The sequence below is a fragment of the Oncorhynchus keta genome, chromosome 6, assembly GCF_023373465.1.
Source record: "Oncorhynchus keta strain PuntledgeMale-10-30-2019 chromosome 6, Oket_V2, whole genome shotgun sequence".
Classification (NCBI taxonomy): domain Eukaryota; kingdom Metazoa; phylum Chordata; class Actinopteri; order Salmoniformes; family Salmonidae; genus Oncorhynchus; species Oncorhynchus keta.
In genome coordinates, this window is record NC_068426.1 from 35,225,174 (window position 1) to 35,353,870 (window position 128,697).

A 128,697-nucleotide genomic window follows, 5' to 3' on the forward strand; every position below is an offset into this window, starting at 1 on the left:
CCATAATCCATTGCCCGCCTACTTGTCCGGTCTATGTTTCTTTTATGCCTGCTACATAAAAGAGACAGAAAAATGCGTGATCAAGAGGGATAGAGAGCAGTTGCTTCATGAGGTATCTCTACCTGAAAATACATGGCCAAAATGATTGATAATTGGTATTCCTTAGGCAGTCATAAAGGTATGGCTTATTTACTTTGAAGAACTCCTAAAATAGTGCATAGGCAGAAGCTCTATAGAGATGAGATGATGACTTGGAATGAAATAATAAAGTCTTTAAATAAAAAAAATGTAATATATTATTAATGTGAACGAATTGTTTTATAAGTGATAAGCAGTAATCACTACCATCAAATAATTGTTATTCATAGTGTTTATTCTGTGTTGTTACAGCATTCAACCCACATAATGAATAGCGCATTTAATGTTTTCAAAATGATCGTGTGTGCATGCGTGCCTTTGTGCGTGTGTGCGTGTGTGACGAGCGCAATTGCTCGCTTGCTCGTCGCAGCTTAGAGCCCTCAGAAACACCTGCAGCTGTGAGTGTGAAATCAAGCAGACAGGACTCCTGCAGCCAACCATCATCTCAACACACACACACACACACATCCTGATCTCTGCTCATCAACACAACATCCACAACAACCGTTTTCTCTCAGTGACATTAAAAAGACTTCAGAAATGATTTGTGTTTTTTTATTAGCTGCAACGTCATCGATCTGAAGGACAGTCTCTATTGTCTCTTCTCTCCTCTGTCTTCCTCCCCTCTCTCCTTTCCCCCTCTCTCTCTCTCCTTCTCCCTATTTCTCTCTCTTAGTAATGCTCTCTCAGTACCAGAGCTCCACACAGGCTGGTTGATGGGTATCTGAGCCCCAGTTGGAGACCTCTAGGATGGGAAATCATCTTAGCTCCTTCAAAATCATCTTAGCTCCTTCCCCTGGGAGTGACACAGCCTGGAGCTCAACGTTCTAATATGACACAGCCAGAGGAGAGGAGAGATGGGATGGAATCATGGAGGGATAAGTAGGGGTGAGAGGGGAGCAGGCGCACGAAATGTGATTTGATGTGAACCCAATCTTCTCCTGCCAGAAAAGCTTATCACACCCTGTTATCATCTTTTCTCTCCATTTGAATAATAGTTTCTCTCTCATCATAAATGTTCTTCCATTGTTCCCGTGAAATGTGTCTAGAATGTTAATATTGAATATTCTGAGAACACGGCAACCAGGTTCTGGGTATGTTCTGTTCTGACATTAAGGGGATGGTCTCTTGGAAACCGTCCTTGCACGTCACTGGAACATTCCTTTGAAAACGTTAGGTAACGACTTAACGAGACTAAACATCTCCAACGTTCTCTCAAGTTGTGGGAACGTTGGTTGTTAGCTGGGAAGTTTTTGATGGGGTTTTATTCTTAAACGTTCCAATGTTTAAAACATACAGTTGTCCGCTGAGAGAGTGAGGGTCGCTGGGTGTTATGATTACTTGGCTCACTGCATCTTTGCATTTAGAAGAGTTAAGTGTCACCAAAATGTATGGTAATGTTCTGTGCAAGTTTGGTGGAATATTCTCCAAACCATCACAAAACTGATTTGATGTGAACCCAATCTTCTACTGCCAGAGTAGCTTATCACACCTTGCTATCGCTCCATCTGAAAAATGTTCTCTCCCCCTCTCTCTAACGCCAGGAAACACGTCTGTCCTACCCATTACTTGAACATCAGGTCGATCACATGTATGTGCATGCGTACATGCACTGCCTAGTCACACCTGATGAGATTGACAAAGCATGATCAGGGGTGTCAACTGTAAGCGTATGTGTGGGACAGATGTTATTACAATGTAAAGGTGAGGGGTCAAATGAATGAGATTTGGTTCCATAGGGAAATCATTGAATTAGATAAATGCACCAGTAGATGTGTGTGAGTTATCAGACATGAAGGTAAGACCCAGATGCAGACCACATCGGATAACCAATAATCCCAAAGGGGCAGGCAAATAGACAGGTCAAGGCAGGTAGGGGTCAATAGACCAGAGAAGAGGGGGAAAGGTACAGGACGGCAGGCAGGCTCAGGGTCCGGTCAGGCAGACGTTGGTTATCCAGAGGAAGGGCAAAGGTACAGGACGGAAGGCAGGCTCAGGGGCAGACAGAGTGGTCAGGCAGGCGGGCTCAGAGACAGGACAGGCAAGGGTCAAAACCAGGAAGGTGAGAAAAGAGAGACTGGGAGAAAAGCAGGAGCTGAGACAAAATGCTGGTTGGCTTGAACAATCAAGACAAACTGGCACAGACAGACGGAAAACACAGGTATAAATACACAGGGGTTAATGGGGAAGATGGGTGACACCTGGAGGGGGTGGAGACAATCACAAAGCAAGGTGAAACAGATCAGGGTATGACATCAGTAGGCATATGTAGGCATATGTGTGCCAGTGGAGGCTCCACAGAGGAGGAAAGGGATGACCATTCTACTCAGTGAATTTCATCTTGTCACGGATATCATCCTCTTCGTCTGAAGAGTAGTAGCAAGGATTGGACCAGTACGCAGCGTGGTAAGTGTCCATGTTTTAATAGCATAAAACTGAACATGACAGAAAAATACAAAATAACAAAGTGAATGGAAACGAAACAGTCCCGTGTGGCATAAACACTGACACAGGAAACAATCACCCACAAAATACCCAAAGCATATGGCTGTCTAAATATGCTTCCCAATCAGAGACAACGATAAACAGCTGCCTCTAATTGAGAACCAATCTAGGCAACCATAGACATACAAAAACCCCTAGACTGGTGCCAACACATACAAAACCCCTAGACAGGACAAAACATATAATCACCCATGTCACACCCTGACCTAACCAAAAATATAAAGAAAACAAAGAAACCTCGGGTCATGGCGTGACACATCTAAATAAAATAGTGAACATTAACTAAATTATCCTTTTTAGATAAAACTATACTAAATATATTCACGTGTCACCAAATAAAACACACTGTTTTTCAATGAAGGTCTGTAGTAGCCTCATAAGCAGTCTGTAGGGTAGCACCACGGTGTAGCCGGAGGACAGCTAGCTTCTGTCCTCCTCTGGGTACATTGACTTCAATACAAAACCTAGAAGGCTCATGGTTCTCACCCCCTTCAAAAGACTTACCCAGTAATTATGACAACTTCCGGAGGACGTCCTCCAACCTATCAGAGTTCTAGCAGCATGAACTGACATGTTGTCCACCCAATCAAAGGATTAGAGAATGAGTCTAGTACTGAAAGCATAAGCTACAGCTAGCTAGCACTGCAGTGCATAAAATGTGGTGAGTAGTTGACTCCAAGAGAGAGAAAGACAATAGTTGAACAGTATTTAACAAATTAATTTATTCCAAAATTGAGAGGGAGCTATTGGGTTGTATCGATTTTTTTTAAACTTTCACTTTACAAATGCAGCTAGCTAGTTTAGCCTACTCAAACAACCGGCTCAAACAGAGAGGGATGCTATGTTAGCTAGCTGGCTATGGCTATCCAACACTGGAACTCTTCCAAGTCAAGGTAAGCTTTTGGTTTTATTAATTTATCACCCCAGAGGCCCGTCGGTTAACTGCTAAACTGCTTTCTGACTGTACACTGTACTGCATGATTATAGCGGGTTTACTAACGCGTTAGTTCTAGTAGGTATGTTGACTATGATGTGAACACGATGTATGCTGCGTGTAGTGGTTAGCGGTCATGATATGAAGGTTTGGCTTGGAAAGGTTTTTTCACCTTGCAGCTGAAGTGTTGCGCACTGAAGTCCACAAGCGAAGGGAAAAGGTGAGAGGAGGAGAGCGTGCAGATAGTTGCGAACAGGAATTATACAGTACCAGTCAAAAGTTTGGACACACCTACTCATTCCAAGGTCTTTCTTTCTTTTTTATATTTTCTACATTGTGGAATAATAGTGAAGACATAAAAACTATGAAAAAACACATAAGGAATCATGTCGTAACAAAAAAGTGTTAAACAAATCAAAGCATATTTTATATTTGAGATTCTTCAAAGTAGCCACCCTTTTCTATGTTGACAGCTTAGCACACTCTTGGCATTCTCTCAACCAGCTTCATGAGGTAATCACCTGAAATGCATTTCAATTAACAGGTGTGCCTTGTTAAAAGTTAATGTTCCTTTTTCCTTCTTAATGCGTTTGAGCCAATCAGTGGTGTTGTGACAAGGTAGGGGTGGTAGACAGAAGACAGCCCTATTTGGTTAAAAAAACAAGTCTATATTATGGCAAGAACAACTCAAATAAGAAAAAGAAACAACATCATTATTTTAATAAGACATGAAGGTCAGTCAATACGAAATAATGCAAGAAGTTTGAAAGCCGCAAAAACCATCCAGCGCTATGATGAAACTGACTCTCATCAGGACCACCACAGGAAAGGAATACCCAGAGTTACCTCTGCTGCAGAGGATAAGTTCATTAGAGTTACCAGCCTATGAAGACAAGTGATGCCCAACTTGTGGATTTTCCATCAACGGGACTCTCATAACTGCAATTTTCTCTGATTTGCCCCCCATAGCTTTCCAACTCAATGGATTCTCTATTCGCCGTGCGGACAGGACAGTGGAGTGTTGCTTTTCTGGTTGCCTGCAATTTTAATTCCACGTCACAAAGACAAGTGATGCCCAACTTCTGTCAACACGTCTCCTTCGCCAATAGGCACAATAAATTCCTAGACCAGTGTTATTCTGCCCACAAGCAAGCAAGGCCCTCCCTCATCCACAATTTGGCAAATCAGATCATGACTGCTTACTCTGCGTCGTAAGTACCCGTGATTCACTCCATGGAGAAATTGTCACCAGAATCAGAGAGTAGGGGGGGGGGGAGCACGCCCCATCCACATCAACGGGTCTGTAGTGGAGGAGATCGAAAGCTTCAAGTTTCTCTGTGTCCAAATCAATAAGGACTTAAAACAGTCGACACACGCACAGTTGTGAAAATGGAGCAACAATGCCTCTTCCCCCTCAGGAGGTTGAAAAGGTTTGGCATGGGCCCTCAAATCCTCAACAACGTATACAGCTGGTACCGTAGAGAGCATCTTGACTGGCTGCATCACTACTTGGCATGGCAATAGCACCGCTCTCAAAAACGTGGCGCTACAGAGGGTGGCGCAGACAGCCAAGTCCATCACTTGGCCAAGCTCCCTGCCATCGGGGACTTCTATATCAGGCGGTGTGAAAGGAAGGCCCAGAACATCGTTAAAGACTCCAGCCACCCAATCCACAGAATGTTCTCTCTGCTTCCACACGGAAAGCGGTAATGGTGACACCAACAGGCTCCTTTACAGCTCCGATCTCTAAGCCACAAGACTGATAAATAGATAACTAAATAGTCAACAAAATGTCTACACAGACTATTTGATATGATATCCATGCTCATAAAAAAAACATCCTCTAAACATTACCGACCACCACTGCTGTGTGCATGTGGGTGAGTGAAATGAAGCCGGGGGAAAAGAAACATTCAACTGAACACACTTCAAACATTATTTTGTATTGCTCCTTTGGTTTGATTTTCACATTGAGATTCTGTTGTGGTCGATAGTACATTTCCAGAAACGGGTGGCTTTTACAGAGTGAGTCAGAGTGAGATTTAGGCAGATTTCGAATCCTACAGAGGAACATTATAAAGTCTGCAAGAGATTCTCAGAGAGAGAGAGAGAGAGAGAGAGAGAAAGACAAAGAGCGAGAGAGAGACACAATCATCATATACACTGCTGCTACTCTGTTTATCATATATCCTGATGCCAAGTCACCTTACTCCTATACATATACTGTTGAAGTCAGAAGTTTACATACACCTTAGACAAATACATTTAAACTCTAGTTTTTCACAATTCATGACATTTAATCCTAGTTAAAATCCCCTGTTTTAGGTCAGTTAGGATCACCACTTTCCTCCTGACAGAGCTGGTGTAACTGAGTCAGGTGTGTAGGCCTCCTTGCTCGCACACACTTTTTCAGTTCTGCCCACAAATTGCCTATGGGATTGAGGTCAGGGCTTTGTGATGGCCACTCCAATACCTTGACTTTGTTGTTCTTAAGCCATTTTGCCACAACTTTGGAAGTATGCTTGGGGTCATTGTTCATTTGGAAGACCCATTTGCGACCAAGCTTTAACTTCCTGACTGATGTCTTGAGATGTTGCTTCAATATATCCACATCATTTTCCTGCTTCATGATGCCATCTATTTTGTGAAGTGCACCAGTCCCTCCTGCAGCAAAGCAACCCCCACAACATGATGCTGCTACCCCCGTGCTTCACAGTTGGGATGCTGTTCTTTGGCTTGCAAAGCCTCCCCCTTTTTCCTCCAAACACAACGACGGTCATTTTGACCAAACATTTCTATTTTTGTTTCATCAGACCAGAGGACATTTCTCCCAAAAGTACAATCTTTGTCCAGATGTAAACTGTAGTCTGAAGTTTTTATGACGGTTTTGGAGCAGTGGCTTCTTCCTTGCTGAGCTGTCTTTCAGGTTATATCGATATTGGACTCGTTTTACTGTGGACATAGATACTTTTATACCCGTTTCCTCCAGCATTTTCACAAGGTCCTTTGCTGTTGTTCTGGGATTGATTTGCACTTTTCACACCAAAGTACATTCATCTCTAGGAGACAAAACGGATCTCCTTCCTGAGCGGTATGACGGCGATGTGGTCCCATGGTGTTTATACTTGCATACTATTGTTTATACAGATGAATGTGGTACATTCAGGCGTTTGGAAATTGCTCCCAAGGACGAACCAGACTTGTGGAGGTCTACCATTTTTTTTCTGAGGTCTTGGCTGATTTCTTTTGATTTTCCCATGATGCCAAGCAAAGAGGCACTGAGTTTGAAGGTAGGCCTTGAAATACATCCACAGGTACACCTCCAATTGACTCAAATGATGTCAATTTGCCTATCAGAAGCTTCTAAAGCCATGACATAATTGTCTGGAATTTTCCAAGCTGTTTAAAGGCACAGTCAACTTAGTGTATGTAAATGTCTGACCCACTGGAACTGTGATACAGTGAAACAAGTGAAATAATCGGTCTGTAAACAATTGTTGGAAAAATGACTCGTGTCATGCTCAGAGTAGATGTCCTAACCGACTTGTCAAAACTATAGTTTGTTAACAAGAAATTTGTGGAGTGGTTGAAAAACGAGTTTTAATGACTCCAACCAAAGTGTATGTAAACTTCCGATTTCAACTGTAGTATCTACTTCTATCACCGCAGTATCCCTGCACACTGTAAATTTGGTACTGGAATTGACTGATTCTGTATATAGTATGCTTACTTACTGTCTCGTGTTCATATTTCTATTTCTCGTGTGTTTTTGTTCTACCTTGTGTTATGTTTAGTATTACATTGTTAGTGATTACTGCATTGTTGGGTTGAGAGTTGACAAGAAAGGCATTTCACTGTGCTTGTGCATGTGACATTAAAACTTGAAACTTGAATAGAGAACATCTAAGAGGTACAGTATCTAAGATATCCAGTATCTAAGATGTACAGTATCTAAGATGTACAGTATCTAAGATGTACAGTATCTAAGATGTACAGTATCTAAGATGTACAGTATCTAAGATATACAGTATGCTATATTTGATGATTCTTTATCCATGCTCAAAGCAGTTCATAATGGTATCTGTGATGAAAACTTTTCACACATTCAAATGTGAAACATACAGCGCATTCAGAAAGTAATCAAAGCTCTTCCCTTTTTACACATTTTGTTACGTTACAGCCTTATTCTAAAATGTATGGAATTAATTGCTTTCCTCATCAATCTACACACAATACCCCATGATGACAAAGCAAAAACAGGTGTTTAGACATTTTTGCTCATTTATTAAGAATGAAAAACAGAATTAACTTTTTTTATATAGGTATTCAGACCCTTTGCTATGAGACTTGAAATTGAGCTTAGGTGATTCCTGTTTCCATTGAACATCCTTGAGATGATTCTACGACTTGATTGGAGTCCACCTGCGGTAAATTCAATTGATTGGACATGATTTGGAAAGGCACACACCTGTCTATATAAGGTCTCACAGTTGACAGTGCATGTCAGAGCAAAAACCAAACCATGCGGTTTGAAGGAATTGTCCTTAGAGCTCAGAGAAAGAATTGTGTCAAAGCACACATCTCGGAAAGGGTACCAATAGAATTCTGCAGCATTGAAGGTCCCATCAGGCCTTTATCAGGCCTTTATGGTAGAATGACCAGACCAAAACCACTCCTCAGTACAAAACACATGACAGCCAGCTTGGAGTTTGCCAAATGGCACGTAAAGGACTCTGACCATGAGAAACAATATTCTCTGGTCTGATTAAACCAAGATTCAACTGTTTGGCCTGAATGCCAAGAGTCAATTCTAGAGGTAACCTGTCACCATGACTACGGTGATGCATGGTGGTGGCAGCATCATGCTGTGGGGATGTTTTTCAGTGGCAGGGATTGGGGGACTAGTCAGGCTCGAGGGAAAGATGAATGAAGCAAAGTACAGAGAGATCCTTGATGAAAACCTGCTCCCGAGCGCTCAGTACCACAGACTGGGTCCCATTCCAACAGGACAACGATCCTAAGCACTCAGCCAAGACAATGCAGGAGTGGCTTCGGGACAAGTCTCTGAATGTCCTTGAGTGGCCCAGCCAGAGCCCAGACTTGAACCCGATCTAATATCTTTGGAGAGACCTGAAAATAGCTGTGCAGCAGCACTCCCCATATAACCTGACAGAGTTTGAGAGGATCTGCAAAGAAGAATGGGAGAAACTCCCCAAATACAGGCATGCCAAGCTTGTTGCGTCATACCCAAGAAGACTCGAGGCTGTAGTCGCTGCCAAAGGTTCCTCAACAATGTACTGAGGAAAGGGTCTGAAGACTTATGTAAATGTGATATTTGTGTATTTATTTGTAATACATTTGCGAAAATTACAGGGTATCGTTTGAAGATTGATAACTATTTTTTTTAAATCAATTTAGAATAAGGCTTTAATAACGTAACAAAATGTGGAAAAATTCAAGAGGTCTGAATACTTTCCGAATGCACTGTCTGCCAACTCACACTGTTCAATTTGACAGAAGCCTGCTTACCTGAAATGGGTGTACCAGCAAATCTCTACAGCATAGCAGTGCTATGCATATATATATATATATATATATATATATATATATATATATACAAAACATTAAGAACACCTTCCAAATATTGAGTTGCAGTTGCACACCCCCCTTCTGAACTCCCCCCTGACCATACTGATCCACATGGAAGAATCCCAGAGCTCTGCATAGTGCACGCTTTCATCTCCCAGTCAGTTTGATTTGGGTGGATTCACCAACCATGGCAGAAAGTGCATAGAGGAGATAGACGAAAACCAAGATTCAGGATTTTTTTTTTTACTGGCTTCAAGGAAGCTGTAAAACTTCCCAATCCCTCCTGGACCGACTGAAGCCCGAGAAAACTCCTGCAGACAGTCACAGCTCACAGCAGGGGAGGGCCAGCTAGGATGGGGAAATAGGGTGCAGAGTTTGGATGTAGAGTTAAGACGTAGATTAAGAGAGCTGCAGCGTCAGGGTGAAGACAGAGGGTGCAGAGTTAGGTGTAGAGTTAAGACGTAGAGTAAGAGATCTACAGCGTCAGGGTGAAGACAGAGGGTGCAGAGTTAGGTGGAGAGTTAAGACGTAGAGTAAGAGAGCTGCAGCGTCAGGGTGAAGACAGAGGGTGCAGAGTTAGGTGGAGAGTTAAGACGTAGAGTAAGAGAGCTGCAGCGTCAGGGTGAAGACAGAGGGTGCAGAGTTAGGTGGAGAGTTAAGACGTAGAGTAAGAGAGCTGCAGCGTCAGGGTGAAGACAGAGGGTGCAGAGTTAGGTGTAGAGTTAAGACGTAGAGTAAGAGATCTACAGCGTCAGGGTGAAGACAGCGGGTGCAGAGTTAGGTGGAGAGTTAAGACGTAGAGTAAGAGAGCTGCAGCGTCAGGGTGAAGACAGAGGGTGCAGAGTTAGGTGTAGAGTTAAGACGTAGAGTAAGAGAGCTGCAGCGTCAGGGTGAAGACAGAGGGTGCAGAGTTAGTAGGTTGGAGAATTAGGGTGGAGAGTTAATGAAAGTGTACAGTGTTAAGGGCGTCGACTTAACTAATAGTGAAGGTAGATTGAGTAGAGTGTGAATTTAGCAATCATGGGACCTGGGGCTACCACTTTCTCCAGGCCTGAGGTTAAATGGTTTGTTTTAGCTTGAACATGAGCATCTACAGATATCCAAACTCAAAAAGGAGAGAGGAGTAATAACACTGTAACGGAGGTGCTGGGAGTCGAGAAGCAAGTGCAGGGGAGTGAGTTTAATAATACAATAAACATGGAACGATACAAACCAAGAGTGGCGTCTGGAAATGAAAGACATAACTAATCATCCCTGGGGAATGAACCAAAGGGAGTGACAGATATAGGGGAGGTAATCAGTGAAGTGAGTCCAGGTGAGGCACATAATGAGGCGCAGGTGCGCGTAACGATGTTGCCAGGTGTGCGTAATGATGAGTGAGAGAACCAGTGATTAGTAAACCGGCGACGTCGAGCTCCGGAGAGGGGGAGCGGGGGTAGACGTGACAAACGCACTCTTATTTGCTCGTTAGCAGACACACCCTCTCCACTGCAATTAGGGAACCGCAGGGGCTCGTTTTCCACGACAACCACTCTGTCACTTTCGTCCTCCAATGAAGTAACTGGTGGCATACGACTCCTGATCACAGGGCGTGTGTGCTTGTGTAACAGACGTCAAGCTGCTTGCTTCTATGCCTGCATTGCTTACTGTTTGGGGTTTTAGGCTGGGTTTCTGTACAGCACTTTGATATATCAGCTGAAGGGCATTATAAATACATTTGATTTGATTTGCTTAGCAAGTGCCGCTTCCTCCTGATTCGGCTCACACGGAGGCTCGAACACAGGACCTCTGCCTTGCTGGCACACATGACCTCCTGAAAGCATTTGACCAGTCATGCCATGCAAAAAGCCACCTATTCACCAATGCAAGAGGGTACATTTCAGGCTGAGGAGTGTGTTTCACACATCCCAATGCTACAAGTCTGTGTGTGTGTGTGCCTCATTTTGCTGTAAGTTTTCCGACAGGCTACAGACTACCCCTTTGTGTGTGTGTGCTAATACAGAATGCACAATGCATTCGTAAAGTATTCAAACAGCTAGACTTTTTCCACATTTTGTTATGTTGCAGACTTATTATAAAATAGATCAAAACATTGTTTTTTTTCTCATTAATCTACACACAATACCCCATAATGACAAAGCAAAAACATGTTTTTAGACATTTTTGCACATTTGTTCAAAACTCAAATATCACATTTTCAAAAGTACTCAGACCTTTTACTCAACTTTGTTAAAGCACCTTTGGCAGCGATTTACGCCTAGAGTCTTCTTGGATATGACGCTACAAGCTTGGCAACACCTGTACTTGGAGTTTCTGCCATTCATTTCTGCAGATACTCTCAAGCTCTGTCAGGTTGGATTGGGAGCATCGCAACACAGCTATTTTCAGGTCTCTCCAGATATGTTCGATCGGTTTCCAAGTCCGGGCTCTGGCTGGGCCACTCAAGGATATTCAGAGACTTGTCCAGAAGCCAATCCTGCACTGTCTTGGCTGTGGGCTTAGAGTCGTTGTCCTGTTGGAAGGTGAACCTTCGCCCCATTCTGAGGTCCAGAGCTTTCTGGAGCAGGTTGTCATCAAGGATCTCTCTGTACTTTGCTCTGTTCATCTTTTCCTCGATCCTAACAAGTCTCACTGAAAAAGATCCCCACAGCATGATGCTGCCACCACCATGCTTCCCTTTAGGGATGGTGCCAGGTTTCCTCCAGATATTACGCTTGGCATTCAGGCCATAAGAGTCTGTCTTAGAGCTCTATGGACAATTCCTTCAACCTCATGGTTTTGCTATGACATGCACAGTCAACTGTGTGCTTTTCCAAATCAAGTCCAATCAATTGAATTTACCACAGGTGTACTCCAATCAAGTTGTAGAAACATCTCAAGAATGATCAATGGAAACAGGATGCACCTGAGCTCAATTTTGAGTCTCATAGCAAAGGGTCGGAATACTTATAGTTGAAGTTGGAAGTTTACATACACTTAGGTTGGAGTCATTAAAACTTGTTTTGCAACCACTCCACAAATTTATTGTTAACAAACTATAGTTTTGGCAAGTCGGTGAGGACATCTACTTTGTGCATGACACAAGTAATTTTTCCAACAATTGTTTACAGACAGATTATTTCACTTATAATTCACTGTATCACAATTGCAGTGGGTCAGACATGTACATACACTAAATTGACTGTGCCTTTAATCAGCTTGGAAAATTCCTGAAAATTATGTCATGGTTTAGAAGCTTCTGATAGGCTAATTTACATAATTTGAGTTAATTGGAGGTGTACCTGTGGATGTATTTCAAAGTCCACCTTCAAACTCAGTGACTCTGTGCTTGACAGCATGGTTAAATCTAAATCTAAATAAATCAGCCAAGACGTTCATCTATACAACCAATAGTACGCAAGTATAATCACCATGGGACCACGCAGTCGTCATACCGCTCAGGAAGGAAACGCGTTCTGTCTCCTAATGATGAACGTACTTTGGTGCGAAAAGTGCAAATCAATCCCAGAACAACAGCAAAGGACCTTGTGAAGATGCTTGAGGAAACGGGTACAACAGTATATATATCCACAGTACAACGAGTCCTATATCAACATAACCTGAAAGGCCGCTAAGCAAGGAAGAAGCCACTGCTCCAAAACTGCTATAAAAAAGCCAGACTACAGTTTGCAACTGCACATGGGGACAAAGGTCGTACTTTTTGGAGAAATGTCCTATGGTCTGATGAAAGAAAAATAGAACTGTTTGGCCATAATGACCATCGTTATGTTTGGAGGAAAAAGGGGGAGGCTTGCAATCCGAAGAACACCATCCCAACTGTGAAGCACGGGGGTTGCAGCATCATGTTGTGGGGTTGCTTTGCTGTCGGAGGGACAGGTGCACTTCACAAAATAGATGGCATCATGAGGCAGGAAAATTACGTGGATATATTGAAGTAACATCTCAAGACATCAGTCAGGAAGTTAAAGCTTGGTCTTAAATGGGTCTTCCAAATGGACAATGACCCCAAGCATACTTCCAAAGTTGTGGCAAAATGGCTTAAGGACAACAAAGTCAAGGTATTGGAGTGGCCATTACAAAGCCCTGACCTCAATCCTATAGAAAATGTGTGGGCAGAACTGAAAAAGCGTGTGCGAGCAAGGAGGCCTACAAACCTGACTCAGTTACACCAGCTCTATCAGGAGGAATGGGCCAAAATTCACCCAACTTAGTGTGGGAAGCTTGTGGAAGGCTACCCAAAACATTTGACTCAAGTTAAACAATGTAAAGACAATGCTACCAAATACTAATTTAGTATATGTAAACTTCTGACCCACTGGGAATATGATGAAAGAAATAAAAGCTGAAATAAAAAAATTCTCTCTACTATTATTCTGACATTTCACATTCTTAAAATAAATTGGTGATCCTAACTGACCTAAGACTGTCACGACTTCTCCCGAAATCAAAGCCTCTCCTTGTTCGGGCGGTGCTCGGCGGTCAACGTCATCGGTCTTCTAGCCATCATTGATCCATTTTTTCATTTTCCATTGGTTTTGTCTTGTCTTCCTACACACCTGGTTTCAATCCCATTCATTACCTGTTGTGTATTTAACCCTCTGTTTCCCGTCATGTCTTTGTCAGAGATGGTTTTTTTATTCAGTGTTGTGTTGGTTTCTGCATTGGTGCGCGACAGGGTCCTCGTACCCACTTTATTTATTGTTACATTTAGTGTTTGGAGTATGTTTTGTTTATTGTTATTAAATACTCCATTACACTCAGTTTGATTCTCCTGCGCCTGACTTCCCTGCCACCTATACACACGACTCTGACAAAGACAGGGAATTTTTACTAGAATTAAATGTTGGGAATTCTGATAAACTGAGTTTAAATGTAATAGGTTAAGGTCTATGCAAACTTCTGACTTCAACTGTATGTAAATAAGCTATTTAAGTTTTTAATTCGTAATAAATTTGCAGAAAATTCCAAAAACCTGTTTTCTCTTTGTCGTTATGGGGTATTGGGTATTGTGTGTAGATTGATGAGGGGAAATGTATATTTAATCACTTTTAGAATAAGGCTGTAATGTAACAAAATGTGGAAAAAGGGTACGGGTCTGAATACTTTCCGAATGCACTGTATGTGTTGCAATCCTAGGGTCATGCATTGAGTTGTATTATTCAAAAACACAATATACCGTCAAATACCGTCATACCGACTATGATATGATATTTTGGCCATATCGCCCAGTCCTAGGCGTGGCTAATGGTGCTGTCGGCGACCCAACATTTTAGAGGCCCTCCTGTTTGCCGCAGCGATAAAAATGTTGATGTTTTAAAGTTAATCTCTGGCAATTCTACACATTTTGCCATGTGGTGGAGATAACATTTTGCCGTTTTAATGCTAATTTTCTGCAATTCTACACATTTTGCCATGAGGCTGAGAGAAAATATGTCCATTTAAAGCAAATTGTCTGCAGTTATTCACATCTTGGCTTATTCTATCTGAGTGGCTCAAACATTATAACAAAATCAATGGCGGTCCTATGCCATGACAAAAATACTCCTCAATGCATAATTATTTTAATTTTACAATCTCCCTGATTTGTCTAGCTCTCACGCCTGTTTCCGCTTCCCCTCCCTGGCGCTCTCGGGCGGCAGGCTCCCCATCATTACGCACGCGCCTCAGTTATCATTGGACTCATCTGTCCTCAATCCCCTCTGTTATTATAGCCCCTATATCTGTCTGGTTCCCCGCTCTGTTCCCTGCTTCAGCATTAATTGTCGTTTGTCGTTGTTTACCCGCGTGCTGATGCAGTTCCTGTTTTGTTACCTGTCTGCTCCTGAATAAATGTTGACTCCCCGTACCTGCTTCTCATCTCCAGCATCGTTCCTTACGCTAGCTTTTATTTAGGTGATTGTTTGTTCTCAAAGATAATATGGGTCCATTACCTTTACTACATAATTTATATGTATTGTTTTAGTATACACTGAAAACATTTTTCCATCGTGAAAATTATACATTATAGTTACGAATTTGCAAAACATTTGATATGTGACAAATTCCAATTTGTTGTGGCTAACGTAAGCTAGGTGGCGTTGTGGAAAACTCTATCCAAAGAGTAGGCAGAGTCTATTGGAGTACAATTATTAACTTTTAATCAAGTAGCTGCAGGCGAGATCTATTTCTGAGCATAGTCAGGGAAGGAACTCGCCTGGGAGATGGTTGCATGTCCTTCATACAGAGAGAGATGATAATACAACCATATTGTTTACACAACAGGTCAATTATACAAGCAAAGCAACAGTTCCAGAACACAATGGCCTTGGGTTAGGGTGCAGACATAACAGGAGTCTATGAAATGCAGTTTATTACAGTTCAACATGGAACAACGCATCGACCTTGAGATGGTACAACAGCTTAAGTCAAATTCTGCCACCACAGTGGCTATCACGAATGTTAGCTAGGTGGCTAACATTAGCTAGGCTAGGGGTTAGGGTTAGAGGTTAAGGTTATGGTTAAGGTTAGAGTTAGAGGAAGGTTTAGCTCGCATGCTTTTAGTAGTAGCTAAAAAGTAACAAAAGTTCCTAATGAACTAAAATGCTGAAGTTGTCCATGAAGAGATTAAAAAACCCTACCTTTGGGTTGCTAGATGTTTGCGTTGTACACCCACCCATCCACCCTGACCAACCACCCTACTTTTGTTTTTGCCTCATGTATCCTTCTGTATTATGTAGGCTATGTATACCAAATGTAAAATGTAACATATCATACTCATTTGAGTGTCCCCGATACGTTTATTGTGTTACGTCTAGTCTATGAGACCAGGCTGGTGTGTTTGTGTGCAATAATAGGCTAATGAGCAAACGTTTGAAATCTCCCCAGTGTGTACAGTACCAGTCAAAAGTTAGGACACACCTACTCATTCAATGGTTTTTCATTATTTTTTACTATTTTCTACATTCCTATTGGTGTCCTTTAGTCGTGGTTTCTTTGCAGCAATTCGACCATCAAAGCTTGAGTGACACAGTCTCCTCTGAACAGCTGATGTTGAGATGTGTCTGTTACTTGAACTCTGTGAAGCATTTATTTGGGCTGCAATGTCTGAGGCTGGAAACTCTAATGAACTTAACCTCTACAGAAGGTACTGTATGTGTCTGGGAATAAGTTAATAAACAGACCGTCAGATACCCGTCACAATCAATTACAGCCAAATGTCAATGTAGTGGTCAAGGCGTCGAGGGACTACTTTAGTTTAGAAATCTCCATTATTAAAGATGGGCTGAAAATGAAGGCTAGTGTGTGTGAAAGCAGAAATGAAGCAATCGCACATCCTTTACCTCCAGTGTCCATTGCAGACTGACAAGTTGACAGTTAGCCTGTGGGTAATGGCTTGAGATTGTGATGGAGATGGTCGTCTGTGGGAGTTTGGGCAGCAGAGATCTGAGAGTGAACAGCTCGGAGACAGTTAGTCAGAGCTATGCAGTACTTCATCATAGTGTCATCCAACCGATGCAGATTTGGGACAGCACATGGAGGGGATGCTGGGGTTCTCATAGGCCACTTATCCTGCAACCGGCACTCAGCCACTGTCTTTGCTTCCTCATTTGTGGTGGGAAAGCTTCAGTCCATTTTGAGTAGCTATCCACCATTACCAACATGTATTTCTCTTTCTCTTACAGGTGGGCATATGTACAAAAACAATTAGCATTTTTACAAATGGGCCCCTGGCAGTCGAGACAAAGAAGTGGGTACTTGTTTTCCTGCGTTGTGTTCTTGGCTAATTAAACATGATGCACAAACGTGTGCTGCAATTGTAGTACATATCGGTGCACACCACCATTCTTTTCTGCATGCTCTGACCATTCACCCTTTGGACACATGACTCACACCGGGATGCATGCCTCCAAGGTAACCGAACAGTGCCGGTGGCTAATCGTTCGAGGGTTGTTTGTTCTCCAGTAAAACCTCATCCCTCTCCATATGTAGCCAACGGAGTATGAAATTGCAATAAATAGTTACAGTAATCAACCAGCAGCCACTGACGCAGAGTAGATTGTTATTGGCTGGAGTACACAACGGGGCCTTCTCGCTAGACCTTTTGAGGAAACACTCCCAGAAACCAGGGAGCTCAATGGATTCGTACATGAAACCACCTGCGGGATAACATTTCCAAGTCTAAAATCATGACACAATTGCACAAAATATGAAGGAGGGCACAGGAACGCTTAACCACCTCTCTACATCTCCCCTCTTGTGTAACGCAATGCTGTCAGTGTAATGCAATGATTCTTCAGAATAAAACAAAATTAAGAAAAGAAACTAATCAGAATAACGAATAAAATTAGAATTATATCCCTTGATAAATCCACAAGGAAATAATTGTATCCCATAAGGGAATTCAATATATAGTAAAATAGACTACAAACAGGTTTCTCTCACACTACTCATGTACTGCTGTGTGTGAGTAACTCACCCGCCCACTCCCTTTGTTCTTTCTTCACAGTCAGGAGAAACGCTGCTCTCAAAACATACAACAATAAACACTTCTTCAGAATTATCCGCATTTACTTATTACGTCGAAATTTCAACCATGTCACTGATCTCTCTAGCGAGGGTGATCAGACCTCACAAGAAAGTCGGTGAGGACAGACAATAGGAGCATTGTGCCGTAATCGTCTCAGTGTTCGGTCCCTCATGGGCACACTCAATCACAGGCCAAGTCTAAGTCCTTAGTAAGAGTAGACATTGAACATTTAAGCCCTTTGGGTCCTGCCATAGAGTTACATTAGAAGAGCCCTTCAAGACGGCTCAAGGTCATTGGTCACAGATAAAATGACGTCAAATCACGTTATTATGTACAGTACTTTCAAAATATTAGTGAGCAGTCATCATCATGAATCAAATTGACAATCTACTGGCAAATTCTCTTTAGTACTTGTCATATGAAGAGAAATAATTAAGAGAAATTGTAGAAAATATGTATCGGTGCTCATCGGCCATTGGGACATGAACATTACACAACAAGTTGGAAATTGCAAATTTGACAATGAGTGGTTTGGAAGGAATCAATGGCTAACTGCAAGCATTGGAAAGCAACCACTAGCCTGCTATTCAGTGGAGTGGTGGTTTTTTTCAGAGTTCCCTCCATAAATACAGAGAATACCAGACTTTGATGACAAAATTTGCCCACAAAGGAACGCAGCGCCACCTTCCTGTTTAAGTGAGCACAGCACAAGGTGAGTCCAAAAATGTCTTGTTTGCTGCTGCATAAATGATGTAATATGCCAGGGAGATATGTACACTGTAGCTAAGTAATACTAAGTGTATGTTGTGTTAGTAACATGTTAGTAGCTCATGTGCCTCACCCTAATAATTTGGTCTATTTTCACCTCTTATTTTCGACTACTGTTCTAACTTGATGGTGCACATGTAGCTTATAACCTGTTTTAGAGAAATGTAATCATTGAATATTGTAAGAGCTTTCATTGTCTGCTTCTATGCCCCCTTTATTTATCCTACGGCTTTGACTTGGTGTACAGGGAGTACACTGTAAGAACGGACCATGTTCTGAATTCTGTTGCTGTACATTTCAAAAGATGCCACAAATAGTTATATTGACTACATCCGTCGTCGCTCGCTCATGAAAGTCTTAATCGAAATTACGGATTGCCTCTTATGCCCTTGTTGTCCCCTTATGCCATAGTTAGTACATCTCAATTGTTAGTAGAAACCACATTTGTTTAAGCAAGTCAGCCATATCAGCTATGTTTTTAAAGTCAGTAAATGAGGCTGAATGAAGTGTTTTGATGTGAGACAAGGCTCCTTTTATAGCCAGGTGTAGCAGTGGTAATGTGTTGGGACTGCTGTTGGGACAGCTTTACATAGGCCCTAACAGTTTGTGGGCAAAGTTTGTCACCGTTATAGGGCAATTAATGTATTGTTTAGTGTTGTAGCTTTTCTGGCATGTGTAACAGTATAACTTTAGACCGTCCACCACCTCTAACCGTTTCACATCTGTTACACTCACCCCCTTTTGACCTCCTCCTTTTCCGCAGCAACCAGTGATCCGGGTCAACAGCATCAATGTAACGGTATAACTTTAGACCGTCCCCTCGCCCATACCCGGGCGCGAACCAGGGACCCTCTGCACACATCAACAACAGTCACCCACAAAGCATCGTTACCCATCGCTCCACAAAAGCCACGGCCCTTGCAGAGCAAGGGGAACTACTACTTCAAGATCTCAGAGCAAGTGACGTCACCGATTGAAACACTATTTAGTGCGCACCACAGCTAACGTTTCACATCCGTTACATTCACCTCGCTTTTTCCACAGCAACCAGTGATCCAGGTCAACAGCATCAATGTAACAGTATAACTTTAGACCGTCCCCTCGCCCATACCCGGGTGCGAACCAGGGACCCTCTGCACACATCAACAACAGTCACCCACAAAGCATCGTTACCCATCGCTCCACAAAAGCCACGGCCCTTTATTTCAAGGTCTCAGAGCAAGTGACATCACCGATTGAAACGCTATTTAGCGCACACCACCGCTAACTAAGCTAGCCGTTTCACATCCGTTACACATGCATCCCACAATTATTATTTTTTGCCCCACCAAGATTTACATGCTAAAACTCAACCCAAACTCATCCCAAACCATCTCAATTTGTTTGAGGTCGGGGGATTATGGAGGCCAGGTCATCTGATGCACCACTCCATCACTCTCCTTCTGGGTAAAATAGCCCTTACACAGCCTGGAGGTGCGTTGGGTCATTGTCCTGTTGAAAAACAAATCATAGTCCCACTAAGCCCAAACCAGATGGGATGGAATATCGCTGCAGAATGCTGTGGTAGCCATGCTGATTAAGTGTGCCTTGAATTCTAAATAAATCACAAACAGTGTCCCCAGCAAAGCACCCCCAGACCATAACACCTCCTCCTCCATGCTTTATGGTGGGAAATACACATGCGGAGGAGATCTGTTCACCCACACCGTTTCTCACAAATCTCCAATTTGGGCTGCAGACCAAATTACAAATTTCCACCGGTCCAATGTCCATTGCTCGTGTTTCTTGGCCCAAGCAAGTATCTTCTTCTTCTACTACTGGTTTCTTTGCAGTAATTCGACCATGAAGGCCTGATTCACGCAATCTTCTCTGAACAGTTGATGTTGAGATGTGTATGTTACTTGAACTCTGTGAAGTATTTATTTGGGCTGCAATTTCTGAGGCTGGTAACTCTAAGGAACATATCCTATGCAGCAGAGGTAACTCTGGGTCTTCCCTTTCTGTTGCGGTCCTCATGAGAGCCAGTTTCATCATAGTGCTGGCTGTTTTTGCGACTGCATCTGAAGAAACTTTCAAAGTTCTTGAAATTTTCCGGATTGACTGACCTTCATGTCTTAAAGTAATGACGTACTGTCGTTTTTCTTTGCTTATTTGAGCTGTTCTTGGAAGATTCGTTATTAAATAGAAATAGTTCTGCTAAATATAACCCCAAAATGTAATAGATGAGGACGACAAGAGATAAAGCTTCATAGTAAATCATTAAAAAGCTAAGATTTGTGCTTGAAGGATTTTTGTTAGGTTCAGTTTGATAACGTTATCTTGCTAACTTAGCCAGGCAGACACAGTTGTGACTTTCCGTAGCAGGCTAGGAGAGCATTTCAGCTAACCCTTACCCTTTTCCTAGACTAAGTATCCTAACCTACCATGTTAATTATCCTAACCTGCCATCCAGGTTGTTCAAGATTGGCGTCGAAATTGGACGTCTATCCATGTCCTGAGAACTTCGGGAAATGTCTTCAAAACTGGCTACTAGGGGAAACAGTGAGCGCTATTACTATCAAGTAGGCTTGAGTTTTGCTAGGGCTTATCCCTCCCGGGTCAACGGGAGGGATTAGCCAATCATGAAGAAAATGCACTACTTGAAAATGGAGATAACCTCAATTTTCACTGTCACCGACACTATAATGGCACAGATACAAAGATGATTCCACATAGCTAGCTAGCTACTCCACCGACTCTCGACAGCTAACAGGCAGCTGCTTCATTCAAAAATGAATCCATTGTGATTTAATTCAAATGTAAATAGCTACACTAGTTATCTAGTTGTGACTATCTGGTTAGTATCAACATGGGCTTACCACAATTCCTAGTGTCCCCAAAGTTTTTTGACTTAACAACCTGGTCCTAAATACTAAATACCTTGCAGGAACTCTCTTACACTCTACAGAAATGGAAGTTAAAAATCTCTGCTATCACAGAGAGATACTTTGCAGTACTGTAACATAAAAAGATTGGACGTTTGTAATGTGGATAATGTGGTAAATGGTTCATGGGGCTCGAAACAATAATCACGTCAAATAAGTCGTTGTTTGTGATATCATTAAGGATGGTATACCAAATAACGGCAACTCTACAAATGTTATCCAGTTATCAGATTTATATCTACATGTTGCGGAACTTATATGAGTAAATATGAAACTATTTGTGAGAAGATGAAATGGAATTTCTTCTAAGAGAGATAATGGCTTTTTCATATAAGACCTTTGCCAAGTCAGTGTCTGCGGGAGCACAGACATTATGACTAAAAGTTGGGTTGCCCTTTTCCCCCAATTGTTGAAAAGGACTCGCTGAAGAATTTACATTAGACCATATAGACGGACGGTAAGCCGGACCAGAAAAATGTGGAGTGGTGGCTGCACATTGAAATTAAAGGAATTTAAATCTCTAGAGATCAATATACGGACGGTAGGAGAGGGGTGACCTTGATAATCTATTGTTAAAACGAGAGGTTGCCTGGATCTTTAATTTAAAGACCCTTGCGCCCTTCGGTCTCAACGTAGACTTTGATCTGAAGCCATTCTTGTGATTATTGTGACTTTGCCATTGTAATTGTGTGTAAACTTGTGTAGTCAAATTAATCTATGATCGTATGCTATCCATTTGTTTGTATGCTGTTCTTTGTATGACATTATAATATTTGATTATTAACCAATGATATTAGGCCACTCCTGGCCATGATTACAGACACCTGTGTCTTTTGACACTATATAAACGAGTCATCCCGCAGTGTTTGTGATTATACCCTGATGAAGACAGCTTGGCTGTCGAAACGTTGGTATTACATTTTTGCATCTGAGCTCCAAGAGTGTGCGGCTCTCTTATATTTTCAAACTTGTATAAGCTAACACAATGTGCCATTGGAACACAGGAGTGATGGTTGCTGATAATGGGCCTCTGTATGCCTATGTAGATATTCCGTTAAAAATCAGCCGTTTCCAGCTACAATAGTCATTTACAACATTAACAATTTCTACACTGGATTTCTGATCAATTTTATGTTGTTAAAAAAAATAAACAAACATAAACAAGGACATTTCTAAGTGAACCCAATCTTTTGAACGGTAGTGTAAGTAATCAGATCCTTTACTCAGTACTTGTTTGAAGCACCTTTGACAGCAATTACAGCCTCGAGTCTTCTTGGGAATGACGCTACAAGCTTGGCACACCTGTTCTTCTCTGCAGATGCTCGCAAGCGCTGTCAGGTTAGATGGGGAGCACTGCTGCACAGCTATTTTCAGGTCTCTCCAGAGATGTTCGATCGGGTTCAAGTCCGGGCCCTGGCTGGGCCACTCAAGGACATTCTGAGACTTGTCCCAAAGCCACTCCTATGTTGTCTTGGCTGTGTGCTTAGGGTCATTGTCCTGTTGGAAGGTGAACCTTCGCCCCAGTCTGAGATCCTGAGCGCTCTAGAGCAGGTTTTCATCAGGGATCTCTCTGTACTTTGCTCCATTCATCTTTCCTCAATCCTGAAAAGTCTCCCTGCCCCTGAAAAACATCCCCACAGCATGATGCTGCCACCACCATGCTTCACCGTAGGGATGGTGCCAGGTTTCCTCCAGACTTGACGCTTGGCATTCAGGCCAAAGTTCAATCTTGGTTTCGTCAACTCCAAACTCCAAGGTCACCAGACCCGGGCTTTGTCTCAGCCCCAAGTCTTTTTCCCTGCTGTGAGGTTGTAAAGCTTGGCTACACTGCATTACACACTGCAATGAATACTCTAAACATGAGTCCTGGCCTGCCCTGCCTTTTTAGTGCTGCCTAAAACCAGCATTTCTGCAGGGTCAAAGTGGTTTTCCAAAGTGATTAATCCCAAAAACATTTTTTTACGACGCTCGCGGGCAACTGTTCATACTCTGAGGGAGAGAGTGCAAAGATGAGAAGAAGAAACAGAGGTAAACTTTGTTAGCTTGTTTTTACAACAGCACATTTTGTTAGCCCATGATGATGTTATTCAAAGTTATTGACCTCACAGTAAGCCAGATTTGAGTAACTTACACTTCAACATGTTGACTCAAAAGCTGCAATGACAGATAACGTTAATTAAGCTAACTAACTAAAGTGAGGGACTACCCAGTCGAGCTAGCCGTGTTGCTTCATGAGCAACCTATGAGATTTTATGAGCAAGGTTTTGACAGTACAGTTATTGATTAGCTATCTGGACATTGAATCCAACTGCTGGAGCTCTGTTACCACCCGACAAAGTATCACTAACTAACAAATGACTGTTTAATCAAGCACTGTCCAAATATGCACAAAGAGAAATAGTAATAAAGATAGCTAGCTTTACTTGAGGCTAACATGACATTAGCCACTTTTGTTAACATCAGCTCAATTAGCTAGCGAACCCTATGTTATCTGTTGAAAAAAAACAGCTGGATAGTTTTTTGAATTTCTAGAAGATGGACATATGGAATTGAAGATGCAGCTCAGCAAACACAGAGACGGTTGTTGTATTTGTAGGAGTAAGTGAATAGGTTGTGTGCTTGCATCTAACAGTAGCTACATAGATGGCAAAGTGGCTGACAACGTCACGAAAACGATGTGCGTCCTTCCCATGGGGCATAAGTCTGCCTGATTCTGGATGGCCAGATTGCTAGCAAGGGTGACACTGCCATGTGTGGGAATGTGCGCGTGTGTATTTTTCTCACGTGTGTTTGTTAAGAATTCTCCATATTGCTACGGCACTGATGCTATGCCGTCTCTGTATTCGTATAGGAGATCAGAGAAAGCAGAACTTCAGACAGCAAGGAAGAGAGGGGAGCAAGACAGGACAGCGTGAGAACACAGGAGAACATAGAGAGAGAGAGGGGAGGCCCACACAAGACAAACATGGCATTAAGTCCTTGCTAAACATTATCTCTCAAAAAAAGAAAGATGCCACTCCTGACATGTCCTGTGTATATAAATTGTTTACACCCTGATATGTTCCCATCACTGCGCTGAACATGCCAGTTAGCAGCTATGAGAGATCTTTCAGTGCATTAAGATGTCACATACCTGCACTAGTGGAAAAAGTACTCAATTCTCATTCTTGAATAAAAGTAAAGATATCTTAATAGAAAATTACTCAAGTAAAAGTCACCCAGTTAAATACTATTTGAGTAAAAGTCTAAACGTATTTGTTTTTAAATATACTTCAGTATCAAAAGTAAATGTAGTTGCTAAAATATTCTTAAGTATCCAGGCTCACACTCCAACACTCAGACATCTTTTAAAAACAAAACATTTGTGTTTAGTGAGTCCACCAGATCAGAGGCAGAAGGGATGACCGGGGATGTTCTCTTGATAAGTGTGCGAATTGGAGCAGTTTCTGTCCTGCTAAGCGTTGGACTAGTAACCGGAAGGTTGCAAGTTCAAATCCCCGAGCTGACGAGGTACAAATCTGTCGTTCTGCCCCTGAACAGGCAGTTAACCCACTGTTCCTAGGCCGTCATTGAAAATAAGAATTTGTTCTTAACTGACTTGCCTAGTTAAATAAAGGTAAATAAATAATATATATATATTTTTAAAAGCATTCAAAATGTAGAGTACTTTTGGGTGTCAGGGAAAATGTATGGAGTAAAAAGTACAGAATTTCCTTTAGGAATGTAGTGAAGTAAATGTAGTCAAAAGTAGAAATAGTAAAGCAAAGTACAGATACCCCAAGAAACGACTTAAGTAGTACTTAAAGTATTTTTACACCACTGCATACTTGGCTGAGGAGACCAATGACTCAAGATAGAATGCATCGTGACAATTGACAAAGATATACATACTAACACCCCTGGGAAAGAGTGAAGTCATAGACAGGTTTGCACCTACAGTTTAATTTGGTTTCATTTCTAATCTTTATGGATGGACTAACATCCTAGTACTGTGTAATAGAAACATTGTGAATATTTATTTGGCTAAAGGATTGTATGCTGGTATGTACATGTGTGTAAAATTGTGAAGTGTTGTTAATACAGGAATGTTGGAGGGGGTGTACTTGTTTTTGTGTAATTAAGTAGGTAGAAATATTATCCTGTAGCTAATTGACCTTGGAATCTGTGATTGATTACCACAATTATTATTAAATCATGATTTTGAAGTGTTTGGTGCCCCCCCCAACTAATCTACAGTTATAATACAACCCTATTACTAATGAGTTTCTGGAGTTCCAACATAATCTGAAGGATGGCAGCCTAAAATCCCAATCCTGCCATATTGCACGTAACTACAATATTTTTTTAATCGCAAAACATTCATTTGTGGTTTAGGCTGCCACCATTGGGATTATTTTGGAACTGCACAGTGTGCGAAGCATGACTATCTCAGCAGTAATGTGACCAACATCAACATGAGGCTTTTTAAATGATGTTTTATTGCCCAATCAAATAGTGGACATGGTTTATGAAAACATTGCAACAAAATGATAAATACTTTTCCCAACTATTTTTCTTCATGGAAAAATGTGATGAACTCTGATCACAGCACTGTCCAGATCCTTCCAACCTACCTTACAGCAGTAAACCCCTTGTGAAATCTGCGAACGTGTGGACTGAGGACAGCATAGAATCACTTAAGATATTTATCTTATGTACAGATTGGGACATTTGTCATGAATTAGACGTGCACAAGTCAACACTGACTGTCACAGACAACAGGTGTTGACTCTGTGATACCCAAAAAGCAAACGAAGGCATACCCAAACAACAAACCGCACATCACAAGGGAGGTAAAGGACTGTATCAACTGCAAGAGGCAAACGTTCAAAAACAGGGACCAGCAACAACTGCTGGGGCGGCAGGGTAGCCTAGTGGTTAAGAAGGTTGCAAGTTCAAATCCCCGAGCTGACAAGGTACAAATCTGTAATTCTGCCCACTGTTAACCCACTGTTCCTAGGCCATCATTGAGAAAGAAAGGTAAAAAAAAAGTTAGAAAATAAAAATCAAAAATGTGTGCAAAAGGAGCTCAAACCAAAAGCTCAGTCAGATAAGGAAACACAAGGAATCAATTAAAAACATTTCCTGACAATGAACTCCAAAAAAACTGTGGGAGTCAAGGAGAACAATCACCAACATGAACCTGCAAAACAAATCCTTGCACACACCAGATGAGCTGACCAAAGCCAATGAATTACATGTTTTTGCATGCAAGATTTGATGTGTATAATGTGATTGACTCCATTGTTATTGATGGCTGTGTTCGTAGGTTGGAAATCAACCCTATTGTTGTCACTGGAGTCTTCAAGCACACCAGTATGAATACGGCAACAGGTCCAGATGACATCTCTGCTTTTCTTCTAAAAACATGTGCAGAGAGGAACTGACTCTGGCTTGGTGCCCTATCTTTCAGAGGTCTGTAGACTCCCATACCGTCCCATCTCTGTGGAAAAAGGCTCTTATCACTCCAGTCCCCAAAAAGCTTTGTCCAAAAGAAAATAATGACTGGGCCTGTTGCCCTGACGCCCAGTGTTTTGAAAAGATAATGGTGTGCGAGCTCCGTTCAGATGTGAACCGTGTTTAGCAAATTGATAAAAGGATCTATAAGTAAAGTCATGGGATTCATGATGCAATCAACACCATAGTGCATCTCATTGTTTAGCATCTGGAAAACCCCAAGGCTTGTTTCTGACTAGCTGTACTCAGCAGCTAGTTTCTGACTAGCTGTACTCAGCAGGTTAGAGTTAACAGTACCCTCTGAGGCTAGAGACATTAGCACAGGGGCCCCACAGGGTTGTGTGAGTTCACCAATGTTATTCACACTGTACACAAACTAATGCACTAGACTAATCCTGATAATTATATTGTCAACTTTTCTGATGATACCGGCAGTTTTGGTCTGCTGTATAGAGATGCTGAAACTGCTGTGTACAGGTCAGAGATTTTTTAAAAGTTAGTCAAGCGGTGTGATGAGAATCATCTCAATGTTAATGGTGTTTGACCCCAAGTACCTGGGTGTACACATGGACAATGTGCTGTGCTGGAAGGTCCAAGTAGAGAGTGTCTGCTGCAGAGTCCAACAATGCCCCTATTTCCTACTTAAACTCTGGGATTTTGGAGTTGACCAGAAAATAATGCTCTCGTTCTGCAGTGCAACCATAGAGATTATCCTGAGATATGGCATCAAAGTATGGTTTGGTATTTGATCAGTTCAACTGAAATCCCAAATTGCCCACCTGGTACAAACTGTCATGAAGGTCATGGGTGGCAATTATCATCATCTGTTTGCGTCAAGGGTGTAGACATGGGAGGCCCACCCACTGGGAAGCCAGGCCTTGACAGGCCCATCCAAACAAATTTGATGTGGTTTAAGCATTGTTGTGGACTTAGGGGATTTAAAAAAATATATTTTTGATGTATGTTCTATTAAAAAAGTGCAATTTTGAGTGAAAATCTGAATAGTATATATGAAAATATAGGATTTTTCACACAGGGGTGCCTTTCCTAAACTGGTGGACCGTTTGGAAACGTTTTGGAAAAAGTAGAGTTACACCCACTTCTCCAGGCACCACTACACCACTGCATAGGGCTGATGGAAAGACAGCAGTCACACACAGCATGATGTTATTGCACCACTGCATAGGACTGATGGAAAGACAGCAGTCACACACAGCATGATGTTATTGCACCACTGCATAGGGCGGATGGAAAGACAGCAGTCACACACAGCATGATGTTAGAGCACCACTACATAGGGCTGATGGAAAGACAGCAGACAGCAGATTTTTTTAAATATTTTTTTAATGTATGTTCTATTAAAAAAGTGCAATTTTGAGTGAAAATCTGAATAGTATATATGAAAATATAGGATTTTTCACACAGGGGTGCCTTTCCTAAACTGGTGGACCGTTTGGAAACGTTTTGGAAAAAGTAGAGTTACACCCACTTCTCCAGGCACCACTACACCACTGCATAGGACTGATGGAAAGACAGCAGTCACACACAGCATGATGTTAATGCACCACTAAACCACCGCATATGGCCAATGGAAAGACAGCAGTCACACACAACATGATGTTAAAGCACCACTACATAGGGCTGATGGAAAGACAGCAGTCACACACAGCATGATGTTAAAGCACCACTGCATAGCGCTGATGGAAAGACAGCAGTCACACACAGCATGATGTTAATGCACCACTACACCACTACATAGGGCTGATGGAAAGACAGCAGTCACACACAACATGATGTTAAAGAACCACTACATAGCGCTGATGGAAAGACAGCAGTCACACACAACATGATGTTAAAGCACCACTGCATAGGGCTGATGGAAAGACAGCAGTCACACACAGCATGATGTTAAATAACCACTACATAGGGCCGATGGAAAGACAGCAGTCACACACAGCATGATGTTAGAGCACCACTACACCACTGTATAGGGCTGATGGAAAGACAGCAGTCACACACAGCATGATATTAAAACACCACTGCATAGGGCTGATGGAAAGACAGCAGTCACACACAGCATGATGTTAAAGCACCACTGCATAGGGCTGATGGAAAGACAGCAGTCACACACAACATGATGTTAAAGCACCACTACATAGTGCTGATGGAAAGACAGCAGTCACACATAGCATGATGTTAAAGCACCACTACATAGGACTGATGGAAAGACAGCAGTCATACATAGCATGATGTTAGAGCACCACTACATAGGACTGATGGAAAGACAGCAGTCACACACAGCATGATGTTAAAGCACCACTACACCACTACATAGGGCTGATGGAAAGAGAGCAGTCACACACAGCATGATATTAGAGCACCACTACACCACTGCATAGGGCTGATGGAAAGACAGCAGTCACACACAGCATGATGTTAATGCACCACTGCATAGGGCTGATGGAAAGACAGCAGTCACACACAGCATGATGTTAAAACACCACTGCATAGGGCTGATGGAAAGACAGCAGTCACACACAACATGATGTTAAAGCACCACTGCATAGGGCTGATGGAAAGACAGCAGTCACACACAGCATGATGTTAGAGCACCACTACATAGGGCTGATGGAAAGACAGCAGTCACACACAGCATGATGTTAAAGCACCACTACACCACTGCATAGGGCTGATGGAAAGACAGCAGTCACACACAACATGATGTTAAAGCACCACTGCATAGGGCTGATGGAAAGACAGCAGTCACACACAGCATGATGTTAGAGCATCTACACCACGTCAAAGCCTTTTTTAACTCCAACCATAAGACTCGGCTCACTGATAAGTGAGAATTGACAGTAATGCTTTTGAATGAGCACTTTTAGAACGCAATGAACTAAAGTGGTAACTGAAAATAAACCTGAAAGTAACAAACTGCACACCTACTGCCTTTTCAAATGCCCTTTGGGGATATAACCTTATGTACTTACGGTTTTATCCCAGCAATATCAAAGCTCTTTTGCAAAAATGTAGATGTGGAGTGGCCCCTCTCGCTCGAGTCTGGTTGATGCACAAACACTCCCCTAGATGAACGCGTTTGTACTTTATGTAACGATGGTTCCATTGACACGGAAGCTCGTGCCTTAGTGTAAATGCCTGCGCCAAAGCCTGACATCTTATCGTCCATTTATCCACTGTACTTTGTTTTAAGCATAGATGTCATGTATTATAGATGCTTGTACCACGTTTGACCAAAAAGCAATTGGAGTTGTCCACAGTGTGGTTTTAAAAATAACATCTGGAGTGATACTTAAATTCATTTTTCAAACACAAAACATACAGCAGGGTCGGGAAGGTCTTATGGTCTCAGACCCATCCGGCTGATCTAACCCTAGTAGCCTGATGCTGGAGCTGACCGGGGGCTCTCACAGCAGATATGCCCATGATGAAGACAGGGTAAGACACCCTGGACCTCTAGGAGGAGACCATGCCAGCAGCAGCCTGAAGGTAGGACAGTTCCTCCAAATCAGACCTCTGTGTCTCAGAGAGAGAAAGACAGGAGAGCAGTGGCTCAGCGGCAGTAGACTAAAAGTAACAACTGCAGCTTAATGAAGTCAGCACAGTTGATGTAATCCCCCTGAGTTCTCCTCCCGAAACACAGCCTTTCTGCCTCTCCATCTACCTCTTCTCCTCTATGGCATTCACCCGCTCCCTTCTCACTACACCCTTCCTTCCTCCTTTCCTGCAGTATAAATAATTTCCAAGCTCAAGTCAGGCATTTCTCAGGCCTGTAGGATGTGACTGTCCTCTCTTCCTCTCCCTCCCCATTCCTCAACCTCTCCTGAAAGAGTGGTAATGGGTAGAGGAGATGGAAATATAGAAGGACAAGGAATGAGTCCCAAAATACACAGGAAAAAAAAAAAAAACATGATGGCTAATTGGGCATCACCATCCTTTTCTTCTAGTAGCCATGGAAACGAAACTTCATTAGGCTACAGGGGATTATAGCCACAGGCAAATCTCCACTGACAACCTAAACCTAGACTATTCCCCCTCCACTTAGTGCACTATATGGGGAATGGTGCCATTTAAAAGTTGTGAACTGTAGTGAATCAGGTGTCATTTGAAGACAAGCAGTGGGGCAAAGAACCCTCATATTTCCCACCATCTTGTGGAAGACATCCGTATCAACATACTGTAGGCCTACTGTGACAATGGAATAACACTAGTGTGACTAACTTAAAAACTAAGGAACTCAGACATTCTGATGTTCTGTCCGGTACAGGAGAAGTTGTGGAGTCAGACTGAGATGAAACTGCTGTGTTGAAGCACGTCTACCAAACTAACCAGCCGAATGACTCACTCAAGATCCTCAGGAATAACTAAGCAGAAGTTTTTTATTTATGATATGGGTCAGGAGGAGTCAGTACGGTTCACTAATTCAAACTGCTTATGGCAGTAGGCAGAGCATGGTATTAGTCATGTAAACACCTTACTTTGCTCCTCTTAAAATCGCCACATGGGTCATAATCAAAGTAAGCAACTTGGTTTTCAGTGCAATTTTGAATGATTACATTTAAACACCTTAAAAATCGCCGTTTCAGCAGTGTATTCTGTGCATGTAATAGCACCAGCCGACTCGAGCGAGCCTCCCTCTAACACGAGTGACGTGTCCCTACGTCCTATCGGCATCGAACATGTCACCCTCCCTAGCAGAGGGGGTGACCTCGACAATTTGTTAAAACGAGAGGCTGCTCCCTTCGGTCTCAAGCCAATCTTGTGATTTTGCAGCCAAATTGTATCGATGATCGTATGCTATCCATTTGTATGCTTTCTTAATATGAGAATTAACCGATGATCTCGGGCCACACCCAGCCATGATTTCACCCCTGTATGTGTCCTTTGAAGCTATATAAAACTAGTTACCCCGCAGTGTTTGTCATTATACCCTGATGAAGACAGCGTGTCTTATCTAAACGTTGGATATTAGGTTATTGCGTCTGAGCCCCTAGTGTGCGACTCGCAATATTTTTTTCAAGTGTTCTACTCCGCTAACCAGCACCTCGCCTAAATAGGTGTGCGTTTTTCACTTCTAGATCGAACTCCCCAAAAATAAAATGGTCGGTCAAGTAGAACCTTCATTTTGAGAGGCGATTTTCTGCATTCATCAAAGTCCCATCAGGTAGCCCGACTTGATGTGTCCATGTAAACACCACTATTAGGGAAATTGTTCTCCTCGCAAAATATGTGAACCTTTTAAAAAAATCAAGCCACTTTATTAATCTGACTACCCACAATAAATTGTAATTGTGTGCATGTAACCGTACTCATTGTATAGAATGAATATGGAACATCTGCAGGGAGGCACAGAACTGGGATCATCTGATGGTAAATGTCACCCTCTGTTGGTGACTGGACACATGTAGCAGAAGCAACTCATATAATCGAGAGACTTGCAAAACTGGGGTACATGTACAGAACATCACACAACCCACCACAAAGGAGATTTTTTTTTTTGACAAAGGGTCCCGCCGTCACCACCACAATCTACACGTCACCACTGAAAAAGCATGAGGAGTTAAAGAGTTTATTGGTTTGATAAGAGGGGTAAACTGGACCAAGTGTAACATTGTACAGTACATACGTCAACGTAAACTGCTGTTTGAATAGAATTGCTTGAACAATAACATTGTGTCCCACACCGTAAAGCCTAGGCTTTTGGTACTTTTAAAACAATAACTGGCACTGTAAGCACAGACCGACATTGAGGTTAGATCATCAAGTAGACTCTAGGATGAGATAAAGAAGAATTGGACAGCAAAGAAATCAGAAAAAGGAATCCAGAAAGTGCACAGAGCACAACGTTCTAATTTAGAAAGCCCTACTCCCAGTGCAAATACACTTCCCGAAAGAGCATTGTGATTTCTGACATCACTGTCTAACCCCACTTCACCCCATTCTAAAGAAGCTGGAATCTTTCAGAGTGAATGTAAGGGAATAGGTGTGTTTTTTTTTGGTGGTGTGTATGTATGTATATAATAGATAAAAGGGTGTATATATATTTTAGTGTGGCAGCTCGTGGGGCATCAGTTTGTAGTGGGAGCCACAGGAGGGACAGCGCTGAGCCTCGCCCTGATGGAGCCAGAACCACACCACTGCTGTGTTATCCTCCTCACCTAGAGATGGAGAGAAGGGGGAAGAGAGGGAGAGGAGAGGCAGAGCGATTGAAGGAGAGATTAGATATGAGCAGAGACGAGAACAATCGGATAGCCAAGACAAATGAGTGGTACGGCTTCTGGCAACGGAGCGCTACCAGACAGCTGTTGCAAGACTAATATGAAGCCAGTCACGTACAGACACAGCCCACAATCCTCTTTGTGGTGACGGAGGGCACCAGATGAGGGTCAGCCTTGGAGCCAGCATACTCCTTGGGTTTCAGCATGCTGTAGGGGTCCTGGAAGGAATTCAAAACAGGGCAGGTTCAGTAATAGAGACTTATACAGTATGAGAGAGTGAACTACAATAAGGGCAAAGCACACTAAGAAACCTTGTAATGATCCTAGCTAAGTTAGCCAAGTAACAAAATCACACGGTCATATGCGCCGTTAAACAGGTGTAGACTAACAGCGAAACGCTTAAATTTACCATCCCTTCTCAATGCAGAGAGAAAAATAAGAGGAATAAAATACACAATAAGTAACTTGGCTATACACACACACAGCGTACCAGTACAGAGTCAATGTGCAGGGGTCCGAGGTAATCAAGGTAGATAGAAAAGTATGTGGACAGCTCTTCAAACTAGTGGTTTTGGCTCTCTAGACTAACAGCGAAACGCTTAATTTACAAACTTTGACCATAGAATGGCCTTACTGAAGAACTCTGACTTTCAACGTGGCACCGTCACAGTATGCCACCTTTTCAACAAGTTAGATGGCCAAATATCTGCCCTGCTAGAGCTGTCCGGGTCAACTGTAAGTGCTGTCATTGTGAAGTGGAAACGCCTAGGAGCAGAAATGGCTCAGCCGCAAAGTGGCAGCCCACACTAGCTTACAGAAGAAGCATGTTCTCTGGAGTGAGGAATCACACTTCATCAGCTGGCAGTGGTGTAGACACCGAGGAATTTGAAGCTCTCAACATGCTCCATTACAGCCTAGTCAATGTGGACATGCTCGGCCATCCGTTTCCTGTAGTCCACGGTCAGCTCCTTTGTCTTGCTGACATTAAGGAAGAGGCATTTGTCCTGGCACCACAATGCCAGGTCAAGGACCTCCTCCCTATAGGCAGTCTCATCGGTGATCAGGTCGGTGATCAGTGATCGGTGATCAGTGATCGGTGATCAGATCGCCGTCGTGTTACTGCAGTCGCTACATCCATTTTCTTACTTATAAAGTGTGTGATATTTACCCATTGATTCCCGACGAATGTAACAAAACACCTCCTGAGGTTAGTTCAGCTGTCGTACCCCATCAGAACCCCAAATATACGCTTTTACTTCATTGTAAACCAACACTGGGCCTATATAGCCTCTAAACATGCTTAAAACAATCATTTAGATATCTTGGATGATCAGTCCTTGCATCCCTAGCACTATGAATTTGAGAGTGGTTACATTTCTCCAGGCCCATCACTCAGCGGTTTCAAATTCGGAATGCTGGTTTAAGGTCGATGTCCCTAGAGTTGGAAAATGTGATAGCAGTGCAGCAATGGTAGCTTTCTGTGTTTAATCACTTTCATCCCTACTTCCCATGAATTTAGTTTACCCATAGAGATTTGACCCTATGACAAACAATGTCAGTTTACAACAAGTTATTGCTCACTTATACATCATTGGAAAGAATAGAGTCACTTCAAATCAGACACATTTTCGGGAATGTTGAGGTCCACAGAACTTTGACCTCTAGGATACATCAGAATTACCCATATAAAATGTAAAAAAAAAAAAACAAACATTTTTATACTTTGTTTGACAAGTGGTTCTGTACGGTCATGAAATTACCTTCCAAGTGAGTGTCTTTAGAAAGTATTCACACCCCTGATTCAATACGTTGTAGAAGTACCTAAAGCTGTGAGTCTTTCTGGGAAAGTCTCCAAGAGCTTTCAACACTTGGATTGTGCAGCATATCCCATTATTCAAGTTCTGACAAATTAGTTGATCATTTCTAGACAACCATTTTCAGGTCTTGACATATTTTGAAGTAGATTTAAGTCAACCAACTCGGCCACTCAGGAACATTCACGGTCTTCTTGGTAAGCATCTCCAGTGTAGATTTGGCCTTGTGTTTTGGGTTATTGTCCTGCTGAAAAGTGAATTCATCTCCCAGTATCTGGTGGAAAGCAGACTGAACCAGGTTTTTCTCTAGGATTGTTTCTTTTTTTTTTTATCCTTAAACTAAAGCTTGAAAATATGATGAGTTGTACTCAGTAAAACAGAGTTACATGGGATAAACAAACGTACAGTCAATAACACAATAGAAAAATAGAGATAATTGTATGTGGGGTGTAAAGAGAACACCGTTACTCCATGCAATTGGCAACAAAAAACATGCATCTTTCTTTCCTGAAGTCATTTAGGCTTAACATAAAAAGGGGTTGAAAACTTAAGACATTTCAGCTTAATCGTTTGTATTTAATTTCTAAAAAAAACAATTCCACTGACATTATTGGGCAGTGTGTGTAGATCAGTGACAATATAAATTATATATTTTAAATTCAGGCTAGAAAACAAAAAGGTGGAAAAAGTCAAGGGGTGCGAATACTTTCTGAAGGCACTGTATAGAGGAAACTTTTGCTTCCCTAAAAATCAGTATCGGTCAAAAAATAAAATAAAAACACAAATCAGCAGGCTCTGCCAGTGTCACTGGGCAGCTGGATTTCCCTCTAATCTTTGATAGGTTGCCCGGCGGTCACGAGTCAACATCCACGTTACTGTTTAGTCACGGTAATTATGCTTCTCCAAGCTCTAATACTGCTGATGGTCATTACCAAACTTGCCAACTGCCTGGTACTCAGCACTCCATTTTCCCTCCAATCACTGACATCAATACAAATGTAATCGTAAATCTAATCAATCACTTCATGACCGCCCATGAGCTCATGTTGTAAAACATTTCTATAGGCTAGGCAATTGTGTGAGAACACCGTTGATGGATTCCATCAGCTTTCTATAGGCTAGGCCTACTATTTAACAACTTTCCTAATATTAAGCACATCACTTCGCTTTACAACAGGAGTATAGCCTACCTGGATGGCATGAAAATTAACCATGGGAAAAGCGTCCAGTCGCTATTTAAGTGCGTAGTTGACATGTTTTTTTCCTTCGCACGCCCCTGTTCCAAGACAGGAGCATGATACTGGTCCATTCTAAATCAAAACTAATTTCACACTTATTATCTAGTATATGCAAAGACATTAAATGAAGAATAGTTTGATGGGTGACAATAGTAGCCCATCACGTGGGTCATGTACCACTTGTGAATGATACCCAGCTTGTGCAGTAAGGAATAGTAAATGCCTTTTTTTGCGACTTTTTCAGAATCATAGTCGCACATCTTATGTAGCCTAGCCCAAAGGCCTATATGATATGGTTTATATTACAACTAAAAAGGCCAAATAGCTCCTTAAAATTAAGCACACGCATGAGTTAAGTTTGCGGAAGATATTGGTCAGCATAAATACGCACCTTTTTAATAAAAGCATTACATGCATAAAATCGCATTGGCCTTCACTTTCCAGAAGTGTTTTCCAGCTAATTGATTGCAATTTGGAACATTTGCGCTTACAGCCTACTGCCGTGTGCGCATTGCTGCGCTTAAAATGTGAAGAAAAATCACATAAGTTGCTTATCAACATATTAAGCTAAATGTTCTGATCTGTTGCACCAGCCTCATTGCTTTTAAAAGATTGATGCGAGTAGTTGTATTCATTTGGGATATATCGCATCCCACAACTGTCCCAGAGTATGTTTGGTATATTTATTTCTTGTACAGAACAGTTGACTAATAGCATAGGTCAACTTTTGTTCTATTAGGGATAGTAGATTGACATAGGCTTTGCTTTTCTTTGGGCCTACGAAAATTAGGCTAAATATGGAAACCTCTTAACATTTTCAATATGGGCGTCGGCATTGAATTGTAGCCTACTAATGAGTTGAAATGCATTGGCTACAATCTGAAGGGGCCAAGTGAATGAGGGGCTTCGGAGCACAGCAGCCAGGAAATACAATTATATTCAGGACACAAAAGGCATGGATTTAAAAAAATATATCCTTTCCATTTTATTAAGCTATGTTCAATTGGATCCCTCATACTATAAACTAAAAATGTATGCCATGGAATCCTAAGCAAATCTTGCCTGCTAAATTAACTACCGTAGCCAACAGCCATGTGGCATAGCCATAGCAGGGCCTAACACTTCAGAACTCTGCATGCTATTCTGTTCTTCTGAAATACACTACATCTTCTTCAAATTATGTTTCTTTAAACCTGTGTAAAATAATGGATTTATTGTGATGGTGTAGAATATTTTACATCGATTTATTACAGTTTAAAATGTAGACGTTCCAAAAAGGTCTGTGTCAGTGGCTTGTAGGCTATGAATGGAAGCCAGGAGATAAACATGTTTATGTTAATTAACGGTCAATTACCGTGAGACTTGCAGTTATTTGCTCGACAATCACCGGCTGACAAAAGTGTGTGACCGCCACAGCCCTAGCCCTGCCACATCTGACGAGCATCAGAGCTGGCGTAGTAGGATTCAATCTTGGTCCTGTGTAGACACGGTCTGTTTGATGGCTCGGAGGTCGTAGCAGGATTTCTTATAAGCGGTCGGATTTAGTCTCCCTCTACTTGAAAGCGGCAGCTCTTGACTTAAGCTCAAGGCAGATGTGGCCTGTAATCCATGGCTTCTGGTTGGGATATGTACGTACAGTCACCGGGGACGACGCCGTTGATGCACTGAAATCCTTATCCTATAATTTACACCGCCCCATGGAAATCTAAGTAACATAAAATCCCAATCAAAATGTCTGCTAAGATAGAGATGTGTTGTTTTTGCATGGGCTGCGTCTCAACCCACCACATCCACTGATATCGCCCTTTCCAGTGAAAGGTGGCAGAGCTTGAGCGGTGTTTATCAGACCCTGAGCCATCTCACAAAAATGTCTGTAGTGTCCAAACGGTTTGACCTACAAAGTGTTATGATCACTACTGAACCACTTTAGCTCTAGGATGCCCACAAACATTATGATCGTAAAAAGAAAATGAAAGTATATACAGAGATATTTTAGGCACTAAACTAAGGGGATAAATACATGTAAAAATAAAAAATTGTTTCCTGATCTCTCATATATAGGAGACTTCAGAATAAACTTACTTTAGACTTGTGGGGACTTATTCAATGCATTTCTATTGGCTAATAGCAGTAATGCCAAATTCAATGTTTCATCCAATAATTTCTATCTTTATACCTTAAGGGGTCTTAATTAAAAACGATCCTTGGTAAGACCAAAACATCCATATTTTAGCTTACAACAATATGCATATAACTGGTAGATTTGGATAGAAAACTCTCAAGTTTCCAAAACTGTTAAAAATAGTGTCTGAGTATAGACCTGATTTGGCAGGCGAATTCCTGAATGGATTCTTGGCAGGTTGTAGGATTTTTTTTGGTTTTGTAGTTCTCTATTCAATGCCATTTCAGTATCCATTGACTTAGGACTCAAGTTGCAATTCCTATGCCTTCCACTAGATGTCAACAGTCTTTAGAAATAGTTTCAGGCTTGTATTCTGATGAGGGAGTAAGACCAGTCTGAATAAGTGGACCCTGCCGTGTCAGAGCTTTTTCATGCGCAATCCCAAGAGTGCCTTTCTTGTTTACCTTTTATATTGAGGACATTATTGTCCGGTTGAAATATTATCGATTATTTAGGCTAAAAACAACCTGAGGTTTGAATATAAACATCATTTGACATTTTTCTATGAACTTTACGGATACAATTTGAATTTGTCTGCCTGAGGTTTTTGGATATAAAGAGACTATCGAACAATACGAACATTTGAGTAAATTAATGTCTTCTGAGTGCAACCATATGACGATCAAAGATAAGGGATTAATTCTCTATTGTTACTGTTTGTAATGATTTGTCTGCTGGGCTATGTTCTCTAATAATCGTAAGGTATGCTTTTGCCGTAAATCTGACAGTGGTTGGATTCACAAGAAGTTCATCTTTAAAGCTATGTAAAATATGTTTAGAGTATTTCTGTATTTGAATTTGGCGCTCTGCAATCTCACTGGATGTTGGCCAGGTGGGACATCCCACATACCCAAGAGAGGTTAAGCTCCCTTCCCCTGATTTTGATCAGCTCCTTTTGTTGGTAGTGTTCAAATTTTGTGATGATCGGTCGGGGACTTATAGTCTTGTCGCTCCAAGTCTGTACTCGGTGGAAAGTCACCTTGTTCACAGTCTATAGGAAGTTGAGGCAGATTGCATGAATTCTCTGATCTTGATTATTGGATACGTCCTCAGGAATCTCAGAAAAAAAAAGATTCACGCACCCTACGACTTTGTATGTCTAGTAGCGACTCCACCACCCTGTTTTCCCTGAGTAGACAATCCATGTTGGAATCGTGGATTTTTACTATGGCTGTGAGTGCCTTGTTCTCTCCTTGGGAGCGTGAGAATTTCACTCTGGCTAAACTCAAAACTCCCCCTCAGACCTGCTACCTCCTCACACAACTTCTAGTGTTGCATGAATTCCAGCCAGAGCACTAGCCTCTAATTCAACGGTATGTAAATCGGTTTCTTTTTTGGGGTTAAAGTTATTTTGGGAGGTAGTCGGCTCTTTCTATGATGGAGTATGTTGTTCCTCCATGGCGTAAAGCTGTTGGTACTCGTCTATTTCCCCTCAGGATCTCCTTAGTATCCAGGTTAACTGGTTGCAGTATAAGCTTTCCGGGAAAGATAACAATGATTCTTTCCCACAACAGGTGTCTGTAGTACAGCCAGCTAGCACTCGCAGAACCCATGAAAAAACACGTTTGGTCTTCGTATTTAATTAACTGCCATTTCGCTTTAATCAAAACTAACAAACCGAGTGTTTTCCAGCATACAGTGTTCAACTGTGATGACGTCACCTTGCAGAGTTGGCCTTTATTTATTGATGCACATCAGTTCTAGCGTGTTAATATGCTTTATGGAAAAAGTGTTGGAAATAGGTGTCTCCATAATGAAAATCAATATAGCCTACCGACAACTGGTAAAAAGTTATAACCCTCCCACCCTAGCCTGGGGTGACAAGTGGCATCCTGTCCTTTGTTCTGTGGAGAAAAACTGAGGACAGGGAAAACTGAACATCCACTTTTTAGCATAGCATCTATGGATTTGTCCTTCTCAAATAAATATATTTTCGCCCCCCGATTTACTTTGGGGTCAGTGTTATTGAAGAATAATATCAATTGCTAACACCGGTATAGGCCGTCATTGTAAATAGGATTTTGTTCTTAACCTCAACATAGAAATGCCTAACTTTCACGTATGTTGACACTGGTATTGTGCTGGATGAGATAATGAAAATGAGGTTGAAACGTGGTGGTGTTGTCCATTAACTTTCATACGAACAAGAACAAATGTTCCAGATACAAAAGATAAACTTACTGTATGCAGTTTATCAAAGTTGTTTTGAGTAAAGGCATCAGCATGCTTCAGTTTGGCTGGCGTTCAGCCAAAGTCAGCTAGGCGAACGAGTGTGTTCACACACTCCCGTAAAAGGCCTTTGCATCAAAAACGAGACAAAAAGCAACAATAGTATAGTTTGTCCATTTTGAGATGTCCTAGATTCCTCAAAATAGTCATAATTAATCTAAGGAACCTCAAACTAGTCATAATTAATCTAAGGAACCTCAAAATAGTCAGAATTAATCTAAGGAACCTCAAGAAATGACATTTTTGCAGTGATCTTAGTCGCGCAATTTTACATCCAAGATGTTTGGTGCAGTATTTCTAAATGTCAATGTGCATGAAAATAAGTAGTCTTTCGTTGAATTGAAGATTTTCCTGAAGAATCCATACTGTTGACCAATCACGATGAAGGGGCGTAGACTTCGGCTTGCCTCAAGAAAAAAATTATTGCTCAAAAAAACCCTCGGCGAAGCTCAAAACTAACATATATTTGGATGACATTTTGATGTATATGCACAAACTCTTCCGAACTGTTTCGGCTGGGAAGCATGCAGACGCCTTGACACCTGCTTCCAACCGGAAACGTGGAATGGAATGGTCCACAAGTGCAATGTGAGAAGATGTGTCGTACCTTGGCTGGAGGCTGTGTTAAAGCCAGGTGCAGCTTTGCTAAACTGCGTACATTAAGTGCATATTTTGAACATTAAAAATATTATTTTTCACTGGTATGAAAATGAGGTCCTAAGGTTTGCAAAAAGTGAGGATTAACATTTCTAACTAGTGATATACATATTGCCAGAGTCCATGTGTTATATAGTAGTTAGTTTAAATAGGATGTGCAACCTTACTCTCCACTCTCCTTCCTCCCCATTCTATTGATTTCAACACGAAAGCGATACAAGTGATTGACAAATAAGTGTTGCGTTTCGGCCACCCCATATCAAAAGGAATCACTCCAAAAATGTAGCTGGCTGTCTTCAGTAACTTGTCTTCTAACGAGTGCTGTAAACAATATTTCCAGTCTCCGTGTGTTTTTTGAGTTAGTTTCAACAGTGCATAGTAATTCATACCGAGTGATTTATTTCCACTTGTCAAAACAGGGGGATTGGTGCAAATGCAGTTTATAAGGTGCTCTAAAAAAAACAAAACAACATGATGACTAATGTAGCACATGCATGTGTAGGTAACACATTTGATGTTTAGGTTTTAAATGGATCATGAACTGGCTCAGCATATTAATTTGTTTAAACTGACCTTTGTTTTGACATTGGTCTATTTATCAAAGGTTGTTGCCAACAGGATGTCGTGACGGAATAATTTTCAACCGGTTTCGACAATTCAATTCCAAAAGTATTTAACTTAATTAAACTTAATTTTGAACAAAACTGCGTAATGAGTACAAAAACGTGATGTGATTTTGATGATCTACCAGAAATTATTAAACAAAACAAAAAAACTGATTCGACTTACCCTTGGGTTCTCGAGAGCTACATCAACGCTAGCTTACGTTAAGTATTTTGCACTAACTAGCTAACTGACATTCAAATATTTTTTTAAATACTCCAAAATCTTGACCTACCGCGCCCTGTTGGGCAGCCTTCATAACGATCTTCTCCAGACCAGTGGCCTGCTCCTCGTCGGTGGGGATGCCTGAAAACATGTCATCGTCAGTGTTTGCTAGCAAGCTTAGCTAACTAGCTTGTCAGCTGGCTGATGTAATTGGGTTTAGCTAGCCAGCGACTAGCACTGGGCTACTTTCGCGCTACACTCAATAATAATGTCGACACTAAGCTAGAAGGCTAATGCACCATTTTTGGCTACGGTCGCTATAAAGACAAAATAGCTCAATATGGAACATGGAAACATTTACATTTGCTCAGTTAGCTACTTCATGTGAACAAAAAGCGGAACATATATAATATATATTGCTACAACGAACATTTTATGACAGCCATCTAATACTATACTGTTAGCTAGCTCTGACAAATTGGATAGCTAAGCCTTGCGCCATTGCCTGGCATCGTCTGTCCTTGGCATGACATCAAATATGTCTAATATGATGCTTCTGCCCAAAAACTCAACATTACCGACTCACCTCCAGCAGCCATGCCGCGGGTGAGAATGGGGACCGGTGCGGCCCGGCAAGTTGTAGCGGCCCTAATGGACGATCGGAGCAGTAACCTTGCAGCCATTTCTCCTTCTGGTCGAAAATACAACTGGCAGCACGCTGATGACGTTTAATATTTTCACCTTCTTCTACTTCTTCTTCTTCTTTGGAAGTAAATTGCCGGATCGCATCCAACTTTTAGGTGCACACACCGCCACCTACTGCACTAGTGTGTGATGCCATTCACGGCCTACCTACATTATATTCTTAGATACAATAAATCAAAATTGGGGAAAAGGAAAATTACCCTACCATCTATTAGTCCTCTATAAAAAACACAAACCATTCCACTATTTAACCCTATCTAGTCCTACTCCAGACCAATGTTCTGAGGGGACATATCAATACCACTCAACACCCCCTGCAGTACCACTCAACACCCCCTGCAGCTGTTCTGCAGTAAATCTTGGCAATCTCAAGTACTTCTCTGCCGCTGCCACTACAACCTCTATTTTCGGTGACTTTCAATTAATTTCTGCTGTACAATTAACAACCATGGCTATAAATGCTAAAAAGCCCATGTTACTGAAGCACATATTATTCCCATTACTCTCTCTTGATCTCTGCCTCCTCAAAGGAATCCTCTCACGATCTTTCACCCTGTAGCCATCTTCCTCTAACACTCTTCACTGCGTCGGCATACAAAACTTTCTGTACTACCCTAACCCTGGCAACCTCAATCTGCCTTTCTATCACCGGACATCTCCGATCTCCTGCCCCATGATCACCCCCACAACTAACACACACAACTTTCTCCACGATACCACACTTTTCTTCGTCTCATGCCCACTCATGCACACTTCTCACATCTAGGCATCGGCCTCCTACACACTGCTGCAATATGCCCATAACTTTGACACCTAAAACACTGTCCGATTTTTTTGGAACATTAACTCTCACAGGATAACTCTGATCTCCAACACCATGGGTTTAGCACCTACAGAACCTACAGTTTACAAACAAGTTTTTCCACTGATACCACACATTCTTTTGTCTCATGTCCAACTGCACATTTCTCACATCTAGGAATTTCCCTCCTACACACTGCTGCCACATGACCATAAGCTTGACACCTAAAACATCGTAATGGGTTCGGGACAAAAGCTCTCACGGGATAACTGACATCCTAAATTGACTATTTGGTCAAAACTCTGCATCAAAACTCAGTAGTACAGACATCTTAAACTTCTGTTGGCCCTCAACACTGAATGCCACTCCAGTTATCACTCCTTTCAACGTCACCCTGCTCCGGGAAGGAAAGCAAGTCACAGTTCTTGTCCCCAGTCGCATGGTGCGGAGAGCACGCTCCCTCTGAACAGCAGAAACTCAAAAAATCTACATGATTCCACCGACCCAACCTTTTCTCCACCCAACCTGGCACCACATATGGATCAGCCAGAGGACAAGGATCTATTCTCTCCAAAAAATCTCACTCCCACTGGGCAAAAAAAAAAAGATCTTGATCACCATCTGGACCAGGCTCAAACTCAGAGGTCTTCACCGCACATGCCTCCGCAGTTATTTCATCATCACTCTAGTCCTGTTCAACTTCCTGCTGCAGCACTCCATACTCTTAATATTTTGTACTTTCTTCCTTTTTTCCTGCTCACCGTCTTACCAACCTCTATGAGTTCCTTTGACTCCATCTCCAAATCCGACAGCCACTAGGGCATAGGCCTAGCCGCCATTTTGTCCACCCGTCTTCTTTTGACGCGCTAGTCAAAGACAGTCTGTGCTCTTTATTAAAAAATAGATGGGGTGCGTTCAAAGGGCCAGGGTTCCAGTTCCTTAATACACACATACTAAAACAAAATTAACGTAACAAGTTCTAACTCCCTCCCCAAGCTCCGGGGCCTGAGAGGGTGGTACTGCTCATGCAAGTACATCATGTAAATCATTTGCCGAAAAATCCTTCAGGCCCAGGAACCGCTCTGCCACATCCACAATAACGTACATCTTCCTGGACCTCTTCTCCACCTTAGCCATGCCATTGACCACCATTGCCATAAATAATATGATTTGCAGATGTCAGTCAGTCACAACTTACCCATGACGCATCACGGTTTTAATGCTCTCAAACAACTGCTCCATTTGTGGTGGTTAACTGTACCTGAAAAGGTAGGCTATACACATACAGTACTTCATCATGCCAGCTAATTAGCTCCAGCTTTCTGTACATTCAGTATTCTATATGACATGGCCTATGACAGAGATGGTGGTGTGGCACTGTTCCTCTGCTAATAATCAGATGAGCCCAAATACACTTACCCACATTTCGTAGTCGAGGGAAGATATAAATAATAAATAAATAAATCTAGATGAGGGCGGGCAGCTGGTGATTCAGGCTGTGAGAGCAAAGGAGCAGGAGTTAAAGGGTTATTTATGATAAAGGTGTGTGCATGCATGTCTGACCTGTGGGTTAGACAGGTGAGAGCGGGGCAGCAGTTTTAGGGGTTTCTGGGAACAGGGGTTTCTGGGAGCAGTGGAGCAGGGGTTAAAGGGTTATTTATAATACAGATGTGTGTGTGTGTGTGTGTGTGTGTGTGTGTGTGTGTGTGTGTGTGTGTGTGTGTGTGTGTGTGTGTGTGTGTGTGTGTGTGTGTGTGTGTGTGTGTGTGTGTGTGTGTGTGTGTGTGTGTGTGTGTGTGTGTGTGTGTGTGTGTGTGTGTGTGTGTGTGTGGGTATTAACTGTGTGTTGGACAAGTGAGAGCAGAGCTGTCGGTGCCTCTGGCCCTGAGAGCAGAGGATCAGGGGTTTCTGGGAGCAGAGGAGCAGGGGCTTCTTGGAGAAGTGGAGCAGGGGATTTTGGGGACTTTGGTTCGATTGGCGTCTCTCTCTCAGTGGACTTCTGAGACAGAAAGGGGCTCTGCAGATTCCCTGAAAGGGGGGAATTATTATTAAGTCAATAAGTGTTTAATGTTGACTGGTTTTCTAAGTCGATACCCATCTAGCTTGTTTAATTTTTTGTATTTTAATTCACCTTTATTTAACTGGGCAAGTAGGTTAAGAACAAATTCTTATTTACAATGACGGCATACCAAAAGGCAAATGCCTCCTGCGGGGATGAGGGCTGGGATTAAACATAAGAAAAAATGAAATAAATATCGGACAAAACACACATCACGACAAGAGAGACAACCCAACAGGACATGAAGAGAGACCTAAGACAACAACATAGCACGGCAGCAACACATGACAACAAAGCATGGTAGCAGTACAACATGACAACAACATGGTAGTAACACAACATGGTAGCAACACAAAACATGGTGCAGACATTATTGGGCACAGACAACAGCACAAAGGGGAAGAAGGTAGAGACAAGAATATATCACGCAAAGCAGCCACAACTATCAGTAAGATTGTCCATGATTGAGTCTTTGAATGAAGAGATTTAGATAAAACTGTCCGGTTTGAGTGTTTATTGCAGCTTGTTCCAGTCGTTAGCTGCAACGAACTGAAAAGACGAGCGACCCAGGGATGTGTGCGCTTTCGGGACCTTTAACAGAATGTGACTGGCAGAACGGGTGTTGTATGTGGAGGATGAGGGCTGCAGTAGATATATCTCAGATAGGGGGGAGTGAGGCCTAAGAGGGTTTTATAAATAAGCATCAACCAGTGGGTCTTGCAACAGGTATACAGAGATGACCAGTTTACAGAGTAGTATAGAGTGCAGTGATGTGTCCTATAAGAAGCATTGGTGGCAAATCTGATGGTGTTGCTTATCTATGGGCAATTCCACGATAACTGAAATGCGTCAAGACTCAGAAACCATTGATTTCAAAGTTTAACAAACCATACTCTATGCACAACTACTTTTAACAATTTACACTCAACATTTGACCTAAAAACACATTTACTGAAAGAATTGTGCAGATGCAAAAAGTTTGGTCAAATAATTTATGTAAACCCCCCCCCCCCAGTTTTGTTTTATTTTTATGTGATCTCGTTTTCCATGATGTCTGCAGAAAGAAGGGGGTGCCAGCCATGACATGGCACCTCGAGTTTGACCAAAAATATATATTTAGATTCTTGATCTACAGTAAGTGAAGTGGATTTACACCCAGTAACATAATTGAATTGAATTATTGTGTAGAATAATACCCAGATATGCAAAGGAGGATATTGCATATTTCTACCTTTCTTTGTGGGCCTATTTAGGATACATCTCTTTGAAGAGATTGACATCCATTTTGTATTTCTGTGTAGTACAGATTATGAGTCCCTGATCTGTACTACACAGAAATACATAATGGATGTCAATCTCTTCATGGAGATGTATCCTAAATAGGCCCACAAAGAAAGGTAGAAATATGCAATATCCTCCTTTGCATATCTGGGTATTATTCTACACACTGGATATTACAAGTCTAAGCCAGGGGAATTGTTTTCAGATGGTCATAACAACGATCATTTAAATATTTGATTTAATTTTTAGACCCCATTTAGGTATAAAGATAAATAATAACATTTTGATTAAACATTGAATTTGGCCTTACTGCTATTAGCCCATAGAAACATATTGAGTAACAGATGCATACATGGAAAAAACAGATAGTCAACAAATAAATAAATAATAATTTTGTTTCAAAGTGTCTGTCCTGTATCTGAGAGATGAGATCAGGAAATTATATATACAGTACCAGTTAAAGGTTTGGACACACCTACTCATTCAAGGGGTTTTCTTTATTTTACTCTTTTCTCCATTGTAGAATAATAGTGGAGACATCAAAACTATGAAATAACACACATGGAATCATGTAGTAAGCAATAAAGTGTTAAAAAAATCAAAATAGATTTTATATTTGAGATTCTTCAAAGTAGCCACCCATTACCTTGATGACAGCTTTGCACATTCTTGGCATTCTCTCAACCAGCTTCACCTGGAATGCTTTTCCAACAGTCTTGAAGGAGTTCCCACAGGTGCTGAGCACTTGTTGGCTGCTTTTTCTTCACTCTGTGGTCCAACTCATCCTAAACCATCTCAATTGGGTTGAGGTCGGGTGATTGTGTAGGCCAGGTCATCAGATGCAGCACTCCATTACTCTCTTTCTTGGTCAAATAGCCCTTACACAGCCTGGAGGTGTGTTGGGTCATTGTCCTGTTGAAAAACAAATGATAATCCCACTAAGTGCAAACCAGATGGGATTTCATATCCCTGCAGAATGCTGTCGTGCAGTAACGCTCCCCATCCAACCCGACAGAGCTTGAGAGGATCGAAGAGAAGAATGGGAGAAACAAAGGTGTGCCAAGCTTGTAGCATCATACCCAAGAAGACTCGAGGCTGTAATCGCTGCCAGATGTGCTTCAACAAAGTACTGAGTAAAGGGTCTGCACTTATGTAAATGTTATATTTCAGTTTTTTTAAATTATAAATTAGTAAAATCTCTACAAACCTATTTTGCTTTGTCATTATGGGGTATCGTGTGTAAATTGATGAGGGGGGGGGGGGTGAACTATTTAATACATTTTAGAATAAGGCTGTAACGTAGCAAAATTTGGAAAAAGTCAAGGGGTCTGAACACTTTCCGAAGGCACTGTATAACAGTCATAGCAATAAAACAAAATATATTACCTTTACTGTGAATGTTATTGTACCTGAAGTGGTCTGTTGGTTTATTATGTAGATTTCACTACTTTGAACATCATTACTGCCAGTTTTAAAGAGTGGCTTTGCCTAAAAAGTAATGTCTCCGTTTGACAATGGCCTATGTGGCATTGATATGAATCATAAACATTCATTCTAGTGTCAAAATAAACTATACGGTGTAAATAGGATAATGTTTATCATTAAAGTCAGTCTCCTCCAAAACTGAGATTTGCGAGCTGATAGGGAAAAAATCGGAATGAAGGGTACTCTAACAGTTTTCTTTTGGTTTCGTTTATTTCAACTCTGCCCACGTACCCATAGTTGGCATCACCCAAGTAATCGTAAATTCCGAGCGCGGCTGCACGCAATCATAATGCCCACGGTCAATTTTGTTCGCACACCAGCTGGCTGAAGCCAATTGGTGAAAGAAGTTGACTAGCCCTATCTAGCCTAGGCGACTTCAAGACCTTGTTAGACTGTTAGACAAGTTATCTAGAAGGGTTGTTACTGTAACTGTTGACTGTTTTGGCCACCTTTAAAGATTTTTGAAAAAAACTAACATAAAAGTACATGTGACAGATTGTATCAATAATAAATATATGTTGCAATCTTTAGTTGGTTCCTTTTTCCAATGTGAAATGGATTTAAAAAGCTTTATTGTGATATCATGCTTACTTCAGTGAGATTGAATGTGCAGTATAGATTTAGCCATGACTAAAATACTTTCATTCAGAACTGAAATGAACCTGATTTCAACGTCTGGAAAATACTTATTTCGACATCTGGAAAAGAGGTCTTTTCAACTTCCGAAAAAAAAAAGTATTTTCAACTTTCATTCAGATCCGAAAATGAACCTAATTTCAACGCCTAGAAAATACATATTTTCAACATCCAGAAAATACGTATTTTCGACGTCCGAAAAAACAAACATATTTTCACCTTTCATTCAGAACCTAAAATGGACCTAACTTCAATTACTGGAAAATGTTCCTTTTAGAGGTCTTTCAATATCATTTTGCTATCTGGGTTGTCTCATTAACTCATTGGTGTGCGGTGGGATTATGATAGGGATGGGTGCATGCGCATTATCATCATAGTACATTCTTCACTTCACACCACGAATAATGTACATGGCCAATGCAAATCCAATCTAATTCAGTGTATTGAAAAAACAGCGACATTCAGTGTGCAATCCAGACTAATGCAGACATGTCAAAGATTGCCAGAATTTTCACACTGATTTAAGAATGTTTTATTTGTATTTTAAAGAAATCAACTGGGAAAGATCAGGTTCTACACATGATTGATGGCTGGACTGGCATTTCTCCGCCCAAACGTCTTCCCTCCTCCCGCTGTCTACCCCCCCCTCTTTCCCTCCTCCTCCCTTCCCCCCTCCCTCTTGTCTCTTCACCCCCTCCCCCAGTCTCCCGGCGGCGGCCTAGCTCTCTTCCTTCCACTCCACTTCAGAAACACCAAGCGACTTTTCTTCTTTCCCACGCCAACACAGACACACAAAAACAGAACACAGACAGCCCGCGAGTAACTTATTCTCGAAGTCACAACAATTACATTTTTTCTCAGTTTTAACGATAATGGACGACGACATAAGCAAGAAAGTAGGGCTGGTGAGCTGACTTCGCTTCGGATGGATTTTACTCGGGGGGGGGGAAACAGGATAAAGTTTTATGTGCGTGCGTGTTTCAGCGAACTTCGACGCACAACTTTTCATTGTTGTCGTTTTCCCTTTCAGTTGGAGGAGATACCTAGCTATATATATATAGATTTTTTTACACCCGTATGCAAATATTAATGGATTTAACTTTTTGGTTTCGTCGGTGTGTTTTGTAACTTGTTTTTCTATCCCAGAAGACGCAACAAGGAACGAGGGGGACAAGTCAAGAAATCAGCTACCTAAATAGCTACTGTAGTTAGCTTAGCTACTGTAGCTAACAAAAATGAACATTCGTTGAATGCTTATTTTTGCGGGGTTTGCAATAAATAGTATCTTGTTTATGGGTTCTATCGTTACTACCACTGAAAAGCGTGGAAATATAAATAATACCGTGTGTTAGCTAGGTAGCTAAGTGTTTTGAGATAGGGTTTTTGGAACTGGAGATTTTCCGAACGGAGTAAGTTAACTGTTAGCTAGCTAAAACAGGACTTCCACAGCAAGACCACACTGTTTCGAAATCCAAGATGCCGCAGCTGGACGGGGGAGGAGGCGATGATTTGGGGGCAAACGACGAGTTAATTTCGTTTAAAGACGAGGGGGAACAGGAGGAAAAAACAGCCGAGAATGTGTCCTCTGAGCGGGACCTGGACGACGTCAAGTCCTCGCTGGTTAACGAGACGGAGAACAACAGCAGTTCGTCTGACTCCGAGGTAAACTAGTTAGTCTACTTGGCTAATGTTAATGTGACGGAAGATCGAATCACTCTATAAACCACGGCAGTACAGTACTAGCCGTTGTCTTCTAGCTACCAATCTGTGTTGTTTTACAAACTATGTTTATGTGTTTGTCAGCAGGCAGGCAGTCACAGACGTCCCCAGCAGCACAGACCAGATTGGGAGAGCTATGTCAGGCAGAGAGAGTTCTTTGCAGAAGGTACCTAAAACTTTACAAACTCACTAGTATAACAGTAACTCTCACGGATCCTTTATGAATGCTCCCCTGTTTTCTCTCGTTTTCCTATGCATTATCTTTACAATCTCTTTCTACCTCCCAGTCTCCCTTTATCTCCCCATTCATTTAAATAAGCTTTGTTGAAATGAGGTCATTTTACACCCCTTATAAGAAACAACCAAAACCCTCCTTTCTCCCTCTTCCTATCCCTCCGCCCCCTCCTCTCTCTCAATTCAATGAGCACTGTTGACCCCAGTCTATCCCCCAGCTCAGAGGAGGGAGTGGATCGGCAATTGCTGAAGTTAACAGTGTGTGTCTTTTCCAGCTCTGAGACAGCAACACGACAGTGGGTTGTTCAAGGCATCTCCATATGCTGGCTATCCCTTACTGATGATCCCTGACCTGGGTAACCTAGCTAACCTGGGTCACCTGGGGAACCTTGGCAACCCCTACCTCTCTCCCGGAGCCCTCTCACCCGGCGCCAGGACGGTGAGTCAGTCACACATGCACGAACATGCGTTAAACACACTCAATCTTTAGTTAATATTTTTTGCAAGTAAGGCTGCTAGACTAACATAGCTTTCTATATGGTGTGGTGGTGTATCTAGTGTGTGATGTCTGGTGTGTGTTATAAGGGACGGTGAACGATGAGTTCTGTGTGTGCTCTGACTCTGAGCAGTGTAATATGTCTCGTAGCCATTAATGGTGTGTTATGATAACACACTAGCGTTTCGGCAGCAGGCAGGCCTCAACACCATCCTGCTAAAACGCTGATGCAGGAATGTGTGCACGTGTGAGAGAGGGAGACATGTATAGATGCTACAGTATTTCTGTCATCACCATCCATGCGTACCCATGTTAGTTGTAGTTCATTTTTTTGTTTGCTTTCTGTATATTGGGGCCGAGGACCTATTTGGGTTTATCCCCTAAGTCCTTTCTGTTTGTGTCTAATAAGACATACAATCTTGGCTTTTTAACTCAGATGTGAAAAATAGTCCCTACGACACAACTGGCAGGAGCTGCTCTTTTAACATGTACGTTTATCCCCCCCCCCCACTCGCATACCCTGCCTGCCTCTACATTCCCCTCCCCAGGTATTAATGAGCTATTGTTGTCATGAGGTGGAGAAGCTCAATTGACCTAATGTTGCTCTCCACAGGAGATCATTACCACATGCACACACAGTGGAGGTTGTGTTGACTTTAGTCAGCACCGTGGTTAATGCTCCCTCCTCCTCATTAGATGGCATTGTGTGTAAGAGATGCACGCCTCTCTGTCTGAGTGAAGATCTACATGCTAATGTAAATTGTACAATAGCTGAATCGTAGCACACCAACATGTGTGTTGTCCAGCGTCTACCCTCACCAAAATATGGGACAAAAACTCTAGGGGTATCCAAAACAGTAAGGGTGAAATCGGGTGCACTCTAGACCAGGACTGAAAGTTAAGTGTGTAATGTTCTGTGATCGGGGCTTGATATAGGTGGGCCCCCCACGGATACTGTAACCCCATGGAGAGTTGCTCTGGCCCCTTTCCTCTTTTAACACACGCGTTTGAGTTGGAGTTAGACAGGAGTGTTGGGGATGGATTCAGCCTTAAGTTGCTGATTTTACTCACTTGGTGAGCTTTCAACACACACACACACACTTGGTTGTCAGTCACCCCTAAGCATTAGTGAATTTGTGGAGGGGATGCTGGGAGAGATTACTGACACCGTTCTAACACGTCTCGCTACCTAGCTCTCTCTTTGTGAATGGTGTGTGTCGACAGCCTTCTCTCCTGGTATTTTAAGTCCAGTGAGACAATGTGGAGTAAACACAAGCCACAGGGCCTCACACTTTACATAAACACACACTGCAACCTTTACACACACACACACACTGAGTGAGAGATACCGACCATCTGAAGAGTGAACTCACATGGGACAATGAGATCAGTTGCATAAATTCTGCAAGGCTGACATGGAGTTGACTTTTGTGTTCTCCACGGACCTGGGCAGAAACTAGTTTGAGTTTTTATTATAGTAGTTTATTTGAAAATGCCAACTTATCAAATACTCAAGGTAGTCAAAGATGGTTTGTTTTGCGTTCAACTAAAAGGCAACAATTTGATATTCAAATACAGGTCTCAGAAAACCAAATCATATTTGAAGATATTAGAACATATGCAAGTTATTTGACAAATGTAATTATGACTGGCGAATATTTGTTGAACAACCAAAATCTACAACAGTTGTATTAGTCTAAATATATGATCATAAGCACATGGTTTGGAGGGCACCTGGATATCCTTCTTAATAAAGCCTACAATGAAAGGCCCACCCAATGCAGTAAAGAAATAGATTTTCCTGTCTTTGCTGTTGTTATCGGCTCAATTAAATAAATAAAAAAATTCTCGCCCATCTACACACAATATTCCATAATGAAATGCATATCTTTTCTGAAATGTTTGCAAATCTATTAAATACAGAAATATTGTATTTACAATACAGTGCCTTAGGAAAGTATTCAGACACTTTCACCTTTCCCATACTTTGTTACGTTACCGCCTTATTCTAAAATTGATAAAATCATTTCCCCCCCCCTTATCAATCTACAAACAATACCCCATAATAACAAAGCGAAAGCAGGTTTTAAGAAATGTTTGCAAATGTATCAAAAAAATACTGTATTTACTTTAAGTATGAGACTCAATTGAGCTCAGGTGCATCCTGTTTCATCCTTGAAAGGCACAGAACTGTCTATAAAAGGTCCCACGTTTTACAGTGCAAGTCAGGGTAAAAACCAAGCCATGAGGTCAAAGGATTGTCCATAGAGCCCCGAGATGGGATTGCATCGATGCAAAGATGTGGGGAAGGGCACCAAAAAATGTCCGTAAGAACACAGTGGCCTCCATCATTCTTAAATTGAAGAAGTTTGCAACTCTTCCTAGAGCTGGCTGCCTGGGCAAACTGAGCAATCGGGGGAGAAGGGCCTCAGGGAGGTGACCGAGAACCCGAAGATCACTCTGGCAGAGCTCCAGAGTTCCTCTGTGGAGATGGAAGAACCTTCCAGAGGGACACATATTTCTACAGCACTCCACTAATCAAGCAGAGTGGCCAGACGGAAGCCCCTCTTGAGTAAAAGGCACATGACATCCTGCTAGAAGTTTGCCAAAAGGCACCTAAAGGACTCTATCAATGAGAAACAAGATTCTCTGGTCTGATGAAACCAAGATTGGATTGTTTGGCCTGAATGCCAAGCTTCATGTCTGAGGGAAACCAGCCACCGCTCTTCACCTGGCCAATACCATCCCTATGGTGATGCGTGGTGGTAGCATCATGCTGTGGGGATATTTTTCTGCGGCAGGGACTGGGAGTCTAGTCAGAATCGAAGGAAAGATGAACAGCGCAAAGTACAGAGATCCTTGATGACAACCTGCTCAGGGCCTCAGTCTGGGACAAAGGTTCACCTTCCAACGAGACAATAACCCTAAGCACACAGCCAAGAGATTGCAGGAGTGGCTTCGGGACAAGACTTTTAATGTCATTGTCTTGTCCACCCAGAGCCCAGACCTGAACCCGTTCAAACATCTCTGGAGGGAGCCCTGAAAATAGCTGTGCAGCTTTGCTCCCCATCCAACCTGACAGAGCTTGAGAGGATCTGAAGAGAAAATTGGGAGAAACTCCCCAAATATAGGTGTGCCAAGCTTGTAGCGTCATACCCAAGAAGACTTGAGGCTGTAATTGCTCATAACAGTGAACCTTTTTTTTGTGGAATACACACAAGATACACAAGGTCTTGTGGCATATTTTGGTTGAACTTTCCCTATTTTAGATTTTTTTTTAATTGAATTTATTTAACCTTCAATTAACCAGGCAAGTCAATTAAGAACAAATTTGTATTTACAATGACAGCCTAGGAACAGGGGGTTAACTGCCTTGTTCAGGGGCACTTCTGCCTGAAGCACCTACACACTGCAGAGTACTTGTTGGAACCCAAGTATGCTGGCAAGAGCATCCTGTCTGGTGCAGAGATCAACAAGGCCTATGGTGTCATCATTACCGTGTCTCGCCACCTTGGCCTGGATGAGAGCAAGGTTCTTGGCGGTCTGAGGAAGTACACTTCCAAGCAAGGGCTTTGGGATGGAGATGCAATATGGCAGTCGTACCAACATATCTGATCAGCCACCTGGTGGAAGGGATTTTGTGGATCTGAGGCTCTTTCCCCTGTTGCCTCCAACATCAGCCCCCTCAGAGCGCAACTGGTCCTTATTTGGGAACAGACACACCAAAACACGCAACAGGCTGACCAATACAAGGGTTGAAAAATTGGTGTCCATCCGGGCATATTTGAGGCTTTTTGGGCCTGACAACATGCCACCCTCAACAAGGTTGGAAAGTGACAGTGAAAAGGAGGCCTCACAGTCTGATGTTCAAGAGGTGGACATTGAGAAGGTCCAGGGAGAAGACATGGAATTCTGAGAGGAAGACAACCAAAGCTTTAGTTTCTAGACTATCATTTTACAGATGTATGTTGAAAAACATTTTTGGGGATGTGATAGGTCATTGGGCGTCATTCTATATTCCCTTTTGTTTTTCAGTGAAATCATCCCATGTGAAGAGTCAACTAATTTAATTAAAGTTCAATTCGTAACAACATTTTTATTTTATTTTGGAAGGATTTAATCATTTGCAATTGTCTACTTATGATAAGGTAAAAGGTTTGTTTCTGTCTCCATATGATATGGTAAATATATCCAATCCAAAAATAACATTACATTTAAATGGTATTAATATTCATTCCCATATATTTCCATGGAATGTTTCCACCTCTGAATATCCCCAAAAATGTGCAACCCTAGTCATACCCAAGAAGACTGGCGGCTAGTAGTGTGGTGTGGTGAAGAAGGCGCAACAGGTCCTCTTCAACCCAAGGAGGCAAAAGACCCTCACTACCTTCACATCCTGTCGGGCTGTGTCAGAGCTCTCCAGAAGGTGGTGCGATCTGCCCAACGGATCACTGGGGGCACACTGCCTGCCCTCCAGGACATAAATAACATCCGGTGTCAGAGGAAGCCCAAGAAAATCATCAAGGACATCAGCCAACCGTGCCACGGCCTGTTCACCCCGCAACCATCCAGAAGGCGAGGTCAGTACAGGTGCATCAAAGCTGGGAAAGAGACTGAAGAACTGTCAAGTAGACTGTTAAATAGTCTAGTCACCACTAGCCGGCTACCACCCGGTTATTCTACCATGCACCTTAGAGGCTGCTGCCCTATGTACACCGAAGAAAAATATTAACGGAAAATGGAACAATTTCAAAGATTTTACTGATTTACAGTTCATAAGGAAATCAGTCGATTTAAATACATTTATTACGCCCTAATCTATGGATTTTCCATGACTGGGAATACAGATATGCTGTTGGTCACAGATACACGGCCCTACTTAAGGTATCAGAAAACCACCATTTGTCTCGTAGTGCGACATCTCCTTTGCATAGAGTTGATCAGGCTGTTGAATGTAGTCCCACTCCTCTTCTGGAACGTGATTGAATGTGCTGTCATACATGTCGACACAGAGTATCCCAAACATGCTCAATGAGTGACATGTCTGAGTATGGCCATGGAAGAACTTGGACATTTTCAGCTTCCAGGAATTGTGTGCGGATCCTTGTGACGTGAGGCCGTGCATTATCATGCTGAAATATGAGGTGGTGGCTGTGGATGAATGACACGACAATGGGCCTCAGGATATCGTCACGGTATCTCTGAGCATTCCAATTGCCATAGATAAAATGCAAGCTGTTTGTTTTCTGTAGCTTATGCCTACTCATAACCTCAGCACAACCATGTGGCACTCTGTTCACAACGTTGACATCAGCAACTGCTCTCCCCACGGTGCTGTACATGCTGCATGCCATCTGCTAGTTGAAACCGGGATTCACACATCTCCCGCATGCCAGTGGCCGTCGAAGTGAGCATTTTCCCACTGAGGTCGGACATGACGCGGAACTGCAGGCAGGTCAAGACCCTGGTGAGGATGACGAGCACGCAGATGAGTTTCACTGAGACGGTTTCTGACAGTTTGTGCAGAAATTCTTCTGTTGTGTAATCCCATAGTTTCTGTTTTGCCAAATTCTCTGAAACAATGGAGGCGGCTTATGGTAGATAAATGAACATTCAATTCTCTGGCAAATGCTTTGGTGGACATTGCTGCAGTCAGAATGCTCATTGCACACTCCCTCAACTTGAGGCATCTTTGGCATTGGGTTGTGGGACACAACTGCACATTTTAGTGGCCTTTTATTGTTCCCAGCACAAGGTGCACCTGAGTAATGATCATGGTGGTTAATCAGCTTCTTAGTATGCCACACCTTTCAGGTGGATGGATTATCTTGGCAAAGGGAAAAACTCACTAACAGGGATGTAAACAAATTTGTGCACAGCATTTGGGAGAAGTAAGCTCTGTGTGTATGAACAATTTCTGCAGTCTTTTATTTCAGCTCATGAAACTTGGGACCAACACTTTACATGTTGTGTTTTATATTTTGGTTTAGTGTAAGCACAGAATGGCATGCTAATTTAAAAGATAGCTAGTCGCCTGGCCGGCGGACACTCCTGTATGTCAAGCCGTGTGCTGTTTACGTACCTTTTTCATTTATGGTGAATAGCATTCACAAACCTAAGTGGAGGGAAGGGGGTGTTGGTGTGTGTGGTTTCTATCTTGGTGTTTTGTAAGAAGCAGTAAGTTTAGCCTCCAGCCATGCAGCAACATCATGATTGTACAGCAAACTACTGATTGTTTAGGGATAAAGAGGGAGAGGCAGAGTTGTGTAGGCTTCATCAGTATGGTATTTCTAACAGCTGGTTTCATTTAGAACTCACAGCCAGAACTTCCTGGGGCCTTGGAATGGGGGTATATGTGTGTGTGTGTACTGGAGGCCGGTGTGTGTGTGCTCAGCCCCACTCTCCCTCACACACACACAGGGCCTACACTTTCTCATTGTGCAGTGAACACACTCCCTGCACAGGCAAACACTTATTATGTTCTTGTGGTCCTCATTATTTGAGTTTTATTTGACCTGCCACACAATGGGACCCTTATCCATGACGTGCGTGTGCTCTTGTTTTTTTTCCTCAACTGAAAGTCAGCGACTCGGCGTAGCATGTTGGTCTGCTATGAACATTATACCACAACCCTGACACACATTCCCCGACACTCTCCCCTTTTCTACTCCTCTATATTGCCATGTCCATTTTTAGCCCTATATCTTATCCCTTCTTCCTTCCTGTCTCACCACCTTGGAGTGGTGACTGACCGCTGAGAGGTTGTGCCCTACGTTAAAAGCATGTGTGTGTGCCCGCTGCTTTTCTAAACTAATGCGCTCCCACACATAAACCTTCATGCAGAGAGACGTACAGCTGGAGTCTGACTGATACACTCACCAGATGTCTGCAGAAAGTAATCCGACCAGGACTCATGTGGAGAGTCATCGGAATTCACTTCTCATTCTCACCTCTCACACTAGCGCACACACATCCTACCAGCTGTACCATTTCATGATATGTTGTTTGTCCACAAAGTTACATTTTTTTGTGTGGTGCTTAATTGTTTGCACGCAGTCTTTAAATCTTTGAATTCTCTCTCCCCATTCCTTTGTCTTTCTCTCCAGTATCTACAGATGAAGTGGCCCATGCTGGATGTTCCTGGAACCTCTGCTTTAAAAGACCCTCGCTCCACCTCCCCCGCTCACATGGTGGGTTTGTGTGTCTTAGGGCTGGGCGGTATACTGTATTTTACTATATACCGGTATTGATGCACGGACCAGTTTGGGTTTTTACTTCACCTTTATATAAAAATTTTCCAATGTTTGGTTTGCTAAATGTGATACGCTACTGCGCCGTGTGTAGCGTCCATTTAATATAGTTTCCCCCGCAACTTGAGACGTCTCTCTCCTCTTCATGCCACTTTCCACACAGACCACGCTCCCACCCCTGTCACTCAAGGAGCGTGCAGTTGTTGCGTTCAGTTTGCATGGTCAATGCAGCACATGCAACAAGATGTTGATGACCACCATGCTGATTTCCACTTTACTAAATATAAATCTACAAGCGTTCTATAATTACACTTTTTTTGTGTATCTTACTGTCTGCAAACAGCTAGTTTGTCAAAAATGTATTGTTTTTGACACTAACGCTAACACTAATGTTTTTGACATTAGTTAGATGTCTGGCTAACTAGCTAGCTAATAAATCGACTGAGTCAGAGCAAATGTAGCTAGCTAATACAGCCTTGTACTAGTGATGGTGTAGGCCTAAATCGGCACTTTTCTTCAAAATCAAAGGGGAATAGGCAAAGCGTGAATGTTAGCTACATGACGTAGCTAAGAGAACATTTTAATGTAACCAAAGGTTATAGGGTCCCCTAGGAAACACTGACCAACACTTTGGTTCCAACCTGTCACAACTACTCCGTCTTTTTTTATTTGTCATGTCAAAAACTGTATTCGAAGTGCCCACTATTATATTCTAACTTTCCCCCAAGTGTTTTGATCTAAATCGCAAGTCAAATTGCAATTGCAATATTTGGTCAAAAATATGGCCTAGATTTTTGCCCATATTGTGCAACCCTATGTGGCAGTGTGGAAATGGTCTCAAAAGAGTGTAGGAAATGGATGAAAATGCTGAAATTTTAAAAGTATAAAACATTCAGAAGAGAGCCATTGAAATCACTTAGAATAATGTATTTGTTTCCACCTTATCGTCACGCACTACTTACCCATAAAGCAAATGTGGAGCGATTATTGTTCAAAAACATAAAATACCGTCCAAATACCATCACAACGAAAAAATGTTATATTTTGGCCATATTTCCCAGCAGTTGTGTGTGCTTCACAATCTAGCCACCATGCAGTGACAATGGTCGGAGCACAATTGGCCCAGCGTCGTTAGGGGAGGGTTTGACCAGGGTAGGCCCTCATTGTAAATAAGAATTTGTTCTTAATGGACTTGCCTAGTTAAGTTTAAATAAATAAAATTACAACACTGACTGACAACTAAAAGGCCGACTGTTGCTCAAGCTCGCTTCTTGCTAAGTACCTGGTCTTTCTTACTAAACTTACCTGGGTATGTAACCCTGCTCTGCTAGTATAAGCCATTTAGATTGTCTCCTAGAGTGCTCCCCCCCCCCCACACACACACATACACACAAAGCACTCGGGTGACCTGACACCTGACCTCCCTCAAACTCGCTGCAGACAGACACTGGAATGTTCATGCTGAATAGTGTTAATCTGCCTGGAGACACAGGACTTTCACACCTCGGGGTGTGTGTGTCGAAGACCGGCGGAGTGAGTGTGTATGAGATGAGCGGGATTGTATTCCAGTGAGTATTAGCCAGTGTGTGTTGTGTATTTGAGGATAGACCTGCTCTGCCATGGAGGACTGGTCCCCCGTCATTGATAGTTAGACAGAGAGGCCCTACCCAGAAACAACCCTGGGAATTGCCAGGGACTGGACGATACGATATTATCACGGTACTTAGGTGCCAATACAAAATGTATTGCGATTCTCACGATACTGATTTATTTTGATTCGATGTTCCAAACATTGCTGCTCATATGTCTGCTGCAGAGGGACGAGAGTCATGAGAAAACAAGTTTGTCAGTCATGTAAATAAGTGCTGAAAAAAAATGTGGATCCCTATTTAAAAAGATAAAGAACAAGCAAATAATATTGCGATATTGTCAAAACTATATGATATATTATCAAAAATAATATCCCGATATGCATGCTCAATGTAGTGAAAATTCCACCTAGGGGAGAAACTGTTACTCCTTGTGACCAGACATCGTATGAACTTTCCTCTGTTCCTAATCTCTTGCTCTCATCCCTCTCTAGTCCAATAAGGTACCAGTGGTGCAGCACGGTCACCTGCCCCCCTTCTCTCCCCTCCTGTCCTACAGTCCAGACCCCTTCCCCCCGCGGACACCCCCTCCTCACCTCTCACCTGACACAGGTATGGTACCTCTTCATCCCTCTCGCTAGTCTCTCTGTAACAATGGATGTGTGTTTATTTATTTATATATATATATATTATATAACACACATCATACAAGTCGTAAGTTTACATACACTTAGGTTAGATTCATTAACTCGTTTTTCAACCACTCCACAAATTTCTTGTTAACAAACTATAGTTTTGGCAAGTTTGTTAGGACATCTACTGTGCAGGACACAAGTAATTTTTCCAACAATTGTTTACAGACAGATTATTTCACTTGTAATTCATCACAATCCCAGTGTGTCCGAAGTTTACATACACTACGTTGACTGTGCCTTTAAACAGCTTGGAAAATTCCAGAAATTTATGTCATGGCTTTAGAAGCTTCTGGTGGGCTAATTGACATAATTTGAGTCAAATGTAGGTTTACCTGTGGATGTATTTCAAGGCCTAACTTCAAACTCAGTGCGTCTTGGCTTGACATTGTGGGAAAATCAAAAAATCAGTTCTCAGAAAAAAGTTGTAGACCTCCAAGTCTGGTTCATTCTTGGGAGCAATTTCCAAATGCCTGAAGGTACCAAGTTCATCTGTACAAACAATAGTAAGCAAGTATAAACACCGTGGGACCACGCAGCTGTCATACCGCTCAGGAAGGGGACGCGTTCTGTCTCCTAGAGATGAACGTACTTTGGTGCGAGAAGTGCAAATCAATCCCAGAACCACAGCAAAGGACTTTGTGAAGATGCTGGAGGAAACCGGTACAAAAGTATCTATATCCTCAGTAAAACGAGTCCTATATCGACATGCCGCTCAGCAAGGAAGAAGCCACTGCTCCAAAACCGACATAAAAAAGCCAGACTATGGTTTGCAACTGCACATGGGTACAGAGATTGTACTTTTTGCAGAAATGTCCTCTGGTCTGATGAAACAAAAATAGAACTGTTTGGCCATAATGACCATTGTTATATTTGGAGGAAAAGGGGAGGTGCTTGCCATTTGAAGAACACCATCCCAACCATAAAGCACGGGAGTGGAAGCATCATGTTGTGGGGGTGCTTTGCTGCAGGAGGGACTTGTGTACTTTACAAAATAGATGGCACAATGAGGTGGGTATATTGAAGCAACATTTCAAGACAGCTTCCAAATGGACAATGACCCCAAGCAAACTTTGCCACAAAAGTTGTGGCAAAATGGCTTAACTTCTTGATGCACCCATCCCGTTAGCGGGATCATTTTCATCAACCACCTCTGAATTGCAGAGCACCAAATTCAAATGAACCTCTTCAGTCTACCCTCTACTTTTTCTAACATTCTGTTAAAAATCGCGCAACATTTCAGCGCCCTGCTACTCATGCCAGGAATATAGTATATGCATATGATTAGTATGTGTGGATAGAAAACACTCAGACGTTTATAAAACTGGTTAAATCACGGCTGTGGCTTTAACATAACGTGCGTTTCATTGAAAAGTGCAGGAAAATCTGATCACTGAAAGTGGAAAAATATATCCATCCGCCGCTTCAACCCATTGTTATGGGCGAAAGACATTAAATATGGCTGAGGTTGCAGTACCTACAGCTTCCACACGATGTCAACAGTCTTGTCATTTGCCTAGGATTTGTTTCTTGGTCAAACGAACAAGAGACAGCCCATTTCTTCCGGTCTCCGACCGGATATTTTGGTTGAGAAATAAACGGACAGTATTTCAAGATGGATCCCTATAGAAAACACTTCGTCTCGTGATTAATTTGATCGTTTATTAACGTTTACTAATACCTAAAGTTGCATTACAAAAGTATTTCGAAGTGTTTTGTGAAAGTTTATCGTCGACTTTTTGAATAAAAAAAAATTACGTTACGTTATGAAACGCTATTTTTTTCATTTATCACACAGTCTACATAGAACGATATCTAGGCTATATATGGACCGATTTAATCGAAAAAAAAGACCCAATAGTGATTATGGGACATCTAGGAGTGCCACCAAAGAAGATGGTCAAAGGTAATGAATGTTTTCTATTTTATTGTGCGGTTTGTGTAGCGCCGAATATGCTAATTATTTTGTTTATGTCCCCTGCGGGTCTTTTGTGGTGTTACATGCTATCAGATAATAGCTTCTCATGCTTTCGCCGAAAAGCATTTTAAAAATCTGACTTGTTGCCTGGATTCACAACGAGTAGCTTTAATTCAATACCCTGCATGTGTATTTTAATGAACGTTTGAGTTTTAACTAATACTATTAGCATTTAGCGTAGCGCATTTGCATTTCCAGAGCTCTAGATGGGACGCCTGCGTGCCAGGTAGAAGCGAGAGGTTAAATGACTAAAAATATTTAATTTTCATGAAATCGCAAGTGCAATATAGCAAAACACAGCGTAGCTTGTTAATCCACCTGGCGTGTCAGATTTCAATAACGCTTTTCGTCGAATGCATACCAAGCGTCTATGTAAGAACATCTCTCTCAGTAGACAAAATATTACAAACAGCTAGCAGCAAAGTAGATTGGTCACGAAAAGCAATAAATTAAATCGCTTACCTTTGATCTTCGGATGTTTGCACTCACGAGACTCCCAGTTACACAATAAATGTTCATTTTGTTCCATAAAGATTATTTTTATATCTAAAATACCTCCATTTGGTTATGTTCAGAAATCCACAGGCTCGAGCGATGACGACATCGCAGACAAATTCCAAATAGTATCCGTAATGTTCGTAGAAACATGTCAATCCTCAGGTTGTTTTTATAATATATCAACCGGGACTGTAGCTTCTTCAATAGGAGAGAGAGAGAGAGAGAAAATGGCCGCTCCATGCTGTTGCGCATACAAAACGCTGGTGGCACCCAGCCATTCAGTAACGCGATGTGAACTTTCTTGCTCATTTTTCAAAATAAAAGCCTGAAACTGTCTGAAGACTGTTCACACCATGGGGAAGCCATAGGAAAAGGAATCTGGTTGATTTGATGTCCCTTCAAATGGAGTGAAGGCAGGCTATGGAACATGGAGCTTTCAAAATAGAGGACACTTCTGGGTTGGATTTTCCCCAGGTTTTCGCCTGCAATATCAGTGCTGTTATACTCACAGACAATATTTTGACAGTTTTGGAAACTTAGTTTTCTATCCAGATCTGGCAATTATATGCATATTCTGGGCCTGAGAAATAGGCAGTTTAATTTGGGTACGTTTTTCATCCAAATGTCAAAATACTGCCCCCTACACTCAACAGGTTAACCTCTCTGGCATATGGCCAAAAGCCAGTGAAAATGCAAATAAATTACTATAAAAACTGTCATGAAATCACACATGCAAGATAGCAAATTAAAGCTACACTTGTTGTGAATCCAGCCAACATGTCCGATTTTAAAAATACTTTTCTGCGAAAGCAAACGATGCTATTATCTGAGGATAGCACCATAGTAAGCAGAGAGAGAAGCATATTTCATCCCTGCAGATGTGCCAAAACGTAGAAATAAAAATATAGTTCATGCCTTACCTTTGACGAGCTTCTTTTGTTGGCACTCCAATATGTCCCATAAACATCACAAATGGTCCTTTTCCAAAATGTCCATTTTATTTGGAGCTTTTTATCCAGAAAAACACTGTTTCCAACTTGAGCAACGTGACTACAAAATATCTCAAAAGTTACCTGTAAACTTTCCCAAAACATTTCAAACTACTTTTGTAATACAACTTTAGGTGTTTTTTTTTAACATAAATAATCAATCAAATTGAAGACTGGATTATCTGTGTTCAATACAGGAGTAAAACAAACTGTAGCATGCTTTCTGGTCACATGCCTCAATCTTCAAGTGACCCTCGTTCAAGATGGCCGTACTTCATTACACAAAGGAAAAACCTCAACCAATATCTAAAGACTGTTGACATCCAGTGGAAGTGATAGGAACTACAATAAGGTCTCTTAGAAATTTGGATTCCCAATGAAAACCCATTGAAAAGAGTGACCCCCCCCAAAAAAAAAATCTGAATGTTTTGTCCTCGGGGTTTCGCCTGCCAAATAAGTTCTGTTATGCTCACAGACATGATTCAAACAGTTTTAGAAATGTCAGTGTTTTCTATCCAAATATACTAATAATATGCATGTCTTACCTTCTGGGGATGAGTAGCAGGCAGTTGAATTTGGGCATGCATTTCATCCGGATGTGAAAATACTGCCCCCTGTCACCAAGAAGTTAAGGACAACAAAGTCAAGGTATTGGAGTGGCCATCACACAGCCCTGACCTCAATCCCATAGAACATTTGTGGGCAGAACTGAAAAAGTGTACGAGCAAGGAGTCCTACAAATCTGACTCAGTTACACCAGCTCTATCAGGAGGAATGGGCCTAAATTCACCCAACTTATTATGGGGAGCCTGTGGAAGTCTACCCGAAATGTTTGGCCCAAGTTAACCTTTTTTGCGGACACTTTCGACAATTTACAGACAACTTACGGTGAAATTGCAGAGCGCGAAATTCAAAATAAAAAAATGCGTAATATTCAACATTCATGAAAATACAAGGTGTCATCATTTAAAAGCTTAACTTCTTATGGCTGCAATCCTGTTAACGGGGGCGATATGACAACAGCCAGTCAAAGTGTAGGGCGCCATTTTCAAAACATCATAAATCTCATTAACATTCCTCAAACATACATGTCTCATACCATTTTAAAGCTATTCTCGTTGTTAATCCCACCACCGTATCCAATTTAAAATATTCTTTACAGCAAAAGCACCACAAACAATTGTTAGGTCACCACATAGCCACAGAAAAACACAGCCATTGTTTTTCCCCCAGCTAAAGAGAGGAGTTTCAAAAACCACAAATGGAGATAAAATTAATCTCTAAGCTTTGATCTTCATCAGATGACACTAATAGGACTTCATGTTACACAATACATGTGTGTTTCGTTTGATAAAGCTCATATTTATCAAAATATGAGTTTACATTCGCTAGTTCCAAAAACATCCAGTGATTTTTGCATAGCCACATCATTCAACAGAAATACTCATCATAAATGTAGATGATAATACAAGTTATACACATGGAATTATAGATATACCTCTCCTTAATTAATGCAACCGCTGTGTCTGGTTTCAAAAAAACTTTACGGAATAAACCAGCCATGCAATAATCTGAGACGGCGCTTAGAAACATTTGTCACAATAGCTGCCATATTGATGTCAACAAACAAGAAATTACATGATAAATATTCCCTTACCTTTGATGATCTACATCAGAAAGGACTCCAGGAATCCCAGGTCCACAATAAATGTTAGTTTTGTTATCGCGTTTGGTATACATATCCAAACGCTCATTCTGGTCAGCGTTACACCGGACAAAAAATTCTAAAAGTTATATTACAGGTCAAAGAAAAATGTCTAACTATGTACAGAATCAATCATTAGGATGTTTTTAACATATAGCTTCAAAGTTCCGACCGGACTATTCCTTCCTGTCTTCGTGAGCAATGGAACGCAATTGACTACCATGAGGAATAAGCATGATCAGAAAATGGCAGACTGCCAGACACCTGACTGATTCTGCTATCATTCACTCCCACAACACCATAAGTCTCATAATTTCTATTGATGGTTGACATCTAGTGGAACCCCTAGACAGTGCAACATCCTTCATATCTCAAGGGGATTTCATTGGGGACTCTGAATACATACAAAGCTCAGATTCCTCACTTCCTGTTTTGATTTCTCCTCAGGATTTTGCTTGCCGTATGAGATCTGTTGTACTCGGACGTCATTCAAACAGTTTTAGAAACTTTAGTGTTTTCTATCCAATACTAATAATAATATACATATATTTGCAACTGAGACTGAGGAGTAGGCCATTTACTTTGGGCAACTTATTCATCCAAGCTACTCAATACTGCCCCCCAGCCATAAGAAGTTAATCCAACTGCGTTGTCAGATTTACTCTTTTTAGGCTTTACGGCGAAAGCATACCATGTGATTATCTGAGGACAGCGCCCCACACAAATACTTTTTCAACCAGCACAGGTGTCACAGAATCACAAATAGTGGTTAAATAAATCACTTACCCTTTTTGAAGAGCTTCCTCTGTTTGCAATCCCAAGGGTCCCAGCTACACAATGAATGGTCGTTTTGTTCGATAAAGTCCTTTATATTAAAAAGGTCTGTTTAGTTGGCGCCAATGATCTCAGTAATCCACTCATTCAACGTGCATACAAACTATTTCAAAAAGTTACCAGTGAAGTTCGTCCAAACAAGTCAAACGCTGTTTCTAATTAATCCTCAGGTACTCTATCTAAATAAACAATAATGTTTAAGATGGAGAATAGTATGTTGAATAGGGAAGCTAAATAATGAAGAGTGCGCACCTCATTCGTGCTCTAACAAGACCACTTTTCTAACGAGACACCTTGTAGTTTTTCCAACTACTTGTTCATTTTTCAAAAAACAAGCCTCAAACCCTTTCTAAAGAATTGACATCTAGTGGAAGCCTGCAATATGGGTCCTTTCTATTTGTATTTCTTATGGACTGTGACCTCAAATTACATTTCCGGATGGATTTTCCTCGGGTTTTCGCATGCCATATCAGTTATCTTATACTCAGACATTTTAACGGTTTTATAAAACCCTCTGAAGTTTCTATCTAATGCTACCAAGTATATGCATATTCTAGCTTCTGGGCCTGAGGAACAGGCAGTTTACTTTGGGCACGTCAGTCATCTGAAATTCCGAACAAAAACCAGTCTCCAAAACCGGTTAAGCAATTTAAAGGCAATGATACCAAATACTAATGAAGTGTATGTAAACTTCTGACCCACTGGGAATGTGATGAAAGAAATAAAAGCTGAAATGTATCATTCTCTCTACTATTATTCTGACATTTTACATTCTTAAAATAAAGTGGTGATCCTAACTAACCTACGACAGGGCATTTTTACTCAAATTAAATGTCAGGAATTGTGAACTGAGTTTAAATGTATTTGGCTAAGGTGTATGTGAACTTCTGACTTTAACTGTGTGTGTGTGTGTGTGTGTGTTGCTCTCTCCACTGTCCTTCTCCACCTTCCAGGTCTTCCCCGCACTCCCCACCCAGCAGAGCTCTCCCCCTACTACCCTCTCTCTCCTGGAGGCATGGGACACATGACACATCCTTTGGGCTGGCTGTGAGTCACACTCTCACATTTACCATCTTGTGATGGATACAATGATGGTTTAGTTTATTTTGCTACCAATTTCTAGCTGAATGAATGATATTGCAACACATGTGACACTGTTTCCCCTCTCTCTCTTTGTCTCCAGGCCGGGCCAGTCTATGTACGGTATTCCAGCGGGGGGGTTTAGACCATCCTACCCTGCAGCTCTCGCTATGAACTCTTCTATGTCCAGGTACAGCTCACCTAATCACTCACACACATCCATGTATTACTGCTCTGGAGACTTAATACTATAGAGACTGGACTTATATCTGTAAAGTAAGGGCTCTCAAACTGTTTGTGGCCTGGACCCCTTTTGAAATAGAACATTTTTACTATGACTTCGGCCGGATGAACCAAGTGTCGGGCCCTGGGAAATAACATTTTTAAAGGCCTGCCTTTTGGCATCGGTGAGAAAATGTTGCGGTGTTCAAGCTAATTTTCTGCAATTCTACACAATTTGTCATGGAGCAGAGATTTATGTTGTTGCCACATTAAAGCTAATATCCCAGAATTCTACACAATTTGCCAACGCAGAGAGAAAACGTGGCCGCTTGTTCTTTTATGCTTAAATACAAGAAGTATTGATTTGGATAATGAGTAATTGGTGGAGTACTATGGATACCAATATCCCCCTGTGAGCCTCCCTGGTCCATGTTGTCCAGGGTTGTTGACATCTACTGGAGATGAAAAAAATGATATTGCTCCCTCAACTTATTACGTGAATCCCTTGATCAAAATGTGTTTCATCGGTTATTAGTAATATTCATGAAAAAATATGTTTATTGATCGTTATATTTTGAGCTCTTGCCCCGGACCCACTTGAGATCCTCTGCTGTAATAAATACAATCATGTCATTTCAAATGGTATTTATGCTTAATGGACCTGTGTGTGTGATTGACAGCTTGGTGGCCAGTCGTTTCTCGCCCCACATGGTCCCGTCCCTGCAGACGTCTGTCCCTCACCCTGCCATCGTTTCCACGGCGATCAAACAGGAACCAAGAGACGGCAACCGCCACGGGTACGCATCCAAACACACACCTTTCTATCACACACACGTTAACACCTCTTGCCGACTCACTGACTGTCTCTGTCTGGTGTGTGTAGGTGTGGCGTATCCATGGGGGACAGAGAGAAAGAGGAGGAGAAGAAGCCCCATGTGAAAAAGCCTCTGAATGCCTTTATGCTGTACATGAAGGAGCAGAGACCCAAGGTGGTGGCAGAGTGCACGCTGAAGGAGAGCGCTGCCATCAACCAGATACTGGGACGCAGGGTAAGTGGCAGCGTGAGCTTGCACACTGTCTTTCTTTGGAGGATTATACAATGGCTGTGTTCATACTGAAAACTGTTGTCGATGGCCTATGTTCCAGAAAGGAGTATGTGTTAACCCTTTGTGTGTGTCTCTACAGTGGCACTCTCTATCTCGTGAGGAGCAGTCAAAATACTACGATATGGCCCGTAAAGAGAGACAGCTACACTCCCAACTCTACCCGGGATGGTCAGCTAGAGACAACTACGTAAGTACTATAGTAAACATTTAGTAGTGATTTGATTGGTTGCTTTGAGATGGAGGGTGTGATGTGATTGGTTGTTTGTGTGCAGGGGAAGAGAAAGAAGAGGAAGAGAGATGGCAGGCCAGAGACGGCTCCTGATGGACAAATAACACACACCCAGTCTGCTGCTTCAGAGGGTAAGTGACTTCCAAGACCAGAGAATTATGAGAAGTGACCAAACTCTATTTTCTGACAGTACTGGAAACTAACAGTGAAGACTGATCAGTGTTTTTTATTTTGTCTCTCCAGAGCACTTCTCTCCACAACCCAAGAAGTCATGTGTGTCGTATGGAACTCAGGAGAGGCCCAGTGTTTCTCACACACACCTGACACACACACACCTGTCCCAGGCTAGTCCCGCCTCCTCCCTGGACTCTCCAGCCACGCCTACCACTGCTCTGGCCTCCCCTGCCGCTCCCGCACCCACACACACTGAACACACACACTCTCACTCTGAGCACACACATCCTGAGCAGGTCCAGCCCCTCTCCCTCACCACCAAACCCCCTCGCCCACACTCGCACAGGGAGACACACGGTCAGACTTACACCCACATCCAGTCTCACACACACCCACACTTGTTCACTCACACACACCTGCCCCTCACCACTAAGACCACTTCTTCTCAATCCTCTTCCTCTCATCCCCCCTTTTCTCCCCACATGAGCTCATCCAGTAACCAGACTCCGCCGCTCCTTACTGGACCAATCCCCTTCACCTCTGGCTTAGCCCCTACCACCTCCATCCACCAATCGACGATGAGCTCCCATCATGCCATGCTCCAGTCCCAGCCTCTCTCCCTTGTCACCAGAAATAACCATTGAAACCCAAAGATGCTAACCACAGATCTAGGATACAATTTTGCTATGCCCAGTCCTAACCTTAAGCATTACACTAACCCTAACCACTGATCTAGGATCAGATTTTCCCAAACCGTAAGCATTACACTACCCCCAGATCCTTTATGCACAGTCTATCCATATTCATGGGTGGGATGAAAATCTATCTGACCCTGTATCAGTGGATAGGAGGGTACTCTACTCTGAGGTGAACAACTCCTTGAGGGTTTTAGCTCCAGAGCAGCAATACACCCAATTTGAATAGTGGTTTAAATGAAGATCATGATTAGTTGGTTAGCTGAATCAAGTGCTGGGCTGGGAAAAAGCCTGCAATAACCAATAACCTGTTGCCTTCGAATTAGGATCAACTTTTTCCTACTTGTTTTTTTTTTGTCTGTTTGTAAATAAACTTTTTTTACATTTTTTTTTTAACCTTTTCTAGATAGTAGATCTGGTTTTATATTAGTATGAAAAGAAAACAATTATTGGTCAATATTTGACCACCTCTTTTTAACTTGTCTTTGTGAAACCAAGCATATTATTAGTCAAATGGTATTGTAGAATATGACCTTTTTTTGATGAATTTGTTACTTGTATGAAATACAAAAATTTAAAGGCACATTTTTTAAAAGAAAAATAGATCAAAGTAATAATTTCTGTCTTTGGTAGTAATGAGTGCAGATCTGCCCCCCACCTACTCTTTTATAAATCCCCCCTCCTGTATGACTGAGTCTTTGTTGATAATAAACATTACTTATTTCTGAAACGTGTCTGCCCATATCTGTGTGTTTCTGTTCCTGTGTGGTCTTTGCCTTTGGTAGGATGGTCTTTGCCTTTGGTAGGATGGTCTTTGCCTTTGGTAGGATGGTCTTTGCCTTTGGTAGGATGGTCTTTGCCTTTGGTAGGATGGTCTTTGCCTTTGGTAGGATGGTCTTTGCCTTTGGTAGGATGGTCTTTGCCTTTGGTAGGATTGCCTTTGGTAGGATGGTCTTTGCCTTTGGTAGGATGGTCTTTGCCTTTGGTAGGATGGTCTTTGCCTTTGGTAGGATGGTCTTTGACATGAACTCAAGGCAACTTCAATGGATCTCATCATTGAAGCTAGTTGTTTCTTAACAAACAAATACAATGTTTGACCAGCAGAAGTAACACGTAACATGTTTCCTTAACTCAACCTTTTATTGCTACAATAAACAAACTACAAAGTGCAGTAACTGGGTGTGCTCCAGAAACACCCGATATGTTGCAGAAACTACCGGACTAATTTAATATTATATGATCGTCTTACAATCTAAGCAGGGCTTAGCATAGTTTGGGTTTGTGTGCGCACGGAGCAGTTTGGGTTTCCCTGTACCATCCCTGGGTTAACTGTTTGTGTTGTATGTTTGCTCTATTAAACTGTTTCAGTTCGGTGTCTGATTGGCTTCCTGATGGAACACCGCTTACCGTAAATTAATCTTTAGAGTGAAAAGCAATGGCTCAGAAGCACAATTTTATCAGTAATGGATCAATAATGTGTGGCAGAGTTGGGGTCGATTCCATTTAAATTTGTCAACTCCGAAATCAAAACAAATGATCCTAATTGAAAAGCATTGGAATTTTAGCAGACACTTATCCAGATCGACCTACAGGAGCAATTAGGGATAACTACCTTGCTCAAGGGCACAGACAGATTTTTCATCGGCAACCTTTCGGTCACGGCCCAATGCTCTTAACCACTAGGCTTCCTGCCATCATAATGTACTTTCTGAATTGAAATAGAATTTACGCTAACCCTGGTATGTGGTAGGTTTTTATGTGGTTGTTTATCAGTGTGTTGTGTTTCTGTGGTACGTACAGTATGTAACAGTATATCCGGTTGTGGATAGCGTGACAGGCACTCATGTGTTCCTCTGTCCCATTCTTACCTGTCTGTGTTGGGAAATGCCCCCAGTCCTTCCAACAGCTCAGTATGTCTTCCACAACTGCCCACCTACACATGTGGGTTTAATCATTTAGTATATATGGGCTGTTGCTCCTCATTCCTCTACAGCAGAGGTACTCATATTTGGCTGTATCTTCAACTTCACTGTATATAGACTTTGTTGTACTGTATTATTGACTGTTTTGTTTATTCCATGTGTAACTCTGCTGTATGTGTTGAATTGCTATGCTTTATCGTGGCCAGGTCGCAGATGCAAATGAGAACTTGTTCTGGTTAAAGGTGAAATTAAAAAGAAATCAACTGTATCAGCCCAGTCAGAGCCATAACTCAGAAATAAACTAATTTGTCATAGTTACAATACAAAAAAAATACCTTGAACATACCAGTCAATGAATTAAAAATATCAGACAATTTCAAGGTAGTTTTTAGCACACTCAACCATCAACACCTCCCGATCTGTTCCTGCATCCACATGTCTGATCATCACAATGTTATTTTTATTTCATGCACACAAATGTAACAGAGTGGAAATTCCATCCCAACCTAGGCCCACAAACACAACCTTCTGACCAACAACACTCGAAGTCAACCGTACTAGCTGACAGAGCAAGAGTCAAGCCTAACAATCCGAGAGAGACCGTTCTCTTCAGATCTAAGGCTTTGGGTTCAGCTTATATGTTTGTGAGGTCTGTTGTACTCTGGGTTGACGAATGTTGCGGCAGAAAGTCCATTGGCCACGCCCTCCTTCCGGGCTCGGCAAATGGGAACACCTCTCTGGTCAGTCGTGATACGAAGCAAGGCATTTCCCTTCCCCCCCCCCCAGCAGATGACCTTTGGCCTCGAAGCAAAAGGCCACATGATGGGAAAGGTGTGTCAGAAGGCGTGTCAGTTCCAGGGCATCACCCCCTTCCTCCTCCAATAGGATGCAGAATGTCTGGAGGAAGACGGCCCCCAGAGGGTTCATGAACGCCCCGTCACCTGGTGCGGTGGCGTACATAACCGCCGTATCCGTGGGGATGGACATGTATTGAGACAAGGTGTCCTCAATGATGTCACTTCCTGCTGAATCCGTCTCCACTGTCACGCCATCATCCAGCTCACCCCCACGACACGCCTAGAGAGAGAAAGAGGGAAAGATGATTACTATTGATTATTATCACTGACTGACTGAATGACTGACCTCACTGTTGTGGGTGTGGTGATGATGGTACTGACTTGGATGAAGAACAGTTTGATCTTTCCCCCCATGTGTGTGTTGTTGAAGTAGGAGAAGATGTGGGACAGTCTAACCGGCATTCCGTCCGCCCCGAACACACAACCCTCCTACTCGTGAGATGATAGCACCGCCAGGAAGCACTCTTTCACCGGCTGCTCGCTCACTGCAATCAATCAATTAATCAAATTGTATTCATGTATACATTTTTGGGTCAGAAAATGCTTTATTGGCCTAGACCCACTAAGAGCAAGCAGCAGCACAGTGGCAAGTAAAAAAAACCTTGAGAGGACCAGACTAGCTTTCTGGCTGAGCCGGTTAGCAGAAAAAAGACAACTAGAAAATGATATCTCCTGATGTGGCATGTGACGATGGTGGCCCTTGATTCCTCGAAACAGTCTGCTTCAACTAACAATTAGCTCACCCATCAGTCATCCTTCTGTCTGCAGGGCACAACACAGTCTTCATCAACGACGTCGTCACCACAGTGACCATACGTACAGTATGTATCCCAACCAGAAGCCATGGATTAGATGCAACATCCACACTGAGCTAGAGCTGCCACTCAAGGAGCGGAACACTAATCCGGATGCTGATAAGAAGTCCCGCTATGTCCTCCGACAAACCATCAAACAGGCAAAGCGTCAATGAAGGACTAAGATTGAATCCTAGTACACCGGCTCTGACGCTCTTCGGATGTGGCAGGGCTTGAAAACTATTATGGATTACAAAGGGTAACCAGGATACATACTCAGTGGCTGCACTGGCCAACTGGCAAGTGTCTTCACTGATATTTTCAGCCTCTCACTGACCGAGTCTGTAATACCTACATGTTTCAAGCAGACCACCATAGTCCCTGTGCCTAAGAATGCCAAGGCAACCTGCCTAAATGATTACCGCCCAGTAGCACTCACGTCTGTAGCCCATTCACATCGACGGGGCTGTAGTGGAGCGGATCGAGAGCTTCAAGTTCCTTGGTGTCCACATCAATAACAAACTATCATGGTCCAAACACACCACAAGTCTTGAAGAGGGCACGACAATGCCTATTCCCCCTCAGGAGACTGAAAGGATTTGGCATGGGTCCTCAGATCCTCAATGAATTCTACAGTTGCACCATCGAGAGCATCCTGACTGGTTGCATCACTGCTTGGTATGGCAACTGCTTGGCATCCAACCACAAGGCGCTACAGAGGGTAGTGCGTCCGGCCCAGTACATCACTGGGACCAAGCTTCCTGCCATCCAGGACCTCTATACCAGGTGGTGTCAGAGAAAGGCCCTAAACATTTTCAAAGACTCCAGCCACCCTAGTCACAGACTGTTCTCTCTGCTACCACACAGCAAGCAGTTCCAAGTCTAGGTCCAAAAGGCTTCTCAACAGCTTCTACACCGAAAGCTATTAGACTGCTAAACAGTTAATCAAATGGCTACTCAGTCAAATCTTTGAAATTATTTTATGTTACATTTGTATTTTTGTTCAATTTACAGTACCAGTCAAAAGTTTGGACACACCTACTCATTCAAGGGTTTTTCTATGTTTTTACTATTTTCTACATTGTAGAATAATAATGAAGACATCAAAACTATGAAATAACACATAAGTAGTAACCAAAAAAGTGTTAAACAAAACATTTGAGATTCTTCAAAGTAGCCGCCCTTTTGCCTTGATGACAGCTTGGAACACTCTGGACATTCTCTCAACCAGCTTCACCTGGAAGTAATGTAGAGATCTACAGGTCTTTAGCGAAGTTAAGCCAACGTTTTTGATACAGGATACAGCGATGGGTATCAAAACTGTCACCTGTAAACAAAACGAAGGGCACTATGGGTGGTGGCATCCAAAGGTTTCAGAGTAGGAGCAGCTGCACTTTGATACATAAACATCACCATAATCAAGAACAAATAAAAAGGTTGGCTGAATGATCTGCTTCCTACCTGCTTAGAGAAAGGCATGATCTGTTTCTGTAGACAAAGCCAACTTCAAATCTTAGCTCCTTAACCAGCTCATCTATATGTTCTTTAAATGTCAAACCCATACAAATACAAGTGCTTATACGGGGGGAAACATTCAATCGGAGAACCATCTAATGAGTGAACATGTAAGTAATTTGAAAAGTTTTTACGAGAATTTAAAAACAACATGAATATAGTCTTGCCCATATTAAGCACAGGTTTTAAATCAGCTATAAAACCTGACTGTAGTTTAGACACAGCCAGACCAACAGTCAGGAAATAACATACATAATATTATCGTGCGCATATAGATGAAATGTACCATTTTTAGCAGATTGACGTATGATGTTAATATAAATAGAGAACAGGTCCCAAAACCGAACCCTGTAGTACACCTTTATGGACTTTAAGAAATGCAGACTAAACCGCATAAATCTCGATGGCCAGAGTTCTGTCACTAAGATAATCATGAAGCCATGAACAGGCGTCAGAGCTCAGGCCTATCGAGGCCTATCAACTTAGTCAATAAAATAGCACGACCAACAGTATCAAAAGCTGTTGACAAGATCATTAACAATTAAAGTGGTTGCTGTCATAACGCTACGCCAGGCCTAAACCCTGATTGGCTTACGTTCAAAATACATTTCTCCGATCATTTTTTGTTAGCAAAGTTGTACAATTACCAAGGATTCGAGAATCTTAGCTAGACAAGGACATATTGAAATGGGGCGATAACGATTAAGATCTCTACTATCCCCGCAATTATGGAGTGGCAGCACAAGAGCTGATTTCCCATACTTTTGCAATATTTCCTGATAACAACGTTAAATAAAAACGGTGGGTTTATTGAACCAACAATGATGGGCGCTGCACGATGAAGCAGACCAGGATCCTAATTGGTCAGCTCCAGCTCCTATAGATTTCTTGTTGTCTATTTGCTAGCAAAGCATCCAGGAGTTCCTTTTCTGTAAATAAACAAAAAGAAAAGCACTGGCTATCAGCATCCAGCCTAATATCATTGTGAATAGGCTAAGAAGTTATTTTCAAAGAGATAGCCCAAATAAAATGGTGATTCAATTATGACATTTTTGTTGTTGTTGTAATGAAGCCAGAGTCTGAATTAATTTGTTGTGGCAGAGAGGGGGAACTAGAACTATTAAGGGATTTTTACAGTTTTCCAGAATTTAGCCGGGTTCCCATTACAATCTGAAAGCACAGTTAATAATCAGATTTTGCCTTTCAGATTTTTTTTTACACAATGATTCCTCAGTTGCTTAAAATCTTGCCAGTCTGGGCCTAAGCCTGTGTTTCAGGGAAAGCTGAAATACAATCAAGCTCACGAAAATAAAGATCCTGTAAAAAAGTCTATTCACTGTGGTTTTTAAAGTTCCTATGTGTCATGACACAAGGCTTAGATTTTTGTATTCTCACATCTCTAACACAAACAACTGGGCAATGGTCATTAACGTCTTGGGCAAAGACACCAGTAGAAATCAAATAAAATCAAATGTTATTTGTCACACGCGCCGAATACAACAGGTGTAGTAGACCTTACAGTGAAATGCTTACTTACAAGCCCTTAACCAAGAATGCAGTTTTTTAAAAAATACCTAAAACAGTAAGAGATAAAGTAACAAATAATTAAAGAGCAGCAGTAAAATAACAACATTTAACATATAACATATTTCTCTGGTGTATGTGTTAAAACAAGATCAATCAGTGTTGACTTCGAAGGATCTTGAGGGTTGGGCTGTTTTCAGGAGACAATTCCTCCCAGAATCTGAGACCTTCATAGACTTTTAGGACTTTTGGGTTAGAGAACATGATAAGTGTGTTTGTATGTGTGTGTATACGTTTTCCATTGCTTTGTGTGCTGGGCTGCGACGGACTCCGTGACCGTCCCCTAATTGATAACATTATGTAGCAACTCTGATAAGTTTGATAACATTGATAAAACCAGGTTATAAAGTATTTATTATTTTTTTTGTAGCTGATTTGTAGCAGGGGCGTGTGTATAAGATGTGTGTTACCTGTCTTGAAGAGTGTGTAAATCTCCTGAGCGTTAAGATCCATGTGAATGTCCACCCTGTAGCCGTCTGGTCAAAGCACCGTGGAGTCTCTCGGTGACTTTCTCTGCCCCCGGCCTTCTGCCCAGTGGTACCCCGTGGTCAAAGTTTGACTCGCAGACCAGCACGGCCCGGTTGCACTCCTCATTGCCAGCATTTGTCCGTCTCCACAGCGGCATGTCCAAATATATAGAGACCAACGGCCCAGTCACGTTGTTGCAGTCTGGTTCCTCTCAAGATTTCTACCTATCCCTTGGGAGTGTGTCCGTGCTCCTGTCTTCCCCTGCTTGCTCTCTGGGGGTTTATGTCAGAGTCTGTGACAAATGTACCGCTATATTGTGCACAAAGCGCGACACAAATCCAATGTAATAGAAAGAGTGTGGATCAGAGCACTGAATGAAGTGAGCTCTCTTCCCTTATGGGGTATGGTCCAACAGGTAAAAACCCACCTGAATAGACCACCAGCAGGCAAATATCCACCTGAGCTGTGTGTCAGTCAGTGTAAAGTCGGAGAGTGTCCGGTTCATGTGTGCATATGTATTTTATACTGCAGCTGTTCCAACCGGCAGACAGGAAGGCTACCGGCGACAGCCACGCCCTCAACACTAACACACCTGGGTGGTTGTTGGCAAAATGTCACGATCGCATGCTGTTGCATCACAGTTCCTGGTATTACCTGTTATTTTCTACATTCATTCCTCCTTCCCTCTTCCATTCTTCTTTGCTGTCTACTGGGAATGCCAGCTCAGTAAAACATGTGCTAGCTCATCTCTGGACTTACCCACCTTTTACATTCAATAGCAATTCATTACCAGCTCATCTATCATTTTGACAGGGCTTGCTGGACAGACTATCATCAGTAGCTTCACTTTCACAATGACTTGGGACTTAAAAGGTCACATTATATGAATAGGGGTAAAGGGTTCTGAGAAATCACATCACTGCAGGGATTGACATTAAACCAAAGTCTAAAAGGCACATGCCCATCAGGCAGGTCAGGATTTTTGAGGTGTTGCCCAAAGATTATGATCACTTTTCCTGTTTTCACCTACACACAGGGGAGGAATCACAAAGACCAGACTACTGTCTTTATCGTATTTTTACTTATTGTTAGGGATGGGTCTGAGTACTCAATTCAAGGTTAGTAGTCAATAACTAATGCTGTGTTCAAGTGGGATACTCAGAAAGTACTACTTGTAAACTGGAAGCAAAGAGTTGTGTGCATTCACGTGCTTTCAACTTGAGAACGCCGCAAACAAATTGTAGTGTTAAAAACCATATTAATATATTGTTTTTCACAAATAATGTTTTGTTGTTGCATTTAACTTCTGAAAAATGCTGTTATCGAGGTAATTTCCTTACTGTGTGACGTCAGAGTTCGGCATGTAACATAGGTCGGAGCTCAGAGATGATAGACAAGTTTCCCACTACTAATTACCAGTTGCGGTGGCGTTCAAGTGGATTACTCCCAGTCGTATTCTGGTATTTACGAATTTAGGAGCTGTTATGAGCGCCACATAATAATCGGCACATCAACTTAACACAGCCCGGATGACTGACTGACAGACATACACACCTGCCTGGAGCAGACACATACTAACAGTAATGGGATCCCAAGGCTCTCTGAAGGCTTCGGCGCTTGCCCGAAAAAACGGATCATTACTGGAAGGTTCATTATCTGTCTTACCAAATTACCGTACAACAGACCACATATTCACCCTGCACACACTATTTTTTTTAAACCTTTATTTAACTAGGCAAGTCAGTTAAGAACAAATTCTATTTACAATGACGGCCTACGAACAGTGGGTTAACCGCCTTGTTCAGGGGCAGAATGACAGATTTTTACCTTGTCAGCTCGGGGATTCGATTTAGCAACATTTACAGTTACTGGCCCAACGCTCTAACCACTAGGCTACCAGCCATTCTAATTGACAAACATACAAACCAAAACAAAGGCAAAGTCTTCTCATGCTTTCTTGATTTCAAAAACGCCTTTGACTCAATTTGGCATAAGGGTCTGCTATACAAATTGATGGAAAGTGGTGTTGGGGGAAAACTATTATAGACATTATAAAATCCAAGTACACAAACAACAAGTGTGCGATTAAAATGGGTAAAAAACACACACAATTCTTTCCACAGGGCCAGGGGGTGAGACAGGGATGCAGCTTAAGCTCCACCCTCTTCAATATATATATCAACGAATTGTTGAGAGCACTAGAATGGTCTGCAGTACCCGGCCTCACCCTACTAGAATCTGAAGTCAAATATCTATTGTTTGCTGATGATCTGGTGCTTCTCTCCCCAACCAAGGAGGGTCGACAGCAGCACCTAGATCTTCTGCACAGATTCTGTCAGACCTGGGCCCTGACAGTAAATCTCAGTAAGACAAAAATAATGGTGTTCCAAAAAAGGTCCAGTTGCCAGGACCACAAATACAAATTCCATCTAGACACTGTTGTGCTAGCCTAGAGCACACAAAACACTGTACATACCTTGGCCTAAACATCAGCGCCACAGGTAACTTCCACAAAGCTGTGAACGATGTGAGAGACAAAGCAAGAAGGGCCTTCTATGCCATCAAAAGGAACATGAAATTCGACATACCAATTAGGATTTGTCTAAAATGACTTGAATCAGTTATAGAACCCATTGCCCTTTATGGTTGTGAGGACTGGGGTCCGTTCACCGACCAAGAATTCACAAAATGGGACAAGCACCAAATCAAGATTCTGCATGCAGAATTCTACTAAAAATATCCTCTGTGTACAACGTAAAACCCCGCCTAAAAGGAAGTGATTACCAAACCTTCCATAACAAAGCCATCGCCTACAGAGAAATTAACCTGGAGAAGAGCCCCCCTAAGCAAGGTGGTCTTGGGGCTCTGTTCACAAACAGACCCCACAGAAGTCCAGGACAGCAACACATATAGACCCAACCAAATCATGAGAAAACAAAAAGATAATTAATTGACGCATTGGGGGAAAAAAAAAACAGAGCAAAACAGAACGCTCTTTGGCCCTAAACAGAGTACACAGTGTCAGAATACCTGACCACTGTGACTGACCCAAAATTAAGGAAACCTTTGACTATGTACAGACTCAGTGAGCATAGACTTGCTATTGAGAAAGGCCACCGAATGCAGACATGGCTCTCAAGAGAAGTCTATGTTGTCTTAGGTCTCTCTTTATGTAGTGTTGTATTGTCTCTCTTGTCGTGATGTGTGTTTTGTCCTATATTTATATATGTTATTTTTGATCCCAGCTCCCGTCCCCGCAGGAGGCCTTTTGGTAGGCCATCATTTTAAATCAGAATTTGTTCTTAACTGACTTGCCTTAATTAAAGGTTAAATAAATATGTGCACACTGCCCACAAAATGAGGTGGAAATTGAGCTGCACTTCCTAATATCCTGCCAAATGTATGACCATATTAGAGACACATGTTTCCCTCATATTACACAGACCTCCAATTTTGATAAACTCCCATATCTATTGGGTGAAATGCCAGTGTGCAATCACAGCAGCAAGCTGTGTGACCTGTTGCCACAAGAAAAGGGCAACCAGTGAAAAACAAACACCTATATTTATGTTCATTTATTTTCCCTTTTGTACTTTTACTATTTGCACATCATTACAACACTGTATATAGAGATATGACATTTGAAATGTCTTTATTCGTTTGGAACTTGTGTAAGTGTAACGTTTACGGTTAAATATTTGTACTGTTTATTTCACTTTTGTTAATTATCTATTTCACTTGTAAATATGTAAACATATGTTTCCCATGCCAATAAAGGCCCTTTAAATTGTAATAGCCTATAATAGATTGGAATAGCAGGTCTACATCCTGTCTGCCTTCAAGTTGACTATTTTTCTAAAAACGGAACCTATTGCATTAATTAGGGTGCTTAAGACCGAATCTTACACCAGACCTAGTAAAACACATTATATGAACACACTGCAGAAAGTATGGTTTCACATAAAACAATTTTCAAAATAGAGTGCCTTCAACCTCACACCGTTACGTCTCTAACTGTTCTATAGTATAGACTATACTATAGTATAGAACAGTGAACAGTTATAGTTCCCGACTCTACCGGCTAAGCTGCCGGTCTACCGGTCAGGTGAACCTATTGTCACAACATCCTAATTCTATTTGTGAGTAGTACAGTAGAAGTCGGCGTTAGAAAGCAGCTTGGACTCGGAAGAAAACACCGGAACCACGGCAAAACCAGCCGGGATCCCGCATTTTGCTACACAAGGGTTGAAAATCACGTGATTAAATGAAGCTTCGGACGTCTTTGATGACGTCCTTTTGATAAAGCGAAAAACGCGTCCGCCACCCCGCTTTGAATTCAGCTGCTTAGCGAGTTCGCCACCGGCCTCGGTGCTCCGGTATCACTACAGACAACTGACTGACAACCCAATGGTGCTTTATAAAGACCGTGTCAAAATTGGTCGAGCAATATCTGCTATGCTTGTATTCAGGTTTAATTTGGGGTTCCCCCCCTGCCATAACACATCCAAACCACTAGGGGAGAACAGAGACATTCCGACCGCAAGATACACCAGACTCTCCTTACGTCATCCAAACGCGGCAGCTGAGAGGTGGAATGCGATTCATGCTAACTTGCTTTCGGTTGAATACATTTACTTCTGTTTTCAGGTCAAACGAAACACGATTCATGTTAATTGTTGAGAAGAGTTACTATTTGACTGGGTGAGTAAGGAAATTGTTGACGACGTTACAGCAAAAAATGTGCCTTGAGAACTAACGAAGTTAGCTAGCGCTGGCTAATCCTCCGTCGACCGCCCAGACATTTGTGATACCTTTCCCAATACGTCTGTGTTGTCGATATAATTTGATAGCTAACGTAGACATACTTTGGTTTTGCTGCTAGTGGCTAATACATTTTTTTTTATTGCAGATCATGTTGATTGTATAAGTAAGGTTAACTGTTACCCAAAAGTGAACCCAAGAAAAAGATGCCTCCTCACAAGAAAAACGGGATACCGGACAGGTAAATAGCCACTGTTTAAACGGTTAACTATTTAATGCTAATGTTAGCCCCCAGAGCTGGACCTCAATTAGTAATGTAGACGGGATTCTAGACTGTCATATTGATGTCCTGCAATCTCTCCTACAGATGGCTAGACTACCAGGCCGTAGGGAAGATTATATCTGGGACGCGGTTCATCGCTTTTAAAGTCCCTCTGAAACCGGTAACTGTGTGTGTGTGTGTGTGTGTGTGTGTGTGTGTTTTAAGTCACTCAACTTCACGATGTACTTGATGTGAAATACATGGTGAATTTCAGTGACTTCGCTGTGTGTCCCCCTGGTGTGTTGTCAAGCACTGGGTAGTCTAGGAAACCCAGAACTAGAATCTAGCGGAATTGTGTCAGCTGCTCAATGTTATGTTTTATTTAATTTAACTATGCAAGTCAGTTTAGACCAAATTCTTATTTTACAATGAAGGCCTAACATTATGCGAGTCTGTCCAAAAGAGATTAAGCACTGGGTTACGGGGTTGGTGTTAGTGTCCTTGGGGTTTGTAATAGGTATCCTGGGATGTATTTGTTGTTCAGATTCCATTGCAAAACGTTTTGCAACAGAAACCTTTTACTCTAGGATGCAAACAAAATGGTGAGGGACCTACCTGAAGATGTCAAATAGAAAATCTTGTTTGTTTTCCATTTGGAGTAAATTATTTCTGTTGCAAGACATTTTGCAACAGACGAAACGTTTTGCAACGGAGTCCGACTAATGCTACACCCCTGGTAGCAAGGAGTGCTAGTAGTTACTAGGCTAATAACGGTGTGTGTGTGTGTGTGTGTGTGTGTGTGTGTGTGTGTGTGTGTGTGTGTGTGTGTGTGTGTGTGTGTGTTCCAGTCCCTGTGTCGTCATGTTCAACGTTCGCAGGCGTTTGGTCCATGGGAGCTGATGCAGACTATGGAGAAAGATGGACAGGAGCTGGGACTGATTATAGACCTCACCTTCACTACGCGCTACTACAAACCTGAGGTACGCACACACAATCACTTCCCCACACACACACACAAACACACACACAATCACTTCCCCACACACACACAATCACTTCCCCACACACAAACACACACACAAACACACACACAATCACTTCCCCACACACACACAATCACTTCCCCACACACAAACACACACACAAACACACACACAATCACTTCCCCACAAACACACACACAATCACTTCCCCACACACACACAAACACACACACACACAATCACTTCCCCACAAACACACACACAATCACTTCCCACACACACACAAACACACACACAATCACTTCCCACACACACACAAACACACACACAATCACTTCCCCACACACACACAAACACACACACAATCACTTCCCACACACACACAAACACACACACAAACACTTCCCCCACACACACACACACACACACACACTCACCCCCACACACACACACAAACACACACACAATCACTTCCCCACACACACACAAACACACACACAATCACTTCCCCACACACACACAAACACACACACAATCACTTCCCACACACACACACAATCACTTCCCCACACACACACACAATCACTTCCCCACACACACACACACACACAATCACTTCCACACACACACACACACACACACACAATCACTTCCCCACACACACACACACACACAATCACTTCCCCACACACACACACACACACAATCACTTCCCCACACACACACACACACACAATCACTTCCCCACACACACACACACACACAATCACTTCCCCACACACACACACACACACAATCACTTCCCCCACACACACACACACACAATCACTTCCCCACACACACACACACACACACAATCACTTCCCACACACACACACACACACACAATCACTTCCCCACACACACACACAATCACTTCCCACACACACACACACTCACTTCCCCACACACTCACTTCCCCACACACACACACACACACACACACACACACTCACTTCCACACACACACACACACTCACTTCCACACACACACACACACACTCACTTCCACACACACACACACACACTCACTTCCACACACACACACACACACACTCACTTCCACACACACACACACACACACACTCACTTCCACACACACACACACACACACACACTCACACACACACACACACACACACTCACTTCCACACACACACACACACACTCACTTCCACACACACACACACACACACTCACTTCCACACACACTCACTTCCACACACACACACACACACACTCACTTCCACACACACACACACACACACTCACTTCCACACACACACACACACACACTCACTTCCACACACACACACACACACACTCACTTCCACACACACACACACACACACACACTCACTTCCACACACACACACACACACACACTTCCACACACACACACACTCACTTCCCCACACACACACACACACTCACTTCCACACACACACTCACTTCCACACACACACACTCACTTCCACACACACACACACACTCACTTCCCCACACACACACACACTCACTTCCCCCACACACACACACACACTCACTTCCCCACACACACACACACACACACACACTCACTTCCCCACACACACACACACTCACTTCCCCACACACACACTCACTTCCCCACACACACACAATCACTTACTTACTGTGTAGTCTAGTGTAGTTTGTGTGTGTGTGTGTGTGTGTGTAGGACCTTCCAGACTCTGTGTTCTACCTGAAGATTTTCACAGCTGGTCATGAAGTTCCCAGTGACCCCACAATCCTTAGCTTCAAACGTGCCGTCCGCGGGTTCCTACGAGACAACACACACAACGGTCAGTCACACACACCCACACCCTCACTTGTGGTTCGAGAAACTGATTGTCTGTGTCTTGTTAGTTAATCGTCAACACATCAGCAGAACTACAAGATAATGTAAACGTATTTATTATCTTTCTCTCTCAAAGATAAGCTGATCGGAGTACACTGTACTCATGGGCTCAACAGGACAGGCTACCTGGTCTGTAGGTAAGGAGCTTTTAGCAGATTTTGTGGAGTTTCTGGTAGATTCTACATGTGCTTAGTTTGTAACCTACATCTTTCTTTTCCTCTTCTCACTCTCTCCTCTTCAGGTATCTGATAGATGTAGATGGGATCGATCCTAAAGAGGCTGTGGAGTGTGAGTACTGAACCTCGTTCAAAAATTGTGTGCACACATGCATGTGTGTAATGTATTTTCCATGTGTTATTCCAGTGTTTAACTCTTCGCGGGGTCACCCCATAGAAAGAGAGAACTACCTGAAAGACCTACAGACTGGGCCAAAGAGAAGGTAATTTGTGTCTCGGTTGGTTGATCGGTCGGACTCTCTATTGTTGTCTCTGTCCATCCATACTTTTATTCATCCATCCCTCCTCCCTCCCTCTGCAGTAATGATGGGATGGAGGAGTCGGAGCAGGAGCCAATCAGAGGCCGCTCTGGCAGTCGTCATAACATTCTCGACTCTCCTGCCCACGACCGCGACAGACATTACGACATGCATGACTACAACCAATTTGTGTAAGCACCCTGTCCTCTAACCTTTATAGACATACAGGTATGTCTACATACAGTACTATGATGAAGTATTCAGATCCCCTGACTTTTCCCCCAAAAATGTAAAGTTACAGCCTTATTCTAAAATTGATGAAATATATCAATTTACACACAACACCCCATAATTTCAAAGCGAGAGCAGGTATTTAGACATTTTTTGAAACCAGATACCTTATTTACATGTACAGTTGAAGTCAGAAGTTTACACACACTTAGGTTGGAGTCATTAACTCGTTTTTCAACCACTCCACAAATTTCTTCTTAACAATCTATAGTTTTGGGAAGTCAGTTAGGACATCTACTTTGTGCATGACACAAGTAATTGTTCCAACAATTGTTTACAGACAGATGATTTCACTTATAATTCACTGTATCACAATTCCAGTGGGTCAGAAGTTTACATACACTAAGTTGACTGTGCCTTTAAACAGCTTGGATAATTCCAGAAAATTATGTCATGGCTTTAGAAGCTTCTGATAGGCTAATTGACATCATTTGAGTCAATTGGAGTTGTACCTGTGGATGTATTTCAAGGCCTACCTTCAAACTCAGTGCTTCTTTGCTTGGCATCATGGGAAAATCAAAAGAAATCAGCCAAGACTTCGGAAAGAAAATTGTAGACCTCCACATATCTGGTTCATCCTTGGGAGAAATTTCCAAATGCCTGAAGGTACTACGTTCATCTGTACAAACAATAGTATGCAAGTATAAACACCATGGGACCACGCAGCCGTCATACTGCTCAGGAAGGAGACGTGTTGTGTCTCCTAGAGATGCACTTACTTTGGTGCGAGAAGTGCAAATCAATCCCAGAACAACAGCAAAGGACTTTGTGAAGATGCTGGAAGAAACGGGTACAAAAGTATCTATATCCACAGTAAAACAAGTCCTATATCGACAACCTGAAAGGCAGCTCAGCAAGGAAGACGCCACTGCTCCAAAACCGCCATAAAAAAAGCCAGACTACGGTTTGCAACTGCATATGTGGACAATGTCCTTTTTGGAGAAATGTCCTCTGGTCTGATGAAACAAAAATAGAACTGTTTGGCCATAATGACCATTTATGTTTGGAGGAAAAAGGGGGAGGCTAGCAAGCCGGAGAACACCATCCCAACCGTGAAGTACAGGGGTGGAAGCATCATGTTGTGGGGTTGCTTTGCTGCAGGAGGGACTGGTGCACTTCACAAAATAGATGGCATCATGAAGTAAAATGATGTGGATATTTTGAAGCAACATCTCAAGACATCAGTTTAGCTTATTTTTAGTTTAGTTTATTTTATTTTTACAGGGACAGTGCACATTAATCAACGTTTCAGTAAAAGTGCCGGTTTTAGCCAGCCGGCTAATTTTCAACCGCAGTCCCTGGGCAGGTTATTACATTTATTTTCAAAAACAATTACAAATATAAACATCATTAAAAACAAGCAACATAGAACAAGCAAGACATAGCAACATAGGACAAGACAAGCAACATAGGACAAGCAAGACAGACAGAGCAACATAGAACAAAAAGCAGCAAAACAAAATTCATAAAAGCAACAAAGTGTTTCCACACCTCACAAGCTACACAGACAACATGGAAAGCGGCAACACACAGCTAGGGACCATGTTCACAAATCTGATTGACCTTTAGCCAGGTCTTCAAGCATTTTGTGAAAGTGTGATATGTGGTGCAGTTATGTGTGTCTGATGGCAGTGTATTCCAGACATGGGAAGCTCTCACAGAGAATGCAGATTTACTAAAGGTGCTTTTCCTTAGGGGAACTATACAGTCACCTCTCATGGCAGACCTTGTGGATCTGCTGCCATATGTCTGGGTTTTCTGTTTAACAAAAATATTGAGTGGAGGGGGAGCCAGGCCATTTAGGATCTTGAATACAAGACATGCGTCGGTGTATTGCACAAGATTTTCCCAACTCAAGAGCTCATGCTTTCTAAGGAAAGTTAGAAAGTTAAAGCTTGTTTGCATATGGGTCTTCCAAATGGACAATGACCCCAAGCATACTTCCAAAGTTGTGGCAAAATGGCTTAAGGACAACAAAGTCCAGGCATTGGAGTGGCCATCACAAAGCCCTGACCTCAATCCTATAGAAAATGTGTGGGCAGAACTGAAAAAGCATGTGCGAGCAAGGAGGCCTACAAACCTGACTCAGTCACACCAGCTCTGTCAGGAGGAATGGACCAAAATTCACCCAACTTATTATGGGAAGCTTGTGGAAGGTTACCTGAAACATTTGACCCAAGTTAAACAATTTTAAAGGCAAAGCTACCAAATACTAATTGAGTATATGTAAACTTCTGACCCATTGGGAATGCAATGAAAGCTGAAATAAGTAATTCTCTACTATTATTCTGACATGTCACATTCTTAAAATAAAGTGGTGATCCTAACTCACCTAAAACAGGGCATTTTTACCTGGATTGAATGTCAGGAATTGTGAAAAACTGAGTTTTTAAATGTATTTGGCTGAGGTGTAAACTTCCGACTTCAACTAGAAGTATTCAGACCCTTTGCAATGAGATTTGCAATTGAGCTCAGGTGCATCCTGTTTCCGTTGACCATCCATGAGATGTTTCTACAACTTGATTGGAGTCCATCTGTGGTAAATTCAATTGATTTGACATGATTTGGATAGGCGGACACACCTGTCTATACAAGGTCCCACAGTTGACAGTGCATGTCAGAGCGAAAACCAAGCCATGAGGTCGAATGAGTTGTCCGTAGAGCTCCGATACAGGATTGTGTCGAGGCACAGATCTTGGGAAGGGTACCAAAAAAGTGTCTGCAGTATGAAGCCCCTGACCAACAGTGACCGTCATTCGTAAATGAAAGAAGCTTGGAACGACTAAGACTTCCTAGAGCTGGCCGCCTGGCCTAACTGAGCTATTGGGGGAGAAGGGCTTTGGTCAGGCAGGGGACCAAAAATCCAATGGTCACTCTGACAGAGCTCTATGGAGATGGGAGAACCTTCCAGAAGGACAACCATCTCTGCCCTACTCCACCATAGTAGTGGCCAGGCGGAAGCCACTCCTCTGTAAAAGGCACCTGACAGCCTTCTTGGAGTTTTCCAAAAGACACATGAAGGACTAAGACCATGAGAAACAAGATTCTCTGGTCTGATGAAACCAAGATTGGCCTGATTCCAAGTGTCACATCTGGGGGAAACCTGGCACCATCCCTACGGTGAAGCATGGTGGTGGCAGCATCGTGCTGTGGCAGGGACTTGGAGTCTCGTCAGGATCAAGGCAAAGATGAATGGAGCGAAGTACAGAGAGATGCTTGACGAAAACCTGCTCCAGGGGGCTCAGGACTTCAGACTGGGGGGCGAAGGTTCACCTACCAGCAGGACAACATCCCTAAGCAAAGACTACACAGGAGTGGCTTCGGGACAAGTCTCTGAATGTCCTTGTGTGGCCCAGCTAGAGCCCAGATTTAAACATGATCGAACATCTGTAGAGAGACCTTTTAAATGGCTGTGCAACGACACTCCCCATCCAACCTGACACAGCTTGAGAGGATCTGTGGAGAAGAATGGGAGAAGCGCTCCAAATACAGGTGTGCCAAGCTTGTAGCGTCATACCACAGACTCTAGGCTTTCATTGTCGCCAACGGTGCTTCAACAAACTACTGAGTAAATTGTCTGAATACTTATGTAAATGTGATATTTAAGTTTATAATAAATTAGCCAACATGTTATTATTTTAGAATAATGCTCTAACAACAAAATGTGGAACAGGTCAAGGGGTCTGAATACTTCCCGAATTCACTCCATATGTTTAATTTTGGTCTGACGGTTCTGCTCTCGCTCTCTCTACAGGCCTCTCCACCAGAGGGGTATGAACCACCAGACTCACGGCTTCCCCCCTCCTCTGCCTCCTTATGGCATGTGGCCTCCCCACCCGAGCCTTCTCCCCCATCCTCCTCACTTCAACAACTACCAATGGAGACCCCCCCAGCCACAGAACAACTGGAGGAGGCCCTACCCACCAGAGGAAGACCGGAGGGGAGGGGAGGACTGGAGGTCCTCCCACCACGAAGGCGAGAGGAGAATTCGTTGCCCTCCCCCTTTCCCTGTTCTTCCTCGTTACTCCCCCAAAGGGTGGAATAATGAGCCTGAGGGGTCTGCCTCCTCCCTCCCCTCTGAAGAGATAAGTGGCCCACAGAGGAAATTCCGCCCACGACACAAACGCAGCAACGACTGGACTAAATAGAGGAGAGAGGGGGAGTGCAGTGTGCTTTTTAAAAATGAAAAGTGACGCTTCCTGGTGTTTTACTGCTACAGTTCCATGGGGGCTGAATAGTTTGATTTGCTTTTAGAAACAGATTTGAGGTTTTCATTGAGAGATGTGTACGGTTGAGACGGAGAGAAAGGCCTTAGTTCACTTACATAAAGTGCCTGACTGACTGTTTTCTGACTGACTAACCTTGTCCCCAGGCTATTGCGTATGTAAGGCTGGTACATCAACTATTCAATGTTGGCCTTACTGGGTAAAGGGGTATTTTATTTTAGAGAATAACACTTGTGAAAGGCAAGGCTCTGCTTGTGGTGTGTTAGCGTATGGGGGAGGTGTTATGGGAGATGATTGGTAGGCATATTAAGCTGAGTAAGTTGACTCCCATGCACCTGGAGTTTCTCCAGGTCTTTCTGTATTGGCTAACGGAGGCCAAGTTTTAACACATTGGTCCACCAGGCTTTTTGCGCAATTTGGCTGGAATTGCCTGGGAAGGAGATGACTTGACGATTGATTTACTGACTGACTGGTTTCCATTAGACATGAGTTGCCAATGCACTCTGTTTCATGTATGTATCATGTATGACAGGCAAATCATATACATGCATGAAAATGTCTTATGTGCTTTTTGGTCTGAGTGTTTTTGATCAAAGGTAATAAAGAACATTGGGAGCAGGAAAAACATGGTGTGTCTCATGGTTGAATGGTCACTATTTCTTAACTAACTACATGGTCTGTTCCAACTGTTCAAACTACAAGAATGAAACAATACTTTCAATTGTGCTATTGTATGTTGTTTTTTTGTGTGTTTTTTTGCGTTTTGTAACTTATGTTGTACATAATGTTTCGGCCACCGTGTCTCATGACCGAAAAGATCTTCTTGATCTCAGGGCAGCGATTACTCACACTGTACTGGAGGAATTCTTCAACGATTCGGACGGGAAGGATTTACTCCAGACACCCAACAAGGCCCTCATCCCTGTCATTTGCGAGGAAAAGACTGGGGTATTGTAGACGACGGTCCTTGTGCCTTGTAAGGATCCATCGCCGAGAGGGTCATTTACCATCGGTCCTATTAGCCAACGTACAATCAATCGATAGTAAAATAGATGAACTACGAGCACGTGTATCCCACCAATGAGACATTAACTGAAATAACTTATGTTTCACCGAGTCGTGGCTGAACGACGACATGATTAACATACAGCCGGCATGTTTTAAGCTTTTTCAGCAGGATAGAACAGCGGTCTCTGGTAAGACAAGGGGTGGCGGCCTATGCATATTTGTAAACAACAGCTGGTGCATGAAATCTAAGGAAGTCTTGAGGTTTTGCTTGCCTGAGTTAGGTTCTCTCATGATTAGCTGTAGGAAAGTCGATTTACCAAGAGAGTTTACATCTATATTTTTCGTAGCTGTCTATGTACCATTCAGACCTATGCTGGCACTAAGACCGCACTCAATGAGCTGTTTTCCTCCATAAGCAAACCGGAAAAGCTCATCCAGAGACACGTACAACGCTCTCCCTCACCCTCCATTTGGCAAATCTGACCATAATTCTCTCCTGATTCCTGCTTACAAGCAAAAACTAAAGCAGGAAGCACCAGTTACTCGGTCAAAAAGAAAGTGGTCAGATGAAGCAGATGCTAAGATACAGGACTGTTAACCTAGCACAGACTGGAATATGTTCCGGGATTCTTCCGATGGCATTGAGTACACCACATCTGTCACTGTCTTCAATAAGTGTATCAACGATTTCTTCCCCACAGTGACTGCGTTCATACCCCAACCAGAAGCCATGGATTACAGGCAACATCCTCACTGAGCTAAAGGATAGAGCTGCTGCTTTCAAGGAGTGGGACTCTAACCCGGAAGCTTATAAGAAATCCTGCTATGCCCTCCGATGAACCATCAAGCAGGCAAAGTGTCAATACAGGACTAAGATTGAATCGTACTACACGGGCTCCGACACTCGTCGGATGTGGCAGGGCTTGCAAACTTAGACTACAAAGGGAAGTACAGCCACGAGCTGCCCAGTGACACGAACCTACCAGACGAGCTAAATTAGTTATATGCTCGCTTCGAGGCAAGTAACACTGAAACATGCATGAGAGCACCAGCTGTTCCGGATGCCTGTGATCACGCTCTCCGTAGCCGATGTAAGACCTTTAAACAGGTCAACATTCACAAGGCCGCAGGGCCATACGGATTGCCAGGACGTGTACTACGAGCATGTGCTGACCAACTGGCAAGTGTCTTCATTGACATTTTCAACCTGTCCCTGACTGAGTCTGTAATACCAATGTTTCAAGCAGACTACCATAGTCCCTGTGCCCAAGAACACTAAGGTAACCTGCCTAAATGACTACTGACCGATAGCACTCACGTCTGTAGCCATGAAGTGCTTTGAAAGGCTGGTCATGGCTATCACCACCATTATCCCAGAAACCCTAGATCCACTCCAATTTGCATACTGCCCAAACTGATCCACAGATGATGCAATATCTATTGCACTCAACACTGCCCTTTCCCACCTGGACAAAAGGAACACCTATGTGAGAATGCTATTCATTGACTACAGTTTAGCGTTCAACACCATAGTGCCCACAAAGCTCATCACTAAGCTCATCAATAAGCTAAGGACCCTGGGACTAAACACCTCCCTCTGCAACTGGATCCTGGACTTCCTGATGGGCGGTCCCCAGGTGGTAAGAGTAGGTAACAACACATCTGCCACGCTGATCCTCAACATGGGGGCCCCTCAGGGGTGCACGCTCAGTCCCCTCCTGTACTCCCTGTTCACTCATGACTGCATGGCCAGGCATGACTCCAACACCAAATTTGTTGATGAAACAACCGTGGTAGGCCTGATCAACGACAACGATGAGACAGCCTTTAAGGAGGAGGTCAGAGACCTGGTCGTGTGGTGCCAGGACAACAATCTCTCCCTCAAACGTGATTAAGACAAAGGAGATGGTTGTGGACTACAGGAAAAGGAGGACCGAGCACCCCCCCCATTCTCATCGACAGGGCTGTAGTGAATGTAACTATTTCTCGTTAAGGTCTACTCCGGTTGTATTCTGCACATGTGACAAGTAAAATTTGATTTAGATTTGATTTCATAATCTGATTACATTTAACCTTTACAGGATTAGTAGGTCCCCCTCGGGGCGGTTGAGCTAAAATGGGCTAATGCCATTAGCATGAGGTTGTAAGTAACAAGAACATTTCCCAGGACATAGACATATCTGATATTGTCCGAAAGCTTAGATTTTTGTGAATCTAACTGCACTGTCCAATTTACTGTAGCTTTTTGCAATGAAAGAATACCATGCTATTGTTTGAGAAGAGTGCACAGTTATGAACTTACAGTATTAATAAACCAATTAGGCACATCTTGATAGAACATTTTGAACAGAAATGCAATGGTTCATTGGATCAGTCTATAACTTTGCACATACACTGCTGCCATCTAGTGGCCAAAATCTAAATTGTGCCTGGGCTGGAATAATACATTCTGGCCTTTCTCTTGCATTTCAAAGATGGTACAAAAAACCCACAAAAAAAACTCACGTTTTTGGGTTTGTATTATCTTTGACCAGATCTACATTAATTTCACATTAACACAACCTTCAAAGTGCCACCAGACCTAAAAATACAACAACTAATGTCTCTATACCAAGTTGAGTCTCAGCTTTCAGATGCAATTGGCTCTTTGTTAAGCCCTGATCCCCTTGTTTACTGTTGCAATCTCTGACAACTTTTTTTTCTGGAAAACTCGATTCCCCCTCCCAACCACTGATTTCAAACTGTTTTTAATATACTTTGAAATTAAACACCAACTACACCTTGCTAATCAGCAAACTCTCGGGTATTTGTGGTGGACTTTCATCATAAGTGCTTCACGTGAACTTCGTAAAATTATTTTTGTAGTGTGGCTAGCCACTGAATAGCTCTGAATTCACTGTCAACATTGTAAAAGCTACAACCAATTTTGGAGCAAACTACTGCTCCCAAATCGTATTCTGATGGGAGTTGTATTATTAACATGGCTAACAACCGTTATGAGAGAAGTTATATTATGTGGCTAGCTAGCTTGCTAGCATTAGCCATGTTTGGCGGTCAATGAGACAGAGCTAGCTTACCAGCTGAGCTAGCAAACAATGTAACAAAAATATAATTTCAGATTAGAAAAATGTATTATACATTTCAGGAATCACATTAGCAAGTACACCTGGTTCATTGTTAAATTATTTAGCCAAATTATTCCCCACTGCCCTCACTAGCTTTCATGGAGCTCTGCAATTGGTTGGTCAAAATTCTGGGCCTTAGCGAAGCGTCAATTAGAACTGAGTTGATAGCCCATAGCGTTCCAAAGTTAGAGCTAAATGTCTGATGGCAAAGGCCCCTATATCAGCCGCCATCTTAGGTCGTACCAGTATGTCAGAATCAGTAGAGGCTGCTGAGGGGAGGACATTTCATAATAATGGCTGGAACGCAGCAAATGGAATGGCATCAAACCATGTGTTTGATGTATTTGATACCTTTCCATTAATTCCGCTCCAGTCATTGCCACAAGCCCTTCTCCCCAATTAAGGTGCCACCAACCTCCTGTGGTCATATTAGCGCAATTGCAAATTTCTCAGCCTCAGGATCACAGAAACACAACACTGAAATATAGCTGCTAGCAGCAATTAACGGGGTTCACAGGATGACAGAAAGGACACAAGATTAGCTGGATAACAAAGCAAGCACTCTATCAGGTCGGAACTATCTTCATTTATGTGCAATCAGTGAAGTCATTACCATGTTTATCTCTCAATACCACAAGGATGATGCATGTGATGTTAGTCTAGTGCTGTAGGTTCGTTATCTTTTAGTGTAGAAGGTAAATAATCAATCAATAATCATTACTTAATGTATTGAGTTAATATAATATATAGCCAAGTTATTACTCATTGTGTAGTTATCCCTTTTTTATTATTATTTTTCTATTATTTCTCGTAAGTAATCGTTTCACTGTTAGTCTACACCTGTTCTTCACAAAGCACGTCACAAATAACATTTGATTGTTTTATTTGATTTGATAACATTTCACTATAAATGTGTGAACATTTTAAAATACTGTACATTGTTTTGTCATACCAGTGGTATACAGGTATTATTTACCATGGCTGTCAGCCAATCAGCATTCAGCGTTCGAACCACCCAATTTATAATACTTGTTTTAGCCCAAAATGTCAGTTTACACACCTTATAATAAAACAAATCTTGGAATAATCAGCACCTTGGTCAGCTCCTCCGCGTAGCTACCTCGCATGCGCAGTTTTGCTGTCACGACTGTCTGCTCCAACTCCAATCCAGAGGTAAACATGGCGTTGAAGGTGCTGAAGGGAATGGTCAGCGGAGCTGTTAACGAGCTCTCATCAGCCGTTACCGGCAACAAGACGGCTGCCTCCCGGGAGCAAGTCCTGGCCGTTAAACGCGACTACATCTCCCAGCCGCGCCTGAGTGAGTTATTAGCTGTCGTGCCCGGTAAACCGGAGAATAACGCAGGAACGGAGGGGCTAGACGGACAGCCCGATAGGAGATAACGTTGCGCATTCTGCGGCAAGTGATGATGACTAGTAGTAGTATTCAGGGGAATCGATTGCTATTGAAACGCATTTGTATCATATGTTGCTGGGAAATATACGTTTCTCATATCCTAATGAATGAAAATAAATGGAATTTCACCATCACCCCCTCAAAATGTTTTGCAGCAGTTGCATGACTTGCAGCTTCTTACTACAACGGGTGTGAGCAGTGTGTGAGTAACTCTGCTCTGTGTTTGTAGCCTATAAGACAGTGTCTGGAGTCAACGGGCCTCTCGTGATTCTGGACCAGGTGAAGGTGAGCGATCACAGATTAGTACATCTTCAAATCAACATATTGTATTAAAACACAGCCAGGCTCTGACCAGCGTGTCATTCAGGTTCCCAGGTGACCCTGTGTGTGTGTGTGTGTGTGTGTGTGTGTGTGTGTGTGTGTGTGTGTGTGTGTGTGTGTGTGTGTGTGTGTGTGTGTGTGTGTGTGTGTGTGTGTGTGTGTGTGTGTGTGTGTGTGTGTGCGTGTGTGTTTGTGAGACAGTTCCCCAGGTATGCAGAGATCGTCCACCTGACCCTGCCAGATGGAACCAAGAGGAGTGGCCAGGTGTTGGAGGTTACAGGGTCTAAAGCCGTGGTGCAGGTCAGTGTGTCTGTGTGTGACTTGCCCATCATGTCTCAAAATCCTACAACTCAGAGCCCTGTGTTAACTGTGTGTGTGTGTGTGTGTGTGTGTGTGTGTGTGTGCGTGCGTGCGTGCGTGCGTGTGTATGTGCGCGTGTGTGTGCGTGTGCGTGTGCGTGTGTGTGCATGTTTGTGGGTGTGTGTAGGTGTTTGAGGGGACATCAGGTATTGATGCCAAGAAGACCAGCTGTGAGTTTACAGGAGACATCCTACGCACACCTGTCTCTGAAGATATGCTGGGTACGGCACTTAGGGACTGTATGTTATTCATAATGAGGGATACCTGGAGAAAATCTGACCTCTGAAGTGAGGTCAGATATTCCCCTATACCCAAAATATAGATAAAAACAAAGTGTATAGCAGAGAACATGCCTATCATTTACCCTCACACCTAGGACAGACAGACCAGACCCTTTGATATGCCGTTTTAGAAACTGTTCTTCATTTTGTAAGCATTACATGGCAACGTAGCCAGAAGGACAAGGGTAAGGGGTGAAGAGATCTCCATTATTATAAAAGCACCGAATGAACCTATCATCTCATTTTGCGGCCTGAGAAAAAAATATCCATTTAAAAACGCATTTGATACAATTCTGTCATTTTACATGACTGCAGAATCTGTTTTTAATACCACATCAGAGCATGACAACGAATAAGCGCACGCTGCAGCAACAGAGACGTTTAATTTTTTAAAATATACAGTGGGGCAAAAAAGTATTTAGTCAGCCACCAATTGTGCAAGTTCTCCCACTTAAAAAGATGAGAGGCCTGTAATTTTCATCATAGGTACACTTCAACTATGACAGACAAAATGAGAGGCTCCTCTGTCCTCCACTCGTTACCTGCATTAATGGCACCTGTTTGAACTTGTTATCAGTATAAAAGACACCTGTCCACAAGCTCAAACAGTCACACTCAAAACTCCACTATGGCCAAGACCAAATAGCTGTCAAAGGACACCAGAAACAAAATTGTAGACCTGCACCAGGCTGGGAAGACTGAATCTGCAATAGGTAAGCATCTTGGTTTGAAGAAATCAACTGTGGGAGCAATTATTAGGAAATGGAAGACATACAAGACCACTGATAATCTCCCTCGATCTGGGGCTCCACGCAAGATCTCACCCCATGGGGTCAAAATGATCACAAGAACGGTGAGCAAAAATCCCAGAACCACACAGGGGGACCTAGTGAATGACCTGCAGAGAGCTGGGACCAAAGTAACAAAGCCTACCATCAGTAACACACTACGCCGCTAGGGACTCAAATCCTGCAGTGCCAGACGTGTCCCCCTGCTTAAGCCAGTACAAGTCCAGGCCTGTCTGAAGTTTGCTAGAGAGCATTTGGATGATCCAGAAGAAGATTGGGAGAATGTCATATGGTCAGATGAAACCAAAATATAACTTTTTGGTAAAAACTCAACTCGTCGTGTTTGGAGGACAAAGAATGCTGAGTTGCATCCAAAGAACACCATACCTACTGTGAAGCATGGGGTGGAAACATCATGCTTAGGGGCTGTTTTTCTGCAAAGGGACCAGGACGACTGATCCGTGTAAAGGAAAGAATGAATGGGGCCATGTATCGTGAGATTTTGAGTGAAAACCTCCTTCCATCAGCAAGGGCATTGAAGATGAAATGTGGCTGGGTCTTTCAGCATGACAATGATCCCAAAAACACCACCCGGGCAACGAAGGAGTGGCTTTGTAAGAAGCATTTCAAGGTCCTGGAGTGGCCTAGCCAGTCTCCAGATCTCAACCCCATAGAAAATCTTTGGAGGGCGTTGAAAGTCCGTGTTGCCCATCAACAGCCCCAAAACATCACTGCTCTAGAGGAGATCTGCATGGAGGAATGGGCCAAAATACCAGCAACGGTGTGTGAAAACCTTGTGAATACTTACGAAAATGTTTGACCTCTGTCATTCCCAACAAAGGGTATATAACAAAGTATTGAGATAAACTTTTGTTATTGACCAAATACTTATTTTCCACCATAATTTGCAAATAAATAAATAAAAAATCCTACAATGTGATTTTCTGGATTTTTTTCACTCATTTTGTCTGTCATAGTTGAAGTGTACCTATGATGAAAATTCCAGGCCTCTCTCATCTTTTTAAGTGGGAGAACTTGAACAATTGGTGGCTAACTAAATACTTTTTGGCCCCACTGTAGGCTATTGTTAAAAAAAAATAGGGTAGTCTAAGTTTTGAACAGTGGTACAGTTGTCGATCAACTGTAAAAATTGAGAGCAACAGAACCAATGACAACTGAAGTATCTGATCATCATCAATTTTTTTTTAGAAAAAGCCATTTGTTTATTAAAACAGCAGCCACATATCATCAGGTATGCGCTTGTAACATTCTGTCATTTGGAAACCTGTAATTTTTCTAATTTATTTTATTTTATCCCATGATATTGTTGTTACAAAATAGATTTGTGTTGACTGTGAAATATAAGAGCATTTGCTAGTCTAAATGAACATGCGTAGGTCACTGCATGATCCTCAAACCAAAGACTATTTTGTCTAATTACTGTCTAATTACTATCTAATTCTAAGTAGTTAGTTAACATTTTATACAGCCTAAATGTCAAAATCATAGGCATGTCGTTGATGTGTTGTTGAAATGCTGAGCGCTCCTGCCAGCCTGTTGTGTGTAACAAATGCTTCACAATAGATTTTTTTTATTTTTTAACTGGCATTGCGTACTAAAGCTTAGTTATAGATCACTTTATATAAAATCTTAAGAGGTAAGCCTATTCTTTTAGCCTTTTTCTTTAACAAAGGCCCCAATACCCTCACATACCCCCTCAATTCTAGCCCTGATTTTAACTTAGCACACCAAGCCATTCAAGTTGCAACATTTAATAACACTAGCTAGGTTTCCATGTAAAGTGTTGGTCCCATGTTTCATGAGCTGAAATAGAAGATCCCAGAAATGTTCCATATGAACAAAAAGCTTTTTTCTCTCATAGCCTTTCTCCTTTGCCAATATAATCCGTAGCATATCAAGATGCCGATTAGCAGAATGATCATTACACACAGGTGCACCTTGTGCTGGGGACAATAAAAGGCCACTCTAAAATGTGCAGTTTTGTCACACAACACAATGCCACAGATGTCTCAAGTTGTCTCAGGAATGTCCACCAGAGCTGTTGCCAGAGAATGTGATGTTAATTTCTATACCATACACGTCGTTTTAGAGAATTTGGCAGTACGTCCAACTGGCCTTACAACCACAGATCACGTGTAACCACTCACCTGCAGGGTCGTCTGAGACCAGCCACCCGGACAGCTGATGAAACTGTGGGTTTGCACATACAAAGAATTTCTGCACAAACTGTCACAAACCGTCTCAGGGAAGCTCATCTGTGTGCTCGTGGTCCTCACCAGGTTCTTGATCTGACTGCAGTTTGGCATCATAACCGACTTCAGTGGGCAAAGGATCACCTTCTATGGCCATTGGCTTGCTGGAGAAGTGTGCTCTTCACAGATTAATCCCGGTTTCAACTGTACCGTGCAGATGGCAGCGTGTATGGAGTTGTGTGGGCGAGTGGTTTTCTGATGTCAACGTTGTGAACAGAGTGCCCCGTTGTGGTGGTGGTGGGGTTATGGTATGGGTAGGCATAAGCTACACACAACGAAAGACAACTGCATTTTATCGATGGCAATTTGAATGCAAAGAGATTCCGTGATGAGATCCTGAAGTCCATTGTCGTGCCATTCATCCGCCGCCATCACCTCATGTTTCAGCATGATAAGGCATGGCCCCATGGCGCAAGGATCTATACACAATTCCTGGATGCTGAAAATGTCCCAGTTCTTCCTTGGGCTGCATACTCACCAGACATGTCACCCATTGAGCATGTCTGGAATGCTTTGGATCGACGTGCACGACAGCGTGTTCCAGTTCTCACCAATATCCAGCAACTTTGCACAGCTATTTTAAGAGGAGAGGAACAACATTCCACAGGCCACAGTCAACAGCCTGATCAACTCTATCTGAAGGAGATTTGTTGCGCTGCATGAGTCAAATGGTGTCCCCCAGATACTGACTGGTTTTCTGATCCACGCCCCAACCTTTTTTTTAAGGTATCTGTGACCAACAGATGCATTTCGGTATTCCTGGCCATCCCAGTGCTTCTCCCAGCATGCTCTCTTCGTATAGCCTTAGCCTACGGTATAGGCTATGGATCATTTGATTGAGACCACACTAGGCACACTTGCCATTGCACGCCCAGCAGAGAATCACCTATGAGGGGCAGCATCGGGCACACATCGAGTTATAATAAGCAACTCATTCTCAAACACTGAGCAATACGACATTTATTCGAATACAAATGACATGACCCTCCCCTGAACTAAAGAAAAAAATACTAAGCACTCCCCCTGACTGAAATTGAAAAAAAAAAGCATGACTCTCCCCCATTTTCCTCCAGGTAACAATTGTGTAACTGCGACCTCTCCCTCATTGTAACTGTTTTGTTGTTGTTGTATACACACGCACAGTAACACACGTTAAGAACAGTCAATCTGAACCTGTGTGTGTTGGTGTGCGTGCCTGTGCGTGTGTATGGGCATTTCTGTTTGCAGGTCGCGTGTTTAATGGATCAGGCAAGCCCATCGACAAAGGCCCCACAGTGATGGCAGAAGACTACCTGGACATCATGGGTACACGTCTAGAGTTATAGATTGAGAGATGAATATAACGATAGAGAGTATTGTTTCTTTTTTGAGGAGATAATAACGTGTGTGTGTGTGTGTGTGTGTGCGTGCGTGCGTGCGTGCGGACGGACGGACGTGCTCGTGTGTCCAGGCCAGCCTATCAACCCTCAGTGTCGTATCTACCCGGAGGAGATGATCCAGACTGGGATCTCTGCTATAGACGGCATGAACAGCATCGCTAGAGGGCAGAAAATACCCATCTTCTCTGCTGCAGGACTGCCACATAACGAGGTACGCACACACTCCCTACCTCCGTTAACCCCCATCCTCAGCATTAAGAGCTGTGTGAATGGCCTGGCAATTTGTGTGAAGGTATTGAAGTAGCACATCCATAGGGTCTAGTGCTGATTAAACCCACTAATTAAATTGATTCATTAATTTGTATCATTTTCTTTTAATTAGTTCAGTTTGATTAAATGGGAAATGAGCTTTGAGGCTCTCCTCCAAGGAAGGAAACAGTTGTTTTTTCATATCCTGCAGCGTGTTTCTATATTTTGCCCCATCTCTTGTCCTCTGTCCCCCCTCTCTCTCTCTCTGTGTAGATAGCGGCTCAGATCTGTCGTCAGGCAGGCCTGGTGAGGAAGTCTAAAGATGTGATGGACTACAGTGATGACAACTTCGCTATCGTCTTCGCCGCAATGGGGGTGAGACACATGTTTACACACACATGCCCCCTTAAAGGGCCAAAAGCTGAGGGATAGGCCTGGAGAAATGTATCCCCTCTCAAATTCATAGACAGAGGAATGGATGCAAGGACTGACCATCCATGATGTCACATGTATAGTTTAAAGCATGTTTTGAGGCTATTCAGTGTTTGTCGAGGTTTACAATGTTTACAAACATTGGAGTCAAACAAGCTTATATTTGTTGTTCTGACCGGATGTGACAGTTGAAGCTCATGAGGCATTTATAAGTTATATTCTTCCAGAAACAATGGATACATATGATACATTTCTAAGTTGAAACAATATGTATGTAACAACTGCAGATTGACTCTTTAAAACAGTGGTTCCTAAAGTAGGGGTTGCGACCCCGGGAGAATTTCCGACCCTGCCCCAAAAATGTTTTTATTAATATACGGTACCACCTTCTCATTCAAGGGTTTTTCACTATTTTCTACATTGTAGTATAATAGTGAAGCCATCAAAACTATGAAATAACACACATGGAATCATGTAGTAATCCCAAAAAGTGTTTTATATTTGACCAAATAAGGCTATCTTCTGTTTACCACCCCTACCTTGTCACAGCACAACTGATTGGCTCAAACACATTAAGAAGGAAAAAACTTCCACAAATTGACTTTGAACAATGTAGGCCTGTTAATTGAAATGCATTCCAGGTGACTACCTCATGAAGCTGGTTGAGAGAATGCCAAGTGTGTGTGAAGCTGTCATAAAGGCAAAGGGTGGCTACTTTGAAGAATCTCAAATATACTATGTTTTGATTTGTTTAAACACTTTTTTTGTTACAACATGTTTCCATACGTGTTATTTCGTAGTTTTGATGTCTTCACTGTTATTCTACAATGTAGAACAGTTTGCAAGTCAATGTAGAACATAGTTAAATAAATGAAAAAACCCTTGAATGATGAGGTGTTTCCAAACTGTTGACTGGGATTGTATGTATCGTATTTTTCTCAAAATCATCGTCATGTGGTTGACCTTAAAAATCTAAATGAAAGTTAGATGCTGTGACACCCTGTGGAGATTGGGCCTGAGTGATCAGGTTACTGTAAACTTGGTATTGTTTGACTGGACAATGGTGGTTGGTTTTACACATCTTCAGATGTTATAAATGAAATGAAGGCCTGTTGTTCTCTCTCTCATCCTGTATCCTGTCCATTTGAAGGTTATATGATCAATTCAACATTTCTAGGACTCTGGTCTAGTAGGCATCTCTTTGTTCACGCTTTGTCTTATGTGTTAGCTGAGGATCTATACCCTCCGAATTATGCTTTGTTAATGTAAGTATTGCCTTGCAACTTAAGTTGCGAATTGTGAATCAATTTGTTTTGCAAGTAATGAAATTACACTTGCTTTGATATTCACTTCTCATAATGTTTATTCTAATTTTAAAGGGTGAGATTTTACGAGTGAGGCACACTATATATAGAAGTATGTGGACACCTCTTCAAATGAGTAAATTCGGCTATTTCAGCTACACCCGTTGCTAACAGGTGTATAAACACCGCCATGCAATCTCCAGGGACAAACATTAGCAGTAGAATGGCCTTACTGAAGAGCTCAGTGACATTCAACGTGGCACCGTCATAGGATGACACCTTTCTAACAAGTCAGTTCGTATAATTTCTGCCCTGCTAGAGCTGCCCCGGTCAACTGTAAGTGCTGTTATTGTGAAGTGGAAACGTCTAGCAGCAAAAATGGCTCAGCCGCGAAGTGGTAGGCCACACAAGCTCACAGAATGGGGACGCCAAGTGCTGAAGCACGTAGTGTGTAAAAAATCTCTGTCCTCGGTTGCAACATTCACTACCGAGTTCCAAACTGCCTCTGAAAGCAACGTCAGTACAATAACTGTTTGTCGGGAGCTTCACGAAACGGGTTTCCATGACCGAGCAGGCGCACACAAGCCTAAGATCACCATGTGCAATGCCAAGCGTCGGCTGGAGTGGTGTAAAGTTCACCGCCATTGGAATCTGGAGCAGTGAAAACGCGTTCTCCATTCACTATTTGGCAGTTGGACGGACTTTTCTGGGTTTGGAGGATGCCAGGAGAACGCTACCTGCCCAAATGCATAGTGCAACTGTAAAGTTTGGTGGAGGAGGAATAATGGTTTTCATGGTTCGGGCTCGGCCCCTTAGTTCCAGTGAAGGGAAATCTTAACGCTACAGCATACAATTACATTTTAGACAATTCTGTGCTTCCATCTTTGTGGCAACAGTTTGGGGAAGGCACATTCCTGTTTCAGCAGGACAATACCCCCGTGCACAAACCGAGATCCATGCAGAAATTGTTTGTCGAGATTGGTGTGGAAGAACTTGACTGACCTGCACAGAGCCCTGACTGCGAGCCAGGCCTAATTGTCCAACATTGGTGTCTGACCTCACTAATACTCTTGTGGCTGAATGGAAGCATGTTCCAACATCTAGTTGAAAGCCTTCCCAGAATAGTGGAGGCTGTTATAGCAGCAAAGGGGGGGGACTGCATATTAATGCCCGTGATTTTGGAATGAGATGTTCGACAAGCTGGTGTCATTTTGTTGATGTAGTGTATACATAATATACACATATCAAATATTACCCCACTACAGAGGGACCGCTTTGTTATTATTTCAATTAAGGATTCCAGCTTTAAACTTTGACCTCTAACCCTTGACCCCAGGTCAACATGGAGACAGCTCGGTTCTTCAAGTCAGACTTTGAGGAGAATGGTTCCATGGACAACGTCTGTCTGTTCCTCAACCTGGCCAACGACCCCACGTAGGTCACTTCTAACCTTTAACCTCTCCCCTCATCTCACCTGCTCCTCAACCTGTCCAATTAACCTTCATTGCAGGGTTTTCATTAGCTGGTAATTGCCTGTTTTTGGGCAATATTTTTTGTTGTTGTAGCTGATAAATAGAATTGTTGCCAGACAAATTGACCGGGAGAAAAAACAATCCCATTGAAAACTATTATTTTTTATTAATTGATGGAAATATCAGTTGATGTAAATACATTTAGTGGAATAATTGGGGCGTGTGCATTTTCGTGAGTCGTCATATATCTTATTTATCTTATTTATCACACATCACGGCATATCCACTCATTTTGAGGGGAATATCACGAGTCCTCAGCTAGTTGCTGCTGGAGTGAAACGTGCTTTTATAAGCCCAGTCATTGTGCAACAATTCTAAATGTAATTGTGTTTTGATGTCCATGGTTAAAAAGAGCTACAATCTTTTTTTCTCAACTCGTAATTGAAGCGTGCCTCCCATTTGCCATTCAGTGCATAGTCAACAGTAGGCAGGGTATCCAACTAGCTCTCACAGTGTCACTTCAGAATTAGACGTGTGTCTCAAATTTCGAAGTTGTTGCCCTTTAAAAAAAAGTGTTTTAAGGTGGTTTAGGCATTAACTTTTATTTTTTTTGTGGTATCCAATTGTTTAGTAGTTACTATCTTGTCTCATCGCTACAACTCCCGTACGGGCTCGGGAGAGACGAAGGTTGAAAGTCATGCGTCCTCCGATACACAACCCAACCAAGCCGCACTGCTTCTTAACACAGCGCGCATCCAACCCGGAAGCCAGCCGCACCAATGTGTTGGAGGAAACACCGTGCACCTGGCAAACTTGGTTAGCGCGCACTGCACCCGGCCCGCCACAGGAGTCGCTGGTGCGCGATGAAACAAGGATATCCCTACCGGTCATACCCTCCCACTAACCCGGACGACACTGGGTTTAAAATTTGTGTTGTCGCTTAAAACAAAAAAACAAAAATAGCTCCCGGTTTGAACGCAACATTTGCAGGGGACAGAGCCTGGGCGCTGAACCCAGGGTCTCTGGTGGTACAGCTGGCACTGTCAGTACAGCACCCTTAACCACTGCGCCACCCGGGAGGCTAACTTAATTTTGAACTTTTTTTTAAGGTAAGGGTTTAAAATTTGGGTTAAGCTTAAAACAAAAAAACAAAAATAGCTTTGTTTCGCAGGATTTTGAACTTGCAACATTTGGAATCAGGGGCAGATGTTTACACGCATCCCCAACGCCCGAGCCAAACTGAAACCTATTGAAGGTAAAATCTGTTAATGTGCCCTTGACGAAGGTATTTAACACTCATTTCTCCTCTAAGTCGCTCTTGATATGAGCGTCGGCTAAATGCTTAGAATGGTGTTTTCCTGCTAATTGCATTTTGGGAAATGTTGTTTTATTGGCTACTTCATTACAGGAGTTGCATGTTCTGTTAACCTTTATTTAACAAGTCAGTTAAGAAATGACAGTCTACACCAGCCAACGCTGGACCAATTGTGCACGGCCGGTTGTGATAGAGCCTGGATTCGAACCAGGGTGCCTGTAGTGACGCCTCTAGCACCGAGATGCAGTGCCTTAGACCGCTGCACCACTGTTAAGATGAACTACCATAGTGTAAATGTGATTCCTGTCCTTCTGAGCGCTGGGGGTGGACACACAAATGCATGGTCGGCAAACAGGCAAAACTCTTTTTCTTTTTTTACTGTATAACCACCAGGAATTCATTTCGGTAATCTGTTCCCAAGTATTCCCACAAAAAAAAATATATATACATATGTCATCGTGTCTCAATGTAATCAATGTTTTTTTTATTTTCAAATACAATCTATTTTTGGGCCTAGATGTGGTCATTTTGCAGTGTACAAATGATCATAATTATATTCCGCCCCCGACCATCTCTTCCAGAGAAAATCGTCCCGCCGCGCAGTCTAGTTGCCTACCCCTGCCCTAATGGGTTAGTCACCCTATGCATATGTGTCCAGTAAATTTCTCAAATGGCCAGTAAATTAAAATCTGCCCAGTCATGTTGTCCGGCGCCACATTTTCCTAACGGAAACCATGCTTCATTGGTGACCTCTCACCTCTTTGAAGATCTTACCCTCTCCCCGTCTCTCTGCAGTATAGAGCGTATCATCACACCCCGCCTAGCTCTGACATCAGCAGAGTATCTGGCCTACCAGTGTGAGAAGCACGTCCTGGTCATCCTGACTGACATGAGCTCCTACGCAGAGGCGCTACGAGAGGTATAACACACACACACACGCTGAGGTTCTACGAGAGGTGAGACATCGCCACAGCAAACATCAACATTATTACACATGAAATCAATGACAACGAGTAAATGTCATCCCCCCCACTTCTCAGGTCTCAGCGGCCAGAGAGGAGGTCCCAGGTCGTCGTGGTTTCCCAGGCTACATGTACACTGACCTTGCCACCATCTACGAGAGAGCTGGTCGGGTGGAGGGACGCAACGGCTCTATCACCCAGATCCCTATACTAACTATGCCCAACGATGGTATGTCGATCACCCAGATCCCTATACTAACTATGCCCCCCAACGATGGTATGTCGATCACCCAGATCCCTATACTCACTATGCCCAGTGATGGTATGTTTATCACCCAGATCCCTTTACTCACTATGGCCAACGATGGCATGTCGATCACCCAGATCCCTTTACCCAACGATGCTACTGTACACACATGTATTGCTTAACTGACTGCTCAAATATGGACAGTCTTTTACTTTCTTCCGCTCTCTCAAGTGATGTTCTCTCACTCTCGCTCTCTCTCTCTCTCTCTCTCAGACATCACTCACCCCATCCCTGATCTGACAGGGTACATCACTGAGGGACAGATCTACGTGGACAGACAACTGCACAACAGACAGGTGACACCACAGAGACACACATGAATGTGGCTGTTACCTTCAAAAAGCGCCTCTGGGCATTGGCAGGATTCTAGTGTCTGGCAAATCGATTCTCTCAATTGATGTTGTGATGTTTCCGACTCTCTCCCTCTTTACCCCTCTCTCTCTCTTTCTCTCTCTAGATCTATCCTCCCATCAATGTTCTGCCATCACTGTCTCGTCTGATGAAGTCAGCCATCGGAGAGGGGATGACACGCAAAGATCACTCTGATGTCTCCAACCAGCTGGTACGCATACACACACATATACACACACACACACGCTGCTCAACAACATTAGACACTTCCGCTGGAAATCATGTGTTATTGTGTGTGTGTGTAGTATGCGTGTTATGCTATAGGTAAGGACGTGCAGGCGATGAAGGCTGTGGTAGGAGAGGAGGCTCTGACGCCTGATGATCTTCTCTACCTGGAGTTCCTACAGAAATTTGAGAAGAACTTCATCGCCCAGGGTACACTGGGGCATAGGGGGGAGGGGACGGGAGGACTGTGTGTGTGTGTGTGTGCCTGTCTGCCTGCGTGCGTGTTTGAGTGCGTGCGCAAGTGTGTAATCTCTCTCTCTCTCTCTCTCTCTCTCTCTCTCTCTCTCTCTCTCTCTCTTTCTTTCTTTCTTTATTTTCCAGGAGCCTATGAGAACAGGACTGTGTTTGAGACACTGGATATCGGCTGGCAGCTGATGAGAATCTTCCCCAAAGAGATGCTGAAGAGAATCCCTCAGAGCACGCTGGCAGAGTTCTACCCCCGCTTGAAGTAATGATGACAAACATAGGGATGCATAGTGACACACACAACTCCAACCCTTCCCTCTTGCTCGGCCTCTTTGTAAATGGTGTTGCTGTTGTAACATTGCCAGTAGCTTCTGTACTGTACGCATTATCATAGGCTAGTACTGATACTGTCACACACAGAGGCAACCCCTTACCAGAACAGATAGACCCGTAGAAGTAGAAGATACAGATGATGGAGACAGTGGTTTCCAAGCCAGAGAGGTTCTCTCTGACCAGCAGAGCCAAATAGCCTGGTAATATGGTCTGGGATTTTCCCTGGTCAGATCACATGATCAGGAAAATCTCCTGGCCTCGGCTGTTAGATAATATTGGATGGATAGATGGACGGAAAGGGAGCTGGATGAATAGTGAATGGTCTGTTATAAGTCAGAGGGATGGGGTATTTTTAACAGGATGTGTAGGTGTACTTTAGGTGTACTGTAGGTGTACTTTAGGTGTACTGTAGGTGTACTGTAGGTGTACTTTAGGTGTACTGTAGGTGTACTTTAGGTGTACTGTAGGTGTACTTTAGGTGTACTGTAGGTGTACTTTAGGTGTACTGTAGGTGTACTTTAGGTGTACTGTAGGTGTACTTTAGGTGTACTGTAGGTGTACTTTAGGTGTACTGTAGGTGTACTGTAGGTGTAGACTAGTGAATATGCAGTGATGATGCATGTGTATGGAAGATGGGCTCAAGGCTAACAGCCTATTTCACTCACATATGATTGTTTACGTTTCTAATGGCCTTTTGTTACGACCATATAAGTTGCCTGTGTGTTGCTCCTAGTATCATTTGCATAGATCAGTGCCGTTTCTGCGCCGAGTTAACCCAAAAGCTCCCTGAATTCATTGAACTAAAGCCAGAGATACAACACACAAACTGCCTGCTGTTATTATCACCTGTTCACTGAGTGCACGAACGTTAGGAACGTCTTCCTAATATTGAGTTTGCAACCCCTTTTGCTGTCAGAACAGCCTCAGTTCGTCAGGACGTGGACGACAAGGTGTGGAAAGCGTTCCACAGGGACGCTGGCCCATGTTGACTCCAATGCTTTCCACAGTTGTGTCAAGTTGTCCGGATGTCCTTTGGGTGGTGGACCATTCTTGACACACACCAGAAACTGTTGAGCATGAAAAACCCAGCAGCGTTGCAGTTCTTTAAACACTCAGACCGGTGCTCCTGGCACTTACTACCGTACCCCGTTCAAAGGCACTTAAATCTTGTGTCTTGCCCATTCACCCTCTGGATGTCAATTGTCTCAAGACTTAAAAATCATCCTTTTTTAACCTGAATCTTCCCCTAAATCAACAATTATTGAAGTGAATTTAACAAGTGTCATCAATAAGGGATCATAGCTTTCACCCGGATTCACCTGGTCAGTCTGTGTCATGGGAAGAAGCAGGTGTTCCTAATGTTTTGTACGCTCAGTGTATATGTGTCGTCTATATATTTCTCTCTCTATTTCTCTATTGTAGCTGCTCCGTCGACACGCTGTGGTTTAGTGATGACAATGTTGTTATTTATGGTGAAGACTTCTAGAGTAGACAGATGCACTGTACTTATGTATGTGTTCCTCCTATATCTTTTGGTAAATGTTCTGTTTCGGGATTTATGGTTCGTGTTGTTTTGATCTAAATGCAGGCATGACTGCTCAGCTTTCTGGGGTGTGTCTGTGCAATAAAGGAATACACGCTGCTCCCGCTCTCTTCTGTGGTTCCTAGCACTTTAAGGACGCTGCCACACAGACTTTTGGCATCCGGAAATTACGGATTGAGCCAATGGTTTTTCCGTGGATGTCATCCGTTGATGGATGATGGACAACGGAGATGATTGTCCGACAGAAAACGTACAAATTGTCCGTTTTTTTATTTTATGAAGAGTTGAACTTTTGACGGACAAAAAAACAGACAGTGATGAATGCGTCATGCAATTTTGTACATCTTCATGCGTCTCTTTGTGGCCGTGCCCTTGCACATGCAGCGCACACACGTGCAGTGCGCACACACACACAGTTGCGGAGACAGACAAGTCCTCTGTGATAGCAGGTGCAGTACAGTAAAAGGCCACAGGGTGGTGCTGTTGAACTGTGTACTAATGTACGTAATAAACTGCTCCCCTCTCTTCAATCAGTGAACCTACTGTAGACCTACACCTAATAGGTAGATTGTAATTAATGACAGTTGCTCTCTACTGAACACATGCTGAGAAACAGGCTGGTTTGTTCCTCAGTCCCACTGAGTACAGACTGGATTTAAGGTTAGTGTTTAGGAAGGGAGCGAGGAGAGAAGGGGGAGCGAGAGAGGAGAGGAGATATGTGTGCATGACATGCCCTGTAGGCAGAGGGCTGTGTGTTCAACTGTGTCCTCATGCACACAGACAGTTTGTTCTCTCTCGACTCTCTTCTGGCCTTCAAACAGATAATGAACCTAATCTCTCCCTCGCTCTCTCTCTTCTCCCTCCTATGCCAGACTCACACCTTCGCTAAACACCTCTCTGTGGGGCGGAAATGGGCTGTATTTTCCCTGGTGAGGACAGGTGTGAATAGTCTTGTGTCTTTGTGTGTTCATGTGTGCGTGTGTAGGGGGACAGTCGAGTCCTACAGGGAGCTGAATCACTGGATGTAAATCAGCTATACAAGCCAAGCAGAAGAAACACACACACACACACACAGCTTGGTACAAGGGAAGGTCTTTGCGTGGGGTGGCATTTTTAGAGGGCATGTGTGTTTATCATTCCTCAAAGCCTCAGTGTGTCTGCCATGATGACACACACTGTCACATCTCATAGATCACACACACACACACACACACACACACACACACACACACACACACACACACACACACACACACACACACACACACACACACACACACACACACACACACACACACACACACACACACACACACACACACACACACACACACACACACACACACACACACACACACACCTGTGTGTGTGAGCAGTTTTATTATGCTGAGTGTCACATGCTGTGAGCTTCTCCGTTCTGTCACTTGTATCTTTCTATTAATCAGACGTTTGTGTGTGGTGTGTGTGTGTGTGTGTGTGTGTGTGTGTGTGTGTGTGTGTGTGTGTGTGTGTGTGTGTATCAATACGTGTTTTTGCAGGGTAAACAAACATATGGTTTCTCTTCTCCACACGCATTGGAATTATTCATGAGCTGTCTGTATGCGATCACAGTCAGATAACACACATAATTGAAGTAATGACGATAGCATAAGGACGTGTGCTGAAGGACACACACGCACACACACACCCACACACACACAAACACCACTAAAATGGCCTGTATCCAGGCAACTGTGAGAGAGCAGTAGAGTGTGAATAGTAATAGTCAGAGGACTATTATTATGTATTTAATCGATATTTAATTGAGCCAACCTTAACCCTTTTCACAGTCTCTATGGGCTTTTTATTGTATCGAAGGGGACACACAATGTGCTGCACAAGAATAGAGGAGAGAAGAGGAGGGTGGAGGAGAGGAAATGAGAGCAGAGGAGAGTAGATGAAAGAGGGAAGGAGAGGACAGAAGAGTAAATTAAATATGAGGAGAGGGGAGGAGAGGACACAAAAGGAGAGGAGAGGACAGGAGAGTAAATGGGAGAGGAGAGGAGAGGAGAGGAGAGGAGAGGAGAGAAAGGGGGAGGAGGCACGAGAGGAGTGAAAACAAGTGAAGAGGTGAGAGTCTAAAACAATGGCAATTGTTTTAGATCGATTTTACCTTATGATCGCTGGAGACAAATGTGAAACCAGTCATATGGCAGCAATCTGAAGAATATCAACATATCACCTTTTCCACCTTCTACAGTGTAAAACATTTCCTGTAATTTTTACAGAAAATTGCTGGCAAGCACAGTAGCCAGTTTGTTACTGTACATACAGTATACAGTAATATACTGGCAACACAGAAGCCAGTAAATTACTGTAGATGTACAGGGACCTTTACTGTAACACTTTACAGGATATTACCAGAACACCTGACTACAGTAACATGCTGTATTTTTTGTAATTTATAGCACATTACTGGAAGCACAGTGGGTTAGTAAACTGTTGCAGATTTACAGTGCAGGTAGCTAGTGCCATCGACGGGCAGTATTTCTGTTACATGTATTTGATATATGTATTTCAAGACCTCTTCACTATTTCACTAGCCTAGACTACAATTCACGTAACAGTTTAATTAGAATACATGTATTTTGTATTTTTTTAAATGCAACTATATACTTGCAAAGTAGCCTGCTTTTAACTACAGCATTTCTCTGTAACGGTAACATAATCTTTTTACTTGCTATGACTGAGGTATATTCTTGTTAACCTTAGTTTAATACACTGTAAGTCACTCTGGATAAGAGTATCTGCTAAACGACCCCCCCAAAAAAAGTGTAACCGAAAATGAACACTTGCAAAGCACACTGCTGGGTATTATTCTAATGAGCTCCGCCCCCAAACAAGGCCGAATTGGATCGAAATACAAATAGTTTGAGGGCGGAGCTCATTAGAATAATACCCAGCAGTGTCCCTTGCAAATGTACATTTTTAACATTTACATTTTGCAGACACTCTTGTCCAGACCGACTTCAAAAACAACAACACATGTCATAGTCATAGCAAGTCAAATGGTTCTGTAGCCATTACGGTGAATGTTGTTGTAGTTAAGGATACATTCGCCTTCAGCATACCCTGTATTTGTAACAAAATACCTTTGGAATGTATCTTTGCCGATCTCTGGTTAGTGCAAACTATGTTACTGTCAAATTTACAGGCACTTGGCTCCCTGTAAATTCCTGGAAAACGCAGAGCAATGACAATAATGTTAAACTAGCCCAATATACTGTACGAAAGGAAATACTACTAATCATGCTGGCATGTTACAGTAATTACACGGGGTTAGTGCAAGCAGGTTGGCTGCTAGGTATTTGTGTATTACAGCATGTTTCTGAATAGTTGGTGTTTTATATCACTTGCGCTTCTAGAGGCCTCAACAAAAGCTTCCAAACTGACTGTGATTAAATCAAATCAAATTGTATTTGTCACGTGCTGAATACAACACCTTACAATGAAACGCTTACTTTACAAGCCCTTAATTAACGAACAATGCAGTTGTCAGAAAATAAGAGTTCAGAAAATATTTGACTGAATAAATGAAAGTTTAAAAAAATGAACACAATAACAATAACAATAACAAGGCTATATACAGGGGGTACTGGTACCGAGTCAATGTACGGGGGGGCGTACTATGGTATTCAATCCTGATCTGGAGTCAATGAACAGCATTCTCACATACTTATTTTTGTCCAAGTGGGAAAGGGCAGTGTGGAGTGCAATAGAGATTGCGTCATCTGTGGATCTGTTGGGGCGGTATGCAAATTGGAGTGGGTCTAGGGTTTCTGGGATAATGGTGTTGATGTGAGTCATGACCAGCCTTTCAAAGCACTTCATGGCTACAGACGTGAGTGCTACAGCGCAGTAGTCATTTACGCAGGTTATCTTGGCTTTCTTGGGCACAGGGACTATGGTGGTCTGCTTGAAACATGTAGGTAATACAGACTTGTTCAGGTAGAGGTTGAAAATGTAAGTGAATGGCCTCCCGAGTGGTGCAGCGAGCTAAAACTCATCCAACTCATCCCAAACCATCTCAATTGGGTTGAGATCAGATGATTGTGAAGGCCAGGTCATCTGATGCAGCGCTCCATCACGCTCCTTCTTGGTCAAATAGCCCGTACACAGCCTGGAGGTGTGTTGGGTCATTGTCATGTTGAAAAACAAATGATAGTCCCACTAAGTGCAAACCAGATGGGATGGCGTATCACTGCAGAATGCTAGTTAAATGTCCCTTGAATTCTAGATAAGTCACAGACAGTGTCACCAGCAAAGCACCATCACACCTCCACGTTTCACAGTGGGAACCACATATGTGGAGATCATCTGTTCACCTACTCTGCCTCTCACAAAGACACGGCACGGCGGTTGGGACCAAAAATCTCAAATTTGGTTCCACCAGTCTAATATCCATTGCTCGTGATTCAAAGTTCTTGAAAAGTTCTGGATTGACTGACCTTTATGTCTTAAAGTAATGATGGACTGTCATTTCTCTTTGCTTATTTGAGCTGTTCTTGCCATAATATAGACTTGGTCTTTTACCGAATAGGGGTGTCTTCTGTATACCACCCCTACCTTGTCACAACACAACTTATTTGCTCGAACGCATTAAGAAGGAAAGAAATTCCAGAAATGACCTTTTAATTGCAATGCATTCCAGGTGACTACCTCATGAAACTGGTTGAGAAATATAAAATATATTTTGATTTGTTTAACACCTTTTTGCTTACCACATGATTCCATATGTGTTATTTCATAGTTTTGATGTCTTCACTATTGTTCTACAGTGTAGGAAATAGTCAAAATAAATAAAAAAACCCTTGATTGAGTAGGTGTGTCAAACTTTTGATTGGCACTGCACATTAAAATGTCAGGGTATTACTACAGTACCACATATCAGTTCAATTGGTACAGCCTTCTCACTAATGGGTGCAACAAATATAGCCACTTACAAGGCACGCTCTGAAACATGTTAATGAGACAGTGATTGTTTCCCCTCCCACAATGCACCATCCTTTGCAGAATGCTGCAGTAAATATACAAATATACATCAAAAAAACACTATTGTTGTATTGTATTTTAATAAAACAATAGTAATTGATAACAGTGAATATTTCATTCTATTATACAGCACACCCTTTCAATATTTAGTGTTTTATATCGCTTGTAGAGCCCTTAAGAAAGGCTTCTAAACTGGCAGTGAGTGCAGGGCAAAACAGATCAAAAGGACATGGCTAATCACTCAACCATTACAGCTTTGAGACTTGCTGTCACTCTGATCTGTCCCTATAGTCATTAGGTTATTAGGGGATTACTACCACATATCACTTAAATTGGTACAGCACTCTCACTAATGGGTGCAACAAGTATAACCTCTTGCAAGCCATGCCTCAACATTTGTTAATGAGCCACAACAATACCATGTACCCACAAAAGGTTTTTGGCACTCCAAAATTACAGTATGGTACTGTATTCTGTGGGGTGGTAGTGAATTACAGTAAATTACTGGCAGCCCAGTAGCCAGTAAGTTACTGTAGATTTACAGGACAAATCTACCAAAATACAGTATGATACTGTATTCTCTGCTGCCCCAGAATAGAGGAGAGGAGAGCGGAGGAGAGGAAATGAGAGGAGACAAGAGCAGAGTCGATGAAAGAAGAGAGGGGAGGACACGAGGAGAGTAGATGAAATAGCAGAGGACACAAAAGGAGAGGATAGGGGAGGACAAAATGAGAGAGGGGAGGAGAGATCATTTTCAGGACAAATATTTAAAAAATATGGTATAGTACTGTATTCTGTGGGGTACAGCATTCTCACTAATCAGTGCAACAAGTATAGCCTTTTACAAGGTACGCCTCAAAATATGTTAATGAGCCAGAGATTCTTTCCCGCCCACAACATTTTCCCACAATCCACCATAATTCATAGTATGCTTCTGTAAATATAAAGCAAAACATGTAATACAGTACTTTACTGAAGAATTGTATTGTAAAATGACAAAAGTGTATTGGAATGCCATTGAGCCCCCATAATGCATTGCTCTTTACAGGAATGTAATATAGTGTTACAGTAGCTAACTGTAAAAGTTTTGCTGTAAATCTACAGAAATGTGTTAGTGTAAGCTTCTGTAGCCGTGCGCAAATGACAGTATACCAACTGGGCACAGACGTCAGTTCAACATCTAGTTTTGATTTATATTTGGTTGTCAACTAAAGTGAATTCAACGGAAAATTACACCATGTCATTGGATTTAGGTTAAAAGTTGGGTGAAAAAAAGACAAAATTCCCTGATCAGTTTTCCACTTTGATTTAACATCATTGCATTGAATTATTTTGTTGAAATGACGTAGAAACAACGTTGATTCAACCAGTTTTTGCCCAGTGGGTACCGCCAAACTTTCCGAGTTGATTTATGATTTCTAGAATGTTTTAGTAATATGCCTAGACTTTTCACGCTCTTTTTTTGCCATTTGTATCTTGTTAAATATGAGTCACTAACGGTAGTCACCGTCGCTGGTGAAAGAAGAGACTAAGAGACTTTAGTGTTAGTTTCCTTACGTTTTGCATCGTTCCATTCCGTTGTCAGTTTACCTTTCTTCCCTCTGTCATATTCATGTGGTGAATTATTATGGAACGCAGACCATACGTAGCAGTATAAACCTGAAGCCTGCCACACGGTTCAAGACGAGCAGGTCCTATTGTACACCTTTCTCCCCTTCCAATATTTCATAGATTGAACCATTGGATACTGCAACTTTCCAAATGAATCCAAAAACCTTATTTCACCAATATATGTTGTGCGCAATTTTTTACATGTATTGTTCGGAAATACTTTACTAACCCTAAATAAATAAATAGTGTGCAGGATCAGAGTATTTTTAAATCTACCAATTGGTGCTGAAAAGGAGATCAATATGCATGTGTTTGCGTGTCTTTTTTTGTCATAATCATCTGAACCGTTCTCTCCATATATTCTAGCGAGTCTGTCGAGAAAAACTTAAATGAAATGGTACACCAAATTCAAAGGCATGGCTTTAGATAAATGTATGCCACGGAAAACTCGATTGAATGAAAACTCCAGGAGAAAATCTCCCACTTCTCCAGGAAGTGGGAGGGCTTTCAGCGGTTGAATTACATTTTTTCAGCGTGCGCAGAGGAACCATGCCTGCAAAGCCTGTTAGGCACCTGCCTAAGGTAAGCCTGATTACTAACTACTGAGAAGTGTGTAGGAAAGGCGTGCGTAGGAATACCATACATCTCCTCGGTCTGAATGGGATCCTAAGTGCTGTACGTTAACTCTGAGTGCTGAATGAGCAGGGTTCAGACCTCCAAAGGGAGTGTCACTGGTAACCCTCAGGGATGCGCGTGTGTGTGTGTGTCACAGTGAAAAGCCTTGTTTTGACAGAAAGTGAAATCCGTTTGCAGCATCTGTCATGATGTGGATCAGCAATTTTATGACAAACTTCATGCAATTATACTCATTTTGCCATGGGGCAGAGGGAAAGAAATGACCGTTTTACAGCAAATTTCCTGCAATTCTACTTGTTTTGCCATGGGTGGAGAGAATTTTTTAAAGTTTTAAAGCTAATTCCCTGCAATTCTACACCTTTTGCCATGACATGCCATGATATCTATTATGTGAGAGTTACTAACAAAATATATATATATATTTTTTTTTGGGGGGGGGCTCCCTAGCGGCCCCCTAGCGGCCCCCTAGCGGCCCCCTAGCGGCCCCCTAGCGGCCTGGGGCCCTAAGCGACCACTTAGGTCACGTATGCCTGTAGCCGGCCCTGAGTAATCCATTTGATTACACACACTGTAAAAGTAATGTATTATCCATCCCGATTCTTTCAATTATTTATTTAGGAGACGTCGTCTTCTCCTTGGGGGCGTTACTGGTGAATAAGGCCTTGTTAGGAGAGTAAACGACAAGAAATGAACAGATTGGAGAGGAGAGAGGAAGGTCGCACATCTCCCTCACTGCATGACAATTAGGCCCTGGACAGAAAGAGAGAGAGAGAGCGAGGGAGCAAGAAAGGGAGCTGTAGAGCAGGGACAGAGCAGCGAAGTGTAGATAGAATATGCTCTATGGAATGTGTAGATAGAATATACTCTATGGAACGTGTAGATAGAATATGCTCTATGGAACGTGTAGATAGAATATGCTCTATGGAACGTGTAGATAGAATATGCTCTATGGAACGTGTAGATATAATATGCTCTATGGAATGTGTAGATAGAATATACTCTATGGAATGTGTAGATAGAATATACTCTATGGAATGTGTAGATAGAATATACTCTATGGAACGTGTAGATAGAATATACTCTATGGAATGTGTAGATAGAATATACTCTATGGAATGTGTGTAGATAGAATATACTCTATGGAACTATGGAATGTGTAGATGTAGATAGAATATGCTCTATGGAATGTGTAGATAGAATATACTCTATGGAATGTGTAGATAGAATATGCTCTATGGAATGTGTAGATAGAATATACTCTATGGAACGTGTAGATAGAATATGCTCTATGGAATGTGTAGATAGAATATACTCTATGGAATGTGTAGATAGAATATGCTCTATGGAATGTGTAGATAGAATATACTCTATGGAATGTGTAGATAGAATATGCTCTATGGAATGTGTAGATAGAATATACTCTATGGAATGTGTAGATATAATATGCTCTATGGAATGTGTAGATAGAATATACTATGGAATGTGTAGATAGAAAATGCTCTATGGAATGTGTAGATAGAATATGCTCTATGGAATGTGTAGATAGAATATACTCTATGGAATGTGTAGATATGGCAACATGTGTTTGTACATTCCCAATATGGATATATTTTCTCTCTATCACAATCATTCTTGCTCTCTCTTTCTCTTTATCAATGTGCTTTATTCACATTGTGACTTGACCAGAGCTCAGTTTCACCTGAACCCCCATAGTGTATGATTAGTGAATATTTTCTGACCTACCTTTCCACTAACTGCTCTTTTCAATTTGTCCTACTCCTTCTCTTTCATTTTTCTCCATTCTTTCTCTCCATCTGGTAACTCATCTGATAATTGGGTTATTCCGGCATCTACCAATCAGAGGTGAGCCTTTAAGTGGCTTCAGAAAAAAATATTACTATTGATCTCCGCCCCCGCTGTGTCTGTTTGTGGGCTTGTTCTTCTGTGTTTGCGCTGACATGTAACCACCACAGAGAGCTTCTGTTGCTGCTGCTTTATCAAATTAAACTAAAGAGAACAAGAGAGTTAAAGGGGAAATCCGCAGTCGTTACATCCATTTTTGGACTTATAAATTAATGATATACAGTGCCTTGCGAAAGTATTCGGCCCCCTTGAACTTTGCGACCTTTTGCCACATTTCAGGCTTCAAACATAAAGATATAAAACTGTATTTTTTTTGTGAAGACTCAACAACAAGTGGGACACAATCATGAAGTGGAACGACATTTATTGGATATTTCAAACTTTTTTAACAAATCAAAAACTGAAAAATTGGGTGTGCAAAATTATTCAGCCCCCTTAAGTGCTCTGCCCACCAACGCTGTGACAGCGTGGAATCAACCTGTACACATACGCAGAAACTGTGTGCGAGAGCCAAGTCTTACACCTTTCTCATCTCAATATATGCAGTGCTGCTCGTGGCGACGTCATTTCGCTGAGTCTACCTCTAAGAGTGGTTACATTGGTCCAGACCCATCCCTCAGATTTGTAATAAAACAGAGGTTAGGTGGGTACTTTTGTTATTGTTTCAATTGCGGATTGCCCTTTTAAAGGAAAGGAGAGGACAGGGCAGAGAAGTGCGAGACGAGAGGAGAGACGTAAAAGTCTGTGCGTACATGTGTGTGTGTGTTTTCTTTTTGTGTGTTTGCTGATGTCTTTCTTTGACTCTCATATTCTGCCGTTTTAGCAGTGAACTCGTATCTGATTCCAGGCAAATCGCTCAAAAGTGACTTCGAAATTGGTAGGCTTGGGTTTTGCTAGGGTGTTGTGGATCCCATGACTGTGGATCAGAGGGTTGGGTGTTTGACCCTAGTGGTGAACACACGTTATTTTGTTTTTGTTTTTGAACCCAATCCTAAACCTGAACCTTTACCTTTACCTTAACCATCCGGAATGAGTGTCTAAACTTGATGTTTTAACCCAATCCTAAACCTGAACCTTTACCTTTACCTTAACCATCCGGAATGAGTGTCTAAACTTGATGTTTTAACCCAATCCTAAACCTGAACCTTTACCTTTACCTTAACCATCCGGAATGAGTGTCTAAACTTGATGTTTTAACCCTATCCTAAACCTGAACCTTTACCTTTACCTTAACCATCCGGAATGAGTGTCTAAACTTGATGTTTTAACCCAATCCTAAACCTGAACCTTTACCTTTACCTTAACCATCCGGAATGAGTGTCTAAACTTGATGTTTTAACCCTATCCTAAACCTGAACCTTTACCTTTACCTTAACCATCCGGAATGAGTGTCTACACTTGATGTTTTAACCCAATCCTAAACCTGAACCTTTACCTTTACCTTAACCATCCGGAATGAGTGTCTAAACTTGATGTTTTAACCCAATCCTAAACCTGAACCTTTACCTTTACCTTAACCATCCGGAATGAGTGTCTAAACTTGATGTTTTAACCCAATCCTAAACCTTAACCTTTACCTTAACCATCCGGAATGAGTGTCTAAACTTGATGTTTTAACCCAATCCTAAACCTTAACCCTTAACCTTCTGTATTGGACATCTGGAGAAACGGTATGATGCTGAACAGGAAGAGTCAACCAGGATGTCAAAAACACGTCGAAATTTGACATTTGGAGAAACGTGGATGAACGTCTAATTCTGCAGTGAGACTGCGAGAGCTTGTTGCTGAATTATATCTGTCAGGACTCAGGTTTTATGTTTCGAATGCTTCTATGACGTTTCCCCACTGAATAATGCTCAGTGAACTCACACAGTCTCGTAGGGTGGAGTTCGCATATTCAACTAATCAGCTTTATCAGCGTGTGTCTGTCTGTCTAGGAGGGCGTGTGTGTGTGTGAGTTTGAGCGTATGTGTGTGTGACGAGGGAGGCTGTAACCAGAGAACTGAGCGACAGGAAGGCCGATATCTGACACCTTTTTTCCTGCCTCACTCGCACACTCACTCTATCCTTCCACAGACAGTAATGCTAAACGATTAGTGCTTCTTGGGGTTCGGTTTCTGTTCGATTATTTAAAAAAATAATCATGTATTTATTTATTGTATTTTTTTTATTTGACATTAAATTCACCATTTATTATGTGGGTTGAATGCTGCAACAATACATAATAAAACAGTTAGTATATCATCTCTATAGAGCTGCTGCCTGTGCTCTCCGACAGAAATTACTATTTTAGGACATACTCATGTTAAATAATGCATACTTTTATGATTGTAGAATCATAACTATCAATCAACTATCAATCAACCAACTATCAATCACTTAGATCATGTATTTCCAGGCAGAGCTACCTCACGAAGCGACTGCTCTCCATCCCTCTCGGTCACGAGTTCTTCTGTCTCTTCTCTCCGTCTCTGTGTTCGTGTCTGCTTTTACACAGACGAGACATAGTGGGCGTGCAATGGATTAGGGTCACTAGCCACGTTTCCACCATGACAGATGTGATGGAAACAGGACGATTCGCTACAGTTTTATAAATGCTGACAGATCATCTGTTTGTTCGACCTGGTGGGATCTTTTTAGTTTCTGATTAATGAACTATGTGAGAAATGGCGGTGGGAACGCCTTGATGCGCAAATATGGATATAATAACCAATATATCGAAGTAAACGTGGAATCACGCGGCGATATGGTGTGTTGTCCTCTCACTACGGCTCGGGAAACCATGCAGTTTATTAGGATACAGATTAAAGAAATGATGATGACCTTCACAGGGTGATAAAAGTGCACGGTGATCTTGACGCTCCTTTCCGATAAATGTTGAGGGTCTTATTCTGGTGACATGATAATCAATGCCTGACTACCGTTTGACAAACACAAGTATTCTCACTCTTATCCATGATAATCTCATCATGAAGACTAGCCTACCTGCACAGCTACCTGCACTGTATCTGCAAGCTGTTGGCTAGAGGGCAGGTGTAGGCACATTTGGGCAGGTGCCAAAACCAGAGTAGGCACATTTGCTATTTGACGCAACAGTTTGTGACAAAATTCTCAGTGGAGTTTAAAATGTGATGGAAACACAGTGAACTTTAGATTTTTATCTGGGAAACATGAATTTGATTTGATTTGTAAACTTAAGCGAAAAAGTACATTTTGTGTGCACTACCTCATAACGCACTGATTTTTATCAGCAACAATTCCTTTTGGTGGAAACACACCACTGTATGCAGATTTGAGAATATTTAGAATACATCCAATTGGATGGAAACCTAGGCACTGTAGTTAATGACCATGTTTTCTGCGCTAAACTATGTAGAATATTGGCCTGTTGGAAACTACAACTCCCTATTGCATCGCACAGTTCAGGCTTTATTTTATCTCTAAAGAAACTGCGCATTGGGCTCACATATTTTCAAATAATTTAACTAATTAGTTGTTTAAGAAAAAAATTACTGACATTTTGGTGAATTGCTCAGCACTAACAGACAGACAATTTTTTCTCTCCTATGATTCTATTTCTCTCTCTCTGTCTCACTCTCTCTCTCTCTCTCTCTCTCTCTCTCTCTCTCTCTCTCTCTCTCTCTCTCTCTCTCTCTCTCTCTCTCTCTCCCTGTCTCTCTGTCTCTCTGTCTCTCTCTCTCTCTCTCTCTCTCTCTCTCTGTCTCTCTGTCTCTCTCTCTCTGTCTCTCTGTCTCTCTGTCTCTCTCTCTCTCTCTCTCTGTCTCTCTGTCTCTCTCTCTCTCTCTCTCTCTGTCTCTCTCTCTGTCTCTCTCTCTGTCTCTCTCTCTCTCTCTCCCTCTCTCTCTCTCTGTCTCTCTGTCTCTCTGTCTCTCTCTCTCTCTCTCTCTCTCTGTCTCTCTGTCTCTCTGTCTCTCTCTCTCTCTCTCTCTGTCTCTCTCTCTCTCTGTCTCTCTCTCTCTCTGTCTCTCTCTCTCTCTCTCTCTCTCTCTCTCTCTCTCTCTCTCTCTCTCTCTCTGTCGCTCTGTCTCTCTCTGTCTCTCTCTCTCTCTCTCTCTCTCTCTCTCTCTCTCTCTCTCTCTGTCTCTCTGTCTCTCTCTCTCTCTCTCTCTCTCTCTCTCTCTCTGTCTCTCTGTCTCTCTCTCTCTCTCTCTCTCTCTCTCTCTCTCTCTCTCTCTCTCTCTCTCTCTCTCTCTCTCTCCCTCTCTCTCTCTCTCTCTCTCTCTCTCTCTCTCTCTCTCTCTCTCTCTCTCTCTCTCTCTCTCTCTCTCTCTCTCTCTCTCTCTCTCTCCCTCTCACTCTCTCTCTCTCTCTCTCTCCGTCTCACTCGCTCTCTCTCTCTCTCCGTCTCACTCTCTCTCTCTGGGAGGGTGGATTGAGGCAAAGTTGGGTGACATTTAAAATGGCATCACAGTTGAGCATTGCTCAGTTAGTCCACTGGAAATGGAAAATGTGTGTATGAGTCAATAGCAATTAGTGTGCGACTCTCTATTAGTGGTTATCTCATGTTCACTGAAGAGAGGGGAGAGAGAGAGAGACAACGAGAGAGAGAGAGACAGTGAGAGAGAGAGAGACAGCGAGAGAGAGAGAGATAAAGAGAGAGGCAGTGATACAAGCTGAGATGACAGCATCCCATAACTGCCAGAAGCAATGCTGACTGACACACACACACGCACACACACGCACGCACGCACGCACGCACGCACTCACACACACACACACACACACACACACACACACACACACACACACACACACACACACACACACACACACACACACACACACACACACACACACACACACACACACACACACACACACACACACACACACACACACCACTGCACTTCTGTTTACTAATCAACAGCCATTTAGTGCATTGAGTAAACGAGTCAATGCACGCACACACGCACGGGTCGCATGCACGCACCCAAACAAACACACACACTCATCCTTGAACACAGACACACTCGACTTGAACATTTAGCATATTGTATACAACATGGTCTTTGATTGCAACCCATTTGAATAGCACATAAAACATTTCTAAACATTGACTGGTGAAGAAATGTCAACACTCGTAATGATTTGAAGCTTGTGTTTACTGTAAGAAAGAGACCTACAGTATGAGTCTTATAAAGGATGGCATTAGCAGCAGTTGGTGGAGTGGATCTTGTACAAAATATATTTGTAAAAAAATGTATAAACCAGAAAAGCAAAGCTAAGTAGACAAATGCTGTAAATAATAACAAGAATATCCTTGCAAAACACCCCAGTGCAAAAAGACCAGAAAGGCTACCTCACTCGAGTGAGCATTAAACCTGGCCTGTGGGTTATCCACAGCCACACTACCCCAATACCAAACTGATTCTGAATCTGAGACCTTACCAGTTGCCAACCGTTGTCAAATGTTGCAGATAGAAAAGGCATGAATAGAACCGATGTGATTCCTTGTTCGACATGTCAGAGAGGCGTATTTGTTCTACATACCATTGTTCTATCTGAATGAATGTATTTTGAACAGTAATAAATCTGGAATGTATCATGGTCCGTGTATTTACTGCTGCAGTGTTTTTAACAAACAAAAGAATGCCGCATGGCGCTAACCGACCATTACCACGGCTACCGCTAATTAGAATGGAAATGTGTGGTTAGTGAAGGAGCGCTATGTGCTTCTCCACACACGACTGAATAGCCCAACATATTATCTTTGAATGCAAACCATTTGAACTGCAGATTCAAATAAAAATGTTTAAAAAAAAAATATATGTAATATATATAAGTGACTGTTTATATTTCTTAAATATTTATTGATCTCAATATTAAATCATTTCCGGGTAATAATTAAGTACCTTACTGTTTAGAAAAAATACATATATTTCACCTTTATTTAACCAGGTAGGCTAGTTGAGAACAAGTTCTCATTTACAATTGTGACCTGGCCAAGATAAAGCAAAGCAGTTCGACACATACAACAACACAGAGTTACACATGGAATAAACAAACATACAGTCAATAATACCGTAAAAAAAAAGTCTATATACTGTGATAGTTTTCAATTAAAATGTTTTTTTTTTTTTTACAAAAACAGATTCTTAGCAGAGAGCTGAAAACTAGCTGTTATTGGCAGAGAGGTTTGGAACTCTCTTTCTTATTGGTCTGTTAACCAATTTAATTCCACGTGATGTCACTAGGCAGGCCAAAAATCCATCCCACCAAAACAGGCTGACGTTTCACGCGGTCTTATCAAACAGCTCTTACACTAAAAGGGCATTATCATAATTCTCACAATTTCACAGTATTATTATATAGAAGGACGTGTGGTCCTTCTGTAGCTCAGTTGGTAGAGCATGGCGCTTGTAACGCCAGGGTAGTGGGTTCGATCCCCGGGACCACCCATACGTAGAATGTATGCACACATGAATGTAAGTCGCTTTGGATAAAAGCGTCTGCTAAATGGCATATATATATTATATATTATATATTGCTGAACTATAAATAAAACAAAGGAAATCACATTTTGACTGCACTGGGCCTTTAATGATTTGAAGCTGGTGTTTTCCTCTGTCAATTTACCAATGAATTCAAGTGTACTGTTAACCAATGTTGCCGATTGGCATTATTACTCACCAGAGTCATGTCCAGGAGGCATGAAACATTTTTCAAAACAGGGTGGTAAACACCTGAACTTGACTAATAAGAACAGAGATATTTGTATTCTGTGTTGCTGTGCTACAGTGTGTGTCCTACTGAACCTGATACTGGTTTTCCCTTCGGTGTTGTCTGGTCTGTAGTCTGCAGGGCCTAGTTTCAAACAAACACACACAAACACACATTTACAAACACAATGTTTGGTGAGGGAAAGAGATTTCAGCCTTTTATGACTGTCTGGAACATAAATGACCAGTGGAACAGTCCAGATCCTGTGTCACCTAGTCTGTGTGTGTCTGGTTATTTTAGGTGATTTGGACAGTTCTTTTTTTCCAGAGTGGATTCTGTTTGGATGACCATCCTTCCTGTCCGTCCTCAGGCTAACTATCTATATCTGGACGAGGACCTTCAAGGACATCCGAGAACAACTCGTGAGTGTGTGCACGAAAATGCTGGCTTAAATTTGGTAATTTATTTGGTAATCCAGCACTGGGTAAATATTGGACAGAACAAACGCTGAGTTATTTTGACACAGACAGTTGGGTTGGGTGAATAACCCAACATGTTGGGTTGTTAGGATTACCCAAACGTGGGTTAATTTATTAACCATCATTTGGGTTTTTATTCTGTTTCATGCTGGGTCTTTTTTTTAATGCAGGTGTCGGCCTATTAGGGCTGTGTTAATAATATCATTATTCACAAATCGTAAACAAAGCAGTAACTACACCAATATTAAGATATGAATAAGCTCTTGAGCTCAGTCATACACTCAAGGAGAGAGAGAAAGGACAGCTGTGGAAACAACAGCTGGAAAATGAGTCGTGAGCAGAGTAGCATTTGGATGCATTTTAATAATGTAGACAATGTTAGAACACAGTGTAGAATTTGCCAAATCAAAATCTCATATAAAGCCGGTTCTACGCACAACCTACACCGGTATATGCGAACTGTGCACCCAACTGTGAAGCTAGCTGTAGCGGAGAAACTAGTGGGCCTGCTAGTGATAGTGGTGGAGTCAGCACCTCCACACGTGTCAAGTAGGCCTACTCCGCGACCCACAGCAACTTTGGACCAGTTTATGCCAAAGTCTGTGTCTGTAGCAAAACAAGGCCAAATTGATATTGCATTGGCTAAAATGATTGCCACCAATTTCCAGCCACTTTCGATCGTGGAGGACAGAAGTTTTAGAAACTATAGCAATAGTCTAAATCCAATGTACACAATTCCCAGCAGGAAAACCCTTTCAAACTCACTTATTCCACAACAGTACTGGAGTACACAGGCTTCAGTGTGGGAAAGAGTCCAAAAAGCTACTGCAGTTTGCCATTTTATATGTTGAAGTGGTTTCTTGAGTCAAAGGATACCCTCATCTCTACCCTGGCTATTTTCAATGTACCTGTTGATGCTCTGACCCAAGAGGAATGGGAGGTGGTGGAGGAGGTGTGCAGAGTCCTGGAACCCTTTGAGCAGGTCACTGTGGAGATCAATGGAGAGAGGTACAGCAAGCAGTTATTACTACATCATTATTTAATCCAGTATTATATATGTATATGAGCAGAAGTAGAATGTAGTATCAGTAGACAAAACATGAACCTGAACTAATAAGTTACTGTTCTCTCTTTTCAGCACTGTCACAGCCTCAAAAATGATATTCCTGTGTAAGGGTCTGCAGCGAATCACAGCCAGCCGCCAGAGAGAAGCAAATATAACCACAGAACATGTGACAGAGTTGATGGACACCCTATCTTCATCAATGGACAGAAAGTTCCACAGAATGGATAAAAATCACGTGCTATCAGAAACCGCTGCACTTGACCCCAGGTTTAAGAAGTTAGCCTTCAGTGAAGCCAGAGCGATTGATGAGGCTCTTCAAAGAACAACTTCAGCAGCAGGGAGGGACAGCCCCAGCAGTCAGCTGGCTCAGGCACCAGGGCAACAGGAAGAAGAGGGATCAGATGGAGCAGAAGCACCAGCAGTAGTGCCACAAACGTCTGCTGTTTGGATGCTGTTTGATGAGAGAGCAACTGGGGATGCAGCACGAAGGAATCCCTCAGCAGATGCCATAATGGAGGTCACATCCTATTTGGAGGATCTGCAGATCCTCTGTGCTGGTGGAAGAACCAGACCTCTGTCTACCCACGGCTTACTAATTCATGACAGGGAGACTCTGCATAGTGGCCACATCCGTTCCCTCTGAGAGGGTCTTCTTGAAAACGGGACAAATAATTACTGAGAGAAGAAACCACACCAGCCCCTCGAAAGTGAGGCAGCTTGCATTTCTGAATGCAAATGTCTCATAAAAGCAAAATATGGTCAGCATTGCTGTGTGCTGCTGGTTATAACATGGAAACAAAGAAGAGAGAGAATAGAGGGACCAGTTTAATGTTTTAACTGGGATGCTGCAGTTTGCACATTGCTATTTGTTTTTCTTTGATATGGTGCAATATACTATTATTATGTTGTTCAGATTGTATTCATTTAGAATTGTTACATTTATATGCACTTTGTTTATATACATTAAGTTCTACTTTAAATGCACATGTGTAATAGCATCCTTTTTTACATTTATTTCAATTTGTGGGATGCTGCAGTTTTACAAATGTTCATTTATTTGTCTTTGATATGGTGCGATATT

At 42.4% G+C, this 128,697-nt stretch overlaps 4 protein-coding genes and 1 pseudogene across 12 annotated transcripts; 3 read left to right on the forward strand and 2 right to left on the reverse strand.

The window, feature by feature from the left end:
- Window positions 1-32,433: 32,433 nt before the first annotated feature.
- LOC118385450 (cytochrome c oxidase subunit 5B, mitochondrial) lies at window positions 32,434-42,799 on the reverse strand. Its single transcript, XM_035772587.2, has 4 exons — window positions 42,631-42,799; window positions 42,115-42,185; window positions 33,215-33,314; window positions 32,434-33,036 (listed from the first exon to the last, which is right to left on the reverse strand). Exons 1-4 carry the CDS (start codon window positions 42,725-42,727, stop codon window positions 32,924-32,926), a joined length of 381 nt encoding a protein of 126 aa, XP_035628480.1. The 5' UTR covers window positions 42,728-42,799; the 3' UTR covers window positions 32,434-32,923.
- A 6,898-nt stretch (window positions 42,800-49,697) lies between these two features.
- Window positions 49,698-71,235, forward strand: tcf7l1a (transcription factor 7 like 1a). Of its 2 annotated transcripts, none has more exons than XM_035772588.2 (12): window positions 49,698-50,674; window positions 50,816-50,897; window positions 51,241-51,404; window positions 58,571-58,654; window positions 60,798-60,915; window positions 67,953-68,046; window positions 68,183-68,269; window positions 68,982-69,098; window positions 69,185-69,350; window positions 69,487-69,594; window positions 69,680-69,767; window positions 69,880-71,235. In XM_035772588.2, exons 1-12 carry the CDS (start codon window positions 50,489-50,491, stop codon window positions 70,452-70,454), a joined length of 1,869 nt encoding a protein of 622 aa, XP_035628481.1. In that variant the 5' UTR covers window positions 49,698-50,488; the 3' UTR covers window positions 70,455-71,235. The 2 variants fall into 2 exon arrangements, with proteins under 2 accessions (XP_035628481.1, XP_035628482.1); XM_035772589.2 differs by having other exon boundaries at window positions 49,699-50,674; window positions 50,819-50,897.
- A 1,632-nt stretch (window positions 71,236-72,867) lies between these two features.
- On the reverse strand, window positions 72,868-73,808 carry LOC118385452 (caspase-7-like; annotated as a pseudogene).
- An 8,115-nt stretch (window positions 73,809-81,923) lies between these two features.
- On the forward strand, window positions 81,924-91,190 carry dusp11 (dual specificity phosphatase 11 (RNA/RNP complex 1-interacting)). Its single transcript, XM_052521415.1, has 10 exons — window positions 81,924-82,346; window positions 82,555-82,647; window positions 82,774-82,849; window positions 83,517-83,648; window positions 85,390-85,513; window positions 85,646-85,706; window positions 85,811-85,857; window positions 85,933-86,008; window positions 86,107-86,235; window positions 90,090-91,190. The coding sequence occupies exons 2-10, from the start codon at window positions 82,613-82,615 to the stop codon at window positions 90,481-90,483; spliced, it is 1,074 nt and encodes a 357-aa protein (XP_052377375.1). The 5' UTR covers window positions 81,924-82,346; window positions 82,555-82,612; the 3' UTR covers window positions 90,484-91,190.
- A 4,638-nt stretch (window positions 91,191-95,828) lies between these two features.
- On the forward strand, window positions 95,829-110,348 carry LOC118385454 (V-type proton ATPase subunit B, brain isoform). Of its 8 annotated transcripts, none has more exons than XR_008139433.1 (15): window positions 95,829-96,012; window positions 96,338-96,393; window positions 96,631-96,729; window positions 96,917-97,010; window positions 101,359-101,436; window positions 101,582-101,721; window positions 102,033-102,134; window positions 104,832-104,929; window positions 107,078-107,201; window positions 107,323-107,473; window positions 107,765-107,847; window positions 108,009-108,113; window positions 108,208-108,337; window positions 108,509-109,118; window positions 109,163-110,348. XR_008139433.1 is itself a non-coding variant. In XM_052521416.1 (14 exons), the coding sequence occupies exons 1-14, from the start codon at window positions 95,874-95,876 to the stop codon at window positions 108,637-108,639; spliced, it is 1,530 nt and encodes a 509-aa protein (XP_052377376.1). In that variant the 5' UTR covers window positions 95,829-95,873; the 3' UTR covers window positions 108,640-110,348. The 8 variants fall into 8 exon arrangements, 1 of the variants encoding a protein (XP_052377376.1); XR_008139435.1 differs by having other exon boundaries at window positions 108,509-109,096; XR_008139430.1 differs by having other exon boundaries at window positions 108,509-109,085; window positions 109,119-110,348.
- The last annotated feature ends 18,349 nt before the right edge of the window (window positions 110,349-128,697 follow it).

Coding starts and splice junctions, on each gene's coding strand:
- LOC118385450 (XM_035772587.2), bottom strand. CDS start 42,727: ATGGCTGCAAGGTTACTGCTCCGATCGTCCATTAGGGCCGCTACAACT. Junction 42,186..42,630: donor CCGCGGCATGGCTGCTGGAG/GTGAGTCGGTAA, acceptor ACATGTTTTCAG/GCATCCCCACCGACGAGGAG. Junction 33,315..42,114: donor AGGCTGCCCAACAGGGCGCG/GTAGGTCAAGAT, acceptor AATTCCTTCCAG/GACCCCTACAGCATGCTGAA.
- tcf7l1a (XM_035772588.2), top strand. CDS start 50,489: ATGCCGCAGCTGGACGGGGGAGGAGGCGATGATTTGGGGGCAAACGAC. Junction 58,655..60,797: donor CCACCTCCCCCGCTCACATG/GTGGGTTTGTGT, acceptor ATCCCTCTCTAG/TCCAATAAGGTACCAGTGGT. Junction 60,916..67,952: donor TCACCTCTCACCTGACACAG/GTATGGTACCTC, acceptor TCCACCTTCCAG/GTCTTCCCCGCACTCCCCAC.
- dusp11 (XM_052521415.1), top strand. CDS start 82,613: ATGCCTCCTCACAAGAAAAACGGGATACCGGACAG. Junction 82,850..83,516: donor TTAAAGTCCCTCTGAAACCG/GTAACTGTGTGT, acceptor TGTGTGTTCCAG/TCCCTGTGTCGTCATGTTCA. Junction 83,649..85,389: donor CGCGCTACTACAAACCTGAG/GTACGCACACAC, acceptor GTGTGTGTGTAG/GACCTTCCAGACTCTGTGTT.
- LOC118385454 (XM_052521416.1), top strand. CDS start 95,874: ATGGCGTTGAAGGTGCTGAAGGGAATGGTCAGCGGAGCTGTTAACGAG. Junction 96,394..96,630: donor TGATTCTGGACCAGGTGAAG/GTGAGCGATCAC, acceptor TTTGTGAGACAG/TTCCCCAGGTATGCAGAGAT. Junction 104,930..107,077: donor AACCTGGCCAACGACCCCAC/GTAGGTCACTTC, acceptor GTCTCTCTGCAG/TATAGAGCGTATCATCACAC.